The sequence below is a fragment of the Dermacentor albipictus genome, chromosome 6 (genome assembly GCF_038994185.2).
Source record: "Dermacentor albipictus isolate Rhodes 1998 colony chromosome 6, USDA_Dalb.pri_finalv2, whole genome shotgun sequence".
NCBI lineage: Eukaryota > Metazoa > Arthropoda > Arachnida > Ixodida > Ixodidae > Dermacentor > Dermacentor albipictus.
Genome location: NC_091826.1, coordinates 65,689,995 through 65,793,585, shown reverse-complemented (window position 1 = coordinate 65,793,585; position 103,591 = coordinate 65,689,995). Strand labels below are relative to the sequence as shown.

The 103,591-nt window shown below is 43.5% G+C and overlaps 2 protein-coding genes across 2 annotated transcripts; one reads left to right on the top strand and one right to left on the bottom strand.

The window, feature by feature from the left end:
* Window positions 1–3,017: 3,017 nt before the first annotated feature.
* LOC135916620 (prolyl 3-hydroxylase 3-like) lies at window positions 3,018–16,785 on the top strand. Its single transcript, XM_065450043.2, has 6 exons — window positions 3,018–3,386; window positions 4,024–4,167; window positions 6,722–6,814; window positions 10,810–10,960; window positions 14,843–15,030; window positions 16,495–16,785. Exons 1-6 carry the CDS (start codon window positions 3,057–3,059, stop codon window positions 16,705–16,707), a joined length of 1,119 nt encoding a protein of 372 aa, XP_065306115.2. The 5' UTR covers window positions 3,018–3,056; the 3' UTR covers window positions 16,708–16,785.
* A 25,384-nt stretch (window positions 16,786–42,169) lies between these two features.
* LOC135916727 (zinc finger protein 709-like) lies at window positions 42,170–97,963 on the bottom strand. Its single transcript, XM_070520974.1, has 5 exons — window positions 97,712–97,963; window positions 65,260–66,251; window positions 60,428–60,563; window positions 50,393–51,019; window positions 42,170–43,770 (listed from the first exon to the last, which is right to left on the bottom strand). The coding sequence occupies exons 1-5, from the start codon at window positions 97,827–97,829 to the stop codon at window positions 43,382–43,384; spliced, it is 2,262 nt and encodes a 753-aa protein (XP_070377075.1). The 5' UTR covers window positions 97,830–97,963; the 3' UTR covers window positions 42,170–43,381.
* Window positions 97,964–103,591: the final 5,628 nt, after the last annotated feature.

Below are 103,591 nucleotides of genomic sequence, written 5' to 3'. Positions count from 1 at the left end.
CCCGTGTCTCAGGTATCTGAATTTTCAGCTTCCGAAGCTTACGTGCGCAGGGGCACGAAACTTCACCGCATCACTTCGCCTCAGGGTATCCGGAGGCTGTCACTGTGCTTTTGTAAAGCACGGCAGACGCAGTGGGGAAGCAACGCTGATCGTGGGGGATGTATGTCTACAGTTCCTTCGCATGCACTACACGAAAGTCCTTCGCAGACGTATATCACTCTGAGCAATCGACACATCAAAGATAGCGAAGCTGCATAAGCGACCCCTCGCACTCTTCGCAAGTACTAGGAGTCTTGTTTGCTCGCTCTTCTTAGGGATGTTTCATCACTGATCGTGCGTGCGAGTTCTCACCGACACCCTCGCCACGCGGCCGCTTCGGAAGTCCCCTCGTAGGATGCGTTCCTGGACCACGCCATCGGGATACAGAGCCGCAGCGGTACAACCTTCTAGCTGACCTTCAACATGTAGCAGACGAAAAAGGACGTGAGGAACAAAGATTTGGGATTACTGTCTAAATAAAAAAAAATGTTCAAAGAAGTTGCGTATGCACATTGAGGTATGCACAAGGTAACGTTTATTTTGTAATCATTGGTAATTATGTTTCAAAGAAACAATTCTGGACTCGAACGGAGGTGGCGCTACTGGTTGCTTGATATTTGATAACGAGCATGCCGGCGCACGCCGGTCTTTACCGTCGCACGCGAATGGTTGAAGAACATCCCTTTCATTGACATCGGATACTGAGCAAGCCGCAGCACGCGGCCTTTAAGCACAGCACGAAAACGGTTGTGGTAGCAGCCGTATTTAATACCTCACACCCTCGCAACCTTTTTGAACGCAAGGGTGTGAGTTTTTGGATTATGCCCTTACTTACCTTTAAGGGTGTATATTGTCGCAACCTCACTTTCAATTTGGGTTTAAGAGAGTAGGTTGTACACTAATTTACACCCTTGCTCCTTTCGAAAGGTGTAAATTATTGTACAATGTAAACGCCAAAGCACTACCCAAACACCGGCGACGGCAGGCAACGTGGGTAGACGCCATGCGCAGATGTCTGAATAGAGTTGCTCATTCCGACTCGCAGATAACCCATCATGTCTGCAAGGTATAAAGCATTCTTTTTCCACCGTTCTCAGGTAACTCTTCCAATATCGCTACTTCTGAGGAAAAAGAAACGACCTGAAACGTGCTTAACACGAAGCCATGCGTGGTGGTCGTTGAGGCGGCGTCGCATTGTCACTCGGCGGTGGATTCGGCTACGCATTGAAGGCCAGCTCGTAAAACGCTGTTAAAGTTTCTACAGGGCATGCGATGTTGGAGGAAGCGTCGGCTAACCTTGTTGCATACATCAGCATGTCCTTCCACTGATTACGCTTTGAGGTCACGTGCTCGTGAACTGACCATTCTTGTATCTCCACACTTTTCTTCGAAGAACAATCGCGGCAAGTGGTTAAGACGTGCAGCACAGGTGAAGTAAAGGTAAACTTTCATTGCTGGTCACCATTGTAAACAATATTGTTGAATAATATACGGTAATCAAATGGGAATGACTCAAAACTTTGCGAAGAATAGCGCTATTACTTTTTCGCAAGTACAAAGTTCTGTGCTTGCAGACTCTGAATGGGTGGCGCTATTTTCTGTTACAATCCAGTGACTATTCACTTTATCTTACATTCCTTTGCGAGGGCACAAAAAAAGCCCAGAAGCCACTTCTATTCCGACAGCAAGACGGGGTAAACGACACTTATGCTGTAGCAATGCATGCGGGAATCCACGCTAGCAGTCTTTTTAAAGGGAGGAAAAATATCCCGCGCGGTTTGACACCTCTCTGAAGCATAGGGGTGTGCATATAGTAATTTTTGAGGCCGAATAGAATGCGAATTGAATAGTGATAGATGCGATGCGAGTCGAATTGAATATCGAATAACTTTAGAGTAGTTTTCGAAAAATATAAACAGCTGTCATCACAATTGCAACAAAACTGTGTTTTTATCCTAGTTTTCGTAACGTTAGCGATCGAGTTTCTGTCATTGCATTGCACGTTATGAGGCGCTCTTTATTAAAATCACAAATGGAGCATCATGAACAGATTAGCTATCTGCTCGCATACGCACTACTCTTTGGAAAGTGCCAATGCTCGCATATAGACAGTAAAGTCTGGCTCCCTGAGTGACGTAGTCTCGTCCACTGCATAGGTTCTCATGTTTTATGCTTGTATTATTCCCGCGGAGAGGACACTTGTCGTACTTCTCGCTGCAATGTTATGTTACATTGCGCACAGTTGACGTTCCGAAATAAGCGAAAACTATTCGAAAAATATTAGTGTCAACAAAATGGGACTATTAGTTTGGAAAACGGAACCAAATACGACTATATTCGAGTCCTTATTCGAAAGTTTCAAATATTCGCCCACCCTATACAGAAGTATGACAGTTCGGCGAGAAGCTTTTTCTCAACCAGACGAAACATAATACGCAAGTTTAACTGCCGCGACTTTCACAGAGGGGGAAAGTGCGAGAGTTAGCCCAAACTACTCCTGCTCACGCAAAGCGATGGGAATTCGACAGCCGTCGCCAAGAGCTTGGAACTTTAGAGGAGCGGCGCTGTTTGGCTTCTTTGGCTGCCCAGCCTTGGCGCAATAACGCTCCATAGTGACCACAACCTACAGACGCCCAGGCCTTCTAACGGCCACAGAGACTGAACTGTGCGTCTCCAGCTCCCTGCGCTGTAAAGCCAGCTGGAGTTTGAAGATGCAACTGAGGATCGCCACCTTGTGAACGCCCGCTACAACGCTGGTCCCTTTGCTGAGGCCTGCCACCTGTACGCTTCTGAACAATGTCGAGTCTGCTAGCCCTCATCCTCTTTCTCCATCTATCCACTTTCACTTCCCAAACCCTCTCCCTTGACCACTCTGCGCCATGCTTCCTCAAGGGGTGCACCGTTAAGCGCCATTTCCTGCTACGTATCACTACATACATATTCATGCTTCTTCTTAGAACCAGCCGTAGAGAGGAAGAGGAAGAAGAAGAGCCGACGCGATCGAAGATGCGAGCGAGATGGTAGTTATTCCCTTGATCTCCATGATCCACGCAATATTACGCATTTTGCTGTCCGCCTTGAACACCGAACATACGCCCCGGTCCCCCGTGCTGACGCGCATCAAAGCTGTGCGCCTGTCGGCGCAACGCGCGTTAGTGCCATCGGACCCGATCTGCGACATCAGGGGACGAGAGGACAAGTTCTGCCTGCGACGGGAACTGGGACGGCAGCCGCAAGCCTTCTGCTCAGCCGTGAGGCCGACTGAAGCCAACACGTCATCCTCGACCTCGACCACCCCGAACTCCGACGAGGAGACATCGTCCCGGGGTGAACCGACGTGTTCCAAGGTAAGCGCACCAATGTGCCAATTTTACGGTGGTTGATATATTTGGACAAAAGGCACGCAGGTTAAGACGTAGCGCGGGAAAACAAGGAAATCCGCAGTAGCATATAGGGTAATTCGTTTCTGAATGGCTAATTATGCTCTTCGTACAGAGGCTACCGGCTTGTGGCAGCGCCGTCTAGTCTCCCAGTTGAAAATATTGGAGCACGTCAAGTCTTTGTGCCGCGCCATCTATACAATATAGTGATAGCTCTGAACTCCACGGCATGCATGTATGCAGAGTGACCTACGCAACTTGATCTAAACATTAAAAATATGCAAACGCCACGTAGCTAGACCGAACCAAGGTAATGTTGTTTGCCGTAGCTTAGAGATACTCAGATTATTTTCTTGCATTGCACCTAATTAGATTGTCTTAATTAATAAAATTCTCGAATATTATAATCAGATGCAAATAGTCAATCAGAAAATTGTAGAGCAACATGAAAAACTCCCGATACAGCTTTCTGTTGCTCAGTACGCGTTACATAAAAGTGTTTTTCCGAGTGTGAAAGAAGCCCGCGAATACGCGCAATGTGCCTCGAGCGGCCAGGGGCTATTAGCTTCGTGACACCGACCACTTCATACGTGACCGCGCGCAGGACCAGCCTCCACACTGCGACAGTCTGTTCCTGGATGCTGGAGTGAGACTGGTCAGGGACGAAGACTGCCTCAACGGCCCCCAGCGGCTCGTAGCAGACGGATTTCTCACGCAAGAGGAGTGCGAAACCTTACTCAAGCTGAGCGTGAGGCTGCTAACGCCACATCTATGCTTGCGTATCCTCAGTGTGGTATCACGTGTACATATGCGAATTTGCAGAATTGCGGACCTCCAAACCATTGCAAAAATAGCGAAAAACATCTAAGCTAGCACCGTAAATAATTTATTCTAATGGCTTTTCTCGTCAGTTTCGGCTTCGTTTCCATGAGAATGCTGTGTCGTGAAGTCGCTACACAGTATGTGGGAGCAAGAGGTTGTGACGTTTATACACTTGCTCCGGCTCGCTGGGTCACATCGTGTGCCGCTTCTCTTTGCGAGTGCCGACGTAGCAGCATAAGGGTGACTGAGTGAGCCGGAGCGACTGCGAAAACGTTACAATGTCCTGCTCCCACGTGACCATTTCGATTTCGTGAAAGAAAGAAGAGCTGAAACTGGCTGCAGGAAAGCGATTATATTACTTACAACGCTCTGTGGCTTCGTACTTTCTTTTTCTAGGGTTTACAGCTCTAGAACCTTGACTTAAACTTGGCTATAAACTGAATAGTCGGAGACATCGTGTCAATACTCTGTTAAAGAATAAACGAAAGTGCTGTGCCCTTTCTTCTCGCTACACACGCTTGGGGCAGCAACCGCAACTACAAAAAAAAAAAACGGCGCGAGCCAGTGCACAATCACGTCGTGACGCTTAATGAGCGCGGAAACCGAAAATTGGGCCGAATTCACGAAGCTGTTCTTCGTAAGCTTTAGTTGCCAATGGCCGGGCACTTTCGCTAATAAAATGTGCAGCATCAGGATTGGCTGGTACATACTCTTACGGGCGATACTAGCTTGCGAGCTGTGTGCGAATACAGGCCCCGATTCGCAGGAACAAAATAAGAGAAGCCGAGACGCTCGGCACTTTTCTTTTTTATTCACTGCTTAATGAAGCCGACAGACAACGATGCCAAGGAAAGCGCAGGTGAAATTATGATCTTAGTTAGAGATGTAGAAATAAGGTACGTCGAAATAAACTTAGTGATCGAAAAGGCAGCTTGCCGCCGCTGTAAAGCCGAATTTACGTCTTATTTATTTAACGACACTCTGACCACTTACGAGTATTTTTTCGTCGCGTTTAGAGCTGAGGCGTTAACCTTGGGTAAAAAAAACACGATAAAACATTACGCAGACCCCAAGCACTGTCGGAATCGATGTTACGAGAAGCAATTTGCGGCCTCCTAAAATCGTTTCGGGTGCCGCAAAGCGTTACGAGGTGGGAAGAAGTCCGGGGGGGGGGGGGGGAGGCACACCGTGCACGTGCCCCCCCATGTATCCATGTATGCGACACTACAAGAAAAAATTCACAGTACTCGCCCGAAAGGCGAAGCAGTGATAACGATCGCAAAAACAATACACAGTTAACTGAAGTGTTTGCAACGTTAAAATCCGTAGAAATTGCAGTGAACATCCGCTTCCTAACTCAACCAACATAGTTTCAACTCAACCAACACAAACAAGAACAAATCTCGCTCGATGATTACGAGCACTCGTTGTGACAACGATGGCATGGTGAGGAGCCACAGGCAGCTCGCGTGCTCGTCCCAAAGCGAACACCTTGTGGTGCCACCCTTTCGTCATTCCAACTGATCGGTGTTTCGAAAACTTCCGTTACGCGACCTCTATCATTGGGCACGCGGTAAGACGGCGCGTATCAAGCCACCGTCCTTCTCGACTCAACCTCGCATGCTTGCTCTCGCACCGGCGCATCACTTGATGAACATACGGTGCACGGGGCCTATACCAGTCATCTTCGTCGCAATTCTACTTTATGCAGGACATCACGGCAACGGCGACGGCTAAAATGCGTATGAAGTGTCTGTATTGATACTATTGCAATTAAAATGGTCAAGAAGAGAAAAAACACCAACTTTGAGTAGTAGAAAAGGCAGTTATTAAAATCTGAACAAAAGTAGCTCACAATATGTTAAAATGATTTTTTGTCCGTCCGTCCGTCCGTCCGTCCGTCCGTCCGTCCGTCCGTCCGTCCGTCCGTCCGTCCGTCCGTCCGTCCGTCCGTCCGTCCGTCCGTCCGTCTGTCTGTCTGTCTGTCTGTCTGTCTGTCTGTCTGTCTGTCTGTCTGTCTGTCTGTCTGTCTGTCTGTCTGTCTGTCTGTCTGTCTGTCTGTCTGTCTGTCTGTCTGTCTGTCCGTCCGTCCGTCCGTCCGTCCGTCCGTCCGTCCGTCCGTCCGTCCGTCCGTCCGTCCGTCCGTCCGTCCGTCCGTCCGTCCGTCCGTCCGTCCGTCCGTCCGTCCGTCCGTCCGTCCGTCCGTCCGTCCGTCCGTCCGTCCGTCTGTCTGTCTGTCTGTCTGTCTGTCTGTCTGTCTGTCTGTCTGTCTGTCTGTCTGTCTGTCTGTCTGTCTGTCTGTCTGTCTGTCTGTCTGTCTTGTCTTGTCTTGTCTTGTCTTGTCTTGTCTTGTCTGCTGGTCTGTGTATCCGTTCATTTTTACTTCTTGCCTTTTCAATTCGTTGCTTGCTTGCTTATGACGTACCCAATACTAAGCAGGCAACGAAATCAGCGTGCTAACTCATTCACACACCTCTCAGGAGTCCGCCACTGTGGGCAGCGGCTACGAAGAGGTCTTCCCGATGACGCATTATGAAGTCTTCAGCGGGATCACGGCGACAGATTTGGAGGAGGTAATTCAAATCAATAATTAAAGCGTTGCCTAATCTAACCACCTAAATGGCATTTTGCAAACTCCAATGTTTCTCTCACTACTACTAGTTTAAAACGTATTATAAATGTTATTGCTGCGAGGCAGAGACAAGCACGAATGTCGCTTATGCAAGGCGAATGCTGAATGCATCAACTGACCTAGAACATTGGGGCCGAAGCGCCCCAGCAACAACACTTCTTCGTCATCGTCTCTTGTCTGCCTATCCTGTTCTACATCGCGACACTACGCCGCCGGGGTTGGAGCGCCGACCCGTCGCAAGAGATTATGGTCCGGCAGAGGCACGCATGCAGGGCTTTAAACGGGAGGCATGAAAAATATCGGTTCTTGGCCGTACGGATTCGGTAGGGACCTGAATAGCACAACAAAAGTTTTTCCGATAGTCCTACACGACGAGATGGGGACCACAGGAGCTCGAGGGAGCCAGGCAAATACTGCACATCCCTACTTTGCGTATCGTAACGGGACTTCTGGGAAGCCTCGGAATCAGTGAGGCGAGCACGGGCAATGTAATGGACCTGCGCTGCCATAGAAATCGCATCGCTGGCATAAGCGGTGTGCGACTGTGTGACTTGTAGTATTTGAAGTAGTAGCTTAGCGCAAATAAAACCACAGACACAAGGAAGACAGACAAGGACTTGTAGTAGTACCTTGTAGCAGTACGTTGTCCAAGAGCAAAACGGAATCACGGCCAGACAGTAGATAAAACGGTGAGTATCCTACAGTGCCATGGTGGGGCGAATTAATTGTGCGCGAAGGTGACAGATGGCAGAGCGACATCCCAGTCCTGGTGGTCTGGAGAAACGCACATAGCTAGCATGTCGGTAAGCATTCTGTTCAGTCGTTTTATGAGGCCGTTAGTCTGTGGATGGTAAGCAGTGGCTATTTAACGCTCAGTAGAGCATAGGCGTAGGATATTATCAATGACCTTTGACAAGGTGTAATATCCGTGATCCGTGAGGAGCTGACGCGGAGCACCGTGGTGCAGGATGACGTTGAGCAGGAGGAAATCCGTGACGTCAGTGGCACAACTTGTAGGCAAGACACCCTTAATGGCGAAGCGCGTGTCGTAATCGCTTGCAATCGCAACCCATTTGTTACGCTATGTTGAGAAAGAAAAGGGCCAAGTAGGTCGAGTCCCACACGAAAGAAAGGCTCAGTGAGAATATCGATGGATTGTAAAAGCACAGCTGTAGCCATGGGAGTGGGCTTCTGGCCTTGGCACGGGTCGCAAGCAGTCACATACCGGCGCACAGAGCGGTAGAGGTCGGGCCAGAAGAAACGGCGCCGGACTCGATCAAAGGTGCGAGTAACAACACGTGTTGCTGAGCTAGTTAGTTCATGACTTAAAAACAAAATGTTACTGCGCTAAACTGCCGAGGACGAAGTGAGACCCAAACGGCACATACGGGCGTTACCGTATCTTCTCACTTGCGAGTAACACCGAGATGCCCAGTGGTGGGCGCGTCATGGAGTTGTTGAAGCACGGTGTGTTAAGGTGCCCTGGTACTGCCAGCACTAGATCAGCACCATTACGGTACAAGTCGGCCAGCTTAACCGATCCCTGATGGTTCGCAGAAAGGAATCACGGCGCTATTTATCGACAATGTTGAGGAAGCCTGAGATGGACATAACGTCGGGGTCGGATTCGAGCTATGTGCATTTCGGGGGTCAACACGGTGGCGGGACAAGCAGTCAGCGTCCTGATGTAAACGGCCGGACGTCTACACGACAGAGAAAGTCTACTCACGCAAGCGCAATGCCCAATGCCGAAGATGCCCTGTAGGGTCCTTCAAAGAGGAGAGCCAGCAGAGCGCGTTGTGATCGGTAATTACGCGGAAATGGCGACCAAAAATGTATGGGCGAAACTTCGCTATCGCCCAGACCAGCGCTAGGAACTCTCGTTTCGTGATAAAATAGTTGCGCTCGGCCGTGGACAGAAGACGGCTCGTGTTAGCGATACACACTCGTGACCACGCTGAATCTGGGCAAGAAAAGCGGCAATGCTCTGACCACTAGCATCTGTATGGATTACAGTGGGTGCTCAAGGGCTAAAATTGGATAAAATTGAGGAGCTCTTCAAGGGTCCTATGAGTGCTGCGAAGGCGTCGGCGTGCCGCTGCAACATTTTGATGGAGGTGCGCGGTACCAACACGGAGCTCCGCAGCGGTCGCCGCGTGAGCCCCGACGCGAGGATCGACAGCCGAAGCGCCCCAGCAACAACCACACTTCTTCGCCATCGTCTCTTGTCCGCACGTCCTCTTCTGCATCGTGATAATATTATTGCTAGGAGTAGCAGTTGTAGCCGAAACTTGTTCATTCAACAGGAGTGGGGGAGAGAGCGCGATACTGGACGTTTAAATGTGATGCAAAGGAAGGAAAAGCAAGGCCGCGAATGCGTTACCGGCAGGATGGCAAGCACGAGCTTTTGGTAAAGCCGTGCAGAGATTAAACAAGCAAAGGCCGACTGGGTATGCGGTGACTGTCCCACTTTCAGGAGAAAACTGAGTGAAACTGAGTAATGGGCCAGGGTCCTTTACGGTGGGGTAAATCGGTGATTTGTGGATGTATTTTGTGAAGATCACCGGAAAAGAAAAAAGAAAATGATTCGAGACTCGAAGTGGGCGAATCTCTGCACGTTACATGTCCGTTCTGCTCCACCGCTTTTTCCATGCCAGACTGCTCGCACCATCTTCAGGTAAATAGGAACAGACCCCTCCATTCAGGCGTTTCCCCTCCACCAATCAGCACATATCCTATTACAGAGTGCTTTCTCTCTTCTTGTAAACTTTTCCTGCACTTCTGAGGGACTACTAACAAAACACAGATATGCACACACATATTTATTATATATAACGCAAGTCGTATTCTTTTACAAAGGCCCAATTCGGCAACTTCTGCACGCTTCCTTAAACCACGGTGAACAGAAATGCCTAGTGCGGGAATCGCAACCTTCTGGTTGGCTAAGACAAAATCCGTTAAATTTTATGGGGAGTCACTGTCATTTGCTTATAAAAGAAGTTTGCTATCGACTGCAAAAAAACAACCACGCACGCACGATCAAACATACATAACGCTGTTTCTATCTCAAACAAGAGACGAATAATTTGCAAAATCTATATTCTAGGGCGAAAACCAAAGCCTAGGCATATTTCCATTTTATTTTTATTTTATTTTTTGAGTACGCTAAGGGCCCGTTAGGGCATTAAATAGGGGGGGGGGGACGAACAAGTTCAAGCGTTGAAATGAATATGCCGTTGCTGTCACAGTATGCAGTGGTGCACCTGGTCTATCTTCGTGGAACAGACAGGAGGTAGTTTAGTGCTTTATCTTCATTACGCACACTGTAAAGTGTGCATTACAACGTACGTGTATTGTGAGCTACCCCATTATAGCACTGTCACTGCACCTATCTTTTTTTCTTTTCTGTATTATGATTTGACATTACCGCACAGCTTCCTATTTGCTCCTTATCTGATATTTAAGCAACCTTAACAGTAGATAAGACTAGTGCTAGATATTTTTTTTGCCTCCCAACACTGAACAAATAACGCAGTTTTATATTTGGAAGCATCTTGTTCTTCTCATAATGCGGTTGCTTCTCAAACGCTTTCGATCCGTATTCGGGAAAAGGAACAAGAAAAACTTGACTGCTACCAAGTCCTACTATGTATTCTAAGCAAGAAATGAAGTTATTGATTTTCAAAAAACCTGGGACGATTTACTCTTTCTTGATTATCGAACATAAAAATTTTAATTATTTCGTCGTTTTTCTTCAATTCGGCAAGCAACCGGTACCTTTACTCTTTTTGCGTGTTTCAGGCGTAAATGAGTAAATGTCAGGGGCGATTTCGCCCCGAAACAAAGCGTCATCACCAAGGTGCCCCGACATCGCACTCTTCACACTTCGAAGCATGTTCATTTAAGCTTGCTGCAACTATTCTCTGATCTTTGCAGCGACTCAAGAAATCGTCCATCGACGTGTCCGCAGCTAAGCTGATGCTGCTGGCTTCAGACAAGACTCGCCTCTACGTGGAAGCCTACTTCCGGTTAAAGCGCAGGCTCTACATCCACTTCCTTCATCTGGCCTGCAGGAATGCCACCGAAAGTAAGCGCAGAAAGAAGTCGTCGGTAATCCCGCCAGATGTCTCAAGCGTATTCACTGACAATTGACACACCTTTCTCGGTGCCGCTTTCGTGCAAGCGCGCGGGCGTTTCTATTTTCTTCGAGTGCTCGAAGAGACAACGTTCAAAACCACGTCAATCGGGGTGGCGTGCACTCGACGCCTTCCAGGAAACTTTAGGGTATAAACCGCCGCAAGGCCACGACGGAGTCGGTGTCATCCTGTAGAATTCTGCCTTCCTCGCACGATTGCCTCGTGCGAGCTCTGCTATGTCGAAGCGAACCCGCTCCATTTCCCAAACATGTAAGCTACAAAGGGTGTACGGCAGCCCGATTAAAAGACGGGACAAAAGAAGACACACAGGGACACACACAGCGCTATGTGTGTCCCTGTGTGCCTTCTTTTGTCCCGTATTTTAATCGCGCTGCCGTACACCCTTTGAAGATGCATTACCAACAAGCCCACATTGCCACCCATGCGAACTACGGCGGCTTTACCTCAGCATGTCTATACCTACGGCGAGGCACCCTTTACAGGGATACAGTGCAATTTGGTTGATTTTCCACACTTCCGCTAAATATGGCCGTACGATTAATTTTACTTACTGTGCGACGAATTCTTGCTTCTTAGAGGCACCGGCGAGATCGCCTTCTACACACGATTGCTTCGCGCGACTCCTGTTATGTTGAAGCGAACTCGCTCCATTTCCCAAACATGTTCTCTATGGCGGCTTTACCTCAGCATGTCTATATCTACAGCGATGCACCCTTTACAGGGATACAGTGCAATTCGGTTGTTTTTCCACTATATTTCCGTAAATACGGCCGTACCATTAATTTTACTTACTCTGCAACGAATGTTGCTTCTTAGAAGCACCGACGAGCTCGCGTTCCACACAAGATTGCCTCGCGCGACCCCCTGTGCCCTACGGTTGCTTCACCTCAGTATGTCTAAATCTCCGGCGATGCATCCTTTACAGGGATAAAGTACAATTCGGATATTTTTTCACTATATTGCCGCTAAATATGGCGGTACCATAAATTTTACCTACTCTGCGATGAATTCTTGCTTCATAGAGGCACCGGCGAACTCGCCTTCCACGCGCCATTGCCTCGCGCGAGGCCTGCTATGTCGAAGCGAACCCGCTCCATTTCCCAAACATGTGCCCTACGGTGGCTTTACCTCAGTATCTCTCTATCTACGGCGGTGCACCCTTTACAGGGGTAAAGTACAATCCGGTTATTTTTTCACTATATTGCCGCTAAATATGGCAGTACCATTAATTTTACCTACTCTGCGACGAATTCTTGCTTCATAGAGGCACCGGCGAGCTCGCCTTCCACGCACTATTGCCTCGCGCGAGCCCTGCTATGTCGAAGCGAACCCGCTCCATTTCCCAAACCCGTGTCCTACGGTGGCTTTACCTCAGTATGTCTCTATCTACGGTGATGCACTCTTTACAGGGGTGAAGTACAATTCGGTTATTTTTCGATTATATTGCCGCTAAATACGGCGGTACCATTAATGTTACCTACTCTGCGACCAATTCTTGCTTCATAGAGGCACCGGCAAGCTCGCCTTCCACGCACCATTGCCTCGTGCGAGCCGTGCTATGTCGAAGCGAACCCGCTCCATTTCCCAAACCTGTGCTCTACGGCAGCTTTACCTCATCATGTCCATCTTTATGGCGATGCACTCCTTACAGGAGTACAGTGCAATTCGGTTATTTTTCCACTATATTGCCTATATCAGGTTGTCATGAGCGCATATAGGCAATTAAAAGCTTAGAAACTTATTCCTAGGCGTTCAAGTCAGTTGCGTTCTTATGTAAAGATTTATCAAACAATCAAATTTATTCTCCCGTGTGTTATTTTTTCTTGCAACCGAGCACTGTGAAACAGGAAGTGTGCGGAGGCTCTTTAATTCACAGAAAATATGGTGCGCACAATACACGTTGGTAATCATGAGAAAGTGTGCCTACTAAAATAAACAAAAAATAACAGCAGATATATATATATATTTTTTTTTTTTTGCAGCGACGTAGCTCGTTGCGGCGGAGGTTTATGTTAGACATCTCTAACGTTGCTTTATAGGTTGGTGTGTTACAGCACCACGCAAATGGACCCTTTCATTATATATGGACGACCAATTTCCTCTGGGGAGCATTGCCCGATAGCCGACCTCGTTGATATATGTCGTGCTTCCCCAACCCGCCTACCTCTGGTACGGCGACGATTCATCCACATTTTAATCCACATTTATCATCGTCATCATCGTCGACGTACTCCGGCGAGGAAAATTACACTCTCCATTTACTATATGGGCTGACCTCGAAGATGCTGAAAGGTTACATACCGTTCCCACAGTGCCAGCTGCCACAGGGGGAAGGTCGGGGGGAATCTGGTGAAAACTCAATTTTACAAGTAGTGTGTTCCTGCGCTTGGTGGTGCACGGTAACGACAGCGCTAAGGTCGACACATATGTTCCCGCGTTCCATTCCTACGTGCGTGACCAAATGTAAACTGGCTTACGTGGTACCTATGGTTTGGTCAGTGCGGACAGATTGTTGGGAGGTTTTATTGAGAAAGGCAAAGATAGTTAATGTTGATGACGTTGCTGGGGTCATTCTTCAGTGTCGTTTAATTGGTTAGCGTCACGGTGACCTAATGACGCAGATGTCGTCTGCTCAGCAAAAGAGATACACATCCTAATTATTAGCCACAATCATAGTACAGACAGTAAAACGTTCACAAAAAAGAACATAGAAAGGTTTGTCAAGTCAAGAAAACAATGTTACAAAGTGAAAAAAACATAATGACTGGGAAAATACCCGCCACAAGATTTGCAATAACCTGTTGTAACAGTAGTCCACATGGCCAAATTCTGTGTGGCTTAGGCTTGTGTATTTGGATGCGCGACGCTCAACACAAGTGGGCGGCGCCAGATATTGGCTATCGTTAGTTATCGTTTACGGTTTCATCATTTTAATCATCTATGATGAGGGCAACTTCTAGGCCACTTTATCTTCCTTTCAACAGTACGTATACCACATGTATGAACGAAATCATGGACCTAGTAAAAACTGCATTTTGCATTCAAACGATCCCGGTGTTTAAACAAGTCCCTCTGACGGCACCGTTTATAGGCTACTCCTTGGCTCGCTTCGCCACTTGTCTGGCCTTTCTTTTATGGTGTATTCGTATGCTAGCGAATCGAATAGCTCGCTCTTACCCCTAGTGAAGAAAGGCGTGTCTAAAATGGACCTCAGATATAAGCCAGCGTTCGGGGTGTTTGATTCCACTTTGCACTCTATTGAATTCTCCTGTAAACAAACAGTTGTCGTACCTCTATGGAAAAGTCGCAGGTTTGTCTGACTGGACAGGCACCGACAACGATAGCAGAGTATCAAAATATTCCGCCAAGTAAGGCTTCTAGTTTCACAGGCAGCGTAAATTGCAGTAAACGTTCTCTTACTAGCTAAAGGCTCGGGTGTCACGCGCCCAAGAACAGGTATGAACACGGTTCACTCGATGACCTCGAACCTTCACTTGACCTCCAACACAGGACGCGCGATCCGTACGTGCTCCCTGCAGCCGCGAGACAGAGTCGAGGCGACGACGCGAATGCGTGTGAAGTGTCCACACGCTTGCTATCGTCGCAATAAAACTACTATCAATCGAAAATACAATTTTTTGAAGGTCAATAGACCTCCATAAAGATTCGTAGATTCGACGACACTCCTGGCAACTTGTAATCTGTGACCAATGCACTTTTTCTAATGACATCCACTTCCAGTGTGGCGGCACGCGCGAGTTGTTCTTCACTTATTGCGCTCGGTGTTTTCCATTGTCTCAACTTCCACGCAGACTCGACGACCAAAAGAACCGACATGAGTCACCGTATCCATTCGGACAACTGCCAGTTCCAGGACGACAGCAGCTGCCCGGTCCTCCGGCAAAATATTGCCTGCCGAGACTTTAGCGCGGTCATCTACTTGAACGACGTCCACGGAGGCGAGATGGTCCTGGCGACGGCACCACGGACCAGTATCCGCGTTAGTTCTTTTTTTTTTACGTGCGAAGAACGAACGATCTGCGAACATGCCAGTGTTGGGGGAATCGGGATGCTTTCCTTATTAACAATAACTCTGAATTATATTACCTTAGGGTGCGTTTATATTGGAAAGTTGAAGGGAATCATCATGAAAGTCTTTATTGCGGGTAAGGGGGCTTCTACATTTTAAAATGTTCGTGTGTGTTGAAATAAAATGCAAATAATCATTCGTTCAATTTACCTCACTGTGCACGCGACCGGCACCGTGACTCTTCGTCAAACCAACGCATCCTAGACACGTCCGGCTCGTCTGTGACTTTTGTGAAAGTGTAGCGTCAAATACTCTCTTCGCGCTTCCCCCTTTTCACGGGCCGATTCCGATTGGCGGTTCGCGCAACTCACGACCGCATACATAGCCAAGTCACTTTAGCAGCAGAGGCGAAAGACACCGCCTTATCGCGTAATATAGCGAAGCTGCTGCGTGTGTAATCAATTTATTTTCGACGAGTAATTTAACGCTAGTTACTTCGGCCTACATGCATGGCCACCTTGAAATGTACAAACGTGGAACTAGATTGTTGTGGAGATTCCGTCCAATCTTCAAATACAAATGTATGCCATAATTTAAGAAGTTAATAATTATTCTAATTCGTTTATAACAGTGATTTGACTGCTATAGTTGTTTTTTTTTCTGTAAATGATGTCCACCTAGGCAGACAATTCATCAAAAATTTAAATTGCGGGGGTTTTGCGTGCCAGAACCACGATGCGATTGTGAGGCACGCCGTAGTTGGAGACTCCGGATTTATTTCTACTACCTGGAATGCACCCAGTGCAGAATACGGGGGCGGGTTTCTTTTTTTTTTTTTTTTCTTTCCTTCCGACCGGAACGGCGGCCGCCATGGCCGGGTTTTGATCCCGCGCCCTGGGACTTAGCATCACAACGCCAAAGCCCCCCAGGCGGGTACAGATAATTTGTACTGTCATGGTATACTCGTCCTGTGTTCATCCTGTTGTGTTCGTCCTGTGTTCCTGCTTGTCCCTGTGTCATTTTATTGCGCTATGTATCTCAGTCTGTATGTAACCCACCAACACGCCTAAACTTCTTCCCTGCTAAAGTGCATTTCTAGTATCTTGGGCCTTCCCTATGCTGTTCCTCCTGATCTTTTAGCGCTCGTCCTGTGTTCCTGCTTGTCCCTGTGTCATTTTTTTTTTGCGCTATGTAACCCAGTCTGTATCTATCCCACCAACACGCCCAAACTTCTTCCCTGCTCTACTGAGAAAGTTTCGTAGAATTTTCTTTTTTTTGCTTTTTACAGTTTCAAGCGATAAACAGAAACGTGCTCTATCGTTTCGTTACACAATGTGTAACTGGACAGGAGCGCGGTTACCGAAGTCTACAATAACGGTTGACGATCGAGTGGCTGCCGGCGATGACGTCCATTCTTCCCGGACGCGCGCGCAGGCCGCCATACCACCCAAGTGCGGTCGCATGGTAGCCCTGAACAGCCGCAACCCCCACGGAGTGCTGCCCGTCTTCTCGGGGCGCCGCTGCGCCCTCCTCACGTGGATGACGTACGAGAGCGGTGAACAAGACTCGGCGTTGCCGGATTGCTGGAGGATGATGGGATACGTGGACGGCGACGGGTATTACCGCAACGCGAGCCAGTACCAATGAGCTCCAGCGAACACCGAGTTTGCTGACTAGCGCGCGAGAAATGGCGACGTCTGACGCCCGCTTATTAAACATGACCACAAATGTTCCGAGACTCTATTTTTCATCAGGCCACTTGAGCCTGCCAGCGCCGATTTACAGTTCCACTTTTCCAGCTTCATTCAAGATTTCCAGTCACCTGAAGCTTTGTTTAATGCACATTCAGTGCTCGTATTACGAACGTTTTTTTTTTTTTGTGTGTGTGTATCTCCGGTTATCGCTACGGAATGCATCCGGATCTGAGGCCGGGATTCAATCCTACGACCTCGCCGTCAGTAGTAGAATGCCGCTTCCTGCCATACCTATTTATACCTGCCATTCCTGCCAACCTACTATTTAAGATTTGTAAAACCGAGCCGACGCGACACAACCCACACACAGACAAAAAAGGAGGGGGAGGCGGTTGTTGCATGAAGGTTTCTTTTAACACGAACGTTTAAGTGATAGATACGCACTTTATTAATGACCCGTTAGACCTTTATAACAGTTAGACGAGCTAGCAGTAGCAAACTTAGAACAGCAGAAAGTGACAAGCGACTAAACAAATAGCACTGACTTTTTACTTGAACCTGTTGCTGCTAATGGCGGTTTCTTCCCGAAGTTGTCCTCAGTGGCTATGGTGTTGGGCTGCTGAGCACGAGGTCGCGGGATCGAATCCCGGCCACGGCGGCCGCATTTCGATGGGGGCGAAATGCGAAAACACCCGTGTGCTTAGATTTAGGTGCACGTTAAAGAACCCCAGGTGGTCAAAATTTCCGGAGTCCTCCACTACGGCGTGCCTCATAATCAGAAAGTGGTTTTGGCACGTAAAACCCCAAATATTATTATTATTATTATTATTCCCGAAGTTGTCCTTATAAATTTGCTCAAGTAACCCTCCGACATCCCTTTACCATCGGAAGAGTACAAAGGGCGAGCAACTAGACCGATTGAACTATACAAGCATTTTCGCGAACAGAATTCATTTTTTTCGTAAAAGTTGATGTAACGTTCGTAAAATCCTAGAATAAGCCCATATTCGTAAACGTAAGGAAAAAAAGAAATCGGGACGGTCGGCAGGTATGTGTAAACACAATGGGTTATAATCTCTTATTCTGACTGGGCTCTTTGCATGCGTTCCCCCCCTCACGGCCTTCGCAAATGGTGGGCATGCCACCGTTGACACTGTACACCAACCCCTGCGCTGAAGCTCGCTCCCATGGCGCTGAAGTGCGTTATACACAACACGCGTCAGTTATCGACTATGCTGACTGAGGTCCTCGCGTTTCGTCATTTTTCAGACAGTCAGTGCCAAAGAGCTCATGCAGTGCTTCTGAAAATGATATGAGCTTTGCAGAGGTCGCGGGAAAACTTTATCTGTTCTGTATCCACCGCGTCAGCATCCACTAAAATTCCGCGTTTTGCTACCAAGAAATATTGGCAAAAGGAGCACAATTGGGACATTGGGACAATGCTTTTCTTTTTCTTTAGCACCGCCATGTCTGGCATACCTTGAATCTGGCTCCGTGGCAATAGTGTACTGCTGTGGTGCTGTTTTGCAAGTCCCGGCTGGACATAACGTTGGTTGTTATATACCCAGTAGAGCTGTTGCTCTCGATTAGCAATATATGACCATGTTTGACTTCGCTAAAACACCAAAGGATAAGCGGCCTTCATCATCCAAACCCTCACTTCTGGTACTCCTGAACCGAATTGACAGATTTTTTTTTTTAATAAAGCGGCGCAACATCTCTTATTGTTGAATGTTATTGTGACACCCTATCTGGAAGATGTCTGGCCTGAAAACGAGCATGCGATGAAAAGCGAGCGAACGGCAAGCGCGCCTTTTTACCTTCGCCTCTCCTTTAGAACCGCTCCTAGCGGCCCTTCTCTTGCCGCAAACAACTTGCCGCAAGGTGGGAACCGAACCCACAACCTTCGCATTTCGCGGTAGACCATCGCGGTCGTGGTAGAGCATCGCACGCAAAATGCGAAGGTTCTGAGTTCGGTTCCCACCTGCGGCAAGTTGTTTTTTCATCCACTTTAATTTCCATCAATTTATCGTTTCTTTATTTCATTTATTAGGCACAAGTAATTTCCCCTGTGTTGTCCTTGGTGTCAGTGTTTGTTGGCTTCTTATGGTATTTGTGATGGCACTTGTGGTGACTGAGCCACATACGTTCAAACACTGCTCTGGGAAAAATTGAGAAAGGTGGGAGGCGCTGGGCTGTGTGAATGCCAATTCTGCATATTATATAGAAAGGTATACTGCTCTAATAAAATTCTGTAAAATTGCGAAATAGCTAGCAATTGAACCCACTTGGTGCAGCGGGGATTTGATTTGCTGTCAAATGTGTAAAAGAGGGCAGCCTTTTTTACCCTGTGCTTTGGTTCTCTACACGCTGACATATATAGAGTGCTAACACTTAAGCTTTAATACTGACTTTACGTGCATTTTCCTGCTGCAGAGAGTATGCTTCTTTGAAAAGGCTCTCATACTCAGGCGTCAGCCATGCACTGCCACGTGAGGAGTGGGGACTGACATTGAGGACGTCGTAGCAGACAACGCAGTTCTGGCCACCTTGGACAAAGCTGCAGGCGAGTGATGCATTGAGAGCCATAAGGGGCCTTCTAAAGCTATGGCCTGTAGCACCCGTGTGTGGAATGGCAAGGAAAATGGACCTTTGCATTGGCAAACCTGCGTTTGTCATCCAACCATCATGTCAAATTCTGTCACCCAGCCATGCGACATCATTTTATTCATGCATAACTACAAAGCAAGAAAATTGGGTTAGAAAATGGACCTTGATTCAAAGATCTTTGGTTTCGACAAGTATAGGACAACACCGGTGCTTCACTAAAATACACAACACATTTGAAAAACTTTCTTGGCTTTATTTCACAGCAGAAAGCTAGTAGAGAATAATGTGTTTTTAAGAATACTTCTTAGCAGATTAGTTAAATAGAGTGCCTGGTCATCAACTGTTTCAATAACAACTTTCAGTGATTTAACTCTGCCATTATTATTATAAAATAAAAATAGCTATAAACACCACATAGGCAAACAGAAAGAAATGTAGGGTGGCAACAGTATCCTGAAAGGTACAGCAGACACGCTCGCTTGATTGAAGAGGAGGGAAAAAAAGGAAAACAAGAGGACAGCTCAGTGCACAATGTCTCATCATGCACAGGTTCAATACAGTAGCTAATGATGATGCAGACAAGTGACAGGACCATATGGTCCATAACAGACTGCACTTGCACATATGTGCGTTCTACAATTTCCATGATTGTCCATGTGTAGGCTACCTGCGCTATGCAAGTGGCTATTTTGAAGAACACAAATACATCATGGCCTGTAAGAAAGAAAATAAGATTTAGTATTTTTGCAATAGCAGCATCTCCACTTTACGCTTATTAAGTGATTGACTATGCTCCTGCAAACAGGCACTCGGGTCAACGATAATTTTCCATACATATTCTGTTTCATTACAAGTTCCTGTAAGTCAAAATGAAACAATAAATGAAGCTTGAAGATTAATTGAGCAAGAATTAGTGAAGAAATTAAGACATCGCCGGCACTGTATGATATCTAAAAAATGTGCTGACATTATATATTTGTGTTATTGATACCGACCTGCATAAGTACAACCTGTGATCAATAACAACGGGGAATGAATTGCTGGCGTGCGGTGTAAATAATACTACTGGTTGACAGTTCGGTCAGTGAAACCCAAGGTTTGTCAGTCGCCATGCGACAGGCCATGTGGCTCTCCAGGAGTGCATACCCATATATTACACGCATGTTCATTTTCCTTTTTTCACCACCACATGGTGTACAACCTTAAAGAATTCGAAATTCCTACCCTGACGTATGCCATGACACAGGACTAAATCAAATCCAATAAAGAAAGCACACCCCGAGACTGTCGATTCACCTCGGTACTTATTAACACGAGTGCACTTGTGTATCAGCCTTAGCTACTCAAACGATGTAAAATGTGTGGATGCTTTTATGAGAAAACTACTGAACCAATTTGAATGAAATCCGTCGCATTTAAAAGGCAAAGTTCAATCACAGTGACTGCAGCAAGAACAATTATCATGTATGGCATGAAATTTTCTTACAAAAATTGCCGGTAATTGTTAAACATAAGAAAATTAATTACGAAGTTTAAAAATCCATAAGTAAGCATAAAAAACAAATATCGAATTATCAGCCTTTTCATGTTAGCTGTACACTTGCTCCGTCAGAAAATGTGTTTTGCTATGTTTTATTGTCATTGCAGTTTTATTGTAATGTATTTGAATACATAACCTAAGCAATCCCATTTTTAAAGAGTACACCAAGTTCCCACTGGGAGCCCAGGCTAGGGCCAGTCTCTGGCTTGTAATGGTATGCTGTGGCCAAGAAATTAGGCCTGTGCAGTGCTCTAGCGTGGATTGCACAGGAGTGCTGGGTCCTGAGGTCTCAATTGTCTTTCTTTTTTTTCTCAGCAATGACAGGTCGGAATCACACTCCAGTAGGAGTGTTTTCTTGCAAAGCCACCTGAGAAATAGTCAGCACCTAATATCAGCTGAGTACGACGGAATATGCACAAAAAAGCTGAAAGTTTTATGAAACTTCTTCCCTTGGTGCGGTAATGTCGTAACTGATGTGAAGAAAATGGGAAAACAGACAACATTTCAAATGATGTTAGTGGCTGCCCAGTGCTGTGTGCATCTCCCAATACTGTGGAATGCCCACAGTAACCCCGCTAGCTATGACATGTTACTTTTACATAACCTTTGTGTATATTGCAGTAAACCTGCGAGAAACATGATACTATTATCCGTTCATGCAAACAACCTAACACTAGTAACCTGCACAACACTTGTTCGCCAGTCCGCATATCAGGATATCTCAACAGGTGATTCCGGCCGGAGGAAAGGCCTACTGCTCCTTCTCAAACCCACGTACCAGCAGTTATCTCTGCCTGGTCTCCACACATGACGTCACTCAACATCACCTATGACTTTTGAAGAGTTCTGGTGCCCACTTGCTCATGTCTTTGCCATGGTGTTCAAATGTCAACTAGTCCTTTTAGGTGTTACTTATCCTAAACTGCAACTCTGACACTGGGTGTATTGTGCTTTAGAACAAGCTCTGCTTAAGCTATGCATTTCAGCTTGTGAACAGGTTGAGAAGATTACAGCAGCCACAATGGTTTAGCTGTACTAGGCCATTGTGTAACATGATAGTTTTACTGCGTTAATAAGAAAAATCACATAAGCACTTCAACCTAGATTGCACAATCATGTCAAATATGAACTGTACCACCCATGTATGGATAAATTTGTAGTAAAGACAAGAAATTTCATACCTACTACTGTGCTTTGGTCTCAATTGTATGTTTATGTTTTCTTTCCTAACTTCTCACACTGTGTAATTTCAAGAAACCTATTTCAACAATCACGAACACGTTAAGGCCAATCCACGTGCAAGGTAAGCCAAGCCTTCGAAAGTAGTGACATAGCTGTGAAGTCATGACGGCAGTTTTTAAGAAATTCTCATAAACAATAGTGGCAACTTCTCTCAGGGTAATCTTACAAAAAGCTCTGAGGTTGAAGGAGCCAGAAACTACTCAATGCAGTTTAAAAATGATGTAATGCCATAAGAAAATTAATCAATCACTTAATTTACAAAAGCAACTGCAAGCCCCTGACCTTTATGACTTCGTCCCTCTGTGACAGGACATGTGGCTGGAGAGCCTGTACTTCCGCGAAAAGGATGCACCACAGTGCATGCAGGAAAAGGGACGCTCACTTGTGTGACTTCGCACATGTCGTATCATGGCACCCCTTTGAATGAATCTGCACGGGCAAAGGTGGCACTTGAAGGGGCGCTCGCCTATGTGGCTTCGTACATGCTCATTCAGATGGCCACTCTGAGTGAAGGTGCTCGGGCAAATATGGCACTTGTAGGGGCGCTCTCCCGTGTGTGTGCGCAGGTGTTTCCCCATGCGCGACTTGTACTCAGTCACATAGTGGCACAGCCGGCAGGAATGCAGCCTGCCACGCATTGACACGAGCAACTGGTACTGCTCCTGGGCTCCCTCAGGCGACAAACCTGCAAATTAACAGCGAGCAGATGAAGGTGATGCAAAAAATATGCACCACACTTGACAAATTAAAATAATTAACCCTAGTAGGCAAAATATGTCCTAACCTTCAACTAGCCCACCCACACTTCACTGTGATGGCAACACCACGCGGACGCAGTACATGTCCCACACAAGTTTCTGTCTCTCTATACAAAAACACTATCCTGAATGCTACATACAAACCCCTGCTGACAATACACAAAGGGTAAATTTGGCATGCAATTATGGTATTATGCCCTAATAGTCAAATTACCTTGTTTATGTAACACTGCATTACAAACTCACCTATTGAAATAAGTTTACTTATCTATTAAACTTATTACATGTTTCTCTGGCATGGAATTTACACAATGCTACACAATAAAAGCATCAACTGATATTTGACGTGAAGCATATGAAATGAATTATGAATAAAATGTGAATGAAATAAATTAATATGAAAGGAAAGAAAAGAGAGTAAACACAGCAGTTACAGAGGTTACAATGGCACCAAATTTGCTGATGAAGGAGAATACAAGCACATTTCCAAGAAGAAAAGGATTGTTTGTTTCTGTTAGAGTGCTGTAAACATTTTCCATTATTGTTTTTCCTGCGTTCCTATGAAAGGTGCAACTACAGAGTGCTGAAGATGACTTGTTCACCAATCAGTCTTTCTGACACACATATCCACATGAATAGCTAACTACCTTACCATACATAACCCATTATCCTGAATGCATACAACCTCCAAACTGGCTATACATAGGAGCCTAATTTGACAAGCCATTTGATTTGTCTAAACCATCAAAGTACTTTGCATATTTAATACTGCCCACTGCACTCATCCATTTAACTAAGCACTGGATGCTTTATGGGATCAGAGTATATATACTATGCGGCATAACATAATCCCTAACTCATGTAATAGACATATGAAGGAATGTAAAAGAAGTGACCATGAATGAACATAGAAAGACATAGAAACAATAATATTCATAGAAATAGGACTGGAACCACGTTTCATGATGGAGAATAATACAATCACATTTCTGTGCATTAGGGAAAGGAGTGATTCTTTGTTAGTGGCCCTGTAATCTTACTGCATAAGAACTTTTTTCCCTACTATAGTGAAAGCAAAATGGTGCTGTAGAGTGCTCAAGGTAAACTATCTACAAATTAGTTCCTCTCAGCGGCCCTGCCACATTCACATGCATTCTGTTGAACAGATCTTAAAAAAGGCACAATTATGTCCCATGTGTTGCTTTGATGAAACTACATTCTCTACCAGTACGTTGCAGTGCCTTTCTTCTTTATCTATTGATTACAACTTAGTCACTGCAATGAACCTGTTCTTTTTCCTACTACTACAATACGCAAAGCAACAAGCAGATTTGCAATTTCGCTAGTTGCAAACTAATCACGCAGAAGCAGAAGTGAGTAAACACAGTCACGTCACCATCACAGTATTAAAACAAATATAAGCAAACTGCAGTGTCATGTAACAAGGCAAGCAGAGGGATACTTTTTAAGAAGCTAGTGCGATAAATTTCTGGTAATGTCCAAAGCCCGCGTAATCTTGAACGCGCTGTAGGAGACGCATCGACGCATCTGTAACAACACAGAGATCACTGTTAAAGCCAGCATGAATGCAAACAGCACCGCCACAAATATGTTTACCCTTTGTATCAACAAGTGTGTTCAGACTAGAGACACAGGGCTACACTTACCAAAACAATCTCATCTCATACATTTATTTATGACCAATTATTCACTCATGTCAAACCTATTTCATCAAACTGGCTTCCTCGACTTTATCATTTGTCAAAAATTGCAGAAGAGCAAAGTGAATTTGAGCTGTTGTAATGCAGGATTGACAGCACGTATAGCCTATACAGAGGCCTCATAAAACTTCTATAGAGTGCTCACTGAAAGATGCTCTGTAAACATTGCATCAGGTTAGCGTTATTCTTCATTTTGTTAACCACAGCACATCCAAAAATATATATTGTTGTTGCCACTAGGTTGCGAAAGAACATAGCCAATAGGACATATTTGTAGGCCTAACATATTATGAAATGTACATGTTGAAATGGCAAATATGTTAGTACAGAGGATATTAATGTTCAAACAAAAGGGTAGACTAGCACTTTCAAGTTTTGAATTAGAGATATTTAGGTAGGTCAATGAGGTCTACCTCTAACAACCATTACAAAATTATTTTTATTTGAATTTTTAATTGCAAGCAGCAGGTAACAAACATGCGTAAGTGTTACAAGCTGCTTTTTTTCTGACAACAGCATGGAAGGTATAAATATGCCTGATGGAATGACATGGGCAAGAGAAGCTGTCCTGATACTCCCCTTATGACTGCTCTGCCATTATGAAATATTTGCTAGTTAACCAAGGCAAGTCATCAGCTGTTACATCCTAGCTGTCTTAACAGCCCAAACATGCCAGTATGAAGTTGCCATTGCACATGCCCAAAATACTCAATGCCAGTTTAGATCGTGGTGGTTAAAGCGAATGGAAACAAGGCACTCAATGTAAACCATAGGAATCAGATAATCTCAACACGATTGTCATATTCAGGAACGCCACAGATATTGTATACGTACAGATCAGCAGATTTGGAAATACTGTGTATACGTAACATCATGCGGGGCACAATGAAAATATGTATGTGACCAGTCTAAACAATCCGATTTGATATAACCTCATTCAGGTTTGTCACTTCCAATGAATAGGTTGCCAAGTTCTCCAGTCAGTTATCCCAAATTTCTAGCTTATTGGCTCTTGAGACATGTGAATGCATAAGCTGGACACTTAATCGTACATGTAAAACTCTTATCACATAGCAATATTTTGCGAGGCCCAGACTGGAGCATTCATACGTGACCCTAATACTTTTTTTTAGAAATGAGAAGTGCAGCAGAAATGTTGCTGCCCAGATACATTACTGAACAGAAGCATTTTAGTCGATGCTAAGAATCAGATTCTGGCTCTTTTCTTTTATTATTCTAACCAACTTTGGCTCACTGTAAAAGCATGTAAAGGTTAGTGTATAATGTACATTTTTTATTCAGTCAAGATCTGATTTTTAATACTTTCTTCAGAGAAAATATTCTGCATGTAATGTGATATTTTTGAAGAAGCCTTGCCACTTTGCGATTGCTTTTTTTCTGATAAACCAATATCATCTGGTTACACTGATTTAGCCAATCGTGCTCCTGCCCCCAAATAGCAGTTTTTTTTCTTAAAACAGCGACCACCATGACAAAAGCACAATAACTATTTGCTTGAAGGCCATTACAAGCAATGCAAATGTAAATATGAATCAAGAAATAAATGCACTTTGAATCAGTACTTTGTTTTTCTTTGTAGATTTAATGTTGGAACTGATTCAAAACAATGCTCAAGAAATTGTTCATATGCGGTAAAATGCGCTCAAGAAATTATGCAGCTAACATCAAACAGCTTAATCAAACATCAAAATGATGTTCTTCTAAATGACCTCAAATTATGGAGCATCATAACACACCCTTCGTTTAGAATGCACAGGCACTTGTCCTTTGGCAACCTGCTTAATGATATACATATCTCACACCAAGATTCTTCCCTGACTGCAACCTAGATGGTACTTAGTAAATGTGCACACAGAACCTTGTAGTTTCACTGCAAGAGCATGTCCACTCATAACCTGCAGCTACAAAATAGTTAATAAGCAATAAACAGTACAGTCACTGTATGCGATAAAAAACAACTAGAAAGGCCCCTTTCTGATGCCACTTCAAGGCTTCACAACAGAGCCTGGAAGGAAGCACATGATGTTTGCTACAAGCACAACATATAAGCCACACAGTTGTGGTACCTTAACACAACAACACTGCACTAAGCATGTTTGATAAAATAATGTTAAAAATGCTAGCTTCTGAAGCAGTACAATCCTCGCTTTTACACTACAAACCTGGCAACACCCATTATGCATTGACAAATCACACAACATACACATGTATCTCGCATTCTTTTCCAATAAGGCTGCAAAACAAATCAAACCTGGAGGTCCACATATAAAAACACCTGAATAGTACTAAAACTTATAAAAAACACATTCATTCTGCAGAAAAGAGAACTTCTAAGATACATTAAGCAAATACCCATTCAAGGAGGATTGCTATACATGGCTTCATACTAAATTTAAGCTGCAATCCCTTGCACTGATATCTTGTGTCACCCATAACAATGGACGGCCCATACATATGGGTGAGATAAAGGGTTTGTGGCAAAGCCAAACACATTCTACAAGATGCGCGTGTGCATGTGTACGTGCTTGCAGGCATGTATGTAAGCAAGTATTCTGTATGTACAGTAAAACATCGATAACTAGAAGGCCGCGACACCACGAAAATTCTTCGAATTAAGCTGATTATCAAATTAACTGAAATCAGGCAATGGAAAAGTTACAAGCCATGTTTTTGTGTATGTTGCCAGTTAAAGGGCTAAGGTGGCGTCTTGCGTTTGTGTATCTTTCAGACTTACCAAGCATTTTCTTACAGTTATGGAGTTTCTTTCTCTTGCGTGTTGTAGAAAGCTATTTGGCCAACGCAGCTAAACTTAGCTTTCTAATTAATCTCCCTTTAAGATGGATAAAATTACAAGGCCTGGGCAAGTAACATACTTCTCCGCAACCGAGTACTTCTGTTGCAACACCTTTTCATAAACAGCCCATTGTACATTCTTACACGGAAGCTACTGAGGCTTCCTGATATGGTTTTCGTTGGATGGCATTATGGTATGACACAATGGCTTTCGTGTGGTATCCTGAAGCAGCGTGGTCAATATCAAAAATGTGATTGCAACGTAACATATCAGTGCCCCAATTTTCTTTTAAATGTAATGATTAATGGCTATGAGAGTTACCTTGCGACAAGACAGAAAAACAGAGCAATTAAATTGTGACACAACAACTGCGCGGTGGAAAATCTAGAAAACCAATCTAAATATATAGGGTGTTTTTAAAAGTTACCAGAATTCTTGAAAACCTCCTATGGCCTCCTCATCCTGTGGAAAACCTACTCATCTGGTAAAGGAGTTATTGGTACAGCGTGTGGTACAGTTTCCCTTCTCTTAGTTTAGGTGCAGGTTTCTTCAATTTCGTAATTAAACACAAGGAAAGTTCGGTGACCACTGTGTGTTGTGTCCGAATCGCACTCCTTCTGCAATTACATTTTCGTAGACGTGCATATATTGTGTGTGAATTGCAACCCAAAAGTGCCGATGTGCATACGGTGCTTTTCTAAAGGCATAGAGTCTCCGACGCACAAGAATGATCACGAGTATAGTGTCGTGACGACTGACTTCCCATTGCTGTGCAAGACATGGACTGCTGCAGAAGAGTTGAAGCTACTCGATGCACTCTTGGAATGCGGTGTCAGAAACTGGAGTGACATTGCAAAACGTGTTCAAACACTGCAAAAGAATGCAAGTCTCACAATTTGCAATATTACATTTGTGCTTCACAGGACCTTCTTAAAGGCATCGCCCCTGAACCCAGCTATGTGGACAGTTCAGGAACCTAGTTCTTATGCTTGATTGCTCTAAAAGGCAGACGTTATTTGCATGAGAAATTCAAGTTATCCATAAACTAAGTACACACCTTCTGGTACTTAAATTCAGCATTCACTTCAAGAACTGTAGCAGGTTTGTTTACAAGGCATGCACACATGGAATGAATTCCGATGATGGCACCAGTTCTAAGATAAGCATACTCAAAGTGTTTGATAATATACATGGGTGTTTCATGTATTTCTTGTACTCCAACACATAACAAGACGTTATGCTAATGAAATAAGTGGAACGGCTTATTTTTATCCAAAATTTGATGCTGCTTATCTAATGCTAGTTCTGAATTTCATTCCTAAGTTGATGTCCCTCGAGAAATTGCTGGCTTCAATTCGTGAATTGCATTATGTGGCAGAATGTAATTCAATAAGCTGTTGATTTGTGAAATTCTTTGTGCACTTCAATTTCTTGTTGAGGTATGTCCAGCTCTTAAAGCACCCCTCACAAGGCTACATAGCAAATTTCAGTTATACACTGAAAGTTGTTAAATGTCCTCTCGGGAACATTCTGGAACAAACATTTTTCAAATTGGTTCATAAACAGCAGAGATTGAAATATTTCAGGGCCGCAAACCCATGATTTATGGAGGCGAGTGCCACTGCCAAGAGAGACACTCTCTCCACTTGGCCCGTCTAGCCTCCGCAAGCGAAATTCTTTCCCAGCATTCTCCCACAACAGAGCTCAAGAAAGGCGTGTTGCATACGTCGTGGGCCCCACCTTAATTTTTTTCCGCCTCGCTTTTTCACGAAGCAATGCACAGCGTCGCTTGCAAGCACTTGCGATTGTCTTGTTTCGCAAAGCACAGGATCTTGCACATTGTGCACAAGGACACCTGACTAGTGGTATAAGTCAGTGCCAAACAAATACTGAGACAGACACAAGCGGATCACAGGGCATGATTGCGCGCTGGAATGCGGTAGAAAATGACATTGTTTCGGTGTCAGAACCAGCGACTGCATGACATGGGAACAAGCAGAAGAAATGGAAGTACATGTCTCTTGCAGCAGTGCGAAGTAAAACAAAAGCGTGCAGAGATTCGGCTTGTGTGTTTGATTATTCCTCTAAACTTTATATTCGTCTATTCAAGCAACAGATTACACAAATAAAAGGTGCTGCCTTGAATAATTATGGAAGTCAATTAGTGTCACTAAGAGCGACGTCAAAGCACAAATACATGTATGTAGGCGCACTAGCCCGTGTCCGTTACCCTCGAGCTTCGAGCATGGCGGCCGCGAGAAGGGCAAACAGCATTCTGTTTCAAATTTGGGATCTTTCAGCAGCACATAGCGAAGAAATATTTAGCAGACACAATCATTAGAGCGCATCGTATGCTCTGGGCTTGTGAGTTCAGAATGGCCAGACTTGGTGAGGGGCCCTTTAAGTAATCCAGCTCAACGAGTTGATCGTTGTAAATTTTTTAAAATCCTGTTTAAAACTTACAAAAAATAAAGAAACTGGCTTATTGCTTGACAAAGAAAGCAGCACAAACAATATCACCATGTGACTGAGCTATGCCATGGATGCTCACAAAAGGCCCATTCTGTGTTTCAAATTGAATGCAGTTCAATACATATATGTGGCAAGCTTTTGTACAATAAAGCACTACCAAACATAACACAATAAAAAAATTAAATAATAATACACTAGCATCGTTATGCACTAAAGCATCTGCCAAGCTTCGTTGCACAAAAGCATAATCGAATGTGCATATTCCAGCCTCGAAACCTGTGAATGAATAGAATAAAAACAAGGGATGTTGCTAAGGCCACATGTTTTGACCAGGGGACATAACTTTTTCGGGGCAGCAACTGCTTTCCTTAGCCGTGTTTATGTAAGTGTGGCCTGCACCCTTCGTGGAGGAAGACGAGGAAAGAGAGAAACAAGCTTTAATGATATGCTGCAGATGTTAACCTGGCTGTTCACCTGACATGCTACTCCAGGTGCTGGGTGATGATTATGATATATACAGCGATAAACACTTAACTCATGCAGTCACATACAAACGTATATATATATATATATATATATATATATATATATATATATATATATATATATATATATATTGTAGGTAAAGAGGAATTCTTCAGGCTACCTTTCAAACGTAAAGAACTTGAGCGGTGCTACAAGGTAAACAGAACAGGTATTTAATTTCAACAGTTTTGACCGGTAGACCGATCTTCGTCGGGGTTTACAAGAAAATGGCAGTTCGGCGCTGATAGCGAGGACATCAGACCGGGTGCCCGGTCGTTCTCAGAGACATCAAACCGAGAGGGACAGTTGTGACAGTGACTGACTTTCTCTCGGCGCTTTGGCAGATTTACAGCTGCCTTATTGGCAACTATGCAGGGCAACAGGAAGGCGGAGTCCCATGTATGTAGGGCAAGGAGGTCAGTGAAAAAAGAAAAAAAAGCGCACAGGAGGAGGGAGACATAAGTCGGAGAGTGAAAGGGGGCGGGGAGTAGCGGCAGCTAGGTTCCCGTTGACACGAGGTAAGGAGGGAGAAAACGGTCACTGCGTAGCACCAGTGCGCGTGCTGCCATTGTAGCGAGAGAGAGGGCAAATTGAATCAGGCGACAGGAGGTACAATAGAGAAGGGGCCCAGAAGGAAGACAGAAGAGCGGCAACTTGTGGAAAGTAACATAGTGTCACAGCATACATATACAAGGCATGGGCCGTTCTGGCAACTCTGTCGTCCAGCTATGGTGCGAAAAAAATATATAGTTCCAAAAAGAATATATGGGCAGGATTCGCAAAGCAAGTGCACCCCTGGGCTTAGGTTCGGGGAGCCGAGCTAAAGAGCCTCCTTGTGGTCCAGTTTTTGAACATTTAACCGACAACTGACATCACGTCAGCTCGTGCAGATTCCCAGAAGGGGCAATAGGTCACCCAGAATTACCACTTGAGTGGCAGGGTGGAGGAAACTGGATTTATTTTTTTTTTCGCTCGCCCCCTTGTGGCGCATGCAGAGGGAGGAGCAAGCAGTGGCCAGCGTCTCAATTTTAAAGCACAGAACATGTATTCACGCTTACCATGCACTCTCACAGCATATCCCGAAGGCATGTCAGCCGCCCAGGACTCTCATGAATTCCTTTAGCATATGTTCCAAATTTAAGGATGAAAAAAAGATTCTCTCTGCTTGCGTGCACAGGTGTGATGGAAACCAGACTGCAAGAGCACAACACTCACGCATTCAAAGGAGTGATCTGGCAGTCGAACGCACCTGGAAAAGGGTAAATTCGGGAGACTTTTCACATACGAGCGGTCATTGTTGAACCGCAGGCGGGAAGGGGTCTCTGTTTCTCCGATATACTCTGGCTTACACACCTCGCATCGAATTTTGTACACAACGTTACTGGAATCATAGTCAAGATTTTCGATAATTTTATGTACGAAGGACGAGTTCGATGCCTCAGCCGTGTCTGTTGTTGTTATGTGACGGCATACCTTGCACACATATTATATATATACACTATAGAGATATTTATAAGGTTTCGTTAAGGCTCGAGGCCCACAAGAATGTCAGCCGCATTTTTGTCGGGTGTAACTTACAGGTGGTGCTTTGCCATGGACCGAGAATGTCCCATGGTGCAAAGCTCAAGTCCCTTTGAAGGCCATAGTGCTGCATTCAAAGACTCTCCCTCTAACGCGTAGCGGCAACCATCGCACAGAACATGTTACAGGTCTTCAAGGACGTTACATTCAGAGCAGATTGGCGAATTCGTGAGTTGAATCTTACACCTGAAGTAGTTTCTGTAGGATACATTAAATCTTATGTGGTGAAGGCATGCCTGGTTTTGTCTAGTGAGTGCCACACAATGGATCTCTTTTGTATAAGGGTCTGTACTGCTAGCTTGCAGCGATCCACAGGGATCCCTGGAGACACTAAGCTTGTGCAGATACCAGTGTCGCCGCATCCTTTCTCGAGAAAAATATCTGGACCATTTCTCTCGAAGTGTCATGCCCAGCTTTGACAGCATGGTCAGCCTGGACATTGCCTTTATTCCACAGTGAGCTGGTAACCACTGCAGCACAACACTGGGATGCAGTTCGCATGCTTTACTGCACATAAGCATGTGATGTCCATTACAAGTTGTTCCTGCGTATGCGGCAATTTCAGGGACTGCCGGGCTGCTCTTGAGTGGGTGAAGACGGCCCAAGACTCAGCTTTTTGGTCAATGACGTAAATAAAAGCGCTCTGTAGTACAGCTAGTTTGGTGGCTGTAGCTGAAGTGTGGTGACTGAGAGTGGCAGAGATGGTAAACTCGCAGAAGGAATCCACACACCAATGGCGGGTGATGTCGGTGTAATGGAGCCATCAGTGTAAATATGACGGTGAGCCCTGTAGCTGGTGTTAACATGCTCTAGAGCAAAATATGTAAGCGCTACACCAGAAGTATTTCTCTTGCTTTGGTATTTCAGGCGTGGAATTGACAATCCACCCCGAAGGAATTCCCAAATGTGGTTCCGTAGGAATACAAGGACTTTGATAAATCAGTGGCAACAACCTCCACACCACAGGACTGCTGTCTGAAGCAAGCGGATGACTCGGCACTCTGGTGGTGGCAAAGCACATGTAGACTAGAAGAAACTCCTGCTGAAGGAGCACTGGAATCTATGGGCATCCACTTTCTGCAAGGGTTCCTACACTTGACGTGTTTTTCAGTAGGCCTAGGCACACTCTCAGGACTTTTGCTTGCGTACCAGTGAGTGCCTTTAGGTATGTCGGTTTGGGAAATGCACTGAAGCACAATGCTGCATCATAGGAGACCTTCAGAGACCATTCACAAATGTTCACTCTCAAATGAGAATTTACGAAGCAGCCCCCAGTGTTATTTGATAGCATACGGAAGATGCTATGTATCAGCCAGTTTTTTTTTATTTATTTATTTTATTAGTATATGTGGTGTCCACATAATTAGTCTGTCGATTGCCATGCCCAGAAACTTGTGACATGACAGGTACCGAATTGGAGATTGGGTAACCTTTAAAGTGCAGCACGAGACATCATGCCTACTCATAATGCCACCATCCCAAAGCAACGGTGGCACACTCCTTTGGTGACATCATCAGATGTCGTGCGAAGAGAAATTTGTTATAGAATTGATAGTGTTCTGCAATCTTACTCACAGGACACATCTGTTGCAACCACAGCTCCATATACAGATGTAATCTACATATAAAGAGATTTCCACCGAAGTGGTAATGCACTTCTGTCCAATAAGAGGGATGTTAGATAAGGTCAGACTTAATATACCGCCCTGGGGAACTCCTCAAAGCACTGTGTGTGAAGCTGTATCACAATTTTTTTTTTGTGAACGCGTGGACTGACTGATTAGTGAGATAGTCCGAGATCCAGCAGTACACACAATCATCAACTCCAATGGACTTCTGTGTGTATAAGATAGGTTCGTGAGTGACATTATCGAACACTCCTCTGATGTCGAGGAACACACCAACAGCGATGGTGCATGCAGCTTTGTTGATTTTTTTTTTTAATTGACAAAGCTGAACACGTCGATAGTGCTGCGGCCCTTTCTGAACCCTCACATTTAGACAGGGTAAACATTCATGTTCATCAGAAACCAGTCCAAGTGCATCAATACCATCTTCTCCATACACAACTAAGAAGAGCAATGTGATGATAGGGGTCTATGCTTGTTGGAGACTTGCCAGGCATGAGGACAGGGATAGGATGAGCTAGTTTCCAGCAAGGTTCAAGACAGCCACTCTCTCAACTGGCACTAAATATGGTAAGTAGGCACAGCTTTGCCTTGTCGCCTAAATGTATCAACTCGGCATAGCCGACGCAGTCAGGGCCAGGAGATGACGCCTTGTCCACAAACACCAATCTGCCAAGTAGCTCCATGATCAAAAAAAGGTTAATCTACTTCAATAGCGGTCACTGTTCCTGAAACATCCAGTGCTGCTTAGGGCAAAGTTGCGAATGCCACCTTAACAGTGATCTTAACAGTGAGCCGAAACTCTCTGCCATGTCCAACTCGTTGCTCTCATGGGATAGTGCACTAGAACTAAAAGGATGAAGCTGAGTCAGCGTTGTTTTCAGGCCCAGCGAAATGCTCCGCATTGTTGACAGTGGTTTTCCGGGGTCAAGTTTGGAATAGCAGGTCTGCCACTGCCTCCTGCCTAGCTTGTTCAGGTGACAATGGATATGTCTTTCCATTTAGCTAACGTCGCAAATGTTATCTACACGAGCACGAGATTTGCGAGCACATCTCGCAGATCTGAGATGCATTGCCTGGAGCCTCTCATACTCAACGTCGGCCGTTGAGTGAGTTCGAGGTGGCTTTGTAGATTAAGTGCTGCTTTGTTTTGCTCGATTTAGCGCACCAACAAACTTTTTACACATCAATCCAAATAGGTCTGAATCATCGATTGTAGTGTTGTGTACATCCCAGTTAATGCAATGAACTGCCCTTGGTTCTGTGTGCTGTGTAGGGCAGCCCAAAGGGATGTAGGTTGGTTCGTGGTCACTGCCATGACTTTCGATGTCTGTGAACTAGGTCCCCGCAGACATGAGGTGCGTGGAAATCATGGTGATGTCTAGTGCGCTGAATCGGTCATTCTTGAAAGTTGGCTGCCCGTCGTTAAGAATTCTGGGGTTATTTCGATGACCTATGTCAAAAAAGGCGTTCACCGCAGCCTGAAGACCACCTACCGTCTCAGGAAGAGTAATGCACAACGTCTCCAGTTAGTACATGTGGTCTAGGTGTCCTACAGTCTATCCACATCAAATGTAGTCCGAGGGGTTAAGTATGCCGCAATCACCATAAAGGTCAAATTGCCCCATTTCACTGTCACTGCAGCATACTCGTTCGATGCATTGTCTGGTATGGCATGAGCAAGGAAAGTTAAATCATTGCGAACAGCCAAGAGAACCCTGCTGGCATGAGTTTCCATCGGTGAAAGTGTGATGGTACACCCAGAAAGCTAAATGCCAGAGCGCGCACGGGAGCCTGAGACAGCGATCACAGGAAAGCAGTGCTTGTGTACAAATTGTCTGAAGTCGGAGAGACAACAGTGGAGGCTGCAGGCGTTCCATTGAAATATGGTGGCCTCGTTTCGAATGTTCTACAGGCTGGGTTGTTGACCGTTAGCACCATTTTGCCAGAAAAAGAGAAAGAAAGTCAAGCAGCATCAAGATGGCCTTAGCCTCCGGGGCAGACACTGAGACGAGGAACTGCTAGCTGTGTTGACAAGTGCAAATAGCAAAGAGTATGTGTTTTCGTGGTCTTGTCGAGCGACCCATTTGCACAAGTCAACCTCAGGACATTGAGACTGGTGCCTTTCTGATGGGCCAGCTGTGCTCTCCCGAGAAGCTCACACAAGAGCAGTTGGAGCTCGTAGGAGAGTTGGCAGAGATGGGAACCCATTTGTGTGGTCAATTTGTGGAAGATTCGTAGTTTTAACTAATGCCTTTTTAGGTTTACTTTCGCCAGCTACAGGCGTCTTTGCTTGGCCACTGCCTCGAATTTCCTGTTCCTGGTGTACCACAGCCTTTGCCAACTGGTAACCAACATTGTTTTTCATCTTGTAATTGCGCATCTGTTTCTCTTTGCGCAAAAAACTGCAGCAAGTAGACGTGGATTCATGTTGTTTCCCGCAATTGGGGCACTGCAGTGCTTAATTTATACATTGATTAATTTATTTATTGTGGTTTCCCCCATAGCATGGGCACCATGCTTGTAACTTTTAGGCACCAGCAACGTGCCCAACACATGGAGCACTGTCTCGGAGCCTCAATGTACTTGTATACTTGGTAACCCAAGTATACAAGTAGCCCAAGCTGACGTACTCAAGAAAAATTTCTGTGGCAAACACAATACGGACGTTTTGAGATGTTTCCAGTTGACATACAGACTTCACGGGAGTTCTTTGACGAGGAGCCGTAAAGATATCCACTAGATCAAGGCCTACAGCAACTCCCTTCATGATGCTTATTCCCCAATTGCTCGGCCGTGGCTTTCATAGTAGGCCTGAACAGGTAATTCAGCAATACCTGAGATGTTAAGGTGTTTAGAAGCTTCTACATTACGTGTATCAACAGCCAGGAGGTTCAAATGCTCCTTTGGTCGTACTTGCAGTACACTATATGGAGCTACTGCTACAAAAGCTGTCTTCAGTGTGAGTGGATTGAAGCATATAATAATTTACTCAGGATATTTGGCTTACATATGATGGTCAAGTTTGGCTTAGGTATGTTTTGAACAAGCACAGAGTTCACTGCTGAGCGACCTTTTCGATCTGGGGCAGCATTTGGGAGATGGTATTTCAGTGTGTTTTTCCGAGCCGTCGGAAGAATTTGCAGTAGCGTCCATGTAGGTAACACAGGAGAGAATTCTGGCATATCAGAAAAATTATCCTGACCTTTGGGTAGACTAATGTCGAAGCAGGAGATGGTCTCAGTAGGAGGACCTTGGCCAGGCGAAAGCAAAAAATTCACTTTGAACTGAGTATAGTGATGGCCTGCGACTGTTTCAGGCTGCAATCCAGTACCTCAGGGTATCTCGAGGCTGGTTACTGCTGCTTGCGTTTGCAGTTGTAGGTCTGACATAATACTGGGCTGAATCTCAGGAGGCTCAATAGTGTGCGGTCCCAGGGGCGCAATACCAATTGCTGGAAACATGTCCGACGATAAGAGGTTCAGTGTGCGAGAGGACAAGCAGGGAGAGCCACATAAACCAGTAGGAAAAATCAAAGTGTTAAAAAACGGAGTAATCAGTAGGGAGATAGTGGAGGATGGTTTGGTGCTTTTTAAAATATTTTTATACAAAGGAAAATGGCACGGGTGCTGCTGTTGGTTCTCCTGCAGTGTTGACAAAAATAGGATAACCCACACATGCGAGCAATGCCTGCTTGTTGCCAAATATTTTAAAGACTAACCTCCCCTCGCCAAAGATTGCTTTGTACCACCTTTTCTACAAACAAATAATGATTGAGTTGGAATTATTATGTAGTTAATTAGTTAATTAGTCTTGTGAGACATTCACAACTGAAAATTTGCACCAACATGTCAAAAATGCTACTTTAATTCTTGCATTAGGGTTTCTGCGCTTCAATACGTACTTTGAGGTATCAAACTCATCACATAAGTTTACTTAATTGGTCGTTCCAAGGTAAAAGACATAACTAGCTACCATTAAAACATATGATGCCCTTTGAACAAACTCAATCTTGCACCATTAAATGCCACATATCATCAACCCCTCAAAACTTAGCAAGACAGTAGGGAACTTTTTTTTTTTCTCGGAGACATTTTACACATTGAATAGAGTGGGGCATTAGGAATTGTTTCATTATGACCAGTGGCAACCTAAAGATTCAGTGTAAGCTCCGCTCATAAAACCGCACCGCAGAACCCCTGTCTCCCTCTGCGCCACAAAATGTATTTTTGGGGGGACGCCAACATTGAAAGTTCACCTCCACTGCATTTTTACAGAAATAAGTGAGCATAATTCTCTGGTGCATAAATTTTCTTTTCTTTTATTAAATTTGGAAACAAGGTATTACCAACTGCTTTCTCGTGTTATAGCTTCACGACTGTGTACAAAAAGAAAAAATCATTTGCCGTGCCGCTTAGCCAGCACTTAATACTTTTAACTCAAAAGCTTCTGATGGAGACAGCTACGTACAGTACAAAAGTGCCAGAACTATGCACAAAACTAAAGCAAGAAAAGGAAGACAACGGAAAACCAAATAATAAAGTCTTAAGGGCCAACTCATAAAACATACTGCAGGCAATAATAAAAATGACACACGCTTACAGCAGCGGACAGGTAAGATAAGAAAAAAAGTACATGGCACTTAATGTTTACTAGTGCAAGATTAGTGTCACATAAAACTTAGCAGTCAAAAAAGTTTGACTTCATGCTAGCCTAGTGTTCTAACCAAGAGCTATTACATTAATTGTGACAGCTGCAATAAATATGTACCAAAATTTTCACAAGCTCAAAATGTAGTTTGTTTGTCTTATACGCATAAACTACAATGACCAGAGTTTTATAGCAGCATTTATGGTAAAGCAAACATGTACTAAGATGCAATTTAACAAGTCAATAGGAAGCAGTTTCCAGAAATATTAGCGATATCATAGTTATGAACCTATTTGCGCAATATGAAGACATACCCAAGTGATTTCTAGTTGCCATTGTCGTATGCTAGCCAAATACATTCTACACGTACAAGTTTCATAGTTATTCCGTTCGTTCTAATTTACATTCATGCCAATATCTTTATATCTCTTCCGCTATCTTTTTGCCTGCTCTGCACAACTCCACTTCATATATTCATTGCTGTAACATGTATTACTTTGTTTTCTATCATTGTGTGGTCTAAAATATAGTTGTCCCCCACATTATGACTACATAGGTTAGCGCTGAAAGAATGCATTGTTCAAACAGTTCCCTACTTTTTAAGGATATACTGCATTTACCATGGGAAATAACAAAATCAGAAAGGTGCACCAAAACCTAAAGTGCATTCCACTTTTGATAAGAAATACGAAGCACGCCTTTGATTTTTGCAAATGAAGTATGAAAAATGAAACAATCATACATTACATTCAATATTCACACGTCCGCCACCCAGCTACTTGACCGTCAACGCACAATACATCATTGTGCGTACATTATATACTTTTTGCAACGATTCTGAAAACGTGGCGACTGGAGTTGTCGCTCACACCTCAACTAACCACTTTGCGAATTCCAGCTATGCACACAAATATCAAGAAAGTCAAATACGTCTTGTCACCCGCTGAATATCACAAAAAACATTTTTGGATCAAATAAAACAGGCACCTTGGCTCGTTACCGCATCCACCATTCGATAAACCAACCGGAGATGTCTCGTGATCCACTGACAGTAGGCTGTTGACAACGAAGCGAGCGCGGTTTTGGTTTCATATCCAACTGTGTTGCATGGCTAATTTTCAAACTGATTTCGATCTAATCAGACTGACAAAATAAGAAATAATGGTGCACTATCACCAAGTGAGTACAGCAAGTAAGACACCACGCATGGTCTGCAATTGCCTATTATACGAAGTAAGTTCCTTTTTATTTGCCTGCAGATTTTTCTCATGATCACCTAGCATTAGTCATAGAAGTATGCAACTAAGACATTTTCACAGTGAAAATCGGGTATTTCCCTCACAATGTTGTTCTCAGTGACAAAAGATGTTGGAAAACCCTCCTTCCAAATTTCGTTCATCGTCCTTCATATATATGACCTAACACTTCTGTCGATATATATATATATATATATATATATATATATATATATATATATATATATATATATTTTTAGACGCCATCAACTATAAAAATGATTTACGACTGGCCGGCCTACCAGAAAGTGCTCTGTTTCAAGATGCAGGTGCGCAGTGAGAAACTAGCTAAACAAAAACTGAAATGATCCCAATATGTATGCTACTATATGGAAGCGTGAAAGCGGAGTCCCATTGCAGTACAAACCTCATACATACCTTGTTTCGACAGTGGCACTATACGTTATGTCACTATATTGATTCAATGCTAACACATTACCGTCAACAGTCATAATCAGTTGGGTTATGGTACAATTTTTATTTATTATATGTTCCTAATATTGCTATTGTAGTCAAACTATGTGTTGAAATATGGTTGTTAAAGATGATTATGTCTTGTTACATGAGATAACTTGCTAACAACCAGGAAGATCTCAAAGTAGCTGTCACTAATATTTCTCAGTGGTGCAAACAATGGGGGAATGATCATTAATGTCGAATGAACTGTATTCCTCCTTATATCCTACAAGGTAACACTTTCACATACTTAGAAACAAAACTCTTGACCACTCAAAAAAGTGACTAATTACAGATGCTTAACGTAAGGACTACCAACCTAACCTGGAATCTTCATATCAGCAACAAATGTGCTTCCGGCTTCTACAAGCTTAGTTCTTTTTAACTTACATAACCACCTTTTATTTTCAAACTACTCACCTATTTCACAATGATTTGGCCACAATTGGAGTATGCCTCCATGGTCTAGGACCCTTATGATCAATCTAACATTTAGAGTCTTGAACGAATTCAAAGACAAGTTGCCCGATTTGTGTACAAGATGACCACAATTAACTCACCATCAGAACTAACAAACTCTCTAAATCTTTGCATACCTGAAGTACAGGTGAGTGAACAAGAGTATTCGACTTTTTATCTGCTAATGCGGTCAAGCATACTTTGACCCCGCCGTATGATTCACAGTTTGATGGTGCAGCAGAACACGCTGTACAGACTGTAAAGCAGACGCTGCTTAAATGTTAGAAGATGTAAGAAACAAAAGTTGTAGGTCACTTCAGAACAGAGTGCACAACTTTCTCTTCGCGTATAGGACAACAGCATACCGATTCACACAAAAGATGCCCGCAGAACTGTTTCTAAGGAAGAAGCTGCACACAACATTGAGTTTGCTAAAGCTAAATTTAGAGGCAAAGTTTCAGGATATATCCTAGAAGGAGGTGCTCAGCATGAATAACCCCAGAGATAGGAAAGCTAGAGCCTATTTTTGTTCCTGACTGTGTGTTCGTATGCACCGTGCAGGGTTAACGGGTCAAGTGGCGCTTTGGAAAAATTGCCAAAGCAAACTCTCCCATGATGTACTTGGTCTATGCAGACAAAGACATGTTTTCTGCATGCACATCATATGCATGCCACCATGAGAGGGATGGCCTAAACAAAATGCATGGTAATTTTTTAGATGTAATGTTTTTTTCTGCTGATATCCAGGTTTCTTGCATTGCAGTGATATCCTGGGCGAGTTTGGTACAGAATTAATATAAGTCAATAGCAGTGGAATAAATTCAATGGCAATTGCACTGTAATATATTTCACATACCAAAGTTGAGCTGAGACCAGGAGACATAACTGCCTTGTCAAGAATGCTATCCTTCAAAAAATCTCTTTTTTTATATTCTCTTTCTGGCAATTTCATCATTTTTCTTCATCTTATGTATCATTGTGGATCCCTGTGCTACAGGAGATGCATGGGTCTACCTGTCTATCGATTAGAATGAGATCTAAAAGTACAGGTTGCCAACGCAATACTAACAACCACGGAATTTATTATATTTGTTTTAAAACGTTGAATTTTGCCATTATGCAAATGTAAATAAAGCGAAGGTCAAGTTCAAAAAATAAAAATCATGAAAAAAAAACTTGTGTTACAATCGAGTAAATACGGTACTTTCTTTGACTGCTGGCCTCGTGGCAGGCGCAAAGCCAGCCTTTTTTTACGGGGCCGTTGGAGGGGCCAGGGTTCAAAGGACAGAAAATGTTTTTGCAGACAAACTGCCCCTCTATTTGAATAAAAATATCAGGTGTTTTCAGTGAGTTTACATGCTATAACTTATCAGAAAAAATTTTGTTACCCATTCCTAAATGTGTGGTCATCTTTAGTCCAAAACAAAGTTTTGCACAAGTTGAGTCGGTAACTGCTTCAGACTCTCTTCTGTTTCTTCACATAACATTTGTTTCTTTTTCTTTAGATGTAAATATGCTTCTTGCGCAGCATGTTTTCTAGTTCAAACATTTTCTCGGCTATGTGCCAGTTGTTGCTAATATGTTATACACCAAGTTCATAAAAATTTAGTCTTCACAAAAAATATGGGTGGCATTTGATTATCAGGCCTAAATGAAGTTAATACCTCCTGCAATAATTTTTTTCTGCCATGCCTTTAATAATTTTGGCGCCAAATGCATAAGTCAAAGGGAAAAAATTCCACAGCTTAGGTAGTCAAGAACCTATGAACACCAGTCATGTCACTAAATGAATGCTTACGGAAGGAATGTTGAAAACCAGCCTTGCCTGTGTCAATTCAAGAGGAATGTGAGACGCTAGTGTTTTTATTTTTTAATTTTTCCGATCCTGAATGACAGTTCAGAGTCATACAGAGGTAGGAGGGTTGTACTGAAGAGACCCCTAGGAAAGAGCAAGCGCCTCATCTCGGCTGAATACCACAAAATGTGCACAAAAAAATGTTTACATCCCTTTATTCTAAAAACTAGCATAGCTGTGAAGTCAGGCAAAGGCCGTCGTATTTTGGAATTCTCATAGCCAGTGGAGTTAACTTGCTTCTAGGTAATATTACAAGAAACCATATGGTTGAACACAGAAACCTCTCCATGCAGTTATGAAGTAACCTGTTCCCGCAAACAAATTGACCAACCAACTGATATACAAAAAACTCCATGCCCTCAACCTTAAAATCTCCTGCAATAATTTTTTTCTGCCATGTCTTTAATAACTTCGGTGTCAAATGCATAAGTGAAAAGTAAAGGGAAAAAATTTCACAGCTTAGTCAAGAATCTGTGAACACCAGTCATATGACCAAATGAATGTTTACAGAAGGAATGCTGAAAATTAGTAACGACTGTCAATTGAAGCAGAATGCTGGATCCTAGCATTTGTATTTTTTATTTTTCTTATATGAAATGACAGGTCAGAGTCATACACAGGTAGGAATATTGTCTTGCAGCGCAGCCTAAGAAAGATTAAGTGTTTCAACTCGGCTAACTCCCACAAAATGTGCACAAAGAAGGCTGACAAGCTTCTATTCTAAAAAACTAGCATAGCTTTAAAATCACATGGATGCAGTCGTCTTGTGGAATTCTCACAGTGGAGTCAACTTCCTTCTAGGTAATATTACAAGAAACCATATGGTTGAACACGGAAACCTCTCCGTGTAGTTTAGAAGTGACCTGCTCCCACAAACAAATCGATCAACCGATTGATGTACAAAAAACTCCAAGCCCCTGACCTTTAGGGCTCCTCCTCTGTGTGACAGGACATGTGGATATAGAGTTTATGATTCTGAGAAAAGGATGCGCTGCAGTGCGATCAGGAAAAGGAACGCTCTCACGTGTGGCAGCGTATATGGCGTGTCAGATGGAAACTCTGAGTGAATGTTCGTGGGCACACGTGGCACTGGTAGGGACGCGCTTTTGTATGCATGCGCACATGCCTCTTCAGGCTCGAACTGTCACAGAATGTGCTCGGGCAGGAGCGACACTTGAATGGGCGCTCGCCTGTGTGGGTGCGGATATGCCGCTTGAAGTTGGCACCAACATTGAACGCCTTAGAGCAGAGGTGGCACTTGAAGGGACGCTCGCCAGTATGTATGCGCAGGTGTCTTTGCATCCTTGACTTGAGCTCAGCCACGTAGGGGCACAGCCGGCAGAAATGCTGTTTGCCACGCACTGACATAAGCGAGTCGTACTGCGCCAGTGGCCCTGATGACAAGGAACCTGCAAAGTCACAGCGAAAACATGATGATGACGTGAAGAAAGTGTCACACATTTGATCGAACTATAATGCTACATTAGCAAACTAGAAGGGTTGCCACACTTGTAGGCAAAATAGAGGATAGCCTTGGTCTACCGAACTCACATATTAATCTTGTGGCATGCACACCAATACAGTACATGTCTCACACAAGTTCCTATATGTCTATTCGTAAGAAGTGTCCTGAATACAAACCCCTGCTCGCAATACATAGACATTGGATTTGGCATGCAATTTCGATGTTATGCCCAAACATTGATATGACTTTGCATATGTGGCATTGCATTACATTGACCTATTAAACTAAGTACAGTATGTTTCTCTCGTATATAATTCATACAATGCAACACAACAATGGCATCAAATCATATTGGAACACATGAAGCATATCAAATGAAATATAAGTATGAATGAAAGAAAATAATATGAAATGACATGAAAAACACGAAACTAAAATGGACAATTTGAATTAGTAAAGGCAAGGCACAGACGAACAGAACTCAAGAACACGCACGACAAGACCGGCAGGACCGGGTTTTATCACTGACTGGGCCTTAGGAGATTGAAGTGTGTGTTATGTTGTGGATAGCTTGACAGTGAAGTGTAGACGCTACTTCTTGTCTCGTTTTTTCTTCACGTTGGCTTGGAAAAGATGTTGCTCGATGAATTGCTCCTGGTGCTCCTCCACGTGTGGTTCTTGTTTGCACATCTGATATTTTGTGCCAGACATGATTCCTGAGTCGTCGATAGATTTCTCTATTTTACTTCTAAAGTTTCGTGTGTGACTCGGCTTGATTAACCTACATAAGGCAGACTTGTTGCGGAAATAAACTTAGTTGTGAAGGCGCCGGTCCTGTCATGTGTGTTCTTCTTGAGTCCTGTTCTTCTGCGCCTTGCCTTTATTAATTCAAGCATGAACCAACTAGCCCAAGCAAGAGTTTTACTTAAAATGGACAAGCACGGCATTTACAAAGAAATGAAATGAATGGCACCACATTTCTCGGTAGAGGAGAATAATTACATATTTCTCCACATTAAACAACGGATTGGTTCTTTCTATATGTGCGTTGTAAACATTTTCCATGATCCTTTTCCATTGCTTCAGCAAAAGCAGGATGAAACTGCAAACTATTGAGGGTACCTTAAGCTTCAGTTTGATTTTTACCAATCCCACTATCACAAATACGCCCAAAATACAGAACTGATATATATATTATGGGGACATATCCACATGACCGAATATCTTGACAGAGCTACGTTTTCTGCCGATACATTTGCAGCCTCTTTCTTTTACGTTGATGATAGCATATCAGGAACTGCAATGAAACCTTTTTTTCACGATTTCTGCAGAGCGACAGGGCAGCAAGTAAGTTTGCCATATCACTTGGTACAGACAAGAGAAAAGCACAGTTGGCAATCAGTAAAAACAGTCATAACAATATTCATGATCAAAATGGCAAGTAAATCACATATCAAATAGCTGTGTCATATAATACACAGCAAACACGTGAATTGTTTCCGAGATCAGCCTAGTGAGGTGGTTTCTTGGCAAAGTCCAAACAAAACTCATTGTAAGTCTTGTAGGAAGTATGGACACACCTGTAACAGCAAAAAGATCCCAGTTAGGACCAACACAAACTCAAGTACACCTACACAAGCCTTTTCTCCCTTTATATCCAGAAGAATATTTCTGTTGGACCACAGTGCTACACTGGCAGTGTGATATATAACTGCAACTGATGACCGACAATGTCTTTGAAGTCAACTATACCAGACACGATGCCAAAATCAACGAAGGCAACAGTGATGGGGATCTTGTAAACAAATCAAGGATTTCAATGGCTAGGCATGTGATAGCTGCACATGACTGCAGCTTTATTTTGTGCAGCTCCAGTATTTTGCTGTAGAGCACGCATGCCGTCAACCTCGGTGCAATAAGGTTGGCTACAGTCGCGCATTTTACCAGACAGGGTTTAAAAAAAATTGAAAAAATAAGCAACTGATTTCACTATGTCTCACTTGAATTATTGTTTAACAAAGGTTTAATTTTGCCGAATTTACTCTAGCATGAGTGGTACGGTGATCAACGTTTACAATGGAGTGATTTATGTAACAAATAATTTTGGATGCCCCAAGCACTTCATTATGAAGGCGTTCGATTGTACTTTTAGGCTCTGAAAATCAAATATAGGAACCCACGCTGACATAGGCATTTATAGGCAAAATAAAGGTGGCAGTAAAATGTTTTGAGACCCATAGGTCCTGCTTCTACCTTAAACAGGCATGGTAAGACCATTAGGAAAAACACAGGTATTTGGACTAAAGTTCCAATCTTTACTGATGACGCTTCGGAGTGTTTCAATGCGTAATTTATTGCAATAGCCAGAATTCACGCACAGACTTTACATTTTGCCTATATATTACACATAATAGGCTCCTTGTTCTCCACAAATGAAAACAATGTGAAATGTTTAATTCACCGAGGGCACCAAGGTAAACAACTAAGAACCTTGTATGAGGCATAAAAACAGGGAAACAGCTAGGGTATTAACTCGCAATGCTTTTAATTAAATCAGGAAAGTGAAAGTTTTGCCCCACATCGCGCTTACAATTTCCTCTATTTTCACTGAATAGGAAGTTGGTGCTTTGCAAATTTGTTTTAAGGCACTGCGAGGCATTGCATATAACAGCACTATAACACTATTCAAGTACCTTAAAGGCCCATGCAGGCATTACATAGGGGTGTTACAATAGATGAGTGATAGATACAGTATACGCATTTAAACAGATAATGCATGCTACAATAAAAAGAACACAAGCGGAAAAACAGGAAAACAAACAAAAAGAAACCAGTAAGAGCAATACAACGACACATACTAAACGCTGAAGATATATATAGATTTAAAATGGGTGTTACACAATATCAAGGTAGCTTGGTCACTTTATACAAGGAAAAATGCTTGTTAAAAGCATACACATACCAGCAGATACTGCTTGAAACAATGAAAAGCATAAGCAGAAAAAATTTTATGCTGTACAAGTGAATCTGCGCTAACCTAGAACAAAACCATTTGCGCAAGGAACACCAAAATATGGTGAGAAAACAAAGTAAAATTAAGTAAACACATAAGCACTTAAGTAAGAACATAAGTGCATAACTTTCCAAAAAGGCTATAAGTAACCTACACATATGAAAAAATTATCGTTCGCCACCCACAACATGCTTCTTACCTTACTTCAATGCAAACAATGTGCCTCACACAGTTCAACGAAACCAGGAAAATGCACCTACATGCTCTGCATAACAAATATAAACCTGTAGGATACAAGCATTCATTAATTATATTCAAAACATGCCATCAACCTGCAAGATTCAAACTTTCAGTACACCGTAAGCAGACAGTGGCATTTGCTCAAAATATGAAATCACTCTCGTTTTTGGTCCACCCATGGAAACAGGAAAACTTTGTGTTTGAAATAATGCTAATAAATGGAGAAGAATCAAAGGTCTATGAATTTTTATTTAGCCCATAACTGACCATTCAAAATTTGCCTCCATATTACCCCTAACATACCAATAAGTTCCCCAAAATATAAACTTCACCGAGTTTAGTTTATCCAAAAAAAAAACTGGAAACAGACCTATAACTTTTTTGAGCAATTTTAGTCACACTAATAGATTCAATGTAAAAATCCACATACTGTAATCACTACATTTCAACTTTTTCTTTGAAAGACAACAAATCTCATCAAATTCAGTGCAGTGGTTACGAAAATATTTGATTTTTTCATTCCTATGTTTGAGGGACATTCTGAAAGTAAGTTTCATAATTTTTTTTAAATAGAACATGATACACCAGGTTAAACAAACAACTGCCATAAGAATCCATGCCCGTTGCCAGATCAATGACGGAAGGAGGTTCATCAGAGGAGGAAAGACGCATGCGTACAGTGCTGAAGAGAAAGAGAAGCAGCAGATCAGTGCGCCCGAGGGTATTCGAGCACAAATCACAATGGCAGAGAGACGTGTACTGACAATGTGGGCGCCAACGCAAGTCAATGCTTTTATTCCGTAAGAATGGACACCTGTCACCTGCACTGAAATGCACTCTCTAGCGACGGCACTTCCAAAACAATGCTGAGGTGGAGCAGGCTGTGTGACAATTGCTTGCATCGTTGGGCACCGAGTTTTACCAGAGTGGTTTTTTCAAACTGATTGCCTGCTACAACAAATGTCTCAATGTCCGTGGCAACTATGTCGAAAACTAGTGCAAGGTGTATAGTTCAACAGGATAGAAAGTTGGGCGAGTCGGTACGGTAACGAAGTTCATGATGCCAAGGTGCATTTTTTTTTCACAATAACGTTTCCACGTGATACAAGTGACAAAACTAACTTTTAGAACGTACCTTGTATTTAGATAGTGCCCCTGAGCTAAACTTTACTTTCTAGCAGCAATACTGTGATATCTGTAAGGGCCATATACAGGACAACAGTCTAGTTTTCATGCCGATTACTATTGGGATTAGCGGAAACCAAAGGCTCGGCAAATGAAAGAATGGATAACGTAAGTTTTGTGAAAACAGGCCCTGATCTTGTGGTAACATCATTAACCATGTATTCAATTTTTGAGTGATTCTGTTATACATGCAAAACAGATTTAGGAACTTTCATGCAGTTTCATGAGCAGCAAGTAAGTTTATTCTTTAAAATTATTCTTTCAACAAGGGTATGAATTACTCTATAAAATATGGTAAACCATAGAGTAAGAAGTATTTTCAAATATTTTGCTTTAACTTCACTGATGAGGTTGTCCTGTAAAACGAAGTTGGAAGGCTGTAAAATGTATGCAAATATTATGACCACATGACCATGGTTTAAAAGCCACTGAAGTGTAATGAGGGGTCATTAAATACAACACCGGTACAATTCTTGAGAACCAAATGCAAGCACTGACACTACAATTTCAACTTTGCTTCCACATACATCACAGTGCCACCCATCGGTTTTTAAAACCAAAATCTTACTCAACATATCGTAGCATTTCACTTAGAGGTGCTGTTCAGTGCGCATAGACAACAACGCATATTGTAATGTTTCCCACTCTATATCTAAAGTTTTGTGCCACTTATCTATAACCTGGAATGCAAAACAATTTAAGCTTAAAGTTTGATACTTCAAATATGCATTTCTGCCATGCACATGTGAAAAAAATTAAACATGATAAAAGTCACCGCAATGTAAAGTATGTAGGCAATTTATCTATCTTTTCCTTGGTTGTTCCACTCGGGTATGGAGCAAGGTCAAGTGACATTGCTTGGTTCCAATGCTTTATTTCAGATGCAGTGCTGGAATTTTTGGACAGGAAACCTAGAGAAGTAATAAAGAAGGTCCCACTGCCTCTGCCTTTGTACGAAATGGATGTAGAGCTGTAGAAAATAAATGTGAACATGGCGTATTTATTGTAAAGGGTATGTTTATTATTGGACTACATATAATGGGTACCTGCTTGTAGCTAGCATTAGCACTGACAACTCCAGACACTGGCTAGCTTGCATGGTGGCACATGCCAGCCATGCAATGGAGCAGGGTGCAAAGGCCAGAGCGTTTTTTTGTGGACAAAGTGTCTTTCTGTAAGAGAAAATTGTCAGGTGTTTTTAGCATTTTCACCAGCTGTAGACTATCAAAAAAGGTCCTGTTGTCCATTCAGTAAATGTGTGGTCATCTTTAGTCCAAAACAAATAGCCTTGCACAAGTTTGGTTGGAAACTGCCTCAGACTCGTTTATTTTTCTTCATTTACATGTGCAACATTTTCTGGCCTTATGTACTAGTTGTTGTGAATATGCTATACACCAAAGTTCATAAAAATTTAGTCTTCACAGTAAATACGGGTGGCACTCGATTATGACGGCAAAATGAAACTAAAATCCCCTGCAATATTTTTTTCTGCCATGCCTTTAATAACTTCGGTGTCAAACGCATAAGTCAAAAGTAAAGGGAAAAAATTTCGCAGCTTAGTCAAGAATCTGTGAACACCAGTCATATGACCAAATGAATGTTTACAGAAGGAATGCTGAAAATTAGTCACGACTGTCAATTGAAGCGGAATGCTGGATCCTAGCATTTGTATTTTTTATTTTTATGTGAAATGACAGGTCAGAGTCATACACAGGTAGGAATATTGTCTTGCAGAGCAGCTTAAGTATGAGTAAGTGCTTCAACTCGCCTAACTCCCACAAAATGTGCACAAAGAAGGCTGACAAGCTTCTATTCTAAAAAACTAGCATAGCTTTAAGATCACATGGATGCAGTCGTCCTGTGGAATTCTCACAGTGGAGTCAACTTCTTTCTAGGTAATATTACAAGAAACCATACAGTTGAACACGGAAACTTCTCCGTGTAGTTTAGAAGTAACCTGCTCCCACAAACAAATCAATCAACCGATTGATGTACGAAAAACTCCATGCCCTTGACCTTTAGGGCTTCTCTTCAGTGTGACAGGACACATGGATATAGAGTTTCTGATGCCACGAAAATGAGGCACTGCGGTGGGTTCAGGAAAAAGAACGCTCTCATGTGTGGCTGCGTACATGGCGTGTCAGATTGCACTTCTGAGTGAATGCTTGTGGGCACAGGTGGCACTGGTAGGGGCACTCGCCAGTGTGTGTGCGTTCATGTCGCTTTAAGTTAGAAATACAAGTGAATGCCTCAGGGCAGAAGTGGCACTTGAAGGGGCGCTCGCCTGTGTGGGTGCAGACATGCCGCTTGAAGCTGGTACCATCAATGAATGCCTCAGGGCAGAGGTGGCACTTGTAGGGGCGCTCGCCAGTGTGTGTGCGTTCATGCCGCTTGAAGGCAGAAAGAGTAGTGAATGCCTCAGGGCAGAGGTGGCACTTGAAAGGGCGCTCGCCTGTGTGGGTGCGGACATGCCGGTTCAGGGTGTTACGGAGAGCAAATTTGCCTGGGCAGAAGCGGCACTTGTAGGGGCGCTCGCCAGTGTGTGTGCGTTCATGTCGCTTTAAGTTAGAAGGACGAGTGAATGCCTCAGGGCAGAAGTGGCACTTGAAGGGGCGCTCGCCAGTATGTGTGCGGAGATGAACTTGCATGCTTGACTTTATTGCGGTCACATAGGGGCACAGCCGGCAGGAATGCAGATTGCCACGCATTGTCACGAGTGAGTCATACTGCTGCAGTGACCCTGATGGCATGAAACCTGCAAAGACAGGGAGCAAATGAAGATGATGTGAAGAATCCATTCCTTATTTGATGGAACTAAAGTGGCACATTAGCAAGTGAAAAGGGCTGCCGCAGTTGTAGGCAAAATACGGGAAAACCATGGCCTACCCAACTCGCATATTACAGTTGTGGCATGCACACTGATGCAGTACATGTCTCACACAAGTTCCTCTCTCTCTATACATAAGTGTCCTGAATACGTACAAACCCCTGCTCGCAATACATAAACATTGGATTTGGCACGCAATTTCGATGTTATGCTCAAACAATGATATGACTTTGCATATGTGACATTGCATTACACATTGACCTATTAAACTCTCGTACATAATTTATAAAATGCAACACAACAATGGCATCAAATCCTGCTGGAACACATGAAGCATACGAAATTAAATATAACTATGAATGAAAGAAAACTATATAAAATCAAATAAACAACATAAAACTAAAATGGACAATTTGAATTAGTAAAGGCAAGGTGCAGAACAAGACTCAAGAAGAAAACACACAACAGGACCGGCAGTATCGGGTTTTATCACTGACTGGGCCTTAGGCGTTTGAAGTGTGTGTTATGTTGTGGATGGTTTGATAGTGAAGAGTAGACAGTACTTTGTATGTCTCGCATTTTTTCCCCGTTGGCTTGGAAAAGACGTTGCTCGATGAATTGCTTCTGGTGCTCCACCACATGTGGTTCTTGTTTGTTCATTTGATATATTGTGCCAGATACGATTCCTGAGTCGTCGATAGATTGCTGTATTTCACTTCTAAAGCTTTGTGTGTGACTCCGCTTGATTAACCTACATAAGGCAGGCTTGTTGCGGAAATAAACTTAGTTGTGAAGGCGCCGGTCCTGTCGTGTGTGTTCTTCTTGAGTCTTGTTCTTCTGCGCCTTGCCTTTACTAATTCAAGCATGAACCGACTAGCCCAAGGAAGAGCCTTACTTAAAATGGAAAAGCACAGCATTTACAAAGAAATGAAATTAATAGCACCACATCTCTATGTAGAGAAGAATAATTAAATGTTTCTCCACATTAAACAATGGATTGCTTCTTTCTATATGTGCATTGTAAACGTTTTTCATGATCCTTTTCCATTGCTTCAGCAAAAGCAGGATGAAACTGCAGACTACTGAGAGTACCTTAAACTTCAGTTTGATTTTTACCACTGACACTACCGCAAATACACCAAAAATACAGAACTGATATATATAATATGGGGACATATCGACACGACCGAATATCTTGACTGAGCTACGTTCTCTGCTGATACATTTGCAGCCTTGTTTTTTTACCTTGATGCTAGCATATGAGGCACTGCAATAAAACCTTTTTTTCGTGATTTCAGCAGAGTGACAGGGCAGCAAGTAGGTTTGCCATATCACTTTGTCCAGACAAGAGAAATGCACAGTTGGCAATCAATAAAAGAAGTAAAAGAAACATTCGTGATGAAAATGGCAAGTAAATCACACATCAAATTGCTGTGTCACGTAACACACAGCAAACAAATTAATTCTTCCTGAGATCAGCCTAGTGAGCTGGATTCCTGGCAAAGCCCAAACAAAACAATTTCTTGTATGTCTTGTAGGAGGCATGGACACATCTGTAAGAGCAAAGAGATTCCTGTTAGGACCAACACAAACAAGTACACTCGGCCACAAAAGTTCACGGAGCACGGGATCTCAGAAAACGTTCAATTCTCGAGCAGCTTGTAGCAGTAGCCAGTAAAACAACATAAGATAATATTGATAACATATTCTAGTCGGGCCCCAAATTCAAATACCAGACAGCGTTGTGAGGTTGCGGAGATATTCAGCTTTTTCTCATATTTCATGGTCCGTAATATTTTGTGACCGGGTGTACATGTAGACAAGCTTCTTATCCCTTTGTATCGACAAGAATGTTTAGGTTGGGCCATGGTGCTACACTTAAAAATTTATTATGATTTCATATATCTATAAAGAACAATTGTTCATGCCTACTGCATAAAAGTGGAATGTATTGCACCAGTGCTTCGAACAGAAATTTTGCTCTGAAGAGAGCCTTCATCCCAATGGCTCCTTCGCCAAACACCAAGTGTCCCAATGCACCTCCCAATGCTTATTCAGAACACTAAAAGTTTCATCCTTGAGTACTGGTGAAGGCTCTCCAATAGACACTGAACATGACATCAAAAAATCCATATATCACTACGTAAGACAAAATTGGTCCTCAAACGGGAATAGACTTCTGTCACCTGGCATGCAGATGGATCGAAAATGCTCATCAGTAAGAGCATTGTTTAATTTTACTTCAGTTGTCTTCTCCGATATTTTTTCAGTTTGTCGATAACTTGCCATGTTGGAACGCTAGAGCCTGGACAAAAGCTTCATGTACTAGCTGGGCTGAACAACTTATTGAAAAATGCTCTGCATGCATTAAAAGGTTCAATGAGAATTACTTTTCACTGGCAAAAGCATGATATAATGTGATCCACAGAATGCCCAAACTGGGGATAGCAACAGGTGTTGCTATCGCTATGCTGGTAAAACCCGCCAATGGTTAATACCTGCAGCCTACAAAGTGGTGAAATGTACATGTTTAAACAACACAAAGTTTCTAGCAATACTATCCAATTCATGTCAATTGCAACAATATATTTCAGTGGCTCGCACCTGACCCAAACACAGTACATCTTTTCATTGTCTCCACTTAACAGTACTCTAGTAAAATCCAGAGCGCACTCAATAGTACAAGGATGGCCAGAATAACCTAGATGTGCTCTTCCAGGCTGAGAACATTGGCTAGCATTGCACTGCAGTACAAGTGGGAATCGCCTGCATCTTCAGAGTTGCACCATTCTGACAAAAAATAAACATACTCTGACTAGACTGATGGCTGAATCAACAAAAACGAATTGGCTCGGTTCTCAGTGTGTGAGCATACCTTCCCTATCTGTCAAAAAATATATATATATATCGTTTTTAAATGCCGATTATTCAGCACATGGCCTCAAGCCATTTGAGTGTCATTTTTGTGTATATATATACATATATATACTCACACCCTGTGTCAAATAAATTTGTCGAAGTTAGCGCATGTGCTGCTTCCACTTTCTGTCCTTGCTTCTTGCAATTCACTAGCATTCACTTTCATGAACTTCACGAAGTTTCTACACGTCTGTTCTGTTTCTTATGATTCCAATAAACAAGCTGGGGAGCAGCAGATTAGCAATTTCACTTGTTGAAAACTAAGCATGCAGAGCTTGTAGTCATTAAACACAGTCACACCCATACATCACTACTTTAAACTTTAAACCCACAATAAACCAAACTACTACGTCATGTAGAGGGGCAATCAAGTAGAGGGTTTTTATGAGATGGATTTCTGGCAAAGTCCGAAGCACACATTTTCTCGGACACTGTGTAGGACGGGTGGACACATCTGTAGTGACACAGAAAAGATCACAGTTGAAGCTAGCACAAACAGTAATAGCACATTCACACAGACATTTCCCATATGTATCGATAAACATACTGAGGGGAGGGAAGCAGAGGTACATTTACCAACGTAATATGATGTCATCTATCTACTGCAAACAATTATACAATCAAAGCAAACCTACTTCATAAGACTAAAATAACTTACTTTTCTGAGCACAAATTTCTATCTGCACACAACTTTCATTACAATGGCCCTTGCATGAAACACCACGTCTCAACGTATTCTTGCCAGCACTCTTTAGGTTGATTAAAGTGTGACTGGTGAGGACTGCTGAAGGATTTTCTACAACTGAATGTGACATCTATTAAGTACTTCAACACATACTCCAGGAAAATGGTTATCGCACAAGGTAAGGCAAGGTCACTTCCCACAAAACAACAGTTCTTAAGATGACTCGAAAGGCATTAAACATGTTGGTATAATATGAAACATTCAATTACCATTGGTAGCAAGAGGTTTTCAAAAACATTTTCAAAGCATCCATTTCGAGAAGCATATTTGAACATTTGTTTTTGACCATGAATGCTTCCTTGTACGTTGTATCTTTAGTTGTCCAAAATTTGTAAAAAGGTTTAGGCTTAATCTAATGTCTAAAAGGTTGTAGTGCCTCGGTTCTCTACCCAAAGTAATGCTTATGCATTTAAATGTGCTTAGTAAAATAAAATTCGTGACTTGCATAAATGGCAGATGCAAAAAAATGTGAACTTATAATTATGTCAAGCAAAGAAAATCTACATTTCCTATAATATGAATCTGGCTGTGCAGAGAACAGGGCTCTTACGCCATTCTACAGGGTGTCTTTTTTTTTATACAAGACCAATTTTTTACAAAAAGGATATAAGGACAGCAAACATGGCATTTTTGCAGAGAACTTCCTAGGTAAGGTGGACACACTTTGCCACTTATAATGTGATCTTCAGAACATTTGCTACAAAATTTAATTTACTTTTCTACAGGTGCCTTAGTGGCTGTTGTGTAAATGGCGTATTTGAAGGCAGCCACAAAAAGAAAATCTTTAAAATTGCACCTAATTCAAGATATTTATTATTGGATTTCAATGGTAAATCCAGGGAACATTGAAACCAAACACCAGGGCAGCATGGGAGAGGCATTCTCGCTATCAAATGAAACAGAAATTTTCCGCCATGAGAAGTGAAAGAAAGTTTGAAATTGAATGTCTCGGCCAACCGCGGCAGCTGCTAATACGCCAAGCTTTGCCTGGCAGGCACGTACAGCTGTATGACGGGTCAGGATTTGCCGCAGCACGCTATCATTTAAATTTAGCCCCACACTTCTTTACAAGGCATTGTCATCTGACGCACAGCGGGATGCCCTCAGTCTCGATATTTGATTTAAATATTTGATGATAAATATCTCAAATTATGTGTCAGTCAGTCTTCAGTCAGTCAGTCTTCTCTCTTGCCTTAGATGCCCCATTTTCACTACGCATTAAGTTTATGTCTGAGGTTGGTTATCCTGTGAGTAATCGGATAGTTGTTTTTTCGCAGTCACAGGTGGCTGCATGTACTACATGAAACATCAGAATCCTAGTGCACAACAAACACAGTGATGTGTACCTGCGTTGAGCTATGTATGCTCCCACTATTCTATCAATTCAACAGAGCTGAAGTTGCCTACATTTTCGATCTCTAGATATGTACTTCAATGGAGATTTAGCGGGATGGTGTTCCTTTTGTACTAATAATGCTCATTGCCCTTCATAGCTTATGGCGCTGCCGAATAGTTAGATATTACTGTGACCCAGACACACGACCTGCATGGATGTACTTTCAAGAACGCTTAAATGCCTACTTCGAGGTGTAAAAAGTGCAAGAAATGCATTCCAGAATTGTTGTCAAGGTTATCACCCTTCACAACACTTTGAGAATTTTAATATGATTACAACAGCACATGTATATTATCTGCATCTTTTGAGAAACTTGTCCAGTGACCATATGTTCTGGCGGTGTGTGTGCATGGATGTGAAAAACGGGCAATAAAAAAAACGGGCGTGGTATGGTCTAGTGCTTAAGGTGTCGGATTTGGGAATGTGAAATCACAAGTTCGAATGCTGCTGTAGTGGGCTTATTTTTCTTCTTTTAGCACAGTGTCTTTTATAATATAAGTAGTCATTGTCTTTAGTTCTGATATAAATAAATTGCTATTATCGGCAGCAAATAGAGATGAATGTCTATAAGAATTCTCAAAACTTCCTTGAGGAAGTTTTCTAGGCCTATAATAATGTGGCATTAGCACAACTGCAGGAGGTTTTCAAATGTTCCTGTAAATAATGTTTAAACTGAGATTTCCTTTACATGTTTCACTTATCCTTTAAAGAACCAATTTAGGCATTCTTTAGCACTTTCTCTCATAAGAAAACAACAGACAATGATACCAAAAAAAGAATAGGGGAAATTATATGTCATTTGTATTGATGCAATAAGATATATCTCAGTCAATAAAAGCTGCAAATAATTTACCTGTTTGACTTAGGAAGCGCAAAATAACATGGACGGAGGAAAAGAACACACAGACACTGCGCAGTAATAATTTACCAGGTGCTTTCCTTGGTGTCACAGTCTGTTGGCTTCTTATGATTGCAACTAATAAAAATCGGGCCCCTAGTTTTCTTTCATCCTCTTCTTCAGCTGTTCCTGTGTTTTATGGGTCAAACATCAAGGTTACTGTTGTCCAAGTTTATTTGAATTACGACTTTCCTGACTTTATCACTAGCCAAGAGCTTCAGGAGAAAAAAGGAAACTTGCAATGTTGTAATGTGGAAGACAGTAGCACCAGTAATAGCCTATATAAAGGCTTCAGAGGACTTGCACATAATCATACCTTTTACAACTTTTACGAATTTATCGCAACGTCCCCCGCCTTTACGTGGTTGTTTACAATGCGTTGACAACAATACCATTAGAATTTTTCATTTACGCCTAGTCTAGGCTAAGACTGATCTAAGCTGGGACAACACTGATTTTTAAAGAGTACAGGTACTCCCTGCAAACAATGTATGAACGTAATTGTTAGGTCTTGCTCAATTATTCCAATCTAACCATAGCAGCTCCACCAGCTAATAGAAGTAATGAATAGAAATAAGGAAAAGCCTCTTTCAGAATGTGAAAGAGGCCCGCGAATACACGCAAAGTGTCTCGAGTGGCCAGTCACGTGGTTCTGTCCAGCTACGTGGCATTTGCATCTTTTTAAATCTTGGTGCTGCTAGAAGCACTTTGTTTGTATTCACAGACTTTCATGCTCTGAAAAACATGTTTATGTAGGATGTATTCAGCCACAGAAAGCTGTATCGGGAATATTTCAGATTGCTCTACAATTTTCTCATTGATATTTTCATCTAGTTATAATATTTGAGAAGCTTATTAATTAAGATTATTTATGTAATTAGGCAGAATACATAAAAACAATATCAGTATCTCCAAGCGACAGCAAACAACATGACCTTGGTGCTGCCCAGCTACATGGCATTTGCATATTTTAAAAGTTTCATGCAAGTTACATGGGACATCCTGTATATACAGCAGATGCTCACACAACGTCAAAAACAACAGCCATACAACAGGACAAGTCTGTACACCTAACATGAGATAAAATATACATGTTCAAACAGGACGTGAGTCATCACTCAGGGCATGAATGTTAAGACATAACAGTGGACTAGAATTTTCCTGTCTTGCATTGAAGGTGTTTAGCCAGGTCAACGAGGTCTACTCAACCACTCCCGGAACTTTCTTAGCTGCACTGTAGACACACTTATAATGCCATGTGTTGGTTTCATTTTCATTTATGTTTACGTGCTCTAAACCCTCTTAAGCACTTTTTTTACAGGAAATGTAACTGCACCGACACTGTTCCTTCACCACTGTTTTTTTATATGTGCACCCAGAAATATTTATTTTGTTTATTGTTGCTTTTCCTTTTTCTCCTTAAAGGGAACCTGGAATGATTTTGATAATTTTCTACAACGATACTGAGTAGTTAGATCATTAACTGATGCATCTAAGTGCTTTGTGTAAAGCGTGTAATTTATTATAAGGTTTTAAAAATGTTTATCGCTGCCGATTGCAGCACTCTGCTTGACGGAATTTTCAGCCGTACCTGCGCATATAACATAAATCACCCAATTGACGATGTCAGTAGAGCAAACTATCCAATTGTCTGCCCAGGGCGCGTCTTCGATTTTTGCCACCTTTATGGTGAACAAATGATGTTCGTAATAGTTGGAATGCTAGTTAAGTTGTTTCTATAAAAAGAAAATAACAGAAAGACAATGCACAAGAACAATTTCTCACTACACTTCTCACTTCCGGCACAGCGCAAGTGTCGTCTGCTTGAGTGACAACGTGCTCCATTCTGCAAGCACTCCGCGGTCAGAGTCGGTCTCAGTCTTTTCGCGAGCACTATTCTAGGGTCATTGTGAATCTTCGACTTGGTTACAGTCATGTGTGCATTCTTTTTGTTTGGTTGAAGTGTGCACTTGCTCAACTTCCCTGGGGTCCACTCTGTGTTTGTGTATTGCAACACAACACAACACAACATTGCAATTGCATTGCAATGTTGTACTCTTGGCTCGCACGCGGGCCACTTCCAGAGAGCGCCTGCTTTGGGAAGGCAGTGGCCGGACACTGTTCGGCAAAAAATGGAGAGGCAGGGGTTCTCGTGCACTGGTTCTGGCGAGCGCCATAAATAGCGCAGTGAGCCACTGCAGTGGCATCTGGAGAAGGAAGTCTTTGGGGAATGTTTGGGTTGGGCCGAGGCAGCACAGGCAGCCTGGGGCGTTCGAGCGGCAGCTACGAACGGTGCGATTTACGCAACCCGGACAGAGGGTCTCGCGGCTGGGGGTGAGAATGTACGCGGCTGAGCGGGCAGTCTAGTCTGAGACTTGAGAGACAACGCACCGATCTCGTCAAGTGCCCAATCAGAGCGACGGACTGCTCCGAGGTCTTTGCTCAGCCACATTCCCTAATATGAACTCGTTTCCCTTGTTTCGTATATACTGAGAGGTTCCAGTGTGGTCTGAGACTTGAGAGACAACGCACCGATCTCGTCAAGTGGCCGATCGGAGCGACGTACTGCTCCGAGGCCGTTGCTCAGTCACATTCGTTAACGTGAACCGTCTTTCTTTGTTTGCTATATACTTAGTATAACCGCTAATGTCTGTCCGTAAATAAATTCAGTTCATTTTACCGAAGGAGAGGACAGTGCAGCGGCTTAGGAAGAGCCGAGAACGAATGAAAACATGAAGAAAGAAGAACCCGGCCGACGAAGAGAGAGAGAAAAAAACTACTATGATTCGATTTTGTTGCGTTGTGGACTGCAAACGTAACGCCTGGCAATATAGTAAGCTACGACATCGTGTCCCTCTGCAAGGCAGCAGACTGGCTGATGCGAATCAGGCTGCAGCTATCCAATCAGCACCAGGATTTGCGCATTTGCGGCCGTCACTTTACGCCGGACAATCACTAATGCAATAGCTTTTCGGGAGTCTGGTATTAAGGTAAATGCAAACACAAGGGGACAGGGCCTGGCTGTTTCACTGTGTCGTTTCACAGGACGAGCAGAAGCACAAATATGAATGGTCTGCATGGTGCAGCCACTCGGTGGCACAGAGCTCTACCACCCACACTAGCAGTAACGAAAGGTATTCTTTGCTATTGGAGTAAATTTTTCGCACAAGTGTAATCATTAGCAGATTGTTTTTGTAAATGTTTAAAATGTTTCGCACTTGGTTAGAGCAATATTAGCTCTGTTTGGCTGATTAAGCTCTGCACCTACGGGTGGCTCAACCGTGGAGACCGATCAGGCTGCTCACGTACGTCTACGCTAAAGTTCCTTCATCCGCTTGAGTTTATGCCTCCACTGTTCCACCTAAACGTCCGGCTTGCCTGCGGTTACCGGAATACCAGACATTTTCGGCATTGCGACAGAATGCTCACAACGCACGCTGCTTTCATAGCTCTCGCTCGGGGTCGACTGCCAATCAGCTGGCGGAGAGTTTGCAGAGGCTTCAAGCACGAGCTCCTAGAGAACCGGAAGTCGACAACACAACGTGACATCATGACACAGGGCCACTGAAGGAGGAGCTTAGCCCCAATCACATGGTGAATTAGTTGAGGAAAAAATGCAGGACTATGGAAGAGGGTAACTTGTCATCGTCCATAGCTCTCTTAATATGAGATGTTTCACACAAATTGTGATGCAAATGATTAACTTCAGCTGTACGCTACGCATCTACACAATTTGTCCAAACAGTATCAGGGGCTCTTTAATGAAACTAACGCAAGCCAGCAATGCATCCTACCGCAATCGCCAAACTTTTTCAGGACAAAATTTGTCCGAACAGTTGAGGGTCCTTTTAAGAGAAAATGTACGCAGTCTTGTTCTACTGTTAACCTTATACTGTTTGTCTTGTTGCGTTTTAGTGGGTGCCCAGACCCACTAAAAGACGCCGGACTCAAATCTTGCTGATTTGAAATAAAAGCTTACGCTCTCTCTTGTTATACTATGTAACAAATAAAAATAATTAACTAAATTGTAAAGAAGAAAGGAGAAAGAGGCTGTCCCAATAAACACCTGGTTTTTTCTTCCCTTCTACATTTTCCTCTCTGCTTTCTGGTGTTTCCTCTTCACAATGAAATTAACTGGAGTCGAATTAATGGAAGGCTACTATTCTAGTTACTAATCTTTCACCAAATTTCGATTCCCACAATGAATTACGGTCTATTTATTTGTGCACATAGGCTGCAGCAGTTCATCCTCCGTTTAAAATATACAGCTGCCACTGTGGCAGCTGAATGACTGTCAGTACTGATGCGTAAGTGCACGGCTACAAAGGTGTATACCTTTGGTGTAGGTGATACGTGCACAGTGCTGACAACTGTACAACATATCGCGAGCACATATTTTTATGTATTCTGCCATGCTGAATGAGCTCTTCACCGTGTAGTTGCACAGCTTCCACAAGCACGCCTTCTATACAACGTTGAACAACAATGTGTCACCGGTTTTGCAGGATCCTGGCACAGGGCATCAAAAGTCGGGTGCACAATGACAGGCAGTTCAGCAAGGAGCACTATACAGTAGACGGTTCAGGTATGTGTCGAAATTTGGACCACACTTGACCTTTGTGAGCCCTGTGTACTGTTCAGGCACAAAACTCAGATAGTCAATGAACAAGATAGTGAAGGTACATTTTTGCACATGTACAGGTATGTCTATGTCCCTTACTCTTCAATTAGTCACATCAATATCTGCTCAATATAACGTCACCACTTGTAACAAGAAAGAAATAAAAATGTATTGAACAGAGCCGCATCTGAGGGCCACAGCACATCAGGCAAGGAACAGCGCGCCAGCAAACATGGATAGATGTTATCAGATATACAGAGGCAGGGGAATTCAATGTCTCCAGCTTTCACACTCACTGGTGGATGCATGAATGTTGAATGAGAAATGGCTTTAGAGAATCAATGAAAAAAAAATGCAGCTAGAGCGAGAAGTCACTTAGCAATGGCAGAAAGTGGAACAAGAAACAAAGCAATTTGCAGCATGAAGCAAAGCAATGATAAAAGAACCTGAATACACAGTGTTCTTTTTTTCATATAGCTAACAGAATTTTCACAAATAATTTTGTAGCATCATACAGCATAAACCAAGCTTTTGAGCTTGACTGCTCAAAAAAGCCGACATTATTTGCACAAAATATCAAGACTAATAATAATCTTATTGCGAAATATTTGGTACTTAAACGTTGACTTGATTATGTTTTTGGCACGCACACAACAATGTACAAATAGTAGTAGGTGAGGTTACAAGGCACACCCATATGCAGCTAATTCAGAGGATGACAACAGTTTTCAGATATGCATACCCAAAGGGTAATGTAAAATGCATTGATGTTCCAGGTATTTTTCTGCTTCCATGCATAAAAAGGCACTTGGTTAGAAAAGCAAGTGGAAGAGAAGTAAATTTTTACGTCAGGTTTGACGGCGCTTAACTCAAAACTCTTATCAGTATTGAACTTCATTTCAAAGAGGATGCCATGAAAACTCACTTGCTTGAATTTGTAAGTTGAATTATGTAATGGGAATTAATTGCTTGGCAGCTTGCGCAACATCTTTACCGGCAAACATACGCAGGGTGTGCTAGACGCTTCATGTTATTCTCAGGAGTGCCTCGTCATAATTTATGTGGTTTGGATGCTTGTTTTTTTCTTGAAACACATGCTGTTAGGTATGTTGTATGCGCGATCCCATAGAATGCATGCATTGTTCACTTCATTTTGCTGAATTCTTGAAGTCTGTGCCTTAGAGGGGTATGAGCCACTGCTCTTGCCCTGCACAGCCACCGGAATTGGCCCAAATTTCTTTCTTTCTTTTCTTTTGACAATATGGTCTCCATGCGAAAGTAAGTGATGAAACTTACTTTCAGAACGTCCCTTGTATTTAAATAGCAGCCCCTAAGCTAAACATTACTTTCTACTGGTAATACTGTGGTATCTTTAAGGGCCATATAAAGGACAATAGTCTAGTTTTCATGCCAATTAGTACAGTATTTATTAGTGGGCACCAAAGCTCACCAAATGAAAGAATGCCCAAAGTAAGTTTTGTGAAAACAGGCCCTGATCGCGTGGTAACATCTTTAACCATGTATTCAATTTCTGAGTGACAGAGATATACAACCGAAACAGATTTAAGAAGCTTTCATAAAGTTTCATGAGCAGTAGAAAGCTTATGTTCAAGTTTGTGAAAAATTGCTCTTTCAAAAAAAATGTTAATTACTCAATAAAAAAGATGTATACCATAGAGCAAGAAGTTCTTCCACATATTCTGGTTTAATTTCACTGATGAGGTGGTGCTGTAAACTAAAGATGGAAAGCTGAAAACTGTAATATGCAAACAGTATGATCACACGACCATAGTTTTAAAAGCCACTAAAATGTAATTACAGGTCATTAAACAGAACAATCGTACCATTATTGAGAAGCAAATGCAAGCACTGGCATTCCACATACATCGCAGTGCCACCCGTCGGTTCTTAAAAGCAAAATCGAACTCAGCATATCACAGCATTTCACTTAGAGGTGCTGTTAAATGCGCACGGACTACGACACATACTGTAAAGTTTCGCACCATATATCTAAAGTTCGGCGCCTCTTACTTATAACCTGGTATGCAAAACAAATTAAGCTTAATGTTTGATACTTCAAATATGCATTTGTGCTATGCACATCCGAAAAAAATTTAACACAATAATAGTGACCGGAATGCAAAGTATGTCAGCAATTTATCTATCTTTTCCTTGGTTGTTCCACATAGGTATGGAACAAGGTGAAGTGATATTGCTTAGTTCCAATGCTTTAATTATTTAAGATGCACTGCTGGAATTTTTGGACAGGAAACCTTGGTAATAAAGAAGGTCCCACTGCGTCTGCCTTCGTACGAAATGGATGGGAACAGAAAACTCGGTTGAAAGATTTTAACTCCTGCTGCAATAAAAAAATTATGTACTAGTTACTTGAACTGCTGGAACAAATGAACACTGGAACTAGGCAAGATGTCAAAGCACTATATAGCGATAATCTGGCAATGTTTGAAAATAAATGTGAACATGATGTATTTATTATAAAGGGTATGTTTATTATTGGACTACATATAATGGGTACCTGCTTGTAGCTAGCATTAGCACTGACAACTCCAGACACTGGCTAGCTTGCATGGTGGCACATGCCAGCCATGCAATGGAGCAGGGTGCAAAGGCCAGAACGTTTTTTTGTGGACAAAGTGTCTGTCTGTAAGAGAAAATTGTCAGGTGTCTTTAGTATTTTCACCCGCTGTAGACTATCCAAAAAGGTCTTGTTGTCCATTCAGTAAATGTGTGGTCATCTTTAGCCCAAAAGCAATAGCCTTGCACAAGTTGGGTTGGGAGCTGCCTCATACTCATTTATTTTTCTTCGTGTACATGTGCAACATTTTCTGACATTATGTACTAGTTGTTGTGAATACGTTATACACCAAAGTTAATAAAAATTTTGTATTCACAGTTAATACTGGTGGCACTCGATTATGAGGGCTAAATGAAGTTAAAATTTCCTGCAATAATTTTTTTCAGCCATGCCTTTAATAACTTCGGTGTCAAACGCATAAGTCAAAGTAAAGGGAAAAAATTCCACAGCTTAGTGAAGGATCTGTGAACACCAGTCATATGACCAAATGAATGTTTACAGAAGGAATGCTGAAAATTAGCCATGACTGTCAACTGAAGCAGAATGCTGGCTCGTAGCATTTGTATTTTTTATTTTTCTTATATGAAATGACAGGTCAGAGTCATACACAGGTAGGAATGTTGTCTTGCAGAGCAGCCTAAGAAAGAGTAAGTGCTTCAACTCGACTAACTCCCAGAAAATGTGCACAAAGAAGGCTGACATGCTTCTATTCTAAAAAACTAGCACAGCTTTAAAATCACATGGATGCAGTCGTCCTGTGGAATTCTCACAGTGGGGTCAACTTCTTTCTAGGTAATATTACAAGAAACCATACGGTTGAACACGGAAACTTCTCCATGCAGTTAAGTAACCTGTTCCGCCAAACAAATCGATCAACTGATTGATGTACGAAAAACTCCATGCCCCTGACCTTTAGGGCTTCTCCTCAGTGTGACAGGACACATGGATATAGAGTTTCTGATGCCACGAAAACGAGGCGCTGCGGTGGGTTCAGGAAAAAGAACGCTCTCGTGTGTGGCTGCGTACATGACGAGTCAGATTGGACTTCTGAGTGAATGCTTGTGGGCACAGGTGGCACTGGTAGGGGCACTCTTTTGTATGCGTGCGCACATGCTGCTTCAGGGTGGAACTTTCGCAGAATGAGCTCGGGCAGTAGGGACACGTGAATGGGCGCTCGCCTGTGTGGGTGCGGACATGCCGGTTCAGAGTGGTACGGTGAGCGAATTTGCCTGGGCAGAAACGGCACTTGAAAGGGCGCTCGCCTGAGTGGGTGTGGACATGCTGGTTCAGGGTGGAACTGTCATAGAATGTGCTCGGGCAAAAGCGACACTTGAATGGGCACTCGCCTGTGTGGGTGCGGACATGCCGGTTCCAGGTGGTACGGTGAGCAAATTTGCCTGGGCAGAAACGGCACTTGAAAGGGCGCTCGCCTGAGTGGGTGTGGACATGCTGGTTCAGGGTGGAACTGTCATAGAATGTGCTCGGGCAAAAGCGACACTTGAATGGGCGCTCGCCTGTGTGGGTGCAGACATGCCGGTTCCAGGTGGTACCATCAATGAATGCCTCAGGGCAGAGGTGGCACTTGTAGGGGCGCTCGCCAGTGTGTGTGCGTTCATGCCGCTTGAAGGCAGAAAGAGTAGTGAATGCCTCAGGGCAGAGGTGGCACTTGAAAGGGCGCTCGCCTGTGTGGGTGCGGACATGCCGGTTCAGGGTGTTACGGAGAGCAAATTTGCCTGGGCAGAAGCGGCACTTGTAGGGGCGCTCGCCAGTGTGTGTGCGTTCATGTCGCTTTAAGTTAGAAGGACGAGTGAATGCCTCAGGGCAGAAGTGGCACTTGAAGGGGCGCTCGCCAGTATGTGTGCGGAGATGAACTTGCATGCTTGACTTTATTGCGGTCACATAGGGGCACAGCCGGCAGGAATGCAGATTGCCACGCATTGACACGAGTGAGTCATAATGCTGCAGTGACCCTGATGACATGAAACCTGCAAAGACAGGGAGCAAATGAAGATGATGTGAAGAATCCATTGCTTATTTGATGGAACTAAAGTGCCACATCAGCAAGCAAAAAGGGCTGCCACAGTTGTAGGCAAAATACGAGAAAACCTTGGCCTACCCAACTCGCATATTACAGTTGTGGCATGCACACTGATGCAGTACATGTCTCACACAAGTTCTTCTCTCTCTATACGTAATAAGTGTCCTGAATACATACAAACCCCTGCTGGCAATACATAGACATTGGATTTGGCATGCAATTTCGATGTTATGCCCAAACAATGATATGACTTTGCATATGTGACATTGCATTACACATTGACCTATTAAACTGAGCAAAGTATGTTTCTCTCGTACATAATTTATAAAATGCAACACAACAATGGTATCAAATCGTACTGGAACACATGAAGCATACAAAATGAAATATAACTATGAATGAAAAAAAATAATATAAAATCAAAAAAAAAACATGCAACTAAAATGGACAATTTGAATTAGTAAAGGCAAGGCGCGGAAGAACAAGACTCAAGAAGAACACACACGACAGGACCGGCAGGACCGGGTTTTATCACTGACTGCGCCTTAGGCATTTGAAGTCTGTGTTATGTTGTGGATAGTTTGATAGTGAAGCGTAGACGCTACTTTTTGTCTCGTTTTTTCTCCACGTAGGCTTGGAAAAGACGTTGCTCGATGAATTGCTCCTGGTGCTCCTCCATGTGTGGTTCTTGTTTGCTCATCTGAAATTTTGTGCCAGACATGACTCCCGAGTCATCGATAGATTGTTGTATTTTACTTCTAAAGTTTCGTGTGTGACTCGGCTTCACTAACCTACATAAGCCAGGCTTGTTGCGGAAATAAACTTAGTTGTGAAGGCACCAGTCCTGTCGTGTGTGTTCTTCTTGAGTCCTGTTATTCTGCGCCTTGCCTTTACTAATTAAAGCATGAACCAACTAGCCCAAGCAAGAGTGTTACTTAAAATGGACAAGCACAGCATTTACAAAGAAATGAAATGAATGGCATCACATCTCTATGTAGAGGAGAATAATTACATATTTCTCCACATTAAACAACAAATTGCTTCTTTTTATATGTGCATTGTAAACGTTTTCCATGATCCTTTTCCATTGCTTCAGCAAAAGCAGGATGAAACTGCAAACTACTGAGGGTACCTTATGCTTCAGTTTGATTTTTACCACTGACACTACTGCAAATACGCCCAAAATAGAGAACTGATATCTATAATATGGGGACATATCCACATGACCGAATATCTTGAGAGAGCTACGTTCTCTGCCGATACATTTGCAGCCTATTTTTTACGTTGATGATAGCATATCAGGCACTGCAATAAAACCTTTTTTTTTTTCACGATTTCAGCAGAGCGACAGGGCAGCAAGTAGGTTTGCCATATCACTTGGTCCATACAAGGGAAAAGCAGAGTTGGCAATCAGTAAAAAAAAGTAAAAAAAACATTCGTGATGAAAATGGCAAGTAAATCACACATTAAATTGCTGTGTCACGTAACACACAGCAAACAAATTAATTCTTCCTGAGATCAGCCTAGTGAGCTGGATTCCTGGCAAAGCCTAAACAAAACAATTTCTTGTATGTCTTGTAGGAGGTATGGACACATCTGTAAGAGCAAAGAGATTCCTGTTAGGACCAACAGAAACAAGTACATTTAGACAAGCTTCTTTTCTCTTTGTATCGACAAGAATGTTTAGGTTGGGCCATGGTGCTACACTTAAAAATTTATTACGATTTCATATATCTATAAAGAACAATTGTTCATTGCCTACTCCATAAAAGTGGAATGTATTGCACCGGTGCTTCGAACAGAAATTTTGCTCTGCAGAGAGCCTTCATCCCAATGGCTCCTTCGCCAAGCACCAAGTGTCCCAATGCACCTGCCAATGCTTATTCAGAACACTACAGGTTTCATCCTTGTGTACTGGTGAAGGCTCTCCAACAGACACTGAACATGACATCAAAAAATCCACGTATCACTACGTAACATAACATTGGTCCTCAAAAGGGAAAACTTCTGTCACTCGGCATGCAGATGGAACAAAAACGCTCATCAGTGAGAGCATTGTTCAATTTTACTTCAGTTGTCTTCTCCGATATTTTTTCAGTTTGTCGAAAACTTGCCATGTTGGAACGCTACAGCCTGGACAAAAGCTTCATGTACTACCAGCTGGAATGAACAATTTATTGAAAAATGCTGTGCATGCATTACAAGGTTCCATGAGAATTACTTTTCACAGGCAAAAGCATGATATAATGTGATCCACAGAATACCCAAACTGGGGATAGCAACATGTGTTGCTATCGCTATGCTGGAAACATCCACCAATGGGACATATCTGCAGCCTACAAAGTGGTGAAATGTACATGTTTAAACAGCACAAAGTTTCTAGCAATACTATCTAATTCATGTCAATTGCAACGATATACTTCAATGGCTCGCATCTGACCCAAACGCAGCACATCTTTTCAGTGTCACCACTTAACAGTACTCTAGTAAAATCCAGAGTGCATTCAATAGTACAAGGATGGCCAGAATAACCTAGATGTGCTCTTTTAGGCTGAGATCGTTGGCGAGCATTGCACTGCAGTACATGTGGGCACTGCCTGCATCTTCAGAGTTGCACCATTCTGACAAAAAATAAACATACTCTGACTAGACTGATGGTTGAATCAACAAAAACGGATTGGCTCAGTTCTCAGTGTGTGAGCATACCTTCCCTATCTGTCAAAAAAACAAAAAAAGATATATTGTTTTTAAATACCGATTATTCAGCGCATGACCTCAAGCCATTTGAGTGTCATTTTGTGTATATATATACATATTGTCACGCGCTAAGGCAAGAATAAGCAGCAGGATCAGCAGCCAGACACGAAAATGTCAGACACAAGGAGGACGGTTCACCAGCCGGCGCAAGATCCTTGACTTCGTCGTCTTCAATCACCGTTTTTGCTGGGCACGCAGCGCTGGCTCAAAACACCAGGTGGCATTATTCCCCCTCCCAACGGAGCATCGACTCGATGCTCAAACACAAAACGTACATGGAAACTACACAAATTAGGTAAGACAAAAAAAAAATGCGGGGGGGGGGGGAACGCGCTAGCACACATACGGAAATGCACACGGAAAAAGGTGTTCTGCGGTTGGGAACAAAAAAAAAAACGCTTCACAGTTCTTTGGAGGAAGACGCAATGACAGCGAAAAAAAAAGGTTGTTTCACGAGTACACTTCACCGTGTAAAATACGGCTTGAGGCGGACCACATGTACAGTCTCTGCGCGTGGTAAACAGCGCTTGGACGATGGCAGGTCTCTATCTGGGATCACTTCATAGTTCACGGCGCTTACACGCCTTAGCACTGTGTATGGTCCGAAGTACTTGCTGAGGAGTTTCTCGCTGAGGCCTCACCGTCTAATGGGTGCCCAAACCCAAACTTGGTCACCAGGCTCATAGCTCACTTGTCTATGGTGGAGATTGTACCTTATTGCATCGGTACACTGCTGCTGTCTTATGTGCACTCGGGCCAGTTGACGCGCTTCCTCGGCGCGCTGAATGTACTCCTCGACGTCAGGAGCTAACTGGTCGAGCTGGTCGGTATCTTCATATGGCATCATGGCGTCTAGCATAGTTTGGACATCTCGACCATAAACGAGGCGGAATGGCGGGAAGCGTGTAGTTTCCTGCGTGGCAGTGTTGTACGCAAACGTTACGTACGGTAGGATTTCGTCCCACGTCTTGTGCTGCACATCTACGTAAATAGCGAGCATGTCGGCCAGTGTTTTGTTGAGTCTTTCTGTCAAGCCATTAGTCTGAGGGTGGTATGCAGTGGCCTTTCGATGACTCGTGTAGCTCAGCTTGAAGATGTCATCAAGAAGCTTCGCCGTAAATGCCGTCCCTCGGTCAGTGATGATGAATGACGGTGCGCCGTGCCGAAGCACAATGTGATGCATAAAAAACTGGGCAACTTCAGACGCTGTCCCGCGTGGTAGTGCCTTCGTCTCAGCGTAACGCGTCAAGTAGTCAGTTGCGACAATGATCCACTTATTGCCGGAGGAAGACAAGGGAAATGGTCCAAGAAGGTCCATTCCAACTTGATCAAACGGCGTACGCGGAGGGTCGATGGGTTGTAGAAGGCCTGCAGGCTTGCAGGGTGGTGACTTGCGGCGCTGGCATTCACGGCATCCTTTCACGTAGCGTTTGACGCAAGCAGTCAGTCTAGGCCAGTAGTACAGTTGCCGTACCCTGTCCAGAGTCCTTGAGTAGCCCAAGTGGCCAGACGTCGGCTCGTCGTGGCAGGCTAATAGGATGTCGTCGCGAAGGGCTTGAGGTACTACTAGCAGATGTGGTTTGTCGCCGGCACCTGTGTTTCTTTTGTATAAGATGCCCCCTCGTAGGCAAAATGACGACAACCGTCGCGAAAGTGGGCGAGGAATGGACGCGATGCCGCCTTCTAAGTGATCGATGACGGGTCTTAACTCAGCGTCCGATCGCTGTTTAGCGAGCAGATCCGGCCCGCTGAGGGCTCCCAGAAAGGCGCTATCGTCTTCCTCGTCAGGATTCGGAGATTTAATAGGTGCCCGTGATAACGTGTCAGCATCTTCATGTTTCCTGCCTGACTTGTACACGATGGTGATGTTGAATTCCTGGAGTCGCAGACTCCAACGTGTCAATCGTCCAGAAGGGTCTCGGAGGTTGGTCAACCAGCACAAAGCGTGATGGTCGGTCACAACTTTAAATGGCCGCCCGTAGAGATACGGCCTAAACTTTGTGGTAGCCCAAATAACCGCGAGGCACTCTTTCTCTGTGGTGGAATAATTGGACTCTGCGCGTGACAGAGTGCGGCTCGCGTAGGCTATGACTCGTTCAGTGCCGTCTTGTCGTTGCACCAGGATAGCTCCGAGAACGATATTGCTGGCGTCAGTGCGTACCTCTGTGTCGGCATCCTCATCAAAATGACCGAGCACGGGAGGAGAAGACAAGCGACGTTGTAGCTCCGCAAAGGCGGTCTGTTGTGCATCAGTCCAGAGGAATGGCGTGTCGTCACGCGTAAGGCGAAATAGCGGATCGGCAATCTTCGAAAAATTTTCAATGAAGCGGCGATAATATGCACACAAGCCCAAAAATCGTCTCACACTTTTCTTATCGGTTGGAGCGGGAAAAGCTGCTACGGCAGCAGTCTTCTCAGGATCAGGCCGAACACCTGCCGCGCTTACGACGTGACCAAGGAACTTCAGTTCCTCGTAGCCGAAATGGCATTTCTCTGGCTTGAGTGTAAGGTCAGCCGATCGAATGGCTTCGAGTACATTCCGAAGGCGTCGAAGGTGCTCGTCAAAAGTTTCCGAAAAGACAACGACATCATCGAGATAGACGAGGCAGCTTTTCCATTTGAGGTCAGCGAGAACGGTATCCATCATTCGCTGAAATGTGGCTGGAGCGGAACAGAGCCCGAAAGGGAGTACTCTAAATTCGTAAAGGCCATCCGGAGTTACGAAAGCAGTTTTCTCGCGGTCACGCTCATCGACTTCAATTTGCCAGTAGCCGCTTTTCAGATCGATAGAGGAGAAATACTTCGCGTGCCTCAGCCTGTCCAGAGAATCGTCGACACGAGGCAACGGGTACACGTCTTTCTTTGTGACGTTGTTTAGCTTCCGGTAGTCTACACAAAATCGAAGCGTGCCATCTTTCTTTTTAACAAGAACGACTGGCGATGACCAGGGACTGCATGAAAGCTTGATTACGCCGTCTTGAAGCATTTCCTTCACCTGCGTTTGAATAGCATGTCGTTCCGTCGGGGAAACACGATAAGGCTGTTTCCGTATGGGGGGCACGTCGTCATAGGTGATGATACGGTGTTTCGTAATCGATGTTTGACGTACCTTCGACGACCGTGCAAAGCAAGAGTGGAACTCAAGCAACAGCTCGCGCAGGGGTTGTCTGTTCTCTTCAGGAAGCGTTGGACTAATGTCGACGTTGCGTAGAGGTGCGTCAGCAGTGCCGATTGCCTCGGAAACAAAACACTCAGTGACATCGGCGATCGGGTCGGCGTAGGCGATGACAGTACCAGGGAAAAGGTGCCGGTGTTCGTAGCTGAAGTTGGTGACAAGAACCTCACAGTGGCCATCGTGGAGATCGACAAGGCTTCTTGCTACGCAAACACCATGAGAAAGCAGGAGAGACCGATTGCTTTCTACAACTGCTTCACCGTGTATCAGCTTGTCACATGCCACTTGAACCACGACACTTGCACGCGGTGGTAACGTGACAGCGTCATCGATAACACGAAGAGATGCTCGAGGGTGGATGGTGTTGGTCGTCGCTGTGGCGCTTTTCGTCGAGAAAGTGACGAGGCGTTGTCGAATGTTGATTATAGCGCCGTGCTCCCTGAGAAAGTCCATGCCGATGATTAGGTCTCGAGAACACTGAGGGAGAACGCTCAAACTGGCAACAAACGTAGAGCCGCGAATCTGTATTCGTACCATGCACATGCCGAGTGGTGTGACGATGTGCCCGCCAGCTGTACGAACTGGCGTTTTATTCCAAGGCGTGGTCACTTTCTTCAGAAGGGTGGCCAGTTTTTCGCTGATTATAGAATAATCCGCTCCAGTGTCCACTAAAGCACTCAATTCACGACCGTCAAGCAGTACAGGAATGTCCAAGGAAATTCTTTTTCTGTAATCAGCATGTACTGTCGTCGTCGCTGTATCGTTGGTCCGCGTACGCGTCAGTGGGGGTCCTTGAGCACGTCCAGACTGAGCGGCCTCGCCCCCAAAGGTCGCTGTGGTTAGTTTTCCCGTCGTGGGCTGGGCGACCGACCCTGCACCACGCTTGCATACGTACGGCGAGTCGGAGAAAACCGCCGCGGCGAAGGGGAGCGTGACTGGTGTCGAGCTGATGGAGATCCGCGCTGCTGGGCAACGTATTCTTCGATTTCAGGAGGACGCTGGCCGAACCTAGGTCGCGGCGAGTTCGCTGAGAATCCGCGAAGTCCGAGCTCTCGATAGGAGCACTGTCGGTAGACATGCCCCGCTTCGCCACAGTGAAAGCAAAGGGGACGGCGATCAGGTGCCCGCCACACGTCTGATTTCCTCGGGGCCTGTCGGTGGTCCTGGTAATACGAGGCAGCTTGGACGGCCTCGAGCATGGCCGGGCACGCGGCGCGAAGCGGGGAGGGAGGTGGGGCAGGTTGCCTCAAAGCTTGCGAATATGACATGTGTGGGCTGTCATGTCTTAGCGGTCGAGCTTCTGTATTGAAGGCTGGTTCTTTAAGCGCATGCTGAACTTCGTCACGGAGAACGCTGGACAAGGAGCTGAGCGTCGGCTGTGAAGGTACCGACAGTTTCTGGAGTTCTTCGCGGATCACGGAACGAATGAGCTCTCGAAAGAAATCGACGTGACCCCCGAGAGCTCCGAAGAAGTCCGTAGGTGAGGCAGTGTTCACTTGACGGTCGTATGATGGTGTCCGCTGGCGAAGAGTCTGCTCCATGGTGATGGCCTCGGAAAGAAACTCTGACACTGTCTTGGGAGGACTGCGCACGAGACCGCCGAACAGCTGCTCTTTCACTCCGCGCATCAGGTACCGCACCTTCTTTTCTTCCGACATGCTGGGGTCGGCTCGTCGAAAGAGACGCGTCATGTCCTCGACGTACATTGCGACACTCTCGTTCGGCATTTGGATACGGGACTGGAGATCACGCTCAACTCGCTCTCGGCGATCAGGGCTCGCATATGTCTCAAGAATCCGCCTTTTGAATTCTGCCCATGAAGTTAAGGCATCTGCACGGTTCTCGTACCATACACGTGCGCCATCGTTAAGGCTGAAATAGACATTTTTCAGCTTGTCTGCGTCATCCCACTTGTTGAACGCGGCAACACGTTCATAGTGCAACAGCCAATCTTCAACGTCCTCATGTATGGCGCCGTGGAAGGGATTCGGCGTTCGCGGATTGAGTAGCATACAATGAATCGGCGTTGTGCCTTCCATAACGGTTGGGGTGGTCGGAGCTGCCATTTTCTCTGGGAGGAGTCCAAACTCAGGGGCTTGTCCACGGATCCTTCTGCTGGCACGGTGTACAGGCGTAACCACCGGTACGGGGCTGGAGCTCCTGCTGCCCGGAGGGGTTTGGTGCATAGATTAGATTACCCAGCACCTCCACCAGTTTGTCACGCGCTAAGGCAAGAATAAGCAGCAGGATCAGCAGCCAGACACGAAAATGTCAGACACAAGGAGGACGGTTCACCAGCCGGCGCAAGATCCTTGACTTCGTCGTCTTCAATCACCGTTTTTGCTGGGCACGCAGCGCTGGCTCAAAACACCAGGTGGAAATATATATACTCACACCCTGTGTCAAATAAATTTGTCGAAGTTAGCGCATGTGCTGTATCCACTTTCTATCCTTGCTTCTTGCGATTCACTAGCATTCACTTTCATGAACTTCACGAAGTCTCTACATGTCTGTTCTGTTTCTTATGATTCCAATAAACTAGCTGGGGAGCAGCAGATTAGCAATTTCACTTGTTGAAAACTAAGCATGCAGAGCTTGCAGTCAGTAAACACAGTCACACCCATACATCACTACTATACACTTTAAACCCACAATAAACCAAACTACTGCGTCATGTAGAGGGGCAATCAAGTAGAGGGTTTTCATGAGATGGATTTCTGGCAAAGTCCGAAGCACACATTTTCTCGGACACTGTGTAGGAAGGGTGGACACATCTGTAGTGACACAGAAAAGATCACAGTTGAAGCTAGCACAAACAGTAATAGCACATTCACACTAACATTTCCCATATGTATCGATAAACATACTGAGGGGAGGGAGGCAGAGGTACATTTACCAACGTAATATGATGTCATCTATCTACTGCAAACAATTATACAATCATAGCAAACGTACTTCATAAGACTAAAATAACTTACTTTTCTGAGCACAAATTTCTATCTGCACGCAACTTTCATTACAATGGCCCTTCCATCAGGGTGTCTACCAAGTTGACATTTCCAAATTCCCTGAGTTTTCCAGGTTTTCCCTCAGCACATTTGCGAAATTCCCTGAATGAGCCAGAACTTTGTTTTATGTCAAGACAGGCTGACACCACGTTGCCCGATGCTGTCTCTCTCTAGTAAGCATGCTGAAACAAAAAAAATGACTTAATCCAGTTTGAATAGTAAGGAGTAATATCTATTTTATTTAAAAATAAAACAGAAGGAAGGTGTTAGTAAAATGCACAGCGAAAGAAATGGTAAAGCCCATTCCAAATTGAGTCGAACATTTTCAAATACGAATGAAAAGGAGATGCATACATAAGTAAATATTTTTTAAGATCAGCTATTTCTATCAACTGATAGCAAGCTCATCTGTATGAGGTCCTGAACTTTGTCACAACTAAGGTTCTCTCTCAGCAGCTGGGAAGTCAACCTCAACTGTCCTGACATACTCTCAGCCCTTACACAACATCTCAGTGTTGGGTTTCACTGCCTAAACAATTTATTTTGGTTTGGATGAGGGACACCTGTGTCTCAGCGTCAGCCAACACTTAGTTTTTTTAGCTCAGCTCCTTCAAAAAGGCGGCGGCACCCTTCCTTTCCCGTTAATTTCTCAGTGCATCGGACCTTTCGGTTCTCATCCTCCTTCTACCACGCTTTCACCACATGGATCATCTGAAGCATCCTCTTGGTCAGTTGTACAGTCAACATTTGATTTCTTGGACTTCCGAGGGGCCGCAAAAGAAATTGAAAAAAAAAACGGGCAGTCTGAAAAAATTAATGCATGCCTTTAACTGCCTTTAAGGGCTAAAATTACCACAGGCACGTCTGAAAAAGCTCTGAAGGCCTGCCAGTACCCTTATTAGGCATATCAGGGCCTGTACTGTGACAGGAGACGGGGTGCACGCATGGGTAATTAAGGAATACGTACTATGTCCCGTGACAATTGCCCCCTTCCTACACTTGTTATGCTTCACAGCGTAACACCATTGTACTGAGGCGAAGCTAACTTTCAGAGACTGGCATTACGCAACGCGCTGTGCGCTGGGAGCTTCAAAGCCAATCGCGAGGATTACAAAGGCGGAGTCGGTGCCATTGGTGATAGCGGCGAATTCTTTCAATGAAAAACACGGCACCGCACGGCAAGAAGCTTAATAGCGAACATAGAAGCAGCTAGGCCTAACGTTGCCGCGGTGGTGGTTACGGCTGCCAGCGGATCTGCCTGCGAGAGTGCCGGTTAGAGGCGGCGAGATAATCAAAATAGCGGCGGTGGCGGCTTTGATTAATGCCATTTCAGACCTGCATTCAGGGCAATATACATTGAGTATATGGAGTACGCGGTGGTGCCGTAAAACCGTGCAAATTATCGGGCATGTCCGAAAAATCGGGCGTCTAGAAAATCGGTCGTTAACTATTCTGGCAATACGTAGTGTCGATGACGCGGCGTCAATGACGATTCGTTGCGATTCCTTTGTTACTGGAGCCAGCATTAACACGACTTTCGTTCCCTTTCAATAAAGTTACAGCTAATTTTCCCTGATAGAAGCACAAATTCCCTGAGTTTTCCCTGAGTTTTTCCAGACTGTTCAAATTCCCTGAGAATTCCCGGCTTTCCCGGTTGGTAGACACCCTGTTCCATGAAACACCACGTCTCAACGTATTCTTGCCCGCACTTTTTAAGTTGATTAAAGTGTGACTGGTGAGGACTGCTGAAGGATTTTCTACAATAACTGAATGTGACATCTATGAAGTACTTCAATACATACTCCAGAAAAATGGTTGTCGCACAAGGTAAAGCAAGGTCACTCCCCACAAAACACAAAACATTTTAAGATGACTCGAAAGGCATGTAAACATATTGGTATAATATGAAACATTTAATTACCATTGGTAACAAGAGGTTCTCAAAAACATTTTGAAAGCATCCATTTCGAAAAGCATGTTGGACATTTGTTTTTGACCATGAATGCTTCCTTGTACGTTGTATCTTTAGTTGTCGAAAATTTGTAAAAACGTTTAGGCTTAATTTAATGTCTAAAAGGTTGTAGTGCCTCGGTTCTCTACCCAAAGTAATGCTTATGCATTTAAATGTGCTTAGAAAAATAAAATTCGTGACTTGCATAAATGGCAGATGCAAAAAAAATGTGAACATATAATTATGTCAGGCAAAGAAAATCTACATTTCCTATAATATGAATCTGGCAATGCAGAGAACAGGGCTCTTACGCCATTCTACAGGGTGTTTTCTTTTTTATATACAAGACTGATATTTTACGAAAAGGCTATAAGGACAGCAAGCATGGTATTTTTGCAGAGAACTTCCTAGGTAAGGTGGACACACTTTGCCACTAATAATGCGATCTTCAGAACATTTGCTAACAAAAATTTATTAATTTACTTTTCTATAGGTGCCTTAGTGGCCTTGTGTAAATGGCGTATTTGAAGGCAGCCCCAAAAGATCTTTAAAATTGCACCTAATTCAAGATAATTATAATTGGATTTCAATGGTAAATCCAGGCAACATTGAAACCAAACACCAGGGCAGCATGGGAGAGGCATCCTCGCTATCAAATGAAACTGAAATTTTCCGCCATGACAAGTGAAAGAAAGTTTGAAATTGAATGTCTCGGCCAGCCGCGGCAGCTGCTAATACGTCAAGCTTTGCCTGGCAGGCACATACGGCTGTATGTCGGGTCAGGATTTGCCGCAGCACGCTATCATTTAAATTTAGCCCCACACTTCTTTACAAGGCATTGTCATCTGACGCACAGCGGGATGCGCAGTCTCGATATTGCGTCGACTGAGATTTGGAATTTGATGATAAATATCTCAAATTATGTGTTCTTTTTTTCATTTCTAAAATATGGGCATGCCTTATAAATTGTGATGCACTACAAGTTTTCCATTTATACGGTTGCCCTCATGTTAATAGTAAAAAACAAATTCTTGTTAATTAGTCTTTTCAGATTAACTTAAGCAGCAGAAAAGTATTTCAGCCTCGCCATAGAGCTTGTATGTGAAGATGACAGGTACAGTCATAGCCTTTTTATGACAAATCTGAATTACCCCAAAAAAAGCACCCTGTATATCTAGATGCATGTAGAGATTGTTCATTTGGTCACGCTCAATCTAGCGTATATGCGCCTAATCAGAACACAATTTTTGATATTGCATTGCATGTGTAGTGCAAAACGGGCATGCAGGCCAACAGAGGAGTCAGTCTTCTCTCTTGTCTTACATGCCCCATTTTCGCTACGCATTAGGTTTATATGTCTGAGGTTGGTTATCCTGTGAGTAATAGGATAGTTGTTTTTCGGCAGTCACAGATGGCTGCATGTACTACATGAAACATCAGAATCCTAGTGCACAACAAACACAGTGATGTGTACATGCGTTGACCTAAGTATGCTCCCACTATTCTATCAATTCAACGGAGCTGAAGTTGCCTACATTTTCAATATCTAGATATGTACTGCAATGGAGATTTAGCGGGATGGTGTTCCTTTTGTACTAATAATGCTCACTGCCCTTCATAGCTTATGGCGCTGCCGAATGGTTAGATATTACTGTGACCCAGACACACGACCTGCATGGATGTACTTTCAAGAACGCTTAAATGCCTACTTCGAGGTGCAAAAGTGCAAGAAATGCATTCCGGAATTGTTGTCAAGGTTATCATGCTTCACAACACTTTGAGAATTTTAATATGATTACAACAGCACATGTATATTATATGCATCTTTTGACAAACTTGTTCAGTGACCATATGTTGTGGCAGTGTGTGTGCATGGATATGAAAAACGGGCAGTAAAAAAAAAGGGCCTGGTATGGTCTAATGGTTAAGGTGTCTGATTTGGGAACTTGAGATTACAAATTCGAATGCTGCTGTAGAGGGCTTATTTTTCTTGTTTTAGCACAGTGGTTTTTATTTTATAAGTAGTCATTGTCTTTAGTTCTGATATAAATTAATTGCTATTATCAGTAGCAAATTCATTTGCAAATAGAGATGAATGTCTATAAGAATTCTCAAAACTCCCTTGACGAAGTTTTCTAGACCTCTAATAATGTGGCATTAGCACAACTGCAAGAGGTTTTCAAGTGTTCCTGTAAATAATGTTTAACCTGAGATTTCCTTTACACGTTTCACTTGTCCTTTAAAGAACCAATTCAGGCATTCTTTAGCTCTTTCTCTCATAAGAAGCCAACAGACAATGATACCAAAAAAACCATAGGGGAAATTATATGTAATCTGTATTGATGCAATAAAAATATATCTCAGTCAATAAAAGCTGCAAATAATTTACCTGTTTGACTTAGGAAGCGCAAAATAACATGGACGGAGGAAAAGAACACACAGACACTGCGCAGTAATAATTTACCTGGTGCTTTCCTTGGTGTCACAGTCTGTTGGCTTCTTATGATTGCAACTAATAAAAATCGGGCCCCTAATTTTCTTTCATCCTCTTCTTCAGCCGTTTCTGTGTTTTATGGGTCGAACATCGAGGTTACTGTTGTCCAAGTTTATTTGAATTACGACTTTCCTGACTTTATCACTAGCCAAGAGCTTCAGGAGAAAAAAGGAAACTTGCAATGTTGTAATGTGGAAGTCAGTAGCACCAGTAATAGCCTATATAAAAGCTTCATAAGACTCGCACATACACATACCTTTTACAACTTTTACGAATTTATCGCAACGTCCCCCACCTTTACGTGGTTGTTTACAATGCGTTGACAACAATACCATTAGAATTTTTCATTTACGCCTAGTCTAGGCTAAGACTGATCTAAGCTGGGACAACACTGATATTTAAAGAATACAGGTACTCCCTGCAAACAATGTATGAACATAATTGTTAGGTCTTGCTCAATTACTCCAGTATACCCAAAGCAGCTTCACCAACTAACAGAAGTAATGAATAGAAATAAGGAAAGCCTCTTTCCGAACGTGAAAGAGGCCCGCGAATACACGCAAAGTGCCTCGAGTGGCCAGTCATGTGGTTCTGTCCAGCTACGTGGCATTTGCATCTTTTTAAATCTTGGTGCTGCTAGAGGCACATTGTGTATATTCACAGACTTCTTTTATGCTCTGAAAAACATGTTTATGTAGGATGTATTCAGCCACAGAAAGCTGTATATCGGGAATATTTCAGATTGCTCTACAATTTTCTCATTGGCATTTTCATCTAGTTATAATATTTGAGAAGCTTATTAATTAAGATTATTTATGTAATTAGGCAGAATACATAAAAACAATATCAGTATCTCCAAGCGACAGCAAACAACATGACCTTGGTGCTGCCCAGCTGCATGGCATTTGCATATTTTAAAAGTTTAATGCAAGTTACATGGGACATCCTGTATATACAGCAGATGCTCACACAAGGTCAAAAACAACAGCCATACAACAGGACAAGTCTGTACACTTAACATGAGATAAAATATACATGTTCAAACAGGACGTGAGTCATCACTCAGGGCATGAATGTTAAGACATAACAGTGGACTAGAATTTTCCTGTCTTGCATTGAAGGTGTTTAGCCAGGTCAACGAGGTCTGCTCAACCACTCCCGGAACTTTCTTAGCTGCACTGTAGACACACTTATAATCCCATGTGTTGGTTTCAGTTTCATTTGTGTTTACGTGCTCTAAACCCTCTTAAGCACTTTTTTTACAGGAAATGTAACTGCACCGACACTGTTCCTTCACCACTGTTTTTTATATGTGCACCCAGAAATATTTATTTTGTTTATTATTGCTTTTCCTTTTTCTCCTTAAAGGGAACCTGGAATGATTTTGACAATTTTCTACAACGATACTGAGTTGTTAGGTCATTAACTGATGCATCTAAGTGCTCTGTGTAAAGCGTGTAATTTATTATAGGGTTTTAAAAATGTATATCGCTGCCAATTGCAGCACTCTGCTTGACGGAATTTTCAGCCGTACCTGCGCATATAACATAAATCACCCAATTGACGATGTCAGTAGAGCAAACTATCCAATTGGCTGCCCAGGGCACGTCGTCGATTTTTGCCACCTTTATGGTGAACAAATGATGTTCGTAATAGTTGGAATGCTAGTTAAGTTGTTTCTATAAAAATAAAATAACAGAAAGAGAATGCACAAGTAAGCGCTCTTCGGTCAGAGTCGGTCTCAGTCTTTTCGCGAGCACTATTCTAGGGTCATTGTGAATCTTCGACTTGGTTACAGTCATGTGTGCATTCTTTTTGTTTGGTTGAAGTGTGCACTTGCTCGACTTCCCTGGGGTCCACTCTGTGTTTGTGTATCAATTGCATTGCAATGTTGTACTCTTGGCTCGCACGCGGGCCACTTCCAGAGAGCGCCTGCTTTGGGAAGGCAGTGGCCGGACACTGTTCGGCAAAAAATGGAGAGGCAGGGGTTCTCGGGCACTGGTTCTGGCGAGCGCCATAAATGGCGCAGTGAGCCACTGCAGTGGCATCTGGAGAAGGAAGTCTTTGGGGAATGTCTGGGTTGGGCCGAGGCGGCACGGGCAGCTTGGGGCGTTCGAGCGGCGGCCATGAACGGTGCGATTTACGTAGCCTGGACAGAGGGTCCCGCGGCTGGGGGTGAGAATGTACGCGGCTGAGCAGGCAGTATAGTCTGAGACTTGAGAGACAACGGACGGATCTCGTCAAGTGCCCGATCGGAGCGACGGACTGCTCCGAGGCCTTTGCTCAGCCACATTCGTTAATATGAACTCATTTTCCTTGTTTAGTATATACTGAGAGGTTCCAGTGTGGTCTGAGACTTGAGAGACAACGCATAGATCTCGTCAACTGCCCGATCGGAGCGACATACTGCTCTGAGGCCTTTGCTCAGCCACATTCGCTAATGTGAACCATCTTTCCTTGTTTACTAAATAACCGCTAATGTCTGTCCGTAAATAAATTCAGTTCAAATTATTGATACCCAGCATCTTTAGTCTGGGAATACCGAAGGAGAGGACAGTGCAGCAGCTTAGGAAGAGCCGAGAACGAATGAAAACGTGAAGAAAGAAGAACCCGGCCGATGAAGAAAGAGAAAACACTTACTACTAAGATTCGATTTTGTTGCGTTGTGGACTGCAAACGTAGTGCCTGGCAACATAGTAAGCTACGACATCGTGTCCCTCTGCAAGGCAGCAGACTGGCTGATGCGAATCAGGCTGCAGCTATCCAATCAGCACCAGGATTTGTGCATTTGCGGCTGTCACATTACGCCGGACAATCTCTAATGCTATAGCGTTTCGGGAGTCTGGTATTAGGGTAAATGCAAACACAAGGGGACAGGGCCTGGCCGTTTGACTGTGTCGTTTCACAGGACGAGCAGAAGCACAAATATGAATGGTCTGCATGGTGCAGCCACCTGGTGGCACAGAGCTCAACCACACACACTAGCAGTAACGAAAGTTATTCTTTGCTATTGGAGTAAATTTTTCGCACAAGTGTAATCATTAGCAGATTGTTTTTGTAAATGTTTAAAATGTTTCGCACTTGGTTAGAGCAATATTAGCTCTGTTTGGCTGATTAAGCTCTGCACCAACGCGTGGCTGGACTATGGAGACCGATCAGGCAGCTCACGTACGTCTACGCTAAAGTTCCTTCATCAGCTTGAGTTTACGCCTCCACTGTTCCACCTAAACGTCCGGCTTGCCTGTGGTTACCGGAATACCAGACACGTTCAGCGTTGCGACAGAATGCTCACAACGCACGCTGCTTTCATAAGCTCTCTCTTGGGGTCGACTGCCAATCAGCTGATGCAGAGTTTGGAGAGGCTTCAAGCACGCGCCCCTAGAGAACCAGAAGTTGACAACACGACGTGACATCATGACGCAGGGCCACTGAAGGAGCTTAGCCCCAATCACTTGGTGAATTAGTTGAGGAAAAAATGCAGGACTATGGAAGAGGGCAACATGTCATCGTCCATAGCTCTCTTAATACGAGATGTTTCACACAAATTGTGATGCAAATGATTAACTTCAGCTGTACCCTACGCATCTACACAATTTGTCCGAACAGTTTCAGGGGCTCTTTAATGAAACTAATGCAAGCCAGTGATGCATCATACCGCAATCGCCAAACTTCGTCAGGACAAAATTTGTCCGAACCGTTTAGGGCCCCTTTAAGGGAAAATGTATGCAGTTTTGTTATACTATGTAACCAAAAAAATATTTAACTAAATTGTAATGAAAGGAGAAAAAGGCTGTCCCAATAAACACCTGGTATTTCTTTCCCTTCCACATTTTCCGGTATTTCTGGTGTTTCCCTTTCACACTGAAATTAACTAGAGTCGAATTAACAGAAGGCTACTATTCTTGAGGGGACCAACCAAGTAGAACAGCTTGAAAAAAGGCCTGCTGAAGAAGAATTTAAATTCTGAGGTTTTATGATCCAAAACCCTGACCTAATTATGAGGCATGGCATCATTGGGGACACCAGATTATTTTGGCCACATGAAGTCCTTTCTTTAAAGGAACACTAAAGGAAAATGTGAAGTCAGGCTCAAGTGATAGTGCTCAAGAATCTCTAAGGCATCAATATTATCCCAAACATCGCAATGGTAATCCATAAATTGAGGTAAATGCAGGACACGAATAAGTACTCCCGCGGGACATTCAAATATATGCCCAATGACAAAGGCACTTTCCATTTAAACTCTGTCGATAGTACTCCACCACTCATCCTAAAGAACATCATTGTTTGCATCATAAAATGAAAGAAAATGCTACTTGTCCAGTTATATTTCATTTTTTAGAAAAATTAGATCACTGAGATTATCCTTGACAACAATGCAGGTGGCCAAAAGGTTTCATTTTTGTTTAACTCCCCGCCATCTGCACTTTCACGTTTGAGTAGCTTCATTAACACAGTCCTGCTCTGGTTTTGCTGGCTCATGAAACTCGGGCAAACTGCAAGTAGCAGAGAATTCCACTTCCACGTGATGCCGTGGGATGCCAGAATGGCCCATGCAACTTAACCAAAAGCAGCTGCAGCAGCGAAACCACCGCTCTCCCTTAGCTCGGTTTCTCCGAAGCCGCGCGTTTGCGTTTAGTGCAAAAAACATACCACGGCCTGCTGGGCGCCGTTTACTCACCGACGGTAGTCACCAAACCAAATGTGGCAAAGGGCAACAATGGCGTATGAAACGTGACAACTCCCCGGTTGAGTGAGGAGAGACAAACTGCAATAAAGGTATTCAGACCCTTCAAATGAAATTTCCTCGTAACCTAATTCTTTTCTTTGCCTGAAACAAGCATTGCAAGGTTTCTGCAATGGTATTTATAGAATCCACGCTGACTTAGTATTTGCCTTTAGTGTCCCTTTAATGAGTACCTAAATCAATATACACGAAAGTATATGCATTTTGCCCCTATCAAAACGAATCAAACCCAACTGCTACTTAGGATGGTCAGAGAAGGCTACCTGAGTGCTTCAAAAGGAACCGCTTACAATCAGCAAAACTTATGGCACATGGTTGTAGTGTTTGATGAAGACTTCAAAAATACCTTCACCATTGGTAGGGCCTTTGACTACACTTAGGAAAGGAAACGCAGCAATTTATGTGGATCCACAGTACTGACTACTCGTTATTAGTAAAAAATACTAGACTAGGACACATCTGGCAAAGGCCTGATGCTGAATGAATAACGCAAAGGCGACAGTCACATCAATATCGCATCTACAGATTTGCCAGCTGCAGTAAATATGGACGACGACTTGGGTGTTCTAATAAAAATTGAGACTGGCACATTTGCTCAAGGAACCATTGCCGTGACCCCTTTTGGCAAGGAATATCTCAATAAAATTGTTCAAATTGATCCACAAATTGGAGGAGGCACTAGCATGTTACAGCACTAAAAAGCAAGAATGGAACAGCGAGAACTGTACAAGAAATCTCAAACTGCTGCAGGAGTGGTTCCCACAGAAGTTTGCACGAAGTGAGCATTGCCCACACTGAAACCTGTTTTATCTCTCCAAAGGTTGCACATTTTTTTCCTCAACATATTGGAAAGGTATAACTTATGAAGAATGTTCCAAAAATATGCTTTTTTTTATTCTACTAATTGTAGCACATGAAGAAACCCGTGCATGATTTTTGTTTTCTTTTTTAATATTACTACGCAGCTCACTATGACTCTGCAGTTTCCGTGCTAAAGAGCTCATAGGGGTTTGGGTATAGGCTAGTTCGTATTCCATTGCAAACATCACTTACAGTACGTACATACGAATGAATGTAATGACTTCAAATAAAAAAAAAAACTTATGCTGTTTTTCAGTAATAGTTCTTTGATCACACAAGCAGATGTAAACTGGTTCCGACTGACTTGAACAATGAATTTTCTGCCCCAGAGTTGAACTAGAAATATGTAATGAAGCAGAACTAACAAAGTTTCGGGATTATACGCAGCTTGTTGCTGCTTCTGCAGTTTATGAGGCTGCTTGGTACTACCTTGGCAAAAACAGTACAAGTTTTTAATTTTACACCCGCACATAGACTAGTGTGCACATGCTACTGTTTATAGTCTCCTCTGTCTTTCTTTGCCGGTTAAGCACCACCGTGTGACTCTTCAATCTCTTTGTCCCAAGTAGAACTTGCAGCTTAAATCACGATAGCGTGACTACCCACTTTGGATACAGAAGACGAATTTTCGATCTATAAAAAAATTATGCCAAGTGGCTTTACACATAACCAGTAAACGCCTTTTTTTTTCCCCCAGATAGAGTTTCACAGTACTCAATTATTGAGTAGATAGGACTCAGCAGTGTGACTGTCACTCACTACAGATTCATGCAGCCACACTTATTCTACCTAACTTCAGTCTGGTGCTGTTAGAGCCACGAGTAATGTGCTGTTAAGGATGCTTATAGTGAAACCAGTTTAAACAAGATATCGGAAACAACGAGCAGCCTTTTGTATCTTTGTATCTGTTCCATAGGAAAATAAACTGCTCACTATAATGCCCCTACGCCATGTTACTGCTGATAACAATGAAATCTGGCAACTGGGTGTAGGCAGCAAAAGGAAAACTAATGCAAAATCCTCCAGGGATAAAAAGCACGGGCCACGTAACCCCGTCTCCCTTTGTGCTGTGCACCTCACAGAGCTTGCCTTTATTGCTTCGTCAGCATTGCGTGTCCCTCTGCCGACTCCATTCTATCCTCTCGCTGACGTTGGTAGGGTGGAAGGGAGATGGATGACAAAAGTGTCCCATGCAAGGTGTGTAGCACAAAGGTGGGTGAGCTGAAAAAAACATTAAAATTAAAATCTGGAGCTTTACATGTGAAAACCACAATTAGATTACAAGCACGCTGTAGTGAGGGACTCTAGATTAATTTTGACCACCTGGGTTTCTTTAACGCACACCCAATACACTGTACACGGGCGTTTTTGCATTTAGCCTTCATCAAAATGTGGCCACTGCAGCCAGGAATATATTTTGTCACTGCCTACTAGGAGACGGGAAAGCCGGTGTAGAGGACATATGAAAGAACTTTATCAGAGCAGTCAACACGACGTCGTCGTCATCTCTGTTTTTCTACTTGCACGCTACTTCAGCGTTGTTTTCATTGCCTGGGACATACAAGCGGCGATCATATAGGATGTGGCATTTGCCCCTTCTTTGGAAAAAAGGCATCGTCCCGATGCCCCAACCTCCGAAGGCTGTGCACAGATGGTGCAAAGTTTAATGTCATGAGGAAAAGTGTGGCTTCATACGAAGCACGTGCACAACCTCGGCAGATACCACCGGCGTTTGGAGCAGTTATGGCTGTCGGGCACAACTTCATAATTCCCAATGCTGATGCGGCGCAGAACTGTGTACAGGCCAAAGTATCTTCGCAGGAGCTTCTCGGACTGCCCCCACCGACGTATCGGAGTCCAGACCCACACCTGGTCACCTATGTTGTATGTGACGGGTCTGTGCCGTAGATTGCAGTGTCCGGCATCATATTCCTGTTGTTCTTGGATTCGCAAACGCGCAATCTGCCTGGCTTCCTCTGCGCGTTGCGTAAACTCCTCGGCACCAGTCTCGTCGTCAGCACACTCATGTGGCAGCATTGCATCAAATATTGTTGCAACTTCCTGGCCATAAACGAGATTGAAAGGCGCCACAAGTGTTGTCTCTTTGCGAGCCGTGTTATACGCAAATGTAACATATGGTAAAATCTCGTCCCAGTTCTTGTGGTCGACGTCGATGTACATACTCATCATGTCTGCCAGTCTTATTCAAACGTTCTGTCAGCCCATTAGTTTGGGGATGATAAGCCGTGGTCTTTCGGTGAGTGGTACCACTTAGTCGGAAAAGAATATCCAGAAGCACAGCCGTGAAAGCAGATCCTCTGTCTGTTATGACCACTGCGAGAGCGCCATGCCTTAGGAAGACTGCTTCGATGAAAAATCGCACTACTTCGGCTGCTGTTCCACATTGGATAGCACCTGTTTCGGCGTATCGAGTAAGGTAATCTGTGACGACGATTATCCATCTATTTCCGACAGTAGACAGTGAAAACAGACCTAAAAGGTCAATGCCAATTTGTTCGAACGGCGCTTGCGGTATCTGAACAGGATGCAGCAGTCCAGCTAGCTTGCCGGGTAGGACTTTGCAGCACTGGCAATCCAGGCATGTCTGTATGTAACGTTTCACGATCGACGCAAGTCTCGGCCAATAGTACTTTAGCCAATGTGTGGGTGTAGCTCAAGTGACCAGCAGTTGGCTCGTTGCGACAGGCATGTAGGACTTCGTCGCGAATAGATGCGGGAATGACGAGTGGGTAGCTGCTGCCACTAGGTGAAAAGTTCTTTTTATAAAGAATGTCGTGGCACAAGCAAAACGAAGGCAGCTCTCTTGCGAATAACCTCGGCACACTACTTGCTTTTCCCTCTAAGTAATCGAAAAGCTGAACCAGTTCTGTGTCCTCGCGTGGGTGGCATGAAATGGCAACAGTATCTAGCACGCCTAGAAAAGCCGCGTCATCATCGTTGTGGACTGCAGTCTCAACAGGAGACCGATTGAGGCAGTCGGTGTCAGTGTGTCGGATTTGTATACAACCGTGAAGTCGAACTCTTGAAGTGGAAGACTCCAGTGCACAAGCCGACCAGCTGGATCATTTAAATTAGTCAACCAGCAAAGTGCATGATGATCACTGACAACGGTGAAACACCGGCCATACAAATATGGCTGATATTTCAGGACGACCCACACCAGTGTGAGAAATTATTTTTCTGTAGTGGAGTAGTTAGCCTCCGCCATTTATATCATTCTGCTGGCATAAGCAATCACGCTTTCGGTGCAGTCCTGCCGCTGTACAACCACTGCGCCAAGGCCGACATTACTAGCGTCGGTATGAAGAATCGTAGCAGCGTCTTCATCAAAGTGTGCAAGCACGGGATGCGTCTGCAGCTGTTGCCATAGGTCGTGAAAGGCCCGTTGCTGGTCTTCACCCCACATGAAGAGGACATCTTCTCTGGTTAGATGTGTTAATGGCCACACGATGCGCGAAAATTGCGCAATAAACCGTCAGTAGTAGGCGCAAAGGCCCAGAAAATGTCGCACGGCCTTTTTATCTGATGGCATTGGGAAATTAGCAACGGCCGAGATTTTGTCAGGGTCAGGTCGGACACCCTCACAACTAACAACATAACCGAGAAATTGAGGTTCTTCAAAGCCAAAATGGCATTTTTCAGGTTTTAAAGTTAGACCAGCTGAGCGTATTGCTTCAAAGACTGTCTTTAGTCTCCGTAAGTGTTCCTCAAACGTGACGGAGAAAACAATCGCATCGTCGAGGTACAGCAGACAGGTCTGCCATTTGAGGCCTGAGAGTACCGTGTCCACTAGTCGTTGAAATGTTGCTGGCGCAGAACACAAACCAATGGGGAGCACCTGAACTTCATAAAATCCGTCAGGCATCACAAAAGCGGACTTCTCACGGTCTCTCTCATCAACTTCTATTTGCCAGCAGCAACTTTTCAAGTCCATCGACGAAAAGTAACATGCGTTTCGTAGCCTGTCCAGTGAATCGTCGATACACAGTAGCGGATAAAAGTCTTCCTTTGTGATCTGGTTGAGTTTTCGATAGCCAACGCAGAAGCGCAGGCTGCCATCCTTCTTTTTCACCAATATGACAGGCGATGCCCAAGGACTCTTAGATGGACGAATAACTCTATCCTCAAGCATCGACTTCACTTGTGTTTGTATTGCCTTGCACTCTTTCGGTGCTACACAATAAGGATTCTGCCGAATTGGTCTGGCGTTGGCTTCAGTAACATAGGATGCTTAGTGAGCGGTGTCTGGCTACCTCGAGACGTGGATGAGAATCAGCTCTTAAACTCATTCATGAGCTCAAGAAGGCTGTTGCATTCAACGGGCGATAAGGTGGGACTGATATCAACCAAAGCGGCAGGCATAACCACGGTGGACGTCGCGTGCTCCACTGAGAGGCAGTCCTGTATTGAGGTAAATTCGTCGAAGTAAGCAACAGTCATGCCTTTAACAACTTGTTGACGTTCGCTGGCTAAATTCGTTAGCAGGAGTTCAGCACGTCCGTCGTGTACATTAATTACGGCCCTGGCGATGGAAACGCCTTGACTCAGTACCAGTGCATCGCTGTGTTAGGTGATGCCTGTCCCGGTGTTCAAGTTGTCGCAGATAACAGCTTCGGGGCAGAAACGTGACTGCGGCGGCAGCGATACGTAAGCGGGGTCGTTAGTGTTCTGTAGGGTCGACGTCGTCTGAGCTCGTAGAAAATGTGACAACGAAATCAGGAACATTATTCACTGCACCGTACTCACTCAAGAAATCTATCCCCAATATAATTTCCTTACAACACTCAAAAAGAATGGCGAGGGTGGCGATGAAGGTTGCACCAGCGATTACTATTCTGGCTGTGCATTTTCCAATCAGTGTCATCAACTGGCCACCGGCAGTTCTGATGCTGGGACCGGTCCACAGCGTCTTCACTTTTCTCAGCCTGTCGGCCAGCTTTTGACTAATCGAAAAATGGGAACCAGAATTGATCAGAGCTGCCACTTGGTGGCTGTCAATGCAAACGACAAGATCGGCGTGGACGGCCTCGGTTACAGGGGGTGCGGTTGGAGTCGTCAGAGTTTTAGAGTCGTAGTTTTAGAGTTGTCGGTCGAAAGTGACGGGGGCTCTTGGAAAGCTAGACAGTTTGCAACCTCACGCCCAGAGGTCCCTAACTCTAGTTTCCCCGGCGAGGGCTAGGGGACCTGCCCCTAGAGGCGTCAGAAAAATCGCGACGGGTCAGTGGGGTGTAACGAGCCAGAAAAGGGGAACGCGATCGAGGTGTCGCTGAACAATGCGGCTGAAAGTTTGTAGAATTTTCGTCGCAGGTACGTGCAGCATCAAAGACAGGGTAATTGCAGTTGGGAAACCTTGGATACCCAGCTGCGCGGTAGTGGCACATGCGGTAAACATGTCCTGCTTCACCACAATGAAAGCATAGCGGCCAGCGGTCAGCGGTGCGCCACAAATCGGTCTTTTGAAGCAGGTAGGCGGCAGGGAACTCGCAGTAAGACCGAGGCGCAGCGATCGGCTAGCAGCGGCTGTGACTATTGAAAATGGGGCGTCGGGGGTGGTGGTGATGGCTGTGTAATAGTGGTTGACGGTGTCAGCAGCATCAAAGTGGCGGGAGGTGGACGACAGACAGCTTCCGCGTAGGTTAATCTTCATGGCACTGCCTGCCAGTCAGGCGACGAAAAGGCCTGTCAAACTTCCTCCCAAACGATGTCATCGACAGAAGCCACGGCTGGTGCCATAGGAGAAATCCCAAGCTGCCGGATCTCCTCTCGGACTATCTCTCGAATGACTTCAAACAGAAACGTGGCGCAGCTCTCAGGTAGAATTGAAGTATTCATCGGTGAGTTCTTGCAATCATATTAGCGGTACCGTTGCTGTAGTGCCCATTTTACAGCAGTAGCCTCTTTGGTAAACTCACCCACTGTCGTCGGTGGGTTCCTCATGAGTCCGGTAAACAATTCCTCCATCACTCTGCACTAGAGACAGCGTAACTTCTTTTCTTCGGCCATCTCAGAATCTGCTCTGCAGAAAAGGCGGGCCATATTTTCTGCAAACATGACAACGCTTTCATTTGGTTCTTGAATACGGGATACAAACCACGTCAGTGCAATGTCTTAAAGCGCAAAATAGACATTAGCCAGCTATTGCTGGGAGCCCCAGTCATACCTGACGACATGCTCAGATTGGTCCAGCCAATCTTGGACATCTTTAATAGTGTCACCATAGAAACTTTCTGGGATCTTAGGATTCTGCAGCGCCACCTGCGATGGAGTTGCAGTCACCACGGCGGAAGTAGGTAGACGTGTTCCTGCAGGGTCCTGCAAAGGTTTGAACTCGGACGTCAGGCCTAGCAGGCAGCGACTGTATCGGTGAACAGGTGTTTAGACGAACAAAGGTGATTCCGCATTTGACATATGGCTCCACGAAGGAGTGCCGAGCATGAGGCAATCCAACCCCGCACCTCCACCAGTGTCACTGCCTAGTAGAAGACAGGAAAGCCGGTGTAGAGGACGTATGAAAGCACTATATCAGAGCAGTCAATGTGACATCGTTGTCGCCTCCATTTTTCTACTCGTGCGCTACTTCAGCGCCGTTTGCATCACCTGCCACATACCTGCGGCAACCATATAGGATGTGGCAATATCACGCAGGTCTCCCTCGAATTCTTTGCCTCAATATATCACAATATGAAAAACGCACAGTTTTGCTCAAATTTAACACTGGGAGTACTGGGAGTACCGGCTCTGGAACTCCTCCGCAAGTACGTCACACCTCACAGTGACGCTGACAGCAATGCGGCCTTCCAGGCTATTGAGAAACGTGTGGCGATTTCTAGCAAGCGAAAGAAACGGCAAGCTACCATTCTGGACTTTTTTAAGTCCTAAGCGCACTCTGAAAATAAATTGCCTATAGTTGAAGCTGCACTTTCTTAAATCATTTTCGGAGCTTTCCTCACTGTTGAATTTTCCCGGCTCTTACGTTTTTTTCCCCCGGGTCGGTGAAAACCGTATGAACGGAGTTCCGCTGTAATTGTTGGCAACTTTTGATTTTCCCCTAGATATCGTATTACTTTTCCTCTGGGTGCAGACACCCATTAGCCAGATTTAATTGTTATAGCCAAAAACAAAAGTGGGGACATCGTAGAAATAGGTTTATTTTACCATAGTAGAACACGCACAACAGTCATAGGCAATAATGAAACATGGGGACATTTAGTAATAGCCTTTTGTTACCACAGTAAAACACACACACAGCTCCATAGTGCAGCAACTGCTCATTGTTACATCCCAGTATTGTTAAAACCAGCAATACTATAAGTGGGTTGGCTGAACTACTTTCAGTCTCATTAAAATTGTAAAGCATTAGAAAGCCATGCTTCGAGGAAGATTGAAGGTCACATGCACAGATGCCTTTATGCAAGATGCACTGCTTGCAACGTCACCGTCCGTAGCATGTGACTTTAGTACATTCCATTTATTATGTATTTGTGCATCATGAAGAAGAAATAAAACAACAGAAAGATTTTAGGTCATGCTTTTTGTATATTGAAAGTTATAGGGCTAAGGTGGTGTCTTGTGTTTGTGTATACTTTCTGACTTATCAAACCTTTTCTTACAGTAAAAGCGTTTCTTTCTCTTTTGCATGTTCTACAAAGCTATTTGGCCAATGTAGCTAAACTGAGCTTTCTATTTAATGTCCCTTTAATTTGGATGAACTCACAAGACCTGTAAAAGTAACATACTTCTCCACAACAAAGTACATCTGTTACAACACCTTTTCATAAACAGCCCGTTGTGCCTTCTCTTACAGGGAAGCTGCTGAGAGAAGTTCCACGATGGCTTTCATGTGGCTGAGTGCAACAGCGTGGTCAATATTAAATGTGAATGCAGCATAACATAGTAGTGTTCTTTTTTTTGTAATGCAGCACAGTAATAGCATTCCTTGTTGATGCTGAAATTGATGTGCCTCAAGAACTCCGTGTCTTATGCAGGATGTGGCATCAGAAACTGCTGTTACAGCAGTTTCTGATGCTGCAACAGCAGAATGCAGGAGGAACTGCTTTTGCATTCGGGCAAGGCCACGAGCCAGCAAACAGATCCCTAGCACTTCTGAAGGGTAAGAGAACCTACTTATGTGGCTTCGCTCTCTTTGACCTGACAGTTGTCAGACTGGAATACATCTGTGATGAATTTTTCACCAAATTTTGATTCCCGCAATGAATTACGGTCTATTTATTTGTGCACATAGGCTGCAGCAGTTCATCCTCCGTTTAAAATATACAGCTGCCACTGTGGCAGCTGAATGACTGTCAGTACTGATGCGTAAGTGCACGGCTACAAAGGTGTATACCTTTGGTGTAGGTGATACGGGCACAGTGCTGACAACTGTACAACGTATCGCGAGCACATATTTGTATGTATTCTGCCATGTTGAATGAGCTCTTCGCCGTGTAGTTGCACAGCTTCCACAAGCACGCCTTCTATACAACGTTGAACAACAATGTGTCACCGGTTTTGCAGGATCCTGGCACAGGGCATCAAAAGTCGGGTGCACAATGACAGGCAGTTCAGCAAGGAGCACTATACAGTAGACGGTTCAGGTATGTGTCAAAATTTGGACCATACTTGACCTTTGTGAGCCCTGTGTACTGTTCAGGCACAAAACTCAGATAATAATAATAATAATATTTGGGGTTTTACGTGCCAAAACCACTTTCTGATTATGAGGCACGCTGTAGTGGAGGACTCCAGAAATTTTGACCACCTGGGGTTCTTTAACGTGCACCTAAATCTAAGCACACGGGTGTTTTCGCATTTCGCCCCCATCGAAATGCGGCCACCGTGGCCGGGATTCGATCCCGCGACCTCGTGCTCAGCAGCCCAACACCATAGCCACTGAGCAACCACGGCGGGGACAAAACTCAGATAGTCAATGAACAAGATAGTGAAGGTACATCTTTGCACATGCACAGGTATGTCTATGTCCCTTACTCTTCAACTAGTCACGTCAATATCTACTCAATATACCGTCACCACTTGTAACAAGAAAAAAAGAAAAATGTATTGAACACAGCCGCATCTGAGGGCAACAGCACATCAGGCAAGGAACAGCGTGCCAGCAAACGTGGATAGATGTTATCAGATATACAGAGGGAGGGGAATTCGATGTCTCCAGCTTTCGCAGTCACTGGTAGATGCATACATGCTGAATAAGAAACAGCCTCACAGAACCAATGAAAAAAAAAATGCAGCTAGGGCAAAAAGTCACTTAGCAATGGCAGAAAGTGGAACAAGAAACAAAGCAATTTGCAGCATGAAGCAAAGCAATGATGAAAGAACCTGAATACACAGTGTTCTTTTTTTTCATATAGCTAACAGAATTTTCACAAATAATTTTGTAGCATCATATAGCATAAGTCAAGCTTTTAAGCTTGACTGTTCTAATAAGCCAAGATTATTTGCACAAAATATCAAAACTAATAATAATCTTATTGCGAAATACTTGGCACTTAAACATTAACTTGATTATGTTTTTGGCGCACACACTACAATTTACAGATAGTAGTAGGTGAGGTTACAAGGCACACACACATGTAGCTAATTCAGAGGATGACAACAGTTTTCAGATATGCATACCCAAAAGGTAATGTAAAATGCATTGATGATCGAGGTATTTTTCTGCTTCCATGCATAAAAAGGCACTTGGTTAGAAAAGCAAGTGGAAGAGAAGTAAATTTTTACCTCAAGTTTGACGGTGCTTAACTCAAAACTCTTACCAGTATTGAACTTCATTTCATAGTCGATGCCATGAAAACTCACTTGCTTGAATTTGTAAGTTGAATTATGTAATGGGAATTAATTGCTTGGCAGCTTGCGCAACATCTTTACCGGCAAACATACGTGGGATGTGCTAGACGCTTCATGTCGTTCTCAGGAGTGCCTCATCATAATTTATGTGGTTTGGATGCTTGTTTTTTTCTTGAAACACATGCTGTTAGGTATGTTGTATGCGCGATCCCATAGAATGCATGCATTGTTCACTTCATTTTGCTGAATTCTTGAAGTCTGTGCCTTAGAGGGGTATGAGCCACTGCTCTTGCCCTGCACAGCCACCGGAATTGGCCCAAATTTCTTTCTTTCTTTTCTTTTGACAATATGGTCTCCATGCGAAAGTAAGTGATGAAACTTACTTTCAGAACGTCCCTTGTATTTAAATAGCAGCCCCTAAGCTAAACATTACTTTCTACAGGTAATACTGTGATATCTTTAAGGGCCATATAAAGGACAATAGTCTAGTTTTCATGCCAATTAGTACAGTATTTATTAGTGGGCACCAAAGCTCAACAAATGAAAGAATGCCCAAAGTAAGTTTTGTGAAAACAGGCCCTGATCGCGTGGTAACATCTTTAACCATGTATTCAATTTCTGAGTGACAGAGATATACAACCGAAACAGATTTAAGAAGCTTTCATAAAGTTTCATGAGCAGTAGAAAGCTTATGTTCAAGTTTGTGAAAAATTGCTCTTTCAAAAAAAATGTTAATTACTCAATAAAAAAGATGTATACCATAGAGCAAGAAGTTCTTCCACATATTCTGGTTTAATTTCACTGATGAGGTGGTGCTGTAAACTAAAGTTGGAAGGCTGAAAACTGTAATATGCAAACAGTATTATCACACAACCATAGTTTTAAAAGCCACTAAAATGTAATTACAGGTCATTAAACACAACACTGGTACTATTATTGAGAAGCAAATGCAAGCACTGGCATTCCACATACATCGCAGTGCCACCCGTCGGTTCTTAAAAGCAAAATCGAACTCAGCATATCATAGCATTTCACTTTGAGGTGCTGTTAAATGCGCACGAACTACGACACATACTGTAAAGTTTCGCACCCTATATCTAAAGTTCGGCGCCTCTTACTTATAACCTGGTATGCAAAACAAATTAAGCTTAATGTTTGATACTTGAAATATGCATTTGTGCTACGCACATACGAAAAAAATTTAACACAATAAGAGTGACCGGAATGCAAAGTATGTCAGCAATTTATCTATCTTTTCCTTGGTTGTTCCACATAGGTATGGAGCAAGGTGAAGTGATATTGCTTAGTTCCAATGCTTTAATTATTTAAGATGCACTGCTGGAATTTTCGGACAGGAAACCTTGGTAATAAAGAAGGTCCCACTGCGTCTGCCTTCGTACGAAATGGATGGGAACAGAAAACTCGGTTGAAAGATTTTAACTCCTGCTGCAATAAAAAATTATGTACTAGTCACTTGAACTGCAGGAACAAATGAACACTGGAACTAGGCAAGATGTCAAAGCACTATATAGCGATAATCTGGCAATGTTTGAAAATAAATGTGAACATGATGTATTTATTATAAAGGGTATGTTTATTATTGGACTACATATAATGGGTACCTGCTTGTAGCTAGCATTAGCACTGACAACTCCAGACACTGGCTAGCTTGCATGGTGGCACATGCCAGCCATGCAATGGAGCAGGGTGCAAAGGCCAGAACGTTTTTTTGTGGACAAAGTGTCTGTCTGTAAGAGAAAATTGTCAGGTGTCTTTAGTATTTTCACCCGCTGTAGACTATCCAAAAAGGTCTTGTTGTCCATTCAGTAAATGTGTGGTCATCTTTAGCCCAAAAGCAATAGCCTTGCACAAGTTGGGTTGGGAGCTGCCTCATACTCATTTATTTTTCTTCGTGTACATGTGCAACATTTTCTGACATTATGTGCTGGTTGTTGTGAATACGCTAAACACCAAAGTTAATAAAAATTTTGTATTCACAATTAATACTGGTGGCACTCGATTATGAAGGCTAAATGAAGTTAAAATCTCCTGCAATAATTTTTTTCAGCCATGCCTTTAATAACTTCGGTGTCAAACGCATAAGTCAAAGCAAAGGGAAAAAATTCCACAGCTTAGTGAAGAATCTGTGAACACCAGTCATATGACCAAATGAATGTTTACAGAAGGAATGCTGAAAATTAGCCATGACTGTCAACTGAAGCAGAATGCTGGCTCATAGCATTTGTATTTTTTATTTTTCTTATATGAAATGACAGGTCAGAGTCATACACAGGTAGGAATGTTGTCTTGCAGAGCAGCCTAAGAAAGAGTAAGTGCTTCAACTCGACTAACTCCCAGAAAATGTGCACAAAGAAGGCTGACATGCTTCTATTCTAAAAAACTAGCACAGCTTTAAAATCACATGGATGCAGTCGTCCTGTGGAATTCTCACAGTGGGGTCAACTTCTTTCTAGGTAATATTACAAGAAACCATACGGTTGAACACGGAAACTTCTCCATGCAGTTAAGTAACCTGTTCCGCCAAACAAATCGATCAACTGATTTATGTACGAAAAACTCCATGCCCCTGACCTTTAGGGCTTCTCCTCAGTGTGACAGGACACATGGATATAGAGTTTCTGATGCCACGAAAACGAGGCGCTGCGGTGGGTTCAGGAAAAAGAACGCTCTCGTGTGTGGCTGCGTACATGACGAGTCAGATTGGACTTCTGAGTGAATGCTTGTGGGCACAGGTGGCACTGGTAGGGGCACTCTTTTGTATGCGTGCGCACATGCTGCTTCAGGGTGGAACTTTCGCAGAATGAGCTCGGGCAGTAGGGACACGTGAATGGGCGCTCGCCTGTGTGGGTGCGGACATGCCGGTTCAGAGTGGTACGGTGAGCGAATTTGCCTGGGCAGAAACGGCACTTGAAAGGGCGCTCGCCTGAGTGGGTGTGGACATGCTGGTTCAGGGTGGAACTGTCATAGAATGTGCTCGGGCAAAAGCGACACTTGAATGGGCGCTCGCCTGTGTGGGTGCGGACATGCCGGTTCCAGGTGGTACGGTGAGCAAATTTGCCTGGGCAGAAACGGCACTTGAAAGGGCGCTCGCCTGAGTGGGTGTGGACATGCTGGTTCAGGGTGGAACTGTCATAGAATGTGCTCGGGCAAAAGCGACACTTGAATGGGCGCTCGCCTGTGTGGGTGCAGACATGCCGTTTGAAGCTGGTACCATCAATGAATGCCTCAGGGCAGAGGTGGCACTTGTAGGGGCGCTCGCCAGTGTGTGTGCGTTCATGCCGCTTGAAGGCAGAAAGAGTAGTGAATGCCTCAGGGCAGAGGTGGCACTCGAAAGGGCGCTCGCCTGTGTGTATCCGCAGGTGTGTCTGCATGCTTGACTTGTACTTAGTCACAAAGGGGCACAGCTGGCAGGAATGCAGATTGCCACGCATTGACACGAGTGAGTCATACTGCTGCAGTGACCCTGATGGCATGAAACCTGCGAAGACGGAGCAAATGAAGATGATGTGAAGAATCCATTCCTTATTTGATGGAACTAAAGTGCCACATTAGCAAGCGAAAAGGGCTGCCGCAGTTGTAGGCAAAATACGGGAAAACCTTGGCCTACCCAACTCGCATATTACAGTTGTGGCATGCACACTGATGCAGTACATGTCTCAAACAAGTTCCTCTCTCTCTATACATAAGTGTCCTGAATACGTACAAACCCCTGCTCGCAATACATAAACATTGGATTTGGCACGCAATATCGATGTTATGCTCAAACAATGATATGACTTTGCATATGTGACATTGCATTACACATTGACCTATTAAACTGAGCATAGTATGTTTTTCTCGTACATAATTTATAAAATGCAACACAACAATGGCATCAAATCGTACTAGAACACGTGAAGCATACGAAATTAAATATATCTATGAATGAAAGAAAATAATATAAAATCAAAACTACAACATAAAACAAAAATGGACAATTTGAATTAGTAAAGGCAAGGCGCAGAACAAGACTCAAGAAGAAAACACACAACAGGACCGGCAGTATCGGGTTTTATCACTGACTGGGCCTTAGGCGTTTGAAGTGTGTGTTATGTTGTGGATAGTTTGATAGTGAAGCGTAGACAGTACTTTTTATGTCTCGCATTTTTTCCCCGTTGGCTTGGAAAAGACGTTGCTCGATGAATTGCTTTTGGTGCTCCACCACATGTGGTTCTTGTTTGTTCATCTGATATATTGTGCCAGATACGATTCCTGAGTCGTCGATAGATTGCTGTATTTCACTTCTAAAGCTTCGTGTGTGACTCGGCTTGATTAACCTACATAAGGCAGGCTTGTTGCGGAAATAAACTTAGTTGTGAAGGCGCCGGTCCTGTCGTGTGTGTTCTTCTTGAGTCTTGTTCTTCTGCGCCTTGCCTTTACAAAATTCAAGCATGAACCGACTAGCCCAAAGAAGAGCCTTACTTAAAATGGAAAAGCACAGCATTTACAAAGAAATGAAATTAATAGCACCACATCTCTATGTAGAGGAGAATAATTAAACATTTCTCCACATTAAACAATGGATTGCTTCTTTCTATATAAGCATTGTAAACGTTTTTCATGATCCTTTTCCATTGCTTCAGCAAAAGCAGGATGAAACTGCAAACTACTGAGGGTACCTTAAACTTCAGTTTGATTTTTACCACTGACACTACCGCAAATACACCAAAAATACAGAACTGATATATATAATATGGGGACATATCCACATGACCGAATATCTTGACAGAGCTACGTTCTCTGCTGATACATTTGCAGCCTTGTTTTTTTACCTTGATGCTAGCATATGAGGCACTGCAATAAAACCTTTTTTTCGTGATTTCAGCAGAGTGACAGGGCAGCAAGTAGGTTTGCCATATCACTTTGTCCAGACAAGAGAAATGCACAGTTGGCAATCAGTAAAAGAAGTAAAAGAAACATTCGTGATGAAAATGGCAAGTAAATCACACATCAAATTGCTGTGTCACGTAACACACAGCAAACAAATTAATTCTTCCTGAGATCAGCCGAGTGAGCTGGATTACTGGCAAAGCCCAAACAAAACAATTTCTTGTATTTCTTGTAGGAGGTATGGACACATCTGTAAGAGCAAAGAGATTCCTGTTAGGACCAACACAAACAAGTACACTCGGCCACAAAAGTTCACGGAGCACGGGATCTCAGAAAACGTTCAATTGTCGAGCAGCTTGTAGCAGTAGCCAGTATAACAACATAAGATAATATTGATAACATATTCTAGTCGGGCCCCAAGTTCAAATACCAGGCAGCGTTGTGAGGTTGCAGAGATATTCAGCTTTTTCTAATCTTACATGGTCCGTAATATTTTGTGGCCGGGTGTACATGTAGACAAGCTTCTTATCCCTTTGTATCGACAAGAATGTTTAGGTTGGGCCATGGTGCTACACTTAAAAATTTATTATGATTTCATAAATCTATAAATAACAATTGTTCATGCCTACTGCATAAAAGTGGAATGTATTGCACCAGTGCTTCGAAAAGAAATTTTGCTCTGAAGAGAGCCTTCATCCCAATGGCTCCTTCGCCAAACACCAAGTGTCCAAATGCACCTCCCAATGCTTATTCAGAACACTAAAAGTTTCATCATTGAGTACTGGTGAAGGCTCTCCAACAGACACTGAACATGACATCAAAAAATCCATATATCACTACGTAAGACAAAATTGGTCCTCAAACGGGAATAGACTTCTGTCACCTGGCACGCAGATGGATCAAAAATGCTCATCAGTGAGAGCATTGTTTAATTTTACTTCAGTTGTCTTCTCCGATATTTTTTCAGTTTGTCGATAACTTGCCATGTTGGAACGCTAGAGCCTGGACAAAAGCTTCATGTACTAGCTGGCATGAACAACTTATTGAAAAATGCTCTGCATGCATTAAAAGGTTCAATGAGAATTACTTTTCACTGGCAAAAGCATGATATAATGTGATCCACAGAATGCCCAAACTGGGGATAGCAACAGGTGTTGCTATCGCTATGCTGGAAACACCCGCCAATGGGTCATACCTGATGCCTACAAAGTGGTGAAATGCACATGTTTAAACAACACAAAGTTTCTAGCAATACTATCCAATTCATGTCAATTGCAACAATATACTTCAGTGGCTCGCACCTGACCCAAACACAGTACATCTTTTCATTGTCTCCACTTAACAGTACTCTAGTAAAATCCAGAGCGCACTCAATAGTACAAGGATGGCCAGAATAACCTAGATGTGCTCTTCCAGGCTGAGAACATTGGCTAGCATTGCACTGCAGTACAAGTGGGAATCGCCTGCATCTTCAGAGTTGCACCATTCTGACAAAAAATAAACATACTCTGACTAGACTGATGGCTGAATCAACAAAAACGAATTGGCTCGGTTCTCAGTGTGTGAGCATACCTTCCCTATCTGTCAAAAATATATATATATATCGTTTTTAAATGCCGATTATTCAGCACATGGCCTCAAGCCATTTGAGTGTCATTTTTGTGTATATATATACATATATATATACTCACACCCTGTGTCAAATAAATTTGTCGAAGTTAGCGCATGTGCTGTATCCACTTTCTGTCCTTGCTTCTTGCGATTCACTAGCATTCACTTTCATGAACTTCACGAAGTTTCTACATGTCTGTTCTGTTTCTTATGATTCCAATAAACAAGCTGGGAAGCAGCAGATTAGCAATTTCACTTGTTGAAAACTAAGCATGCAGAGCTTGCAGTCATTAAACACAGTCACACCCATACATCACTACTTTAAACTTTAAACCCACAATAAACCAAACTACTACGTCATGTAGAGGGGCAATCAAGTAGAGGGTTTTTATGAGATGGATTTCTGGCAAAGTCCGAAACACACATTTTCTCGGACACTGTGTAGGACGGGTGGACACATCTGTAGTGACACAGAAAAGATCACAGTTGAAGCTAGCACAAACAGTAATAGCACATTCACACAAACATTTCCCATATGTATCGATAAACATACTGAGGGGAGGGAAGCAGAGGTACATTTACCAACGTAATATGATGTCATCCATCTACTGCAAACAATTATACAATCATAGCAAACCTACTTCATAAGACTAAAATAACTTACTTTTCTAAGCACAAATTTCTATCTGCACACAACTTTCATTACAATGGCCCTTCCATGAAACACCACGTCTCAACGTATTCTTGCCCGCACTTTTTAAGTTTATTAAAGTGTGACTCGTGAGGACTGCTGAAGGATTTTCTACAATAACTGAATGTGACATCTATTAAGTACTTCAATACATACTCCAGGAAAATGGTTATCGCACAAGGTAAGGCAAGGTCACTTCCCACAAAACAACACTTCTTAAGATGACTCGAAAGGCATGTAAACATATTGGTATCATATGAAACATTCAATTACCATTGGTAGCAAGAGGTATTCAAAAACATTTTCAAAGCATCCATTTCGAGAAGCATATTTGAACATTTGTTTTTGACCATGAATGCTTCCTTGTACATTGTATCTTTAGTTGTCAAAAATTTGTAAAAAGGTTTAGGCTTAATCTAATGTCTAAAAGGCTGTAGTGCCTCGGTTCTCTACCCAAAGTAATGCTTATGCATTTAAATGTGCTTAGTAAAATAAAATTCGTGACTTGCATAAATGGCAGATGCAAAAAAATGTGAACATATAATTATGTCAGGCAAAGAAAATCTACATTTCCTATAATATGAATCTGGCTGTGCAGAGAACAGGGCTCTTACGCCATTCTACAGGGTGTCTTTTTTTTATACAAGACCAATTTTTTACAAAAAGGATATAAGGACAGCAAACATGGCATTTTTGCAGAGAACTTCCTAGGTAAGGTGGACACACTTTGCCACTTATAATGTGATCTTCAGAACATTTGCTAACAAAAATTTAATTTACTTTTCTACAGGTGCCTTAGTGGCTGTTGTGTAAATGGAGTATTTGAAGGCAGCCACAAAAAGAAAATCTTTAAAATTGCACCTAATTCAAGATATTTATTATTGGATTTCAATGGTAAATCCAGGCAACATTGAAACCAAACACCAGGGCAGCATGGGAGAGGCATTCTCGCTATCAAATGAAACAGAAATTTTCTGCCATGAGAAGTGAAAGAAAGTTTGAAATTGAATGTCTCGGCCAACCGCGGCAGCTGCTAATACGCCAAGCTTTGCCTGGCAGGCACGTACAGCTGTATGACGGGTCAGGATTTGCCGCAGCACGCTATCATTTAAATTTAGCCCCACACTTCTTTACAAGGCATTGTCATCTGACGCACAGCGGGATGCGCTCAGTCTCGATATTTGATAAAATATTTGATGATAAATATCTCAAATTATGTGTCAGTCAGTCTTCAGTCAGTCAGTCTTCTCTCTTGTCTTAGATGCCCCATTTTCACTACG

Excerpts from the sequence above, each read along its gene's own strand:
- LOC135916727 (XM_070520974.1), bottom strand. The coding sequence starts at position 97,829 with ATGTACGCAGCCACACACGAGAGCGTTCTTTTTCCTGAACCCACCGCA. Across the intron at positions 66,252-97,711 it reads ACTGAGGAGAAGCCCTAAAG|GTTTCATGTCATCAGGGTCA; the intron begins GTCAGGGGCATG and ends CTGTCTTTGCAG. Across the intron at positions 60,564-65,259 it reads CACGAGAGCGTTCTTTTTCC|GAGCTCGTGCTTGAAGCCTC; the intron begins TGAACCCACCGC and ends CCGGTTCTCTAG.
- LOC135916620 (XM_065450043.2), top strand. The coding sequence starts at position 3,057 with ATGGTAGTTATTCCCTTGATCTCCATGATCCACGCAATATTACGCATT. Across the intron at positions 6,815-10,809 it reads CGGCGACAGATTTGGAGGAG|CGACTCAAGAAATCGTCCAT; the intron begins GTAATTCAAATC and ends TGATCTTTGCAG. Across the intron at positions 15,031-16,494 it reads CACCACGGACCAGTATCCGC|GCCGCCATACCACCCAAGTG; the intron begins GTTAGTTCTTTT and ends ACGCGCGCGCAG.